General features: G+C 38.9%; 1 protein-coding gene across 1 annotated transcript; it reads left to right on the top strand.

Annotated features, from left to right (window-relative positions):
* The first annotated feature begins 36897 nt into the window (after positions 1–36897).
* LOC105933727 (polypeptide N-acetylgalactosaminyltransferase 10) lies at positions 36898–112755 on the top strand. The gene is made up of 14 exons (XM_036142799.1): positions 36898–37168; positions 57759–57855; positions 61117–61255; positions 67766–67932; positions 88063–88248; positions 90815–90998; positions 98612–98729; positions 103339–103446; positions 106203–106424; positions 108024–108140; positions 108809–108958; positions 110768–111000; positions 112070–112231; positions 112376–112755. The coding sequence occupies exons 1-12, from the start codon at positions 37004–37006 to the stop codon at positions 110930–110932; spliced, it is 1818 nt and encodes a 605-aa protein (XP_035998692.1). The 5' UTR covers positions 36898–37003; the 3' UTR covers positions 110933–111000; positions 112070–112231; positions 112376–112755.
* Positions 112756–144179: the final 31424 nt, after the last annotated feature.

Here is a 144179-nt window from a genome sequence, read left to right as displayed (position 1 = left end):
CAGAATAATGATAGTTGTTATCAAGAGAATTATAGAATGTTGTAGTAAAGTATGGAAAACATTTTTCTCCAGTCCTGTTTTAACTAATAAAGCGCATTTAACGGCGAACCAGAAGTTATTATGCTCGTACATGCGCACATGAGCTACTGGTACAGATCGGGTAGTGACAGTGCTTCCTCTTATGTTTCCTTGGTTGCATATTTGCATGGATATATTGGATGAAACTATTTATTATGAAAACAGAATATCTTATAATCAAGCTTATTTCTGTAGGACTGGGACATGATCAGAATAATGGTGTTGCTGAAAAAGGGGCAGGTTAAAAATATGTTCACACTACTATCCACTCCTTTGAACAAATACATATTCTTTGGACTTTACTGTTATTTTTCTTTTGTATAGTTTTTTTATTTTATAATTTTTGTTTTGCATTCAATAAAATTAAAATCTGTTGGGTCATTCTGTTCTAGCTAAGAGAGAGTTCTCCCCCCTGTCCATTGGTTTCTCAATATGGTGAAGTCGTCATGTTCCCTCCAGTAAAACGGTCTCAACGAATGATCTTTCCATCTCTGTACTTCACTCAGGGGATGGTGATCTTTGAGTCATTCCCAGATTTGCTCTTCCTCCAAACACAGCGAGTCAAGTTATAACAGGGAGTTCAATTTTACTCTGATCTGACCACAGCATTTTTTCCCCCAGGCAATATCTGAATCATTTAGATCACAAGTCCCCCAACCACTGGGCCCTGGAATGGTACCAGGCCTCAGAGCAATAAATTAGTATGTGCAGAAATGTCAGTGGTATGGACAGGCGAAAGAGATTGAGCGGCTTTATTTTTGAAAAACACAGAAGATCTGGTTAAAAAAATCTGGTTCACAGTGACTGAAAGGTTGGAGAACCCTGATTCTTTGCAGATGTGAGTGCAGTGCCCCAAAAGTCATGCAAAAAAATGGCTACGCTGAGATGTTTTAAAAGGTATGACGACTGCCAGCTTTGTTTCCTGCTACAAGATGGAAATATGGAAACACTTTATACATACATGAATATTTTTGGTGCTTTAAAACCACACATTTCAATGGATTATGTTGTGTATTTTTCTGACAGACATACAAACAGATAGAAAAGGGCTTTACAAATGAAAGTCTGGAAGTTATGATGTACATTTGTAGTCAGCCCCTCTAAGTAAATGCTCTGTAGAAACACATTTTGCTGGGATTGCAGTTGTAAGTATTTTCATGTACATCTCTCCCAGGTTTGTAGATCTACAAACTGAATATTGGGCCAATTCTTCTTTCCAGAGCATCTCAAGCTCAATCAGATAATACCTGTGAACATCTCTTTTCAATTATTGCCATTGATTATCAACTGAATTTAGGTCTTGTCATGTTTTAATGAAGCATGGAGGTGGTGAGTACTTTTAATGACAGGAAACCAAAGAGACCCACAACTTGCTATTGTGAATAACAGGGTGGCAGGAAGGATAAATCTGAACAGAATCCAGCACTGTGTGAGAGGACACTGGGAGTACACACAGGAGTAGAGTGGAGAGATGAGTGAGAGGCCATATGTGAGTATTCAGATGATTATGGGTGGCAGTTGAGTGCAATAAAGGCTGAGGGAGAGTGATTGACAGGGGCAGAACAGAGAGAAAATGCAGAGAGAAGTCTAACAGAACATGACACCAAAATAATACAGAATTAACTCATGCAATCCACTAAGTAAATCACAAGGTACACATAAACAGACACTTAAGGATGAAAATCCGAAGAAGGCAGGATCCCAGGAACTTTAGCAATCAGTTCAACACAAAATTTAAAACCATTTTAACATGTGAAAATACTTACATCAAAATCCACGATTCTCAAACTTGTTAGAACAAGTAACACCTCAGTAAATAATGACGTTCTAAGCATCACCATACTGAGAGGAGTTTAAAACGGTAATACATGGACAGGGCCATGTTCTAAACTGGGAAAATAAACAGGAAGATCGCTAGTGGTCCGGTGGGAAAGTTGAAGGTGTTCTGACCAGCTCCGGCCTTAAAATCCTTTATGGCAGGAATGTGTTTTAAAACATCTCCTGTGAAGAAATCTTAATGTGCATTGCTAATTTTTTTTAATGTCTCATTGTCTTTCACAAACATCATAGCAATCATACCAATTACAAATAGTTATATTAGCTTGTGATGCTAACGGTACTTAGGCTATCATGGAGCACAGAAGTTTTTCTGTTATTTGCTAGAGCTTATAGGTCTTATTGGCTGTTATGCTTCTCTGCAGCAGCAAGAGCTTCAGATTCCCAACCAGCTGTGAAAATGGCCGAAACAGCTGTGCAGAAGGCGGGACTGGACAGTGCAGTGAACGAATCACTCACGGCTCATGAGGGATGCCATGTGTGACGTGTGTGCATGTCAAGTCAGGAAAATGTGTACGTCTCACGGTCATTGCGTGACACCTGAGAAAAATGCGCCTCAACTAATAAACCTTTGAGATAGCAGAGAATAAAGTGTTCCTATGGACAGACGATGAGGTTCAAATGTTGCTTGAGGTAACTTTGAATTATGTCCATGCCCAGCCACGGTTATATTCAGATGAGCCAGCAGCCAGAACAGTACTCTGCTTTCTGCTGTTATTGTCTACTTCTGTTTTTAAAATTATAGCCATGATGTTGTGTCTTTGCATTGATTTCCAACAATCTCTTTCATACTGCACATCAGCCAGGGATTCCCTTGAAAAAAAGTTCAGTCTTTTTGCTTTTACCCGACAACAGCAACCCTGACGTTTTCAAACCATTACAGTCTGGAACCCATTTTCAAATTGTGCTGTTGTAAGAAAAAACATTTGCTATTGTAGTGTAAATGAACAGTACAAACAGACTAAACTGTCCGGTTTTCACCAGAAAACATCATATAAACAGGTTCTCCATTGTTTTTATTGTATCTCATGGGTATATGTTTAGAGTCTTTGTCCTATAGGAAAGTGCACCATGGGTCTTAGTTTTTGTTTTTCTATGACTGGCCTGCATTTAGCTCCATCTTCTCAAAGCTTCCAAAAAAAGCATCTCCACAGTAGGATTCTGCCGCACCACCAGCTTTTGTCTGATGAATTGAACAGTGCTCAGTGAGATATTGAAAGCTTGGAATATACTCTTACAACCATTCACTAATGCTCGCTAACAAATCCCAGGAGCCTTAATAGAGCAGCTGGATTTATACTGAGATTAAATCACACACTTGTGGACTCTATTTATGTATTAGGCGACATCTAAAGGCAACTGATTGCACAGGAATTTATTTTATGGCTTTCAGAGTAAAAGGAGCTGAATGCAATGTATGGATTGTTTTCCTTTTTACCATTATTACATTATTCAATCAGAAATTACCAAACAATTGTGGTGACATTTCTTAATATATAAATAATTTCTATAACAATTACTGTAGTAAAATGTGCTGTTTACAGTCGTGTCTTCTCATCGATGGATACTTACATGCTCACAATACAGTTCAGCTGATGCAACACCAACCCAATCGCTGTCTCTCTATAACTGCTCAGATTTTCCTTCCTTTTTTCGCTAATGGTTATTGGCTGTGATTTGTTCGTCTCCTCTCAGAGCACCGACTCCACATCCCCTGAAAATGTTCTGTCACTTATTTTGTAATCCAGCCCAGGAGCATTCTTGGTCTGGCGCCATGTGGCAGGGAGCTGAGGTAGCAGCTGGCTTTTTATCACCACACAGAACCTGGCCAGATTACACACTAACACACTTCAGAGAATTAGAAATAAAATAAGGCAGAAAAATGCAAACCCCCCAGCCCCCCCCAAAAAACCCCATCACCACCTGCACTCCTGTAAACCCTGGCCAGATTACACAATAGATCATAAACACATGCAATGCAGAATTTACATGGAGGATGTCATGAAGCGGAACAAGAACATAGGATTTATGTGAAAACACACTGTCAGAAATCTGGCGCTGTAGCGTGTGTACCCATTTTAGCCAATAAAGACAGACTTTATGGATGTTCAGACTCAGCTTGTAAGGTTTTCTGTACTTCTGTCACTTTTGCTCTTCATCAAAGGTTTCTTTTTAGCATTTTGTCGAATACGCTGCCACTTCAGAAGCAGAGAGCCTTCTGTGCTTGCCCCATCTGTCATTTACAGCCACTCCACATTTTGTTCAAAGAAAGTGATGAAGTCTTCCTCGTGTCTTGGATCGAAGTTACTTTCTTTGACCCCTCACAGGCTTTGAGATGCAATGCACATTGAACATTTGCAGCTGTGTAGACATCACGTGACTCATAAATGCAATTCCCTTGGCACACGCTATCTGAAGATGAATGCAAATGTACCAAGCATATTAAAAGCTCTGATCTATCTCTAAGACTTCAGAAAGTTTCTGATATCTCAGGCTTCAATGCCCTTGGAAAACATATTTTCTGCTGTTTCTGGGAGTAAGAAGACACTGGTCCTCTCCTGTCATAGATTAAACACCACAACTAGTAGACAAATCCAAACATTGATCTGACACGTTCAATCCTCGAGACAACATAGCTAATTGTTCTGGGCTAAAATAACAGTGTGTACTAAAGGCTCATTGTGGAGGTTTGTTGTTGGACACTCAAACAGGATGAAGACCAGTGGTCACTTAGACCATATGATGAAATAGTGGTCAACTGTAGTGTATTTATTTTTTTCTTTTGAGTTCTCTATCAAAAGTCTCATGAGAGGCATCTGGCCATGGTTGGTTTATGGCAAAATTATGATCTTTCCACTTCCTGGTTTTGGGTCCAACAGAGTTCAATGAAACATTCAGAAGTATATAAACACATTGCCATTAAGTTGTTTTGCAACAGCAATACTTTTTTGGTAATGTCTCAAAAAAAGCACTCCCTGCAATGCATTGGTAAAAATGAGACACATTCTTATGGGCCATCATTTAATTATCATCCATCTGATTTCTTGGCTTTCCATTATTTATTCACACCCCGTTTATCTCATTTTCATCAGTTTACCCACAAAGCATATTTTCTAAACTAATATATTTTTATTTTGGGGTTTGTGTGAATTGCTTGAGCTGTTTGCAAAATCTGATGTGATTGTTATATCAATGGCTCCATTAGGACTGTTTTCAACCAAGCAAAACTTTGATGTATTAAATAGTTATTTTACTCCTCATACATGCAACCTTACATTTTTCCTCCAACAGCAATGACAAATATTTGATCCACTGCTGTATTTGCAATCAAGTGCTTTTGTGACTGCCCTACTCCACTCTTGACACATTGGCTGCTCCTTGTAATGGATGGAGCCAAAGCTGAATCATCCAACCATCTAATCTATTATCAATTACTTGATTCCTGCCTTGTTGTGGTCAAATACATTGATACAGTGAGGGCTGACATTGAAAGCTCCATTGTGCACATGATCAATACATCTCAGCTTGAGGCCAAATTGGCACAAGACGGAGCTAAAGATATATGGCTCCGTCAAAGGGCAGCTCATTAATCAGGTCCAGTAATCTACTCTATTATCTATAGGTTGGTTGCTGACTGGCCAGAGACAAATTCTTATCTGCACTTTGAAATGTCCGTGAGCGAAGGACGCTGGGCAATGTGGGCCACTTTTGTACCAATAATCTGACTTTATGCTCAAAATAATAAAAAGGCTACCCAGCTAAAACTCAATACATGGATTAATTACTCTTAAAAAATGTGGAAAAGACATTTTCTCAAGCAGGCATGCTTTATAGGTTGTGACATAATACCAGTAAATACTCACAGTTGACTTTGACTGCATTGGCTGTCATGGAAAATATAAGTATGCCTCACAATTTAGCTCTAATTGCTAGAAGTAAAGAGACAGAATAAAAAATAGATGATCAATAAGAGCTGGAGTATGACCGAAAGCGATGCAACACTGACTGATTTTTGTTCTGATCCACTGTGAATTTGTTTCCTGGTATCTGGACTTAACAGGCAAACTACTCCGCATTTGTTTAGGTTTGCAAAACTCAATTCTTCGTCAAATATTACATTCTTACTTTCCATGAGGGCCCGGAAACAACAAACACAGTGACAGTATACAGTTGAAAGGTTTATTAATCGGCAGGTGAAAGACGATGTCAAGGAGATGGATGTGAATCTGGCCTGCTGGGAAGGCTCTGGTCACGGGCTGTGGGAAGTGAGAGAGGAGAGGTGAGCACCAACAGGCTGGCGAGATGGTGGCACAGAGGATGACTTACGGGAAAAGTGGTGCATGGTGGACCAGGGGGAGTAAGGTTGCGTTTGCTGATGGCAAGCAGAGGTGCGGTTCCAGATCTGGTGGTTGATCCAGGGCGGGGGGTGGACAGGCCAGATAGTGGCTTGAGGATGCCAGCGAATACAGAGGAACAACGGCCGACTGGAGTGCATTAAGGCTCAAGGGATTCCAAACCTCCAGAAGACTGGATGATGATAAGTCCGAAGAAACTTGACAGGACCTAACTTGAAGAAAGTTTGATCTGAGGAAGAGAGGGACGAAAAAACTCTTGGAACAAGGTTCTGGTCAGGTACCGCTCAGGTTAGCTAATGCTCTGACGTCTTCCATCCTTCTCCAGTCGCCTTAAGTACTCCCCCATTGGCGTGGATGGAAAACACCTGTGGCTGGCATCCACCTGTTGCACCCTGTAGGAAGAAGGTACAACAACACACCTCTGCTACACAGAACCCCATACCTGACATCTATATGTTACATTGTCTTAGCTGCAAGGTTTTCTATGCAAGTACCATCAACATATGGTTACAGGACAGATTAGCATAGTATACATTTATACAGTTAATATCAATAATCTAATGGTCACAGACTCTTTAGATCCCCATATCAATTATTAACCAGTTGTCTGCAGTTGTTGGTGCTGTTGATTCCCAGACTTAGCTGGGGCTACAGGTGTAGACTATGAGAGAATCCATCCACTATTCTTTATTAACAAGTTGGGTTGGATGTTTAGGGGTTGAGTCCTTTTGAAGGAATGATTAAAGATGGAGCATTCACATTAATGGTCTCATTAAAAATAGAGTAAGGAACCTCTGGCCTATGAGCTCTATGCATCCTTCAAGACCCTTTTATCCAGTCCATGGCTTAATTTAAAATATTGAACAATAATGCAAACCTTTAGAACCAATAGCATTTTTGTGCTAAAATTCAGAGAAATGCATGCATACATGCTAGGATCAGAGTCAGTGAGCTCAACATGAGTAGTTAAGAGTGGGATTAGCTAGAATGACAGGTGTCAGTCAGGAAGACTGTGAAACAAATAGTGGATGCTGAGTGTTGCATTTTTTCTGAAGACATAGATAAACGATTATTGTATCGTTGATGTCAGGATTGTAAGGAGGCACTGGCAGAATGAAGAAGTCTTATTTGGAGCAACACTTAATCTCTAAACATGTCAAGTTTAGGAATTTATGGACCAGATGCAGACCAATGGCTGCTGTACTTCGTTGAAGTTTGTATGTACAACAAACAGTCAGAGAAGATCAATGATAACAGGCTTTAGGGTGAAAATTTGTGAAGGGGTGTAGTGCCCTTCTGAAGACTTTCTATAAAATTGACTTACCCCCGAAAGAGAAAAGGTTCCCTAGTTCTGTTTTAAAACGATTAATGACTGACTGTCACATGTTTGACTCCACTTACACTGAAACACATTGGATTTTATCAAACCTTTAGACAAATCTGTGCAAAGGAAGATATTTTTGTATTTTTACAAAGATAGTGCCTTGGAATTTTTCCCACATTCACTTTCATGCCTCTCTCAACCAAAGAGGACATCTTCCTCTATAATCAATACTGACGTCAAGGAGTTGATCCCCTTAAAAGTGCGGTCACTAGCCTGTTAAAATAGTAGAAATCTGTAATTTTGATGATGGTAAAGTAACGAGTAACAGAATATATGTAGCCATTTTTTTATATTCTATTCCTGCACTTTTTCAATCTATTGTAATACATTTAATCATTTAAAATTAATCTGACAGAAAAAAAGATTTTCGCTTACATTAGTGTTATTCAAACACAAAAACACGGTGCATAGCAAAAAGATGGAATCAGTTTTAAAAAGACATATTTGTACTGCACACATTTTTAACATGAAAATGTAAAGGTAAGCTCACTATATGGTCAAATTTTTAGATCTAGAGCAGTCATCATAAAATACTTTAAAGCTTTGAGGGCTTTGTTGCTGACAGACTGAATGGAAAAATGCATTCCAGACTGCAGGAGTAAGGTTTAAGCAGCATTTGCAGAATGTTCTATTTCGATCAATATGGAAATGATCGCTTTGCTCATCTTTCATGAAGAAAAAGACACATGGGAAATAAGGGTAGAAAGAAGGAGAAATGGTAGAATTGCCTCATTCATAAATTCATTTTCTGTTCCTGAGTGTTTCATATATTTGCTTAATGTGGTTTTGGGGAGATAAAAATCTAAAGTTGGTAAATACAGAAGAGACTTTCCAATTATAGACCTTATTCCGTCCATGGTGAGGGCCAATTATTTTGCACACATTATTTCAAAGAATTCCCTCTGCCCCAAGGTTCTTTTTCCAACCATCAAGTCAATCCTCAAACCTCCTCCTTCAATCTTTCCGAAGCCATTTGCTGCTGCATGTGAATAAACTTTTTTCTTCAAAAATAAGTCAAACTTATCGTTTGATAAGTTTAACTGTCAAAACTTTGTTTAATGAATGTAAATTGCCCTGTCGTCTTGAAAGATTTTAAAAGTTTGTCCTTGACTAAGATTATTAGTCTTGTTTGTAGCACAAAACTTAGCACCAGTTTATTTGAGATTCTACCAGCTAGTAAAAAGACAAAAGTAGAAAAAAAAGACATCCAAGACCATTAATAACCCAAATTAATACAAATAAATACAGTAGCAATCTTGTTTATGCAATCCTCCAATCCAATTTAGACATGCGCCTACCTGTTACAGCGTCATCTTCATTTCCGGACCTCGACCCGCTTTCTCCAATCTTCAATCAAGCTTCCGTTTAAAAGGCTCCACACCCACGCCGTCTGACGCTTTCCAGCCGTGCTCGACCCACCTCCTCCCCTTCTCCACCAGCATCCCAAGTCATCATCTTTTCCAACCTCCACCACCAGTGTCGGGCCCCGGGGGAGCATCCCTATTCAGCGTTGATGGGCTCATCTGAATTCATCGGAATTCACTGCTCAAATCTTCAGCCGGGGCCCGAGCGCCAAAGAACTGTTATTCATTTTGTCAAATAAATTTGTTAATCGTTTCTCTTTCTCCGTCTGAGTCTCTCCAGATTGAACTCTTTTTTGTCCACAACACTGCAGGTTGGTGTATGTGTGTCTCTCCACTTCTTTATTTCCAGGTCTGACCCACCAGGTGCAGGGTCCGCAGCTATGTCATCGAGGCTAAATGTGTAGATGGTATGTACAGCTCGGCTGTGACTGTGATGGCTCCTGAGAACAATGAACATGGCAAACAGGGGATCTATACAAAGGATTGACCACAAGGTGCAAACCATAAATCAGAAGAAACCTGAAGAAGCCAGCCCAGTTGTGGAACAGCATTCTTTGGACAGATGAGACTAATATCGACTTGTACCAGAATGATGGGAAGAAGAAAGTTTGGAGAAGAAATGGGACAGCTCATGATTCAAAGCATACCACGTCTTCTGTAAAACATGGTGAAGGCAGTGTGATGGCGAGGGCATGTATGGCTTCCAATGGCACTGGTCACTTGTGTTTATCGATGATGTGACAAAAGACAGAAGCAGCCGGATGAATTCAGAAATGTATAGGGATATACTTTCTGCTCAGATTCAGCCAAACGCAGCAAAGTTAATTGGACGGCGCTTTACAGTACAGATGGACAATGATGCAAAACATACTGCAAAAGCAACACAAGAGTTTTTTTTTTTTAAAGCAAAGAAGTGGAATATTCTGCAATGGCCGAGTCAATCACCAGACCTCAACCCAATAGAGAATGCATTTTATTTGCTCAAGACAAAATTTAAGGCAGAAAGACCCACAAACAAGCACCAACTGAAGACAGCTGCAGTAAACGCCTGGCAAAGCATCACTAAGGAGGAAACCCAACGTTTGGAGATGTCCATGGTTCCCAGACTTAAGGCAGTCATTGCCTGCATAGGATTCTCAACAAAATACTGTAAAGTAACATTTTACTTAGGGTTATGTTTCTTTGTCCAATTACTTTTAAGCCCTGGTTATCGGACTAGTTAAAACGTTATACAAGTACAAGGTCTAGGTCACATGACAGACTTACATGTTTTTAAGAAGGACAGCCTGCACAGTGCATCAATATGCACAAAGTGCTGTATGTTGACCTGAAAAATTATTGAATTAATCTCAAGCTAATACTCAAAGCCTACACTGTGCTGTTTTAACTGTGTTTAATAGGCAAAGTCCTGGAATGTTAAATAACTATCCTTATTTAAACAAGGGCAACTCCTGCAAGCCATTCAGAGCTGTTGTCATTTAATTTTCAGCCTCATGCACAAAATCATTGAGTCTGCCAAAACTTGATATGAACATGAAGTCTGTGGTTAAAAGCTGTTTTCTACATTACATTGTGTCTGTCAGTGACATGAAGACAGTTATCACCACTTTAATATCTTTCAGATGAGACTATTGTAACTCTTTTTGCTCGTTGGACAAAGACAACCTAAATACCTGACCCAGGTAAACCGGCTCTGTCAAGAAGTGTTGGCCAAAGTTTACTCAACTATTGTGAGGAGTTTGTCGAAGGATACCAAAAACACTTGGCCCAAGTTTACAGTTTAAAAGGTAGTTCTACCAAATACTATGTAAATATTTATGTATTGTCCTGAATTAAAAAATAAAAGTAAAAAAGAAATCTTTAAAAAAATTCTCTGTTTTAGTTTTCTGCCATAAGTGAATCTAAATAATTTTGGTAATCCTAACTGATCTAAAAGATAATTTATATTTAAAAACAGTCAACATAGACTGGGCTGTTTGGGTTCTTCCTTAGAATTTGTTTGGTCCTTTAACACAAGTTTTTAAAGGAAGATACATTTTTTTTTCATAAAAAGCTTCATAGTATGTACTTGCAAAACACCAGTTTGGAAATGTTCCGACCCTGCTTTACTCATGAACAGGACAAGGTGGTTAATAAAAATAATAAAACACATAACTTAAGCAGAGAGTTTCAGCAGATTCTCATTTTCACTTCACTTTCTAAACATGCCATTTCTTATGTCTGCGTCTGAGACTGCAACCCTTACTTTTGTCACAATCAACCACCTTGTGAGGGTTCACATCACACACAGGCATCTGTCATTTCTAAGCAACACTGCTGCATTTCCCAGCCGTTCCGTCAAATGTGTTGACAGCTGGAGCTGTAACCAAACGTCTATGCTGTGAAGGAACAACGTTAACTTAAAACTTTTAAACTTGGACTGCAGAATGCCCCATTGGACCATCCCTGTTATCACAGCAAATCCAGTCTTTGAAATAATCTGACAAGCTATGGTTTTACTTCTCTCATAGGTTTGCAATAGTGGGGGTGATGGGAATTTCACTGCTCTGCACAAGGCTAGTGATTACGGCAACAACAAAGCCAAAGATTATTACAATCCCTCCATCCGTCCATCCGTCCGTCCGTCCGTCCGTCCATCCTTCCATCCATCCATCTTTTCATTCATCCATCCATCCATTCATCTCCACAGAATTAGAAAGAAATGTCAAATCATCTGAAGAACCAATAGAGACAGAGAAAATCACTGCTTCACATAATCTTTGTACTGATCACTAACCAGAACTGTGAAATCCCTTATCCTCCTTTCAGTCCTCCCGATAATCCATCTGGCGACCAAAAAGAAAGAAAACTATCATTACTGTCAAAATTCTAAATCGGATCATGAAGTTTAAATGAATGTTGAAGCTGAAAGACTCTCACCTCCCTCCCACTGCTCCTCTCGTCAAGCGTCTGTGCACTAGCCAATCTGCGCCAGGACCTCATCCTTCCATCCCATAAGACATTACTTGTAAGGCACCCCATGCAAGTATTCTCCTGCTCTTCAGATGAGTTTCGACCCTCCACCCAATCTCCTCCTTCACGCACTCAAGCTTCACCTGACTACTCCTCTCCCCCACGGTCTCCACCACTAGTGTCCAGACCCCGGGGGGAAGACTTCACTAATCCTAATCCTAAAATGAACATCCAAACTCATAGACATTCGCAGCTTTCACCTCTTCTACCGGGGTCTGAGCACCAAAGAACTTTTCTAATGTATGTCAATAAATCTCTCTAATTGCCTCTTTTTGTCTGTGTGAGTCTCTCAGATGGGACTATGTCTTTTCAGCAGAGAATCAATATAAAACCACACTTGACAATTTAATGCAGGCTTCTAGAAGATTTGGTAAAGTCGGTTTTGATTTAATAAACACTTTATTTTTGATTTCTTATTGAAGTGATTTGGGTTTTGATCAATATGCCATTTTACTTCTGGATTTCCAAATCTATTTCAGATCCATTGTGGTGTCAGTTTTACTTTACCTGTGTCACACCTGATTAAAGTCTCAGATCAATGAGGTCCACAAGGTAAACGTTTAATTTTTTCTTAGCCATGTTAGACCCAGGGTTTGTTTTAGTTCTGTCTTTGCTGCTTGGTAATGGCTTACACTAAATCATGGCCCTTCACCCTTTCACCTCTGAGTGACACATGGCTTTCATTTGATATATAAATATTGAAACGAAGATTTAACTTTTTTACTTTAATGAGCCTAAAACTCAGTGGGCTTTTCAGATTTTGACTCCTGTCAAAGCATTTGGCCTCATTGATGTTGCAGTATTTGACTAAAATTAATAAATATTCTTGTTCCAGCTGAAAAAGACTTTATTCTCTTTGACTCAGAACATTGTGTATGTCTGTTAAATTACAATGCCAAAGCATTGGTTGGTGGGCTAAATGGAGAAAGCACTGAAGTGCATCTATGGGATCTTTTCCCTCATGTTTTTATTCCTCTAGTCTGCTCTGTCTTTCTGTGACATTTAGACTTCAGAACTGGGATCTTGTTTGCCTCCTCTTTGGATTAAAAACTTCCTCAAGACATGTATTTGCATATTTTAATAGTGTGAAAGAATTAATGTGTCTGAGGCAAGAATACTTTATTCAGTGCCTTAAAATATATATAAAACATTAATTTAAAACATTATTTTGGCTGTACTATAAATTTTGTATGGCCTTAACATCTAAGTAATCTGCAAATACCAACTTCTCCATCATAAATTGACTTTTAACCCATTTCCCTTTTTTGTATTTTTTTGTTTGTATTTAGCGTATAATCTGCAGTCCACATGGTATATATAGACTGGGAGAAAAAAACAAACGTTTCAGCACGGGTCAACTTTATATAACCCTTTGTTGAAATTGTTATGTTTTCATATTTTAGGGGGAAATGTCCAGCCACACCTTCAATTTCTATACCTACTTAATCCAATTAACTGGTGCTGAGCTCCAGTGGTCAATAAGCAAGTTTCAGGATCTCCCATAGACAGTTCAAGAGTTCATCAAAGTGCAGTATAGAAAAGTACACTAAAAACATTGATGCACACATTTAGACCTAAGAGTATTTTGTAATAAACCTCACATGCATATCTTGGACTGAAAAAGAAAGCTGGAGTACCCGGAGAAAACATGCAGACCCCATCTAACAAAGTCTGGTTGTGTTTCAAGGCTACATTTGCGACAACTGGGTCTACGTGCACTCTCTACCTAGACAACAATAATAACAAAAATGAACAGAAACAAAGTTTCAACATCAAAATGTGTCTATATTTTAACTATTTAGCTCTTGATTGGAAGTGTTTAGAAATAGTAATCCTTCTTCATAATCGATCAACTTTATGTGAATGCAGAACTGCTGGCAATGAAACTGTCCAACAGCATGATTCTACCACCATGCTTGGACAACCACCAATGTGGGTATCATAGCTTTCAAAATGAATATGACACACACACACACACACACACACACACACACATATATATATATATATATATATATATATATAAGCATTTATTGCAAGCATTGGGATCCAAAGTCAAACTCCTTATTTGTACCCACGTACTTCACAAATAAAGTTTGATTCTGAATGTTAGCGACAGTATAGTATTTATTAGTTTGACCCTGTGTGAATCAGAAAAAGACAAACTTTAAATCCCTATTGTTTTGTGTATTTACTCAGTTCATGTTAATGATTTGCACTGTGTTCTATAATGCTTCCTCTGTAACAAAAAATGATTAAAATAATTGAACTCCCCCCGCAAATACGATGATTTATGCCTTTGATGAGGGACAAAGACAGGATACGTATATGAATGAGTGTTTTAGCTGTGTCACCTTTTTGTCTTTGGATTTCATCTGAATGTAAACTATTTGAAAATGCCTTCATCTTTCAATCCTAGGTAAATTCACAGCTCTCAAGCAGATAAATTGGCACACCATCTGCCAAACTCATTATGGCTGCACTGTTTATTTAGAGGCTGATGAAAGTATTAGAGCGGCAGAGGGGAGAAGATAAATTAGAAAATGGTTGAAAAAGTGGATGGCTGTGGCTTGTTTATATAGCAGAGAGACGGAGGGTTTTATGAGGATTTTTAGAGTGCAACAAAATACAGATAAACACGTTTGACTCGCAGGGTGTGATCATCGATGCTCAGAGTGGAGGATGATGCATTGGAAAGACACAAACTGGGAAGACAGAGATGGACAAACACAGGCAGAGAGATAAAAATCCACAAACAGAGAAAGATCAAAGTATTAGAGTGGTGGGAATGGAACTACAGCATGTTTATAATTCGGAAAATTGAAAAAGGGTGGTCAAAAGTGAATTAGCATTTATAGCAAAACACCAGAGAGGAGCAGAGCTGCAAAAAATAAAATAAAAAATAAAAACAAAAAATCATGTTGCCAGATCATGTTATTCTGCCAAACATAGAATAATTAACTAATTTACATGAAACCAAAAGGTTCAACACCAGTACCATTATGGAGGCAATAGCATTTAGACAAGACTGGTTTGGCTGTAGCTTGATAGCTGCATTGATACTCTCATCCCACTTCCCTTCATGTTTTATAACTTAATGATTGTTTACATACTCATGTGTGTGTATATATATATATATATATTTATATATATATATATATATATATATATATATATATATATATATATATATATATATATATATATATATATATATATATATATATATATATTCTGTGTGTGTGTGTGTGTGTGTGTGTGTGAATATTGTGTCTGTTGTATCTACATGTTACATGTTATGTGTGTACATCCTGACAAGGTGTCTGGAAAAAATGTCACCATGGTAACACATAGTGACAATAAGGATTCTTGATTCAAGTTGACACATCTTGTCACTTGACACTTGTCACTATAACAACACTAAATTTGAATCCCAAACATTTCTGTCTGGGTAAACAAAAAAAAGTAAAAGAAAGAAACAATTCAACAAGTTAGAATCATCCTTAAACAACTCCCTTCCACAGTTCATCATGTGCCTCTGTCTAAAGTTATCCAACAACAGTTTTTTTTACTTTTTGTTGCCCATTTTTCTTCATTAATTCATCAGCAAACAGACTTAAATTGGAGGTCTTTTTCCTTTAGAAATTAGGTCACTTGCCAGTTGGTGCTGCATGTGATATTTTGTTTATCAGAACCTCTGGTTTACATGCAACAGGGTGTATAACAGCACAAGAAAGAAGGTTCATCACCTTAAAAAGCCCCTATAAAAATGGACTTATGTACTCCTCTGGAACTGATTGTGACTGTGTGTTGATTAATGTTCTTGATGACTTGTGAACAGTCTGTTTGTCTGTATTTCTTAGAATTTTCAATTAAAGTTTTGAAGACAAAAAAGCAGCAGCCTCTGTTGAAACAGCAAATGGTTTAGGGATGGTTTAGGGTTTGACTTTCAAGTCAAATTCAACCGACTGGGGGTTACAGAAGACAGAGCAGAGACACAACAAGACAGACAAAGAAGCACACATTGTACACATCCAGTAATCTGTTCTACATTAGATGGTAATAGCGGGTGATCTAGAACCGCCAATGCTTGTCTACCTTCCCTGACCGAACATTACAAAAGCAATATACATACTTTTCGCTAGAAATGTCTTTAAAATGCATGCAAACGCAGTTGTTTTGCTTAAATGTTTAATGTATGCTGCATTGCTATAACATTCTATGAGTGCATCCCCCTTTGATACAAACGTTTTTTTTTTTTTATGTGGAAAAGACAATGGTCTTACCAGAAACACAACAAACTTAGCTAATTAACTTGTAATGGACTATTTACTAGAGTTAAGGATCTAGCTAAAATCTACTGAAACACAAGATCTTTTTTCTAGATTGGTGCATTGACCAAGGTTCGCAGACTCACAGGTAACACAGCTTACTCAGGTAGTTCAGTTCACGGACTTCACGCACACATGCTACGCTCTCTGCTGGGGTAAGTCAGGGGAAGGGGTAGCCCTGCAGGGGTAGCCCTGCTTTGAAGGGTGGTGCTGCACATGTTCAGGTGTATGTTCCTCCCCAAATTTACACCAATTGTGTTTCTCACAGTTTTTTTAATCTTATTGTTTTATTCTTTATCTTCTTCTTTGACATTTTGTAAATGCTGTTACATTTTCTAAATAAATATACCCTCAAAACAAGAAGAGCAGAGGAAGAGAAACAAAAACAATGCTGCTTGCTATATAAAAAAAACAAGAAAATAAAAAACAAGGAGTAGAGACATCTGCTGTTTTCCCCATGTGGATCATTTATTTTCAGTGACTATGTGGAGAAAACTGCATTGACTGTCGGTGAAAATTTAATTTATTCTTTCCTTTCAGTTCTTTTTTAAGTCGGGGTGGGGGGATGGTGCTGGCAGTATAAATATCATCTGGATCATTTTTGGCAAGAGACACACATTCACCTCAATTCATAAAATTAACCTAATTTACCTCTTCTATGAACCAGTGTTGTAACAACATCCTCTTTTCATTATCCGTGCTTATATGGATGAGGACTGAGTTGGTTCTAAGTTGATCTGATCAGACAACAAAATAAGATCTTCCCACGGTCATAGAAGTCCAAGCAATATACTTTGGGGTCTTTAAGACAGTAGGATTTTAGGTTTTGACTTCAATTGTACAGTTTTTCATGATAGGGGACAATGTGCCTATCAACAGAGGTTTGAAGGTTTGGTTGCCACCCTGGACCCAGCTTATTAGGAATGTCATAAGTCCACCTCCTGTGCCACCGTCTACAACTCATGCATCATAGCAGCTCTCACAAACATCTAGTAAACCTGCCTTTTCACTCCAGCAGCGATCTTTGTGTCACAAATCATCCCTTACTTGTCCGTCTCCACGCCGCCCTGGGTGCTCTCTCTATTTCACTTCTTTCGTGATCTGCCTGTTGAATTGGATAATTGACCCCAGGTTCTTAATATCATCCACCTTCAGTTCCTCTGCTGCTTGCAGATTTACTGCTCCTCCAGTCTTCCTCGCTGTTATTCATGTGGATCATGTCTCCAGAGCATACTTTCTAAAACCTGCTGGGTCATTTATTTAACTCAAATGCAGTGTTTGTGGTATTTAGACAGAAACTGGGTAGTTTTATTCGGACATTGGGTCAAAACAACTAAAAAAGAGGTTTCATATTTTTTTTTACAGATCGTCATTTTGAACTACTCAGCAACCATATTTGACTTCATTTAACATCTTCCATAGGATGTATGAAAATGTTCTTATCTGTGTATTGTGTTTATACCTTTAATTCACTCTGGTAAGATGAGCCTGTTCACTTAAAATAATATTAGCCTTTTACTTGCTCAGTAGAGTACAATAGAAATAACTTTATTGTCACATTGGGGAAATTTGGGAATGGCAAAAACACTTAAAAAGAATACACCAGACTGTCATTTTAATTCAAATTTTAAAAAGTGCTACATTTGATGTTAAGCTGTTCAGCAGAAGAGAAAGACTTATTGGAAGGGGAAAAACTACAGTGCAATTATTAATGGAAAATAAGGCAGGTTGCTCAAGTGCGAGGCACCAGAAGTGGCAAATAGGTCACCTGGATAGGTGTCAAAACTTTTTCAGAAAAAAATTTGAGAAAGTCCGGTTGCCTCCGATTTAAGTTTGCTGTTGCGATGACCCGGATAACTGAGAGTTTGGACTGGCGAGTACTCCCACAGAAGATAAAAAGTGTGTAAATACAGACATTATCAACTGAGAGACAAGAACCTGTGGAAAGATCTGCAGAAGGGCTCCTTTGAGCATCTAAGAAGCATCAGTCTGTCACTGACAGAGTTCTTCAGCTCTGTAACAGCTCAATGCATGGGGTGGGAGACATTGTTAAAGGAGCATTGGGCGATTTTTCACTACTAGGCGGGGCTTGAGCACTGTCTGTAGACCAAAACAAGATGTGCATCAAGCCACGCCTCTCTCTAGGTCCTACGACTCGGCACCCATTACCACCAGACACCATCACCTGTGTGATGAGACCGACTGTAGCAGAGTCATCAGAGAACTTCTGCAGGGTGCAACCTGGGGAGCTGCAGTGATGAACAGAAACGGCACTAGCACAGCTCCCTGCGGTGCTCCCATACTGCAGACCAACCTGTCAGAAACACAGCCCCGTGTCTTTACGTACTGTGGTCGACCAGTGAGTTACTCCAGCGTCCACTGCGACAGGTGGTGGTCCACTCCTGACTGCTCACACTTGTCCTTCAGAAGTTGTGGTTGGATGGTGCTGAAGCACAGGAAAGAACACAATCCTCACAGTGCGTCCAGGTTTCTCTTATTGGGCCAGGGCTTTGCGTAGAAGAAAGATAATGGCATCATCCACCCAGATGCCAAGGCTCGCAGGCAAGGCTCTGAAGTGGCCAGCATCAAACCAGATCTGTGCAGGATGGCACCTCTCTTTTTTTATCAAGATTGTTTGTGGGCTTTATCAACAATAATCAGCCAGTAAATAATGCTGCAAGGGTACCAGGATCCAGTGCTGAATCCCAGAAGACCCCATTGAGGATCAACAGCCTCTGTATATGTGGCGTCTGCTCCAGAATGCTCCGCCCCCCTTCAGCAAGTCTTTCCCGTGTATTCAAAGACTGGGTAGTCAATTTTTAACTCCAAAGTTTCTACAGCTCTGCACATTACCCTTCCTACTAAAAAGGTATGGCAGTTCAATTGTTCTGCCTTTCCAATCCATTTTCTTACTTTTCAGGATTATGTTAAACTGTTTAATTCCTGGCAACTAAAGAAAAAGTGATTTGTGGTGAAATCTTTGTGTTTCTTGTATGATGCCCTGAGATGAGTGAACAGAATGGGGGCTAAATAATAAACTAAGAAAATATTTAAATCAATTTTTCAAGTTTTCTTCTTCATTTGCCTCATTCAATTGGCTTTCTATCAGGATGTTATTCATCAAACTTCTTTTAACAAATCGTGAGGGAGCCAAACTATTAAATATGTGCTGGACATTTTGAGTAAAAAAATCAAAAAAAATTTCACTTAGTTTTGGACTCTTTTTGCACTTGTTTTGATGAAATGTACTAATCAAGGTCCAGCTGACTCCAGCTTTTCCTAGTTTGTAATCAAGTCCTCTTCAAGATGAAATAATTGAGGGAGCAAAACTGTACCAGAAATTACTGGCCAAAACCTGCCGGAAAGGCATTTATAGGTCCAAAATTAATATTAATCAAATGTTCATTCTTAATGGTGCCTGGAACAGCCAGTAGAACCAACCTCATGGGTAAAACAGGAAAATGTGTCCAAATCTGCCCAACCTGGCAGAGGCAAGAAGCCAAAGAATCCCTGAAAGACAGAATAAAACAGTCAACAGCTTCTACAATTTAAGCTCCAAACAGTTTTCAGGCCGTGTGATGAAAAATACATTTTAGCATTTATTATTGCAAGGATAAAAACTAGGGCTGTCAATCGATTAAAAAAAAAATCTAATTAATTACATACTCTGTAATTAATTAATCTAAATTAATCACATATAATTTTTGCTATGAAAGTATTTTAAATATTTAAATTCAAATGATTCAATGAATAATCAGCATTAGATACATTAAAGTTCAAAAACTCTTTTATTCACATTTCATGCCTTCAAACGTTTTAACATGTGTCATTGTGGCATATGTCGCAAGCTGCCATTCTGGGTCCCTGAGTGGTTAGAGCACAGAGCTTCAGTCCCACAGGTTCTGAGTTCAACTCCCGCAAGCTGCCATTCTGGGTCCCTGAGCAAGACCCTTAACCCCCAACTGCTCCCCAGGCGCCGCACAGTGCCAGTCCACTGCTCCCCAAGGGGATGGGTTAAGATGCAGAAGTGAATTTCTCCATTGTGAGATCAATAAAGTTAAATTATTATTATTATTATTATTATTAAATGTAAACAGTGCCTACGACTTGTTGTGCTCCCGGTTGCACACAGAGGCATTCCAAATCGTTGGATGTACGTTTCTGTTGTTTGACGAAGGACGAAGAACCCAGTCGACTGTGGGAGCCATTATACCCCGACAGATTTTGCTGTCTACACTTCATCTCCGGTAAATACAACTTAATTTTGCACTGGTCATTGTTCTGCTTAAATAATTAAAACCGCAATCGGCGTCGATCGGCCCTGCAGCCAAGCACCTTTGCGCACCGCCGGCGGCTAGCCACCGCAGAAGCTGTCACGCATTTTCCCCGCCCGTCCACCAGGCGATGCACACGAATGCGTTGGGCAGCGCTCGCCCACGACTCACAAAAAAATCTAGTGCAGATCGGTCGATGCAGCGAGGAGATAGAGCCGTTGAATAATGATAATGAATTTGGCCACCGGGCCGGACTAAATCGTTTGGCCAGCATTCACAGACTCGCTATCTGGATGTTATCTGGCAATCTGATACCATCAACCATCAACTTACTCTTAAAACGATCTTGTGATATGTTATCTAAAGAAGAAAAATACGTTGAGAACTCGTCGTTTGCTCTGTTTGCGTCCGCCATTGTGCTCGCCTTCTGCCTTCCAGTCCGGCGCGCACGCGCGAAAAACCCCGGATGAAAACAATAGCAGTGAACTACCCTATACGACATTGATTTATTTGCGTTATTTTTTTTTAATTCGTTTTTTTTTTTTTAATTAATTAATCAAAATTAAAGCGTTATTTTGACAGCCCTAATAAAAACACAATGACCTGCAAATAAAAAAACAGGGGTTTAACATCTCATGTGCATTCTTTGTCAATGTGTTGTTTTGAAGAAGCTTTACTTGTAGAATTCCCTGGCTGTTGATGAACGTCATACAACAGCCTTCCAAAAACAAGGACTTAAACATGCAACCTGACTGAGTAAAGTAAACAACATTGTCAATGATCTGGTGTGAAGCACACCTGGATCCCTCTGAGGCACTTAAAAAAACATGTTACTAATGACATGTCTGCCCAAATCAAGTCTACTTGTCAAATAAAAGAACAAAAAAAAAAAAAAAAAACAAGAACATGTGCAAAGAGTAAAGAGATGACTTTGGTATAAAATACATTTGCTAGATAATCTGCTTTTTTCATTCTCCTAGATAAGTAGCTTGGGAAGAACAGAGATTGCCTTACATGACCATCAGGTAGCATTTGTGATTTGTCTTTTCCTTTTTAAGGGCTGCAGCCAAACCTGTCAGGGTAAATAAATAAATACCAAAAGTGTTAATGTGATGTAGGAGATGTAATTGCAGCGGGACCAGAGATGACACATTAACAGATGGCACTGGTTCAGAAACAGCTTGGGGAATACAACAACCTAATCTCTTTTCTCTGCCAGCAATACCACGAGTCTGAGGGAATTCTCCCAGTGAATAATTATTTTAACGGAAATTCAGAGTGGGCTCCACTATTGGCAGTTCAGTAGTGTCCCAGAACAGCAACATGTTGGCTTTGGATGGTCCGGGCAGCATCAAATAGAGTGGTATGGATTTCATGAACAAGTTCAGCTGGAACGCTGCTCTTCAGAGTCCTCTAGTCTCAGAGTCTCATTAAGGGTGTTCTGGCGTTAAAATACAGCTAGTACTAAAAATAGTTTATAAGAAAAGCTGGTCTCCACAGGCAGGAAAAAGGTCAACATCTGTTCCAGTAAATGCTTAATTACAAGGGTTATCTGCTCAGAATACAATATTTGTCTTGTTAGCCCTAAACAAAGATAATAATAAGATTATCTACAAATGGCATACCAGGTAACCTTAAAACTAAATAACCTTTACATTTTAAACACTTACTGTTTTGTAACTGAAGTGTTCTTTTGCCATTTAACATAAAAAAAAAATGTAAGAAGAAATCTAAAATCTCCCTTTTAAATCAACAGAAAATAAGTAACCAAGACAAATGTCCTTATATAATGACGACAAAGCAAAAAAAGCAGCTCAGCTCCAAGTCTGGAGGTCAAGTTGCCATGGATTCCTCCATTAAGCCATATTAAAACAACACAGCAAGATAGCGAGGCCATGCTGTTTATTTGTTAAATAAACTCTGTCCAACACTGAAGCTCAGTTTTATTGTTTTTATTTTTGCCCTGAATTGAGCAAATTAGAAGGTAATTTTACCATAAAGATTCACTCATGTTGTTGAGTTGGTCTCTATAAACCCGGCCCGAGTCTCTGACAAAAACAGTTTTATTTCTCTACTGTTAAACATACCAAATGTCTCTGTATCACCTTTAATAGACAGTTAAAAAAGGATGATGATGTTTGTCAAACTTCCTTGAAAAAATATTTTTCAGTCTCGTCAAGTTATCAAGACCTTTCAAAACAACAGTCAGTTCTTGTGCCAGCTTTTTGCAATACCAAGCAGCTGTACTCACCTCCTATCAGTATCTCTAAACCGCACTAAAGAGAACTTACACATGTTTGATGAGGACCAGAAAGCTTTCACTGACTTGTTATGAACGCATACATGAACAGCAGTCTGATATGCAGCTTAAACAGCGGTTACAAAATGGACAAAATAAAAGCAGCAATACAAGGTGATGAACTCGTTTTATTATCATTGATACAGATTTTCCATGAATTAGACAGGCCAGGAAAAACAATTAATTTAGATTTCATAACAAATGTCATCTCAAGGTTCTTCAGAAAACACATAAATCCAATTCATATTGAAGAATATGAATGCAGCTCTGTCCAATTATTTAGACATATTCAAATTCAGTGTCATACATTCCAGTTTGTCCTATAAGGCAATGGAGTCAAAGATAGTTCATTGTTGCAATTGTTAAAAAGTTTCAAAGCGCAGTAAAACTCTCTTTTCAGACTGCAGCACCTCGACTGTGAAATGAGTCGCTTTTGTTTAGATCTGTCTCAAGAGTCTTGGCTCCTTTAAAAATAAGGTGAAGACATTCCCAATTAAACATTCTTTTCTTAAGATCTCTTTAAATATCAGAGTATTTTTTTTAGTATCCGTATCATTCAATTTCTATTTTGTGTCTTTTTAATCATACTTGAAATGTCATGCCCTGTATGTTGTTATCTGTTAATGAAATGTTCTTACTGAACATGTGCCTCTAAGCTGGTAGGAAGGTCTATCTCCTTCAATTGCTTCGTGCAGGAATGAGGGATTCTGCTGATCAGCTGCGAATTGATGCTTGCACGTCAACAAGTATAGATCCTCTACAGCAGGGGTCTTCTATTCCGGTCCTCAATGTCCGGTGTCCTGCAGCTTTTAGACGTGTCCCTGGTCCACCACACCTGAATCAAATAGCTGAATTTCCTCCTCAGTATGCAGTCAAGGGCTCCATCCAGATACCCTGAATAATAATTTCTAGCTCCTGTTCCTTAAACTTTCATTAGGCCCGTTTACACTACACTTTTTTAACCGAGACGAGACCAGTCCGAGCTCGGTAACCGAGATAACTCTTGTGTGTAAACGGTCAGCAGACTGAACTGAACCGCGCTAAACATAACCGGACTGCGCTAACTGCAGACCAGTTCCTGGTGAGGTCTTGGACTGTTTTTTTTTTTTTTATCCCGGTTATCTGATAACGAAGAGCGCATGAGCAGACCGCGTCATCCCCTTACAGTCAGCTGACTGTCCGCGGTTTTTCCGGCGTGTCCGGCTGCACGTCCCGATTCACACTCCATTCAGACAAATTTCAGACATTCATAATAATACTAGCTTCCCTACCGTGCCACACAATTTCCAGAGATGATTCTGCTTAGCAGTGTGGTGAACCTCAGTGTCTGTCGTTTCCTGCGTCTGTAAATCCTTATTAGACGTTAGTTTGTCTTATCCACGTCCCAAAAGCCGACTCAGTCCAACCATAACATCCTGAATGTTACGAGCGCCGCCGTTTTGATTTGCTTGGTCCCGATTTCAATCCCAGAGAGCAGCAGTACCGCAGATTGTCACTAGGAGGCGAGGAGCAACCAAGGAACCGGGATAGTGTGGTGTGTAAACGGTCGTCTTGGCATGGTTAACTGATCCAAGCTCGGACTGGTCTCGGCTCGATTTAACAAGGGTAGTGTAAATGGGGCTATAGGGTCAACAGTAAGAACTCTATTGCGGGGAGGAAATGAGCTCAGGACTGCTGTGCCGAATCCAACATTTAACTCCAACATCATTACATGATGGAAACGCACATGGATGATGCGAGTCAAAACCGGGCCTAAAGCCTTCTGAAAATCAACTACTAATTGTGCGCTTTCTTTTCTCCGGACATTTTCATGTATTTACGTGAGGGGGGTGTGCTTATATGTCATCTCACACAAAGGACTGGGGGATACCTTAAGGGTTCTTAGCGCTGGTAAGGGACGTTGCAGGGTTCCTAGACAAAACTATCCACGGGAGGGAGCATACAGGCTACTTTTCCTACATCCTTCCTTATTGACTGTACTATTCAGACAGCACTTATCATGGTGACTGATGAACCACTTCCATTTTAGCATTAGAGTCCTTGCTATATAAGTGTATTTGGATTGACCCAAGCTCTTTACTGACCTGATTATTTGACTCAGGTGTGTGGAACCAGGCACACATATAAAAGTCGAGAACTGGAATTGACGACCCCTACCCTACAGTCTTCTGGGGTAGTGCTGCTTCCTCAAGCTGCCTGTTACCCTCATGTGTCATCGGCACAGGGCTGTGTGCTGGTTGTTTGTGTGTGTGCATTACCCCCTCTGATTGGAGGTTTGGTGAACTGCCTGGCTATCCCTCCCTCCTCCCTGTGGAAGAGACCAGGTGGAGCTGATACCAAAGGCAATCAGAGTGCTCCTGGCACAGGTGAAATGTCACTGGTTCTTACTGAGTTGGCAGGACAAGAAGGGTAAGCTTCTGCTTGTGACAGAGGGAAAATCCAACTCTGCAATCAATGACTTTGCAAAAACAAAGCGAACTACAAAACTATGAAGGACAGCAGACTAGCACCTTTGTACTTTTGATTGTGACCTGATGGATGTCAAATAACTCTGAAAGGACAAAATTATTTGTGTTTAAGGGAAGAGAAAAGAATAAAGGGATGTGTGCATATATGGATTTATGTATATATACAAAAACATTTTGGGGGAAAAAACTTAAATCTTTTAAGTAATGCATATATTTGAATTTAATTGAATATTTGAAAATATACAAAAAATATGTAGTTAAAATTATGTGGTGTTGATCTTAAAAAATGTAATCTGACTACCAAATTCTGACTTACAATACTAAAAATATACTATTTAGATTTGTTTGGCTACAATATTGCTGGTTTATTTGGTTAAATATACTGGATTTATTAAGAAAATATTTGTTCTAATTTATTTGAAAATAATTTTGGGATACTTTGATTTAAAGGTTAAGCAATGTTTTTTTGTGACATTGATAAATATTTCATAATGTGTTAATTATGTCATTTTAATAGCCAATTTAGGTAATGGCCGCATTTGTCTTCTGTTTTGAGGTTTTTCACCTATTTGCTTGTAAATTCATCATTCATGACACCTAAATAAAGAAAATTAAGTAATCTAAAGGCTGTTCATTGAGTGAAATCCTGCTGCAAACTTCCATGTAGAGGCTATCCCTTTCAAGTGGGGAATTGCACAAGGAAAGTCAACCAGAACCCGACAAAGAGTGTTACCTTGAGACAGATGCCAGATGGTAACTGGGTGGTAATCGGGTCTCTTGTTCACCTTATGCTTCTCGCTGTCCTCTCATCGCCCTCCTTCCAGAAACCCAGAATTGAGTCCAATGGCTGTTCCAGGACTACAGACCTTTGCCTCTTTGTATCCAGAGTTCACAAGATAACTCATCTCAGGATAATTTTCCACTAATGTCCTCACTACTCCTCTGGTTGCTCCTTTGGATCCGCTCTCTGGATTCACCTTCACTCTAACGCCATCACTCACCTGCCTGGCCATCCTCCACCGCTCCACTGTCATCTCCCTCTGCCCTGTGATATGTCAGCGTCATAAGGCAACTCCCCCATCTCCACCCCCTCTCCTACCACCGCTCTACACAGCCTGCCAACATAAGGCTCCTTCATCTTCAACATCATCATCATTATAAACTACCGTTTTTTTTGTTTTTTTTTGCTTCCCTTAATAGCTGCTTACCGCTCTTCTTCAGTGCCTACCTGGATTCCTCCCTGAACCTGAAAGAAAGAGTCATCATTTTGCTTTTTTTTCAGTAAACCGTTTAAACATTTATGTGTCGTCCATAGCTGTTGCTTTCTCAAGGATCTCACATATCAACAAACATGACATCATGAACACCCTGGCTGACCTAAGATTGGGTTGAGGCCAAAGAAGCTGTAGACTATTGCCATACAATGTACTTGCTATCCCGTCAGGTACTTCTGTAACATTGTTATCATGTGGCGCTGATTTCCAGCTATTTAGTCTCTATGTTGCCCTGCCTTCAACCTTTTTATTGCTTTGCATCCCCTTGTTTTACTGCCTACTGTTTACTGTGTTGGAGCATTTCAAAAACAGTTTTTCAATTAGCTTATTTAGACTTAGACACAGGAAATATGCAAGCCCTGTGCAAAGATCATTGAATCACTCCTCATGTCTTTCTACTAACATTTCAAACTGGTCTAAACTGATTTTGCTTCAGGTCTTTTGATGTTTTTTTTTTTTTTTTTTTTTTTAGATTTTTCTTTAATTCAAGGCAAAATCAATAAAAGGCTGAGCTTCAACCTTAATAAAGAGTTTATATAACGATCGCGCAACATTAGGCTCATCACTTAGCTGTAGTTAAATGTCACGCATGCTTTTCGGAAGTTTTGAAGGATTTTTGCCCATCGTTTTGCTCATTTTGAAGAACTTTTAAGAAGGTCATTTCTTTTTCAGGATCATTGCAAAAATAAAAATTATAACTCAGTTTGGCAGACTAATGGGACCTCATCCCCACCAAAGTGATCCTGAAAGAGATGATGATCAACTGAAAGATGCATCTCCGATGCCCTGCCATGTCTTCATTTTCAATTTCTCATAAAGATATGGCTTTCAGATCTTGTCCATGTTCTGCAGATGGGTTCTGTTAAGTCTCACATTTCTGCCCTCCACTTGTTCAGTTACTTCCGTTTTTAAGCACACACTGCTCAGATGTTGTAATGGTCATGAAACTGGTGAAAAAAAGAAGCCAAAAGGCTTTAAAGACCTTAAGAACGTGTAAAACTACTCATGAAAAAACAACTTGAGAGAACTACAAAAACATCTGTTGGTATGAAGGAAAAAAAATAGTAATTAAAGTTGGTTAAAAACCTTTGCACAGTGCGGTATTTTTATACTCACATGTGTATTTAAAGTATGTTGAAGTTTTTATTTCTTCCTCTGTTAGATGAATATCCCCCCTTGAACTCTCCAGAGTTTAGCCCCATGATTGATTGCTCCACTGTACAGACACAGCCAGAAAAGCTGAACATTTATATGGGAAGCATCTTATGAGAACAGTAAAGTGGAACCATAAAACAATTCTGCCTCTGTTCCATTCCTACACCCAGGGTCCCAGTCATGCCTTATATTATTCTCCCCAGTCTTGCTGTGTGCGACGGTAATTTCTCTGGTGAATTACCACTTCTTGACCTTTCATGGCATTAAGAAAGGGCACTTTCACACATAAACTGTGTATGGAGACTTCTTCCAGCCTCCTTAGCGGCAACCAAAAGAAAGAAAACACAGCAAAGGTGTTTTATTAGAGCAGTTATGTATAGGAAACGTTTGTGATAAGGTCCCTTTTTTGTCCCTCACTATCAGCCTATCATCAACATCAGCGAAAAATTGTTGGTGCGTCTCTCCAGCTGTCATTGAATGAGATGCAGGTTACACCCTGGGATGATAGTCAGTCCATTCCAGGGCAACACAGAGATACACAGGACAAACAACCATGCATGCCTGCATTTAAACTTCTCCTACTATATTAAAGTATAAAAAAGAGTAATCCTTGACCATCTCTCTTTGCACAATCCTTCTAACTTGTCCAGAGTCCTGGGTCCATTCATGTGCTCTCATCTCCTCCACTCACTCCAGAAGCCATATTGACCATCCAGAGCAAGATGGTCATGGAAAAGGGTTGCTTATGATGCTACTTGAATCTGGTGAACTACTTGTGTCAACTTGTTTTGGACAATGCTGCTGAAAGACCCAATAACAGCTAGTTTGATTGAATGTTCCACATTTTTATTTTCTAATTTGCCACCTATTTCAAAGAATTTCTGATTTCATGCATGATGAGAAAATCCCCAAGCCATGTGAGACAGAAACTTGCCAACAGCGTACCAGATCCTCCACCAGACTTAGCATGATGTATTGTTCCACTGTTTAGTTTACTGTTTATGCCAAAATCCCCTGTGTTTTTTTTGTTGTTGTTGTTTATTTGTGTTTTTGTGGAAAAGCTCAATCTCAGCCTCATCTGGCCAAATAATTTTGCTCCAGTTCCAGTGTCTGAAAAAAGTATATACTGTACTCCCTTGACATTTTTCATTTTTTGTTAGCTGTAGCAGGCACTGTTTCTTCAGCATGATCCTCCCAGCACCATGTTTCACTGTGAGGATGGTGTTTTCGGGCCATGTGTCGTGTTGGGTTTGTGTCAGACATAGCATTCACCTTGGTGGTGAAAAAGTTTAATTCTAGTCTCCTCTGACCAGACCACCCTCCTCCATACCTTTGGGGAGATGCCAAAGTGCCCTTTGCCAAACTCAAAACATGCCTTTTCTTATCTTTTACGCTAAGTGAGGCTTTTTTTTCTTGCCACTCTTCAATAAAGCCCAGCTCTATGGAGCACACAGCTTATTGTGTTCTTATGGACATATCCTCCAGTCTCTGTTATGGGGCTCTGCAGCTCCTTCAGGGTTACCTTTGTTTTTTTTAAATACATTCCCACCCTGACTTGGGAGAGTTCTTCGTTCTTCATGGTGTGATCCCTCTTGCTTAGTGGCCCTAAAGCCTTTGGGACCTTTCAGAAAAGGTGCTTTTATACTAACAGATCATGTGACGCTTAGATTGCACCCAGTTGGTCTTCAAGTCAGTAATATGTGATGCTTGAAGGTAATCGGCTACACCAGAACATTTATTGGCATTTATTAACATTTATTATCTTAGCAAAGGGGGTGGATACATATACACATTCCAATTTTCTTTATATATTGTTTTATTTTGTTTATCTATCTATCTATCTATCTATCTATCTATCTATCTATCTATCTATCTATCTATCTATCTATCTATCTATCTATCTATCTATATATTCTTATTTCACATAACCAACTTACACAGTTTTTTGTAGATCCATCACAAATCAAATCTGATTAAAAACATTTAAATCACAAGTTGGAATGCACCAGAATAGGTAACAAGACAAGGGTGGTGAACACTTTTGCAAGGCACTGTGAATGTGTATCAAGCTCCACATAATGATACAATATTTGTGTGGGTAGGTTTTTTGTTCCTTGTATCACTCTCAAGCAATCGTTTGGAATATAGATAGTGTCTAATTTAAGCTCACCACTGTCAGCGAGTGAATGTGTGAATAAATGGGTGAATGACTACATGCAGAGTATGTCTCTTTGGAGACCTCTGAACTTGATAAAGCGCTATACAAGTACAGACTATTGAACATTTAGGATCCCACTCTCTTTGTAGCTTCACTAAAAGTGAGCTGTGCAGATTTTCTTTTTTTTAACCTCCCCTACAATCCTCCTCACTTTGGTCATCATCCAACCTTGTTTGTCATGGTGTCATTGTTCTAAACTTTTGAATTATTAACCTTTGCAGAGATGAGCAATTCAGGAGAGTCCTTCCTTTTCATGTAGCCATTTCTTCATCTGTGAAGATCAACATGTATCTGCATTACTTAAATGACATGTTTTCAAGTTTTTCCCAGTTTGAATACTGGCAGAGAAACCAGCCCCTGTGTCACATCATATTCAGTGGAGCAACAAGTAATAATGACACCTAGTGTTTCAAATGTCATATAGACATTGTTGATGGAGAGGACTGATCATTTATAGGGAATGTTACTTTCATCTCGGGTGGCAAATGAGAATGATTTTGATTAATTTAAAGGTAAATGTCTTACTTATTGCTCCTTTAAAAAGAAAATAATGGTGTATTTAGTGAAAGTTGTTTTCTCTGATGTGTATTAATAAAAATGCTTCAGTTACTGTTGTTCTACAGTTTTTGTTAGGGGGTGACACGTTGTAATATAATGTAGTTAAAAACAAATATTTCTGAAAATGGGATTTTTCTTCCTCGTTGAATGAATGTAATAAAAGCATTAATGAGTAAACTGTTAACTTAATGATGGAAAAAATGTGACTCTGAGCTGGCTCTCTAACTGTGGAACAGAACAGTCTACAACCAATTAAGAACCATCCCTAGAAGAAATGTATGGTCAGCACTGATAATCTTTTGGTGGAAACAACCCAGATGAGGCCATTTAGCGAAGGGTAGGATTGTTTTTGTTACAACCCTTTACACTCCTGAATCGCAGCCGAAATAACTAAAGAAGAAAACAGAGTCAGTAAAAAAAAAAAAAGCATGGAGAAACATTCCTTAAAGTAATTTCCATTAATGGATACAACAAGCTTGTTACTGACTGGATTACAAGATATTAGACAGTAGATGGCAATTTTCATTACGTAAAGAATGAGCATATATTTGATGTTTGCTCTTTGATGCAGTTAACCTCCAGGCTCCAAATCAAACACTTCACAGCCACTGCATCCCTGCTCTCTATTCCTCATCTACATTCATTTTGTTGCTCAGCAAACATGTGTTCAATTTCCTGTTTGTAATTTTTCTCTTTTCACTGACTGATGTATCTTCATTGTTCCGTGTTGCAGCTGGTTTTGGCCTCCTTAACCTCTGACACACGATGAACAATCCCTCATTTCTGAACCAGTCAAGCGCCACACTAATCTCCTCTAAACGCTTGAATCTGTTGGTCTTGCATATCAAAGCAGAAAGGGAAGGCAGGGAGGGTAATTTTCTGACCAATTAAAGAGTAGACTTGATCCAGCAATGTGTTGTGTTGGTTGATCTTATGTCTTCTATCTATAGCAGGAAGAATATAGCATCCCTCTCATCTGTCATTCTATATTTATTTTTCGAAGAAGCCTAAGCTTAGAAAGCCTGTTTCTGTGAGAGTTATGGAGGACTGTCTTTCAGGGACCAAAGATTCAAAATCTTCCCTCTTATGTAAAAAGCATCAATCTGAAAGACGCTCGCGGGGGTAGGAAAAAAAAACAGAAAGGTAATTTGGAGAGCATCAAAGCTCAAGGAAATGCTAGTATCATTATCCTCTGATAGCAGAGTGTTGATTGACTCCTCCTCGCTGAAAGCCATTAGCCGAGCTGATTCAGAGAGGACTGGGCCATGACTTTACTGATAAGCAATTACCCAGGTGTCATTCTGTCTCGATGAAGTGAGCTGTGAAATCTGCTCCTCCAGGTCAAATAAACAGAAAGTTTTAATCAACACTCACTAAGGAAGAGCAACAAAAACATAGCTTGTTGCATGAAGAAAGAAGCCTAACAGGGCGTGTTTGTGTAACATTATTTATTTTTACACTACATCAACCTCAAAGTATTGTCTCCATTTCCAAATCCAAAATATACAATTACAAGTGCCTTGCAAAAGTGTTTAAATCCCTTGAACTTTACCACATTTTGAAACGTCATAACAAAAATCTACAATGTGCCTCTCTGAAGAGTGTATTTGATAGAGCAACACAAAGTAATGGATGACTCTGAAACTGAAAAACGGACTAATAGTTCAGAGAATTTTGGCAAAGAAAAACATACGCATGGCATGGATATGTGTTTAAGCCTCTCTACGTTGATACCTCTTATCAAAGTCAAGACCAACCCGTTAGCTTCAGATGTGACGAAATTAGTAGTTATAGGGCAGCTTCATGTTATTTCTATCTCAATAAAAAGCTGATGTCCTCTCTTTCAGCTGTTCTGTAAACACCTCAGAGGTTTAATCCAGAACGTCAGTGAACAAATCATGAATCATGAAGTCCCAGGAACACAGCAGGGATGCAGTTATGAAAACCTTTAAAACATTGTTAGATTATAAAGCACTGTTCAAACTATCATATGGATGCGAATAGAGCACAGAACAACTACAAAGCTATCAAGACATTGTGCCCCACCTAACTTACATGCTAGGGTAAGGATCTAATCAGTGAATGAGCCAATATGCCCATGGTAAGACTGGAGGAGCTTAGGTGGGAGAATTAGTCCACATTAGTTGTGCATTGCAAAAATCTTAGTTAGTCACAACCTATAAGTTGGTGATAAGGGAAACATGATAATGAATGTGCTCTGATCAGATGAGACCAGTGTTGAAATTAAAGGCCTGTAGGCAAAACACTTTGTGTGGTGGAAATTAGCAATTTACAGCTCCCAGAGTACACTAAATCAATGGAAAAGCAGTGTTTGTAGCATTATGCAATGGGGGTACTTTATTATTTTCTGAAGGAACAGAGACCTTAGTCTCACAGTGATGTACTGATATTAAAGGGGTTAGAATAGCAGCACACTTCAGGCATGAGAAGTATCATCTGCTTTCAATTAGAGGTCCTTTCGATTTGATGGATGGTCAAGCTAAAACTGATTCACAAAAAAAAAAACTTCCTGTCTCCTCCCTAGGTTACACCCACTTCCTGAATATCTAACAATAATGGCTTAGTAAAGCTACTAGGCGGGCTACCACTTTCTTTTTCTCAGCTAAACTTTTCAAAATAAGACACAATATGTAAAAAAACTTCTGATTTGAATGCATTTCTGGAAATCTACATAGAAGTACACATTTTTTAAAGAAAAAAAAACTTAGAGTGTTACTGTTTTGGTCTTTAAAACGCACATTTAAATCAGTGTACAACGGGTGCAGTAAAGGTTTCCACATAAAGGTTTTTCTGTATAATTGCTAACTGAGACTGTGCATTGAATGAAATATTTTGAGCCTTGACATTGAAAGGTAAAGCACAACTTGGATGATTTCTGTTAAGGAATACTGAGAAAAAATGCATACATATACATTTAGACATTTAGATTACTTGCATGTAATGACTAGAGTGCAGGAATTTTAAGCTAAGAGCTAAATAAATGTGAACAGGAGTATCTGGATGTGAAATAAGAAGGCAGCTTTGAATAAATGATGAATGAATGGAGAGCTTGATACGAACACTAATTACATTTTTTGTTTCTGTTTTAGAACAGCAAACAAAGCCTTGTGTTTTGGCCAAACCATCTTAAAGGAGCAGCGTATTAAGGGGAAATGAAAAGTGAGCTTCTGATTGCCCGGGCCAGAACCAAACACACATTGCCAAATCATCTCCTACAAGCAGGGGAAGAAGACTGAAGCTGTGGAAGAAGGAGCCAAAAAAGTATGATTAATTATCCTGATATGGAGGAGAGACACTAGAAGAATCCAACTACTTTTGCGTTATTAGATCCATGTTGGCAATGTGCTCTGACCATGGCTTCTTTACATTGCGTTCTTGACATACTGACTTTATTGCATGTTATATTATTGTCTTTTTTTTTTTTCATTGGTACTGCACTAGTCCACTGAGTTCCATGATCCTGTTTGATTTTATGTGTCATGACAATCATGGTGTGATGTGATCATTATGGTTATATGATAAAGAATGGAAACAGCCTGCCTCAGGCCACACACCAAAACCTACGGTTTAATACAATACATAGGAAGAACCAGGATCTGATTGGCACCAAAGGTCCTTAAAATACATGGTTATGATACTTTTCAGATTTAATATGGGGTTTTCTGGCTCAGTTTGGCTGAGAGTGGGATTTCCCCGAGTGTCTCATCAGTATTTCGAATCTTTTAGATGGGATGGGGTTTTCTGGTGGTGAAAGGCCCAGCCTGCCAACTGGTATTCTTTAATTTGTAAGTATGGTAGTGATAGATGTTTATCCATGGAAATGGTGAGTGGAAGACCAAGTGGGAGGTTTATCGGTTTGGGTTAGATTAGATGGATTTGACCTTGTTAGTAAACAGGCTTAGTTTAGGAAGATTAATTGTGCTAAATTGAAGGCAATCCTTGAAAAAAGGCTTGCAGCAAGACAATAATCCTAAATGTACATCCAGAATCCAGGCATAAATGCAATTGATAATTTGCGGCTAAAGACTTAAATCTTGCTGTGCTCTCACTGAGCCTTAGCTAGTATGGAAAGAGAAAAAAAGTCAGTTTGTAGATGAACAAATCTACTTAACACTTTCCAACATGTCTGCAGCTGTAATTACAGTGGGAGGTTATTCTGCAACACATTCATTCAAGGGGAGCTGAATACAAATGCACACCACACTTTTCAGAATTTTATTGTAAATCAATGTGAAAATCATGGCTACTATTCCTCCTTGAGGAGGAACAGGTCTTAAAAGTCACCCTTTTGACTGGGGTTATCTACAAAAAGAAGGATATTTCAGCCAACAGGATATGAGAAAAATATTTGCCTTCTGTGCACTGACCATTGTTGGAAGAATAACCAGTTAGAGGCAGACAAGTCTTTCTTTTTTTCAGAGTGAGATGATGTGCAGGACAAAAATCATCCTTGAGGGGATATGGAAATGGTTAAGCTCTATGATAAGTGGGGAATAAGTTGGTGTGATCCATTAAAGCCTGAAGCTCTTTTAAGATCTCTGAAGCTCTCTTTGTCTGAATGCATTGTTGTGTCATTCCAGGGTGGGATCATACATTTCAGTGACAGTTTGTGCTTTTTATTGATTGTTGTCACAACAACCATTTGAAGCAGACAACCTCCTTGTTTGAATATTGTTTTTTGTGCATGTCCTCAAAAACCCAATGTATAGATGAGTTAAACATAATTTATGCTTGGTGGGCATGATATAAATAAATCAAGACCGGGTCATCTATTTTTGTTCAGAATAGTCAGAACACAGCTTCATATGATGCACTCAATTTTCCTGCTGCTCTTTTTAACACTGCATCAAGTTTTAGAGAATTACATCTCAGCATAACTTTTTTTATCTTTTCAAAATAAAAGTAGTGCACTAATAACCGACACAAATTAAATTTGTACAATGTCGACAGGCCGTAACATGATCTGATGTATGATTTTTTTTTTATTCTAAGTAATAAATAGAAATTAAAAGTGATAAAAAAAGTTAATTATACAAATGTCACTCTCACCTCTCACACTACATAACATTTTTATGTCATGCCGAAAAAGCATTTGCCAGGTTTGTGTACACAAACCAGGAATCTAACTCTGGACAATGCTCACAATGTGCTTACTTGTACAAAAATACAATAATGCTGTTATTCAAATCAAACACAGTCTGCGAGATAGAAAACAAATATGAACACACATAAACAAGCGGACAAATTGATACAATAATGTAATAGTGCAATGAGCAGATTGCAATGGATGCAAGAATAAATATCATTTCCACTGTAGTTATCATTACGTACATGTCGGAGGTAATAAGTGATGTACAGGTGCACATACACATACAAACATACATGTTCACTGTGTGCTGACTGCAGACAAAGGAATGCTGGAACAAATTAGTATTATTTGCAATGTTATGTACGTGAGGTAGTTGGATTTGTTTACATTATTTACAATATGATAATTTCAACAGTAAAAAGGAGCAGTACTTTTTTTTTGTCAGAGCCATCTGTTCTCCTGAAGTCCACGTTTATTTTGACAGTTTTGAGTGTGTTAACCTCCAGGTTGTTCTGGCTATACCAGAGAGCCAGCTGATGAAACCTCCTGTCTAAAGGCCAACTCACCACCATCCCGGTGGAAGCCAATGACCGGTGTGTCACAAGCAAACTTCAGGAGTCTGACAGATGGGTCTATTGAGGTGCAGTCATTGGTGTAGACTCTACACTGTAAAGGGAGAAGAGCAGTGGGGAGGGAACACACCCCTGGGTGGATAGTCTGAGTGGTGGATGTGAAGCCTTACCGTCTGACTCCTGTCAGTGAGGAAGTTTGTGATCCGCTGACAGGTGGAGGCTGGGAGATTGAGCTGGGTGATTTTAGTGCTGAGGATGTCTGGGATGATGGTGTTCAATGCTGAGCTGAAGTCCACAAACCAAGATCCTTGAATATTATTATTATTATTATTATTATTATTATTATTATTATTATTATTATTATTATTATTATTATTATTATTATTATTATTATTCATTATTTGCCACTATCTGTAATGTGGCCCAAAATTCGTCATGTAATGAAATACCGCGCAAATTCAATTCAGGTCCAAATGGCCGCATTTTGGACACTCCTGACCTAAACATGCATTTTTCTTTTTTGACAAAGTCATGAGTAAGCTCAATATCTTATTTTGAAAGTCTCCTCCGGATGTGACATCAATCCTGAAATCGACTGAGCTTTAAGAGCAGTGGCTCCTCTGCCAGTTGGAGTGAAACTTGTCTCCGGTTGGAGCGGAGCTCCGTCAGGACCCGGCGGCTTGTTTAGTTCCTCCTCCCGGACCGAGAGAGCGAGATGCGGCGCAAAGAGAAGAGGCTGCTACAGGTCACCGGGCTGCTGCTCGCTGCGGCACTTTTCTTCCCGAACGTCGGTCTGTGGTCTTTGTACCGGGACCGAGTGCTGGACAGCGGCTTGGCGGGCTCAGCCGACGGACAGAACCGGATCTCAGCGCTCCTTCAGGTAGTGTGTTGATTTTCTATTAAAAACGACCCTAACAACAATCTCGATGAAAACATCCAAATCTGCGCGACCGTAAGCAATCGGAAAATCACAGCTGAGATAATTATTTAAGCACATTTTTACTTCAAATTTTAAGCCAAGAAATCCTAAATCGGGCTTTAGGAAAGTCCTGGGTACAGCTCCAGCACCATGGAGAGCGCAAAGACTTTAAACGGAGACCCAGCATGTCCAGTCGGCCGGCGTTCAACAGGATTTGCTTCTGCAACCGGATAAAACAATAAAAGCAAAGCTTAATTCATCACCCATTCTAAGTACCATCCCCTGGACCAGACTCGAAATCAGACACAAACTTTTTTGTTTCCCCTCACAGAAGGGTAACTTATAGGGCACATACTTTCTGGAATATTTGACACTTTAGCAGGATTTGAGCCAGCCAACATTTCTTTGAACAACCAGACAGGCTTTCCTAAGTTCAAATAACAGCCAGGCTAAAAAAAAAACACTTTTAAAATCATCAACACTGTCTTCTGAACAGCTTGTTCAAATGGCGAGGGCTGTATAAATGAATAATGCCTCAAATCTCAGAGGACCTGAGTCTGGGGCACTAGTAGAACAATGGCAGATCTGATAAAGGGGTTAGATAAAAATATTAATATTTCAATATTTAATGAATGCATCATGAAAGCAATTTTAAAACGCAGAGGTAGCCTGGAGAGATGTACAATATCTTAGTTATATCCAGTTCAGCAGGTCATTGTGCATGAAGGAAACATTAATTACTCTAATCAGATATCGCATACTGCCTCTTATGCAAAATTGACTGTAAGCACAAAAGACTATGTGCACATTCAAAAATAAACACCTAGAAATCCAATTTAACATGTCAAATACTATTTTCATTAACTATAAATAAATAGATAACTCAGTCATTTAGTCTGTCGACTGTGTTCCTGAAAATATACCAACCCAGTAAATGATTTAAATGTATATTCTGTTTAAGTAAAAATGAAAAAAAAAAAAATAATCAGAATATCTCTTTAGGGCTCAGGCTTTTTTTTCACTTTGACAAACCAGAAATGATTTAGTCAAGGCTTTTCGTCTCTATTTGTTTAGTTTGTTTCCGATGAAATTAAACTGACAAATGGAGAACTGTTTTATCAGACTGATGAGGGATCTGGCAGAAAAAGTGACTGTCAATCTGCTCGGGTGATGTTGGGAAAACTTATGGTTTCCACAGGACCTGCTTCTGAAGGCATGTAAAGCAGAGATGTCTGCAACCTCTGCTGTTTGCGTTTGCCAAAACAAGGCTTAACAGCGGTAGTTTCAGGTTATTTCCGTTCACTTTCTGTTAGGCAGAGAAGAGCAAAACATAAATAGAATGAGAACACAAATAAAGCAACAATATGTGCGTCCTTTTTCGAGAGCTCATCGTAGGGCACTATGGCATCACTGAAGTAGATAAAAATCAATACCCTAATCCCATTCAAGTTTTCTCACATACGTCCTGTTAGAGACATTTGGAGCTGGCCTCCCTCACTGCTGCTAAAACAGACTGTACTAAAACACAAACAGGGTGAGCTCATTCGCCAACTCACTGATGTGTTTGATAAAGCAGAATACAAATTAGACTCCTACAGATTTATTTGCACACAATGAAATCCTTAAAGTGGGACAGAGTAGATTACTGTAGTCTGACGCTGAAAGTTTTAATTCGGGTGAACAATAGCTGTGCTCGGCTTTGACTGACAGGTTGTAAACGTCTCAAATTAGGCTCTATTTACGATCTGCCTCTAACAGTTTTGAAATAAAAAACTGTTAGAGGCAGAAGTTTGAATTGAATGAGGATGTTCTCTAATGAAATATTTACATGTATTATCCTAAATCTTTTATTTAGCTGTGATTGTTCTTATAAGTGTTTTTTCTCCAAAGTAAAAAAACAACATCTTCAAACCTGACTGAAATTTTCATCACCCTCATGTATGTTTGAAGGATTGAAGTTGATGCTTTCTAACTTCAGACCAACGTACCAACTTTCAAGCATGATGGTGGTAGCATAGTGCTGCGGGCATGTATTCATAATGGTGGTACATCTGCATTGCACAATTGCCGGAAATATTTAAGGAGGACAACGTCCAAACTCTTCAACTCAAACCAACAGTTTTGGAAAACATTAGGTGTTACAACAGGAACGTTATCTCCAGCAAACATTTAGAATGGTTTTGGAATCAATTATACATGTTAGCAATAATCCGATTTCGTTCAATTGTAGTTTAACAATCCTTAAGAGAAATTAGACAATTAAGCTTCTGGCATGGTGGTTTGGACAGTCATGACGATAACCCCATTGAAAGTGGATAGACCAAGCTTTCGTCCGTTCCAGGAAACCATCCAATTCAAATTCTCTTTAATTTGAACATTTTAGGATGTATGTACAACATATAGAGTCACTGGCCACTTTATTAGGATGGTATTTCACTTGTCCCAGGTTTTACTCCCCGTCAGCCCTTGGAACTGCAGTATTTTGATTATTCTTGGCATAAATTTAACAAGGTGTTAAAATATTTGTAGCAGCATCTATTTTTGTCCAATGTTGGTGACCCTATGAACTTTGCCCTCAATTACCCGTTATTGGCTGACAAGAATGCCACCCAGTTTTGCCTTCTGCTCCTGTAGTCCACCTGCTTCAAGGTTTAACATGTTACACAATGAAAAAAAGGTATTATGCATACCCTAGTTGAAACAAGTGGTCATTTCAACTGTTGTTGGTTTTCTATCATTGGAACCAGTGTCCCCATTTCCTCTGATCTCTGGATCGGAGAGATATTCACTGCTGCTCACATAATACTTTCTCCTCTTTTTAAGATTTCCTACCAGTGAGGAATGTTTCTGTTTGAAAATCCCAATTTATTAACAGTGTGTGAAATATGGCATGTGGCACCAACAATGTTGCCACAATCAATGTCTTTTATACCCCCCTCCCCTTTCTCCCCCATTCTGTTGCTCAGTGTGAGCTCAAGCAAGTTTTAATTGAGCAAGCATTAATTTCCTTTTTGCTACCCTCTTTCATAAATTGTGGTCCATTTTATGCATATTAACCTCCCGTTTCAGGCACAAATTCTTAGCAATGTATTATTATTATTTGCATAAGTTGCTAAATTCCTCCTCTTGTAACATTGAAAACTGTTTTAGCATTGTGATGGTGGTTATATATCACATTTGAAGCTAATATTGATAGTAATAATATTCTGCATGAAAGTCATAGAGCATGCATCCATGTTATTTGTGTTTTATTGGATGCAGCACTGCTCTGAATTAATGTATCTCTCCAACCACTTTTTATAAGCAGTAAACATTGATATCATTCAGCGTTGCTACTCTCCACTGCCAGAAGAGAGCCTGCGTGTGTTAGCCCGAGGCATGTTTGTCACATTTGTTTGCACAGACATTCCACCAAGTGTACTTCTGACATCTCAGTGGATACTTGTTTGCTGTACGTGTTGCCATCTGAGGAGAAAACCTAATTCACAAAAATGTCACATCATATATCTTCGGTTGTCTAATTGATTTAGCAACAAGTCTTAACTCTGTGGTGCCCCGCTGATGACAGCCAAAGAGACGTTTTCTGTGAAAGATTTATGACAGAACACCAAAAAGAGCTTGTTTGTTTCAGATCAGGCTTCAAAACCTCCTGAATGTTCTGTGCTTTCAGCATGAAACGGAACCTTTTCTGAAAACCACGGCTTGTTTTCTAATCCACCACTTTCTGAGAAAGTGAGAAGTGTGAGTTTCCACAAGTTGTGCTCGCCGTCTGGTCCTCTGCCCACTCTGCAGCTCAGCAGGATCCTGCATAATGGCTCCTTTTTGGAAATAATGGGCTATACAGTGGTGTTACCGCATTGCTTTTCCACGGTGTGTGGAGTCCTTCACTGCAGGGTCTTCTGCAGCCTGGAGCTAGGCAGGGACCACAGAGCTTTGTGGCGTTTATGTGTTTGTCATAACGGGTTTATGCAACCCTTAGTAAGGTTTGAATGTTCTGTTCAGTAGCTACCCAGGAAATACCAAAGATGTCATAGTGTTGCTCTGAGTCTGGTAGAGAGGGGACAGATAAACTTCAACTTGAATTTAATTTGTGTGCATATTTAGGGTTTTTGAGATGTGAAAACAGTCCACATGTGACTTAAGTTAAGTTTGGTCTTAAAGTAAAATACTTTAAGACATCTATATATGTCAAAAATGTTCTTTTAGCGTTTGCATTTAGCTTTAATTAGAGTATGAGTGGACATAGGTTAATTCCTGCTATTATTCTAAAACCACAAGAAGACAAAGCCAACCAGATCCTTTAAACTGCATGGTTTCCTAACAGGGTCACAGCTTGCAAGTATGGTCCTCAAATGTTCAACAGAGATGAGTTTGAATGATTGGGAACGGCACTCCAGGAACTTAATGCCAGCCTGCTTTACACAATCTAAAACCAGTTGTGATGTTTTTTTGGGTTCAGTGTCCTATTGGAACCCCCAACTGTCTCTGAGTTTTGAACATTTGTTGATATGAAGTCCAAGAATCAGCTAGTACTCTTTCTTCATTATTCCAGCCACGTTGTCCAAGGCACCAGTACCGCCGATTAAAAACTAGGCCCTTGCCATGATGCTGCCACTGCGTTTGGCAGCTTAACTCGTCAATCGGCTTCGAGAAACGCCCGCTGCAGTAAATCACGACTCTAACCAGAAGATAACTGACCTCACGTTGGTCAAGTTAAGATATTTTAGGATCTTCAGCCCCAAAGATCCAAAACTAGTTTTAAAACTTATATCTGAACTGAATGATTGTGTTTGTGACACAATTCCTGTTTTTATCCAAATTTTATAATTCAGGAATAAATAAAAAATGCAATTTAAATCTGTTACAGATTATATAGTTTTCAGCAGATTGTCTGTTATGCAAATTAGGAAATGAATTTTAAATTGTTTATTGAGAAAATGATCTAAACTAAGTACCAGGACTACGTTTAATTTAAAAATTCCAACCACTGCTCACGCCCAGATAGGGGATCGATTAATTCCCTGAACTCAGAAAGAAATGGTCTTTGTACACACAAGGTTTTGCATTCCTGGACGAAGCAAAGGGATGCTCTCAGCATCCAGGACAAATTGACTTGTCTGTGGAGTGGCTGAAAGAGGGGCAGAAGGGGAGCAGAAGGTGAGATAAAAACAGGAAAAGCAGTTAATTGTCTCCCTGGGGTGCTGTGATCTAACAGAAAAGAAAAGAAAAAAAAAAACTGAGAAGAGAAAGGAAGAAAAGTTTCTCCTCCAATTCCAACCATCTGAGAGATTTCATTTTTAGCAGGAAAAAGAAAACAGAGCAGGGATATTCAGACCCATTGTGGTTCTCTTTGGTCCTTGGAGAACAAACAATTTCAGTTTATTTATACCGCCCCGATTCAAAACAACATCACACTTAAATGAAAAAAGTCAATTCAGTGGAATCTAACAGAAAGATTCTATGTCAAGGACATGTTTCTGTTGATCCTAGTAATTAAAACAATTCCGTCAAGTTCAGTTTATTATTCAAATTGGATAAAACTTTTTCTGTCTAAGGCTGTAGGGTCCAAAGTCAGTCCTCAAGGGCCGCTGTCCTGCATGTTCCAGGTGTTCTCCTGACTCAACACCTGGTTCAACACAGCTCACAAGCTCTCAGGTACCGTCTGGATATAACAGGTTACGTTTTGGGAGCTTGTGGGTTACTCTCCTAGAGGCTTTAGGTTATTTCTCGGAATTTGCAGAACCACTTAGTGGTTATTTCCCCAGATTTCTGGCATGGCACCAACAGGTTGCCATTCACAACTTAAAGGTTACCTTCATGGAACGTGTGCGTTACCTTCTGGACTATACAGGTTTTCATTCGTACATTTACTTTTCACATTCCCAGGAGGTGCGAGGCACATTCCCATACCTTAAAGATTTATTTCCCAAACTTACACAGTACTTTCAATAGCCTACAAGGTACTTTCTGGAAATTATTTGTTAATTTCATAGAACTTGCAAGTTACTTTCTTGTAACAATTATGGTTCCAAAACCTACTGGTCACTTTCCTAAGACCTGTGGGTTACTTTCCTGTCACTTACAGGCTTACTTAACCAAAACTCGAGAGATGTGCTATAGAACTTACAAAGAACTTTCTGGGTTCTTTCTGACTAAGTTATGGAGTGTACAAGGTGCTTTTTAAAATAATGCATCCTAGTCATTTGGAAGCAACCTATAATTTCTTAAAAAGTGGGCTGTATAATGTTTCACTACTAATGTACAATTGTATTACAAGGCAACAATGGAAACACAGATATAAAGGAGGGGTGGTGTGTATTTAGGTGTGATAGGATTTAGCATGAATTTTATCTTGCATAGTGTTTTTAACTGCTATAAAAACAACAAAAAAACTTCAATGTGTTGACGTCTTTTTTTCAGGTGATACAGCAGAACGTGTTAAATGTACAAATTTGCTATCAGCGGACTGCTGATAATGTTATCTTGTCGTATTTCCCGGGAGAAAAGTGTCACCTTTAACTTTAACGCAATAAATATAAAAAATAAAAAAATAAAGTTAACACCTCGAAGCAAAACGAGGCAAGTCTCTGCTGAAAAGGTGTCCTCTTAGATGTTAACGTGACATTTCCACTCATTGTACACGGAGTTCTGATTATTTCTGGGCAATAAAGACCTTTTCAAATCCAGTCCGGTACATCAGGTAGGTCTGTTTCAGGGGAGATGCTTTTTTTCTCTCTCTCTTTTTGGGAAGTTTCACATATTACAGGCATTATGAAAAATTAAGTACCAAAAAATGGCTTCTTTTCATGCATTCATGTGGATCCTGACAAAGCCTGAATCGTATTTAAAACAAAATTATTATTATTATTAAGATTATAAATAAACTTTTATTCATATATTTAACTACTATTACTATTGCTCATTTTATCCTAAATGTTCACTGGTGCCGTGGAGTTGACATAAGGATGGGACTCCTACTAACAACTAATAAAGTGAGAATTCCCCATTTCCAGTTACAGGTGGATAAATATATCTACAAAAATATACCTTAAATATTCCCTGTACTGAAAGTATATGAGCAAACATTAGCAAAAACCTAAAAAAATTACTTTCAAAAATGAAACCTTTAATTTTTTGAATGCAGCAATTCTTAATGAACTGCATTGCTGCAAAAGACAAAAAGTTCAATGTTACATTGCTGCTAATTGGCAAACTATATGTTAAATGGGGATGGTAGGGAGCGATCCATTGGAATGTAATTATGAAGGGCTAAAGAGAAACATGGAGCTTAATATTGGCCATAAAGTATATACATACATATATATATATGTATGTGTGTATGTATATATGTATATATATGTATATGTACTAGAACTATGTGTTTGACAAATGAGATGTGGGTTTAATTCAGTTTCCCTTTTTCATACTTTTAACTTATACAGATTATTTTGAAGTAGCTGTAGCATTTTTAAGTTCAACAGTGTGTGAAATATAGCATGTGGCACCAACAATGTTGCCATAAGTTTAAAATTATTTTCAAAAATTTCAAATCTAGGTCATAGACTTCATGTTCATATTGCTTTGCAGCTTCAATTTGCTCAACTTTTCAGACTTCCCTTTCATGAATCATCTAGGGTGGAAAGGTATCTCAGATTTCATATGCACAGATTGTAGTCACAGTATGTCTACATATTAATAAAACAATTAACCAGCAGATATTTTCTACTCCAGCTTGGCATCTGATTTTCGGCTCTAATCATTGTTTAAATGTTAAGAAATATTTCAATTTAGCTGTTTTCTAAGTCTAACTTTGGGCTGACTTAGCTAGGATTGTACTTCAAGGACTATTTTTAGATCACTTTTTTTCTTAAATGACACAAGATTTCGGCAATGGTTCATATTGTGTAAATGCTTGTCAATCAGCTACTGTGTCAATTTACCACCGTTAAAAGAGGGATATAGTTAATCTACATCCACTAGTATACAATAGACTATGTTAATGAGCCTTTTTAGGCTGACATTTTGGTCCATCTTAAATCTCAAATCTTAAATCTCAACATAGCAGAATTCGGCAGACCTGGAAAAAAAATTAAAGTGCGGTGTGCTGGAGGAGAGAAATGGATGTTCCAGCAGTAAGCTGGGTTAATGCGGTGTCCGGCTTCATTTCTTGCATATTAGTGTTGAGTTATTAAGACAGCTTTACTGGGAGTTAAATTCCCCTGGCTGTTTGTTCTCTGCAAGGTCCTCTACATCTGCTGGCTACTGGCTTGTGTGACTGTACGTGTGAGAGAGGCGGGGTTGGGGAGGGGTGTGCACGGGGCCAGCAGGAAAAAAAAAAAAAAAAGACTCTGTTTTAATCACCAGCACATTTTCTCTCATGCTGTTTCTTACAGCCACAACCCACTCGTGCAAGGCACAGACACATGCACAAAAACAGGATAAAAATAAGAGTTACACAGAAGCTCTCAGATTTGCCGACCGCTGTAGTCTGTTATTCTCTGTGTTCTGTTGCTCAAGGTCTCATTGGAGCAGAAAGCCTCAGCGGAATAAAACATCTACAGTGGCTGAAATTTTAATTAGAAGCAAATGTGTTGGCGTAGCATCACTTCCGTTCATTTGGAAAACACACAGATGGACTTGCACTCTACTTGACTCACCAAAACACACATAATAACTCTATTTAAAATGTTATTAAGAATAAATCCTTAACCGTCTTTGTGTTCTAGCAAACTAAATTTTCAAGAAACTCCATGGGTCACTTTCAAGGAGACTGGACATAAGCTGTCTCGTCATGATTCAGGTGAGCGAGTACTCCCCTCACACCAAGCAATGGCTTCTAACGACCCAGGACAGTCACGGGTGGGTCATTGATTTGGCCTCCATGTCCTTAAAAAACAGCTGTGCACCAGCTGCAGGTTGCTCAAGTGCGAGCCACCAGAACTGACAAAGACCCCTGGATAGGTGTCGAACCGTTTTCAGAAAGAACTTAGTGAAAGTCTGGTTGCCTCTGAATTACGCCTGTTTGCTATGACAATGTAACGTTTTCTCCAAACAAGTTACTGTGTATTAAGGCCAGACATTTCTACTTTTGTCTCATGTATCCAAACACATTGTTCCAGACACCTTCTCCATGATCTTTCACAAAACCGGAGATGTGCTACCATAGCCTTTGTTTTTGACCAGGTTTACTCAAGTCCAGATCTGGAGAGCTCCTATCCTGATACTTGATGGTCAAACACACCTAAATCAATGGCTGACTCGATAGCATGCCTCTGCAGAGCTGAATGACTGAATGCTGATGAATGAATTCAGCGATTTCATTCAAGTATGTTGGAGCACGGATGCATCTGAGGCCTTGTACAGTCAAACTCAACACCAACATAAAAATCAGCAGCTCTCTGATAGCATTCATTTTTCCTCCATAACACGGTCAACTCACTGGCCTGACGTCAGGGCCCCATTATTCTCACCGACTGTGACGCGCCACGCCCTGAAGGCTTGTGTTGCTGGGTTCACATGCAGAGTTTTCTCAAATCTCCTCTTTGGCCGGAGTTTTCAGAAATGATTGTTTTTAGCGATAAAATGTTGTTTTGTATGGCTGAAAGGCCAAAATGCATAAATTGTGTTCATTTTCCTACATATTCGGCTATATGTGGACAAGCCTTGAAAGTGGCAGGATAGTAGCTCTCAAGAACTGTACTTGGTTTAGACAGAGGAGGCTTTCTCCTTAAAAACATCCTAAAAAGGCAGTAATTGTTCAGTCTTTTTAAATCCATCTGTTTATCCTTGTTAATCTTTGCTACCTCGAGTGAGGTCCATGGAGTCTGACATGGAGCTCCTTGGGTTTCTCACACTTTTTAGAAATACTGGAAAATGTTGACCCTGAAGGGAATTTCCTGGGGCGTCCATTTCTGGAAACACTGGCTGCTATCTGAAATGTTTCCTGATTGTAAATAATCTCTCTCTAAATGACGATGATGCATTTTAAGTCACTTTGAAACAGCTTTTTCACATTTCCCTAAATGTTTGCTTCTTTAGGCTCTGGTGGAGAACGTTTTCTTTCTTTGTCTTAATATCTGTATTCTCCTCAGCATTAAACCAGGGAAAACACCCTACTTACGTCAAGGGGCTCACACTTGCTGATGACCAATAATCAAGTGCACTTAATTAGCAGCACCAGGCTGCTACTTTCTATCTTAAAACATGTTGGAGAGTTTAGCTGGGGAGACCTGGAGATGCTGACATTGACTAAGCATGGCCAATGGCAGTGAGAAAACATGAAATTCTGCTTAATCTGTTAATTTGAATCCTTTCCTGCATTTGAGTGATTCTACCATGGTTGGGTACAAACTCAGATTGCACCATAAATAAATATTTCCCTTTATAGCCACACAGAGGGGAAAATAGTCTCTACATTTAACCCACCTCTTAGGGAGCAGTGTGCTGCCAACACTGAGTGGCGCATGGGGAGCAATATGTGGTCAAGGGTCTTGCTCAGGGACCCAGAGTGACAGGCTGAGTTTCAAACCGCTGACCTTAGGGTCCTCTCCAAGATGCAAATACCCGGCTCTCTAACCACTAGGCCCACCATATACAATGTTCTGAGCAACCAAAATATTCTTTATAACACTGCTCTCCAAAGAAATGAGTATTTTGTTCGACTGGATAAAGTCTGATTAAAATATGGTTAAAAAAGTAAAAAATAAATTAAATTGGAAGAGCATTAACGTTAAGATAGATCGCTCTTATCTCTGATCCCTCAGACCAAACAGCACCAAGAATCACAATTCATCAACTGCTGATGTACAAACATGGAAAATTGAAGATTTTGGAAAATACTTGTCAACAAAAGATAGTTGTCAGCGATTAATCCCTGCAGCCAGACTCTGGCATGGTGTGGTGGTGCATCAGCGCCCTTGGCAAAGCTAATTTCCACTTTTATAATGGCAGCTTTATTGCAGTCCAGAAGAGATATCTGAGCCCTCTCCACACATTCCAAAAGCAGAAATTTGGAAAACAGCACTGACTTATCTGAATTAGAGCAATCTGTGGGGGATTTTAATAATTTAGCAACTACAGCTTCACACCTTGAGAATGGTTGGGAAAAAAAAGAAAAAGAAAAACATAACCACCAAAATGCTTAATTTGTTTGGGATCCTCAATGCCAGAGGGGTCAAAGCAACAAAGTTTTCTTTCCAAAGTTAGTTAGAGATGTTGGGCAGGCGAGAAAAAAAGATTCGGATGTTTATTCTTGGATGTGACAGATTGTCAAGTGTGGACAGAAAAGAATGAATCCGTACAAGAAAAGCTGCTCATTTCCATTGTTTTGCTGAGATGTACACTTCCTCCAAGGAATGCTCAGTGATGGGGAATTTTTCATAACTGGAAAATGGCAACATAATCTGCTGCAAACAAGAATGTTTAAATCTTTCTTTTCCATGATTTCTCAGATATGAGCATGAAGAAAGTGTCAGGGCAGTCCTATTCTGAAGTTTATCTTGTTAGGATTAGACATTTAAACTGAAAGATGGGACATGCAAGTTTAGGTGAAGGTGCAACATTGTTTGTTTCATCTCCTCGTGACGGGCTGTATCCCTTATTTGACCTCGAACATGAGACAATTAGGCGACCTGAAAAGTCTCTAGCTTGCGCCATCACTAGTTCTGACAACAATAATCTCTATGATGTTTCTTCCATTCTCTCCATAGAAGGAACTCCAGGCCCAGTACTGTGGTGTTTCACTGCATCACGTTCCTCAATTCAGTCATCACCAGAGCTATTGCTACTTACTTCCTGCAATCTCGTAGTTTTTTTTCCCTCTCATAATAAGGATACGATGGAGTAATCAGTGAAGCTATTTATGTCATTAAATCTGTCGTTTTTTCTTTCCCATAAAAAATACTCCTGCTCGGTGCTTCTGTGTTTATATTACTGTTTTTTGCTTATACTCTTGTTACTTTGTTTCAAATAGAAAGTACCCCTGGTCTAATGCTTGTCTTCCTGTCACGGCAAGCTTACTCAGGATGACAAATTTTTCCTAAACTTGGATTCATTAGAAATATTATTTTTTTTTATTCCTCTACGTGGCATGATCAGCTGAACCTGTCCATATTGTACGGACTTCCTGTTTGCGGTAAGGCGTATTGCGTCACTTCCTGTTGTTGCTGTGTGAACGACGGAGCTTTGCTCCAGGCTCTCTCGCTTTTTATCTTTAAACCTCTTTGCTGTAACATCTGTTTCCAAACATAAGCACTTTTAAAACATTGTCTGTGGCTGCTCATCACGTTTGGGAACTCCTCGTGTTTCACACGGTTTGTTCTTTGGCGTGATAATAGGGCGTTAGCCTAGCTTTAGCCTAGCGTTAGCCTAGCGCTAGCCAAGCCTTAGCCTCATAATGGCTTCTCCGGCTCTGACTAAGTCTCCTATCTGCTGCTCTCTGTGTCAGATGTTCAGTTATTCCTCTGCCTCCTTTAGTGATGATGGTACATGTAATAAATGTAGTGTTTTTGTAGCTTTGGAGGCGAGGGTGTCAGAATTGGAGACCCGGCTCCGTGCTGTTGAAAAACCAGCTGATAGCCGCTCTTTTGCTAGCGCGGAGCCGCATAGAGTAACTTCACGTAGCGAACCTAAAGCAGTAGCACCCAGCCAGCCTGGTAACCAGGCTGGCTGGGTGACAGTTCGTAGGAAGCATAGCTCTAGATTACAGACCCCAGATCACCACCAACCCATCTGCGTTTCTAATAAATTTTCCCCTCTGAGCGACAATCTCGCCGAGGAGCCGACCTTAATTATTGGCAGCTCCATAATGAGAAATGTGGCACTAAAGAAACCAGGGACCATAGTTAAATGCCTGCCAGGGGCCAGAACAGGCGACATAGAATCCTACCTAAAACTACTGGCTAAGGATAAGCGTAAATACCGCAAAATTGTTATTCACGCTGGCGGTAATGACACCCGGTCACGCCGATCAGAGGTCACCAAAGTTGGTGTTGCTTCGGTTTGTGAGTTTGCTAAAACTATGTCGGACTCTGTAATTTTCTCTGGTCCCCTGCCTGATCTGACCAGTGATGACATGTTTAGCCGCATGTCATCATTCAACCGCTGGTTGTCTAGGTGGTGTCCAGAAAACGACGTGGGCTACATTGATAACTGGAGAACTTTCTGGGGAAAACCTGGTCTGATCCGGAGAGACGGCATCCATCCTACTTTGGATGGTGCAGCTCTTCTTTCTAGGAATCTGGCCGGATTTATTAGTTCTCCTAAATGCTGACAACCCAGGGTCCAGACCAGGAAGCAGAGCCGTAGTTTAACACACCTCTCTGCAGCTTCTGTACTGTTACCCACCCATTATCCTATTGAGACGGTGTCTTTCCCACGGCCAAAACTTAACAGATCAAAAACTGATCTAAAAGGAACAAATCATAAAAACCTAATAAAAATCAATATGGTTCACCTTGAACCTAAAAATAAAATAATAAAATGTGGTCTATTAAATATAAGGTCTCTCCCTCCAAAGACTTTGTTAGTTAATGAATTGATTTCTGATAATCAGATTGATTTGTTTTGTCTCACAGAAACCTGGCTACAAGAGGACTACGTTAGTATAAATGAGTCAACCCCCTCCAGTTATTCAAATTTCCACATTCCCAGATCTGTGGGAAGAGGAGGAGGAGTGGCAACTATCTTTCAGTCTGATTTATTAATTAGTCCCAGGCCAACTAATAATTACAGTTCTTTTGAACATTTAACCCTCAGTTTCCCTCATCCAAACTGCAAAGCAATAAAACCTCTTCTGTTTGTTGTTTTGTATCGTCCACCAGGCCCTTACACTCAGTTTTTGGATGAGTTGTCAGATTTCTTATCTGATTTGGTGTTAAATACTGATAAGGTTATTATAGTGGGTGATTTTAACATCCATGTTGACACTGAATGTGATAACCTTAGTGTAGCCTTTAAAACTATCCTAGATTCAATTGGTTTTGCTCAAAATGTGCATGAACCGACGCACTCTCGGCTCCATACTTTAGACCTTGTTCTGACATATGGCATTGATTGTGAAGAATTAACAGTATTCTCTCACAACCCTGTCCTGTCTGATCATTTTTTAATAACATTTGAGTTTAATCTAACTGAATTCTCCACCCCCAAAAGAGGGTTCCATTATAGTAGATTTTTATCGGATAATGCTGTATCAAAACTTAAAGAGTCTGTCCCCTTCTTAATATCCTCAGTATTGCAGAAATGCCCTGTAGATGGCAGCATTGCTGTTTCTTCCCATTCACAAATCGATACCTTTGCTAACAATGTGACTTCCTCATTGCGTTCTGTATTAGACAATGTAGCTCCCTTGAAAAAGAAGGTGATTATTCACAGGAAGCTGGCTCCTTGGTTTAATTCAGAGCTGCGTTCCTTGAAGCACAATGTTAGGAAATTGGAGAGAAAATGGCGCTCTACACACCAAGAGGAATCCTACTTAATCTGGAGGGACAGACTATTGTTGTATAACAAGACCCTCCGCAGAGTTAGAGTAGCATATTTTTCATCATTAATTGAAGAGAATAAAAATAATCCTAGATTTCTCTTTAGTACAGTTGCCAAACTTGCCCAGAGCCACAGCTCTGTTGATCCATCCATTCCCTTAGCTCTTAGTAGTAATGATTTTATGGGATTCTTCATAAATAAAATTGATGCCATTAAAAATAAAATAATTGGCATCCTCCCAAACATGATTACCTCGTCCTCAGTAAGTGAGGCAGCATTGGAGGAATCTTTAGAATCTGCGCAGTGTTTGAACTGTTTAGAAGCAGTAGAGCTTTCTGAGCTATCTAAAATTTTAGCTTTATCTAAACCTTCTACCTGTATGTTAGACCCAATCCCAACCAAGTTGTTTAAGGAGATATTCCCTTTGATCAGTGGCACTATTTTAGACATGATTAATCTATCCTTAGTAAATGGATATGTACCACAGGTTTTGAAAGTAGCTGTTATTAAACCTTTACTTAAGAAACCTTCTCTTGATCAAGATGAGTTAGTAAATTACAGACCTATATCTAATCTTCTTTTCTTATCTAAAATTCTTGAGAAAGTAGTTGCTAATCAACTTTGTGAACATTTACAAAGTAATGACCTACTTGAGGAGTTTCAGTCAGGCTTCAGAGCTCATCATAGCACTGAAACAGCTCTGGTGAAGGTCACTAATGATATTCTCATGGCCTCAGATAATGGACTTGTGTCTATACTTGTCCTGTTAGATCTCAGTGCTGCGTTTGATACAGTTGATCACAATATTCTCCTACAAAGACTTGAACATACTGTAGGGATTAAGGGGAAAGCATTAGGCTGGTTTAAATCTTATCTGTCAGACAGATTCCAATTTGTTCATGTTAATAATAAATCTTCCTCAAACTCTAGGGTCACCTGTGGAGTACCACAGGGTTCAGTCCTTGGACCAATTCTCTTTACTATATATATGCTTCCGATTGGCAAAATTATCAGACAGCATGGGATTAATTTCCACTGTTATGCTGATGATACTCAGCTATATTTATCCATAAATCCTGATGAATCCAATCAATTACTTCGACTGCAGTCATGTCTTGATGACATCAAAAGCTGGATGACTTTAAATTTCCTGCATCTAAATTCTGACAAGACCGAAGTTTTAATCTTTGGGCCAGAGTCCTCAAAAAATAAACTTCTTAACCAATCACTTAATCTGGGTGGCATTAACCTGGCCTCTGGTAATAAAGTAAAAAATCTTGGTGTTATTTTTGACCAAGACATGTCATTTAAATCCCATATTAAACAGGTTTCCAGAGTTTCCTTTTTTCACCTCCGGAATATCGCCAAAATTAGAAACATTCTGTCCAGGAGTGATGCTGAAAAACTGGTCCATGCATTTGTTACTTCAAGGCTGGACTATTGTAATTCTTTACTATCAGGAAGTCCACAAAATGCAGTTCAAAGCCTTCAGCTGATCCAAAATGCTGCAGCAAGAGTTCTGATGAAAATCAACAAGAGGGATCATATTTCTCCAATTTTAGCTTCCCTTCATTGGCTTCCTGTTAAATCAAGAATAGAATTTAAAATTCTTCTTCTAACGTATAAAGCCCTTAATAATCAAGCTCCATCATATATCAGAGCTCTGATTACCCCGTATGTTCCTAACAGAGCACTTCGCTCTCAGACTGCAGGTCTGCTGGTGGTTCCTAGAGTCTCTAAAAGTAGAATGGGAGGCAGATCCTTTAGCTATCAGGCTCCTCTCCTGTGGAACCAACTCCCAGTTTTGGTCCGTGAGGCAGACACCCTGTCTACTTTTAAGACTAGGCTTAAAACTTTTCTTTTTGACAAAAATTATAACTAGTGACTCATGTTACTCTCAGCTACCTTTATAGTTTTACTGCTATAGGCTTAGGTTACTGGAGTATATCAGGATCTAATTTTCTCACTATATTGAGTTCTACTGTTCTTCAATTATGCATTATGTGTTGTCATTTCTGCTTTAACTTTCTGTTCTCTCTCTTTTCTCTTCATAGTAGGTACACCTGGTCTGGCGTTCTGTTAACTTTGACATCATCCAGAGAAGACGACTCACCTGCTACTACCATCTAATGTAGAACAGATTACTAGATCAATGTGTGCTTCTGTGCTTTTTTGTTTCTCTTGTTGTGTCTCTGTTCTGTCTTCTGTAACCCCAGTCGGTCGAGGCAGATGACCGTTCATACTGAGCCCGGTTCTGCCGGAGGTTTTTTTTCCCGTTAATGGGTGGTTTTTCTTCCCACTGTCGCTTCATGCTTGCTCAGTATGAGGGATTGCAGCAAAGCCATGTACAATGCAGATGACTCTTCCTGTGGCTCTACGGTTCCCCAGGAGTGAATGCTGCTTGTCGGGACTTTGATGCAATCAACTGGTTTCCTTATATAGGACATTTTTGACCAATCTGTATAATCTGACCCAATCTGTATAATATGATTGAACTTGACTTTGTAAAGTGCCTTGAGATGACATGTTTCATGATTTGGCGCTATATAAATAAAATTGAATTGAATTGAATTGAATATTATTCAGATTATACTGGAGTGCATACAGCTGGATCTTAATCAGGCTACATAATTAGATTTTACTGGATTTTTAAAACAATGTTTTCTTTGAAACCTAATGCATGTAAAGTGGTTGGAGTATTTTAGTCTGTCTGTGATCAAATCTGGTATATTTTAAAAAGGCAAAATAACTCCAATTAGAGTTACATTGGCATCTGTCATGACAGGTGTCAGATATAGCATTGATTGAAAACTGTATTTTTTTTAATTTTAGTGCAACAAAATAAAGATAAAGCATAAGGTTGGAGTGGCTTTGAGAAGAAAGATCCAAAACAGGATTCAGCTCTACTGGTTACTATTTTTTCCCATTAAAAGAACTGGTGGCTGTCAGATGTAGCATACATGTAGCATAAAGGACGTTTTAAGCTAAAGTGGTGAACTGGGAAGCTTTTACTTCCTTGAAGTGTAACATCTACATGAATACAAACCACAGGAGGCTCTAACTTTTCTAAAGCGCCCTGACATGATTTCAAATGATTTATCAATGTTAAATGTTTACCAACACAAGATGTTAATTTGCTTTCCAGATTCCTTGAATATTCTTAGATTTGACCTTTGAAAACCTTTTCAAAGATTGTGATTGCAGAGTGTTGGAATAGCAGCACCACAGACGGGTGGTGTAATTTAGCAGGAATGTGTTTGGCTGCAAGTTGTGGTGACGTTGAATTTCCCCTCGCTCGTATTTAGGGTCTTACCTCAGTGGGGGTTGTGATATGCACTGAACGTGTCTTAGCTTATAAATCTTTCCTTAATTGAATGTTGTTGTTTTTTTTTTAGCGCTTAATCACTCACAAATTACTGCCATTTCTCTGAAAACCAAATCTAATTTCATCTACCTTAAAGAACAGGCCTGTTTTGGAGTTGATCAGCTTGTTGGCTTCTATTTTACCTCCAGCCTTAAGAATACTGAGGAAAACACATAGTGGAGTAAGGATCTGGGGATTTGCAGACCACCAGGATTTGACTTTCAACTCAACCTAGTTATCATTTGCATTGTTACATGGTGGTTTACCATACTTGAAAATACATTGGTCATCACCAAATTGTTAATGGATTGTTAAGGAAGTTCTGATCCCACTCTTAATTCAAGATTGTGCCCATGGGCAGAATTGGTAAAATGCCTTGGCTGCATCTGAAAGGGTCTAATTGGTAAGGACTCTTCAGCCAAAGTGGAAGTGTGTCAGCTTTCTCCATGATTTAACTGCTGTTCGAATAGTGCAGTCTGTAAGAAGGGAGGTAGAAAAAGGAGCCTGTATACTTCCTGTCATAGCACCTTTAGCATAGGGAGTTTGCTATATTCCTAACCAGCGCTAATGATCTGTAAGGAATCCCACAATCCTTTGTGTGACATGATGTAGAACCGCAGCCCACCTCATGGAAATTTACGGAAAAGTCCAGAGAGAATAGATCGCATGCTTTGTACTTCATTTTCAGAAGGCTGTAGGCCCGGATTTGACTAGAATCATTCATGTGAGTTTCCATAGCGTAACGACGTTGCCGTTAAAGGCTGTCCGAATTACTCCCCGGGATAGAGTTCTCACTGTTGAGCTCATGAAAGGTCAAGGAACAGGAGCCTTAATTAGAACGTTTCGGATGCAGCCCTTCTCTTGGATGAGACACTAGCAATGAGGGGGAGAAAAAAAGTAACTTTGCACAAATTTTCAGCCATCCAGAGTTTGACTGCCCTTGATATATATTTTTCTCAGACAGAAACGGCTGCTTTTGTTGCCCTCCTTCATAGGTCTTTATCTCCCTGTGTCGACAGATACATTCACACCCACCAGTTGCCAATGTTGTACAAGCTCTGAATTGCTGGAATCACAATTATGTTGTGCTCTGCTCAGGATGAGACAATGCTGCCGCTTGCTGGGCTCTTCTGGAGCCTTCTTCGCTGCAACTGAACTTTTCACCTTGAAGACCATAATGATTCCCAAAGCTGTTGATGTAGCTACAATGGTCCAAGCAACAGTGTACTGCATGTGAGGATGTTTTGATGAAAAGCAATGATGGTTGTATGTTTTTTTTTTCAAGCGACCGTCGCTAAATAAGAAAGCAATGAATAATTCAATTATTGGAGGTGTTTCAGTTTCATAGCGTATGTCATGACCATGAAGAAGTCCTATTTATTAAGCATTTAATGAAAAGACGCAGACAGATTACAGTCTTCAGGGATTCAAACTGTGTGAAAAGCCCAGCGGTGTTCTTTGACTACTCAGAGTTGCCAAAAACGTTCTCATACGTGAGTCCGGTTATGGGTCAAACTCGACATCTTCACTTCTAAACTTGAAAAGCTTTATGATGAAACATCTGACTTTACAGATAAACATCCCTTTACTGAGAACTTGAGGCATTGTTTAGCAAAACAAGTTACTCTCACAAGAATGAACTCATTTCTGTAAAAAAAAAAGAAAAAAGAAGAGGATGCAGCTGGCAAGCGATTTTACTCCTTCAACACTCCCTCTGGATGCAAATCCCACTGAAATAAATTAGATCAGTTTGGTCAATAGGAAAAGTTAGAAACAATGTTTTTATTTGTTTGCCTTTTAGCATTTTTGCACTAAATTAATCTGCATTTGATCATTTGCTTTGCTGTCATCACTCAAAGAACATCTAGGTTTTTTTTTATGAGTATAGAAACGGTACTGTATGAAACGTGAAATGCACAGCTGACTAAATGATTTATTGTTCTTCGGAGTGTCTTACCACCTCCGCTGATTGGTCTTTCTCCTGAAGCCATTGTGAAGCAGAACAGAAGCAAACAGAGAAAAATGGCAGAACAGCTGCTGCAGACACTTTCCACGCTCCCACGGCTCGTCACCGCGGTTTGTTTGACTGTGCGGCGCTATCAGCCACCAGCCCGGTTAACAGTATTCCACACAGTCAGCCGCGTTTCTTGTATTAACAACGTTCCTCTAATTGCGTCCTCCCATGGAGCTAATTAATTTACCATTGTGCTGTGATCCTATAACATCTCCAGTCTCCGAAAGTCATTTCCAAAGCAGGCGGGAGAGAATTTCATAAACGGCTGCTTGTGCATTTTAATGCACGGCGGAGAATAATAGCTCATGGTGATGAGTGTGTGCTCACCACAGAGATGAGACTGAATGTCATTTTCCTGCATGTCAAACAACTAAAAAGCAGATTTCTTCCCCTTTCCTTTGTGTAAAGCCCCAGCTGTCAGCAGAAGAGAGGGGAAACAAAAAAAAAAGAAAAAAGAAAACTGGAGCAGGATTTGGAAGGCAGCCAAAAAGAAAGCTGATGAGGATTTAAAGTCGGTCTACATCCGCAGATGTTTGTTCAAAGAACCTTTTAACATCAGAAATGTATTCAGGCCCTTACATTGTGACCTGAAATAACAAAATACATTTCAGTATATATAATGTGGTGTTTAAAATCATGTTGAAACCCGTTGGAGGTCTTAATGCTTTTTCTTTATCTTTCTGTTCCTGCAGGGGTTCAACCAGAAGGTGGTTCAGGTAGGAGTTGACGGCGTGCGACGAGTCGACTGGCACGACTATGAAACAATAAGGAGAGACGCTGCCCGGATCGGTAGGCCCAAAGTCTTTGCTGAAACCGCCGCGTTGTTGCATTTGTTCTGGCCACACAGACATTTACACTTTTCTGTTGTTTTTTTTTTTTTCTTCCTTCTTCCCTTAACTCCCTCCGAGTGGATTTTCTCCCACAGAACCAGCATGAATCAATATGTCTTGTAGCGCCCTGAGTTCATAATTAAACACACTTAATCTTGTACAATAAGCATTGATTCTGCCCCCGGCGGTGAGCTGGAAACAAGTGTAAAGGATTTAATTGGCTTTTGTGTAGTTTGGGGAGAAAGTTAGGGTGGAAAATGACCTGGATTTGTGAAAGAAGAGATCAAAGACCAGAAGACCTTACAGTGCTTACCTTCAACCAATCAATACGCAGGAATTTGTTTGAGCACAGGCAGATGTAGAAACATTAGAAAGTGGACCGTTGTGGTCCTTGAGGGCGAGAATTGTGAGTGTTTTATAATTTTTCCTTCTTTCGTTACATCTGATTTGGTTAACAGGTAGCTGAGGAGATAATTCAAACATTTTAATTTGAGTTTATAGCAGGGGCACTTCTAAAACTTAAGCGATGCAGACATTCGTCAAGTATGTTTGTGTGGAAATACATACCTTTCAAGTGCGTTTATACATATTCACAGAAAAATCTAAAATAGCTCTTTAATAAAATGTTTTTTCATGGGGCGACAGTGGTGCGAGAGTTAGGAAGGTTGTCCTGTAACTGGACGAACTCCGTCTCAGTCGTTGTGTCCTTGGGCAAGACACTTCCCCCGGATTGCCTGCTGGTAGTGGTCAGAGTGGCTGGTGGCCATTTATCATTCATCATAATGAGCCAAAATGATAATTTTAGTAATTGAAATGGCAATAACAGCTGAAGATTGCTTTTTTAGACTTCTGTAAGCCACGATACATAGGTTGTAAGTGACTGAAAAGTGAAACTGTGCTACCTTCAGAGGACTATTTGCTTATAAATAATTTTCTGAAATAACTAAAGATTGATTGTGGACAATGCCTCTCCTTCAAAGCTTTCTGCATAAGAATTGAAAAACTCACTATAATCGTGTTACACACCACTGAATGAAGCTTTAATAAAATATGTTTGTTCCCCCCCCCGGTAAGGAACAGTAAAATGGATCTATTAATTATTAATGAATAATTGATTAAAATGTTATTCTCCAGACAAGTTTTTGGCGTCTACTACTTGCCAGTCAGACAGAGCTTTGTCTTTAACACCCCTATAACACAGAAAGACAGTGTCTGTTACAGAAAGTCGGTGCCAAAAACATTTTTTTCGCGCTGATTTTACGTAACTTCCACAGTGTGATCAACACAAAAGCCAGCCTGCCATTTTTTATGTAAAAAATAAATTACCATTACTATTCCCACAGCTCTAAGAAACGTGTAACTTTGACATAACTTTTGCAGCAATATCCCAGTGATAACATTGCTTTATCTTCCATCCATCCATTGATTGTACCCAGTTATCCTTCCAGGGGCATGTGGGAACCCTCGCCTACACAGTCAGACAATTCAAACACATTGATGAAGACCACAGATATGCCATAAAATTACAGGGATTGGGAAAATTATGGTGTTATCCTCCAGCCTGGGTTTTAATCTGAGTTTCTGGCTTTATGGACATACAAAACAGAAAGGGTTGTGTTTTTTTACACTTCTCTTCATAAAATCATTGCCCGACTAGTCTCTGCAAGGGACCTAGTTAGCTCTAGTTTGTTTCAGTCTGTTGGTAAAACGATCAAGTAACAGCAAGCACATTGGATCTCGTATCTTACTGCTAAAGTAGCTGTGATGGGCGGGGCTCCTTTAGTACCAAAGGAGGAGGGGGATATTGTAAAGTATTGGAGTCTCATGAACCATTCAGACTTCAAAGTAAATAAAATGCTTTTCAGAATTTGGGAAAAGGGCGTCAAATTTGAGTGACTGATGAACAGCGAATCACATTAAAGTCTATGAATACGACTTCTGGGATAGCTACATTTATCTAGAAGTAAAATCTCGAGTTAGAAGTTAGTACTATTCTTCAACCGTATCCTTTAGCCTTTCAGAAGTGTCTAAATTGCTTAAAAATCCTAACGCTTGTGTTATTTGTAAGCAGCACAATGTGCCAGCATAAGAAAATACATTTATCTTGGAAATGAGCCATTAAACTGAAAAGTCATTTTTCACAGTTGTTAACCTTCTTCAATACATCCAGATCATTTTTTTTTTTTTTTTGCATAATGGGACTCAGCAGCTCAGTTTAATCAGACGCTCTCCTCTAACTGTAAAGTTTCCACATGTTTGTGTTTGCATGGAAAGCAGTGATGGGTGGCTAATGAAACAAGCAGCTCAGTGTAATTTGATGCACTTCTGAAAGGAGCTCACAAAAAGAGTTGGCAAATTGTTAAGATTGAGTCATGTTTGTTACAAACATCAGAACTTCGGGCTGAAAAAAATATACACACCAGCTATGCTTCTACCTGCTTCCACCTACTTCTAACAATTGAACAGCTCTAGATGTATTTGATAGAGCAAGTGTAGTAGCTGAGGGCATTTCCTGTGATACTGCACGGCACCACGGTTTGGTTTATTTTAAAATGCAACCACAGATTTTATATCCTATCATCTCTACTACTATTTTATTAAGCACTAGAACAAAAACAATATTTTAGGGTTTCAATAACCCAATTATGTATATAGTAACTACAAATACTCCTTTTTACTTTACAAACTTGCAACCAGACTTTCTTGTAGTCTTTTCTAGTGGTCCTGATCACAGGTTTTTCAGGCTTTGGAAAGAGTTTTGTTTAATATTTGCCAGCTTTTTAAACAAATGTTACACTATTTATACCATGAGAGCTTATTGTGCAGTGTGTGCTTAAAAATTAAATTGGAGGACAAAATCGAAATGTTAAAATTAGAATAAAGTAACAGTAAAGTGTCTCACAGCCTTATTTTGTTAAAGTGATTTACATATCAGAGTCGATTTGCTTGACATTAAAGAGCAAACTGTCATGCAGTGATAAAAAGCAGCCATATTTCAAAGGAAACCTTTCAAACACTGTATCAAGGCCACAAGATCGTACAGGAATGTCTGCTTATAATTTAAGTGTTAAAAATTGTTTGTTAAAATTATGCAAATGGATAAACTGAATATGTTTTTGTAGCACATCATCTTGCAAGAAGAAATGACACAGAAATGAAAATTCTCACCAAATATGTCTAGAATCTCTGATTTTCTGACACATCTGGATGTTTACCGTAGGTAATGGTGAACAGGGGAAGCCGTTCCCTCTGACCGAAACTGACCGGGTCGACCAGGCCTACAGGGAAAACGGCTTCAACATTTATGTCAGCAACCGGATCTCTCTGAACCGCTCCTTGCCTGACATCCGTCATGAAAAGTGAGTCTCTTACTAGTCTATTGTTTTAAGAGTGTAAGACTGGATGTTCCCCGAAGCGATTAAATGTCCGAAAATACCTTAAAGTCTTTGTATTGTTTATCTTTTTCTCTCACTCTGAGTAAGAAAGTGTGTGTGTTTAACAGAAAAAAAATCTCTTTGTGATATATTGACACAGGTTCTTCTTCATAATAAAAACAGGGCATCTGGAGAATGTTTGGTATTGGTTTTATGCGAGGATAGAATTATTAAAAATGTTTCCCTCAGAGAGCCAAAATCATCTAGACCCCTGTGTGAACTTTCAGTCTCCGAATGCCACCGTAAGCCCTCAGGTTGCAGTTTTCATTTTTTTCATAAAAGCTATTCCTCTGACAATTCATCTTTTATGTGAAAGCAGCTAAGGCCTCCGTACCACTTGTTTTACTAAAAGGACGCTTTCTTCTTTAATTTGTGTTTATGCAAACAGGGCATTCTTGACCTAACCTCTCCACCAAATGAAAACAAAAAAATCTATGAACCAACTCTCAAACAGATCTTCTTATGAACCCTGATGTCAACGAATGATGATGTGTTTTGGGGAAGAATTTAGGGGATTAAAAAGGTTACAAATAGAAATGTAACCTGTTATAACACATGTTTTTATCACTGTTGCAGCATTCAGAAAAGGGGATTTATATTGTACAAATTGTTAACAGTTTGAACGAGACAGGATTAAACTTTCATATGAAAATATCTGCAAATTGGACTGACAGCATTGTTTTTACAATACTCTTATTTATGTTGTCATGCCTTTCTCCACTCTTCCCTCTGTATGTAAGCTGCCTGGATGTTTTTGTTCAGTTGCTGGATTTTTCTGTTGCCTCCGTTAGTCTACGTCATGATCTCCCACCCTCCTCCCTTTCTCAATTTTTTGTCCTTCGAACCTGTGTAAATTTGCGTTTTTAAATCATTCATTAAATCCCTTTTATCATTGCATAGCTTCCCATAGAGTCCCTGACTGCACTTTGGTCCTGCTAAAGCCTCACAAAGCATGACAGATAATAACCAATTATGGACAAAGCTTAAGCTGTCAGAGAGGTAGCTTTACATTCTACTCTTTAATACTTTGGCATAGGACTAGATGGTATAACTTAAAGTTAATATCATTGTATAGTTCAGATATATGACACGTGCCAGCTGTAAAAGGTGAGTGAATCTCGAACTTGTCTTCCAACAGCAGGACCAAAGCAGCCAGTTTTGCTGCTGATTCTCCACAAAATGCAACTTTCTCTTCTATGGGTCTTTACCAAGATCAGTTTTTGAACAAAGCAGCAGTTTAGCTGCTGGAAAACAATACATTAGACTAGCAGACATCTCTGCACAAGCCATAACTCGGATTCTAAGACAAATATGAAACCCTTTGATCAGTAATCAGACTACATACAAAAAAAGCTCCAAATAATACCTGCAAAACAATAGTGAGACAGTACTGCATGCGTTAAAACATTAGACCAATGTTCAGAGTTCTCTGACTGAACGGCCTTTACACCCATCTATTGTCTATACCAGCAGTCCGGGAATAACACCCATTGCACGCTACTGTTTTTATCTTTAACCTAAATACATTACGGCGTCTGACCGTTTCTGGTCAAGTGAGTTGTAAAAAAAAAAAACTGAATCAGTACAGCAGACACTACCATAGTCTAATTACAAGTTTTGTTTAGAGAGGAACTGTTAGAAGAGCAGCTTATTTTCAAATGCTATGTTTTGTGACAGACAGCTGTGATTTTTAGGTTTTGAAAGTAAACGCTGTACAGTGTGGAAGACAACCTAGATAAATACCATGTATAAAGCAACATAAGTCATAATAGCTGTTTCAAATTACCTCAATGATCTGCTAAAAAAAAAGCAGCATTGCAGAGATCGGAATAATAGCTGTTTTGCACAGTTTAGCAAATTACATACGACCAGATTATTCAGCCTTTGACAAAGGCAGTGAGATTAAGGTCTATCATTCTTTTGTTAGGTTTTCAGCCTAGCCGTGTCATCCATTAAACCTGCGCAGTTTTGATGGAACGAGGCTGAAATCTCTTTCAGGCTTAATTTGTGCAAAAAGTCCCTTTTGTTTAAGGTCTGTTCTTTATCACTTCTTCTTGATTTAGACCAGTTTTACTTTATATACAAGAAATCTATTTATTAACATCAAACATTTCAGTACAGGAGACTCTGTATCACTTAAAGGTCTCTTTACATTTCTAATGATCGTCCTCACCTCATTCCCAGCTCACTGGGCAAACAATGTGCAGGGTCCATAAATCTCTGCATGTTTGGAGGAGGGGGGGATGAGTGATGCGAGATTGCAGCAAGTTAAGATCCAAATCGGCAATGGTTGCCATGGAAATTTAAACCCTAATGGTCAAGATATTGTCATTTTCGACATTGGGCACTGCACAAAGCACAATGAATCAAATTTATCCATTATATCACCCAGCCATGGTTTGGAATTCACAGAAATTCATTCTCAACTCAGTGATTGCAGGTGCTCAGGTCTTGTGCTTCAGAGCAAGCCAAACCCATCCCCTCTTCATCACCGTACAGATTGTTTACATTTTAATAACGCCGCTAACAAACTCCAAACAGAAAGCCGAAGCTCCCCGAAAATCAGAAAGCCTGCAAAAATGTTTTTCTTTTTATAAACCGAAGCAAGTTGGTAATTAGCCAGTATTTTTGTCAGTTCAACTATAGCAAAATCGAGTTTTAAATTCCATTCTGCTGGTTTAAAAAATTAAATAATTCATGTTCAAAGTTCATATTTTGTCTGATATAAAGTTTGGAAAATGAAGCATGGGTCGTTCACCAATTAGCATTCTAGATGTGTCATCCTTTATCAGGGGTTACTAAACCTTTCTGAGCTCATTTAAATGTGTTATTCTCTTGTGCTCTTTGCTTATGTAAACTGTGTTGTACCATCACCAAATTCCCAACACAGCAGCTCTTATTGACAAATGTTACTGCTTTTGCTGTGTAAAAATGAAAGGATACTAAAATTTTGACTGAAAAGCAGTCAATTTAGGCTGCATATGTAATTGCGGCGCCTTTAACACATATATGATCATATAGAAAATTGTATTTACCACGCATATAAAACATATAACATGCATATATGAACCTTCTTTCTTGTGTATTTGGTTAAGCATTCAGCTCTTGGTCCTAATACCCTTCTGTTATGTCTCCAAGTTGTCTGTTTTTGCATGTGCCTTAGATCACAATTTGATCTTTTCTTTATTTGTTCACTATATCAAAATTGACACAATGCAGTATTTCACTCCTTGGCTTGCCCTTTAGTTTGTGGCCAGATGTTAATTATCTTCTCCACTTTTTTAGCCTTCTTTGCTGTCCTGCCGGTTTCAGTCCAAAATCGATTAACTACTCAACCGATTGATCAGATTGAAATTATTTAGAATTTCTTGATCAAGCATTAATTTTCACTCACAACCATGCACAATTTTTCTTTATCTTCATCAGACATTGCCACCTCACTCCCGTTTTTTTTGTTTGTTTGCTGCTTTCAAAGGATTATAAAAAAAATCAACATGTTTTAAATGAAAAGATCTGCTGTCGCCTTTCACACACTTTTACCTCACCTGGTTTGCCCTCCAGGCACCGTCTGCTTTCCTGCGATTAGCTCATTGTTGGTGACTCAGAGGCAATCAGACACAAACCTGCACCTTGCACATCTATGTTTTGCAAACACACTATTTTTTTTATTTATTTTTTTTTACTGGAAGCACACTTTTTAACAGTTATGTGCATCTCCCTGTGGAATTGGACAAGGTTGGTTAAAATAAACCACCCTGCCAGCTGTCCATCACTCCAGCTCTTAGCGTCTAGATGTGAATGAACAACATGCTGGCTGATATTCAACACCTGTATTTATCGACTGACACAGTTTACTAGACACTTTCTCAGGGGGACATAACTCCCCTTTTGATGATTAACACCTCTGCAGGGGTTGAGCCACCTGCTGGAGTAATTTATGAGGAGATCGCTGTAGCTCATCGTCTGGAGCACATGTTGGGGCTGATAACCTCTGTACATGCTGCTGGTAATGAAATTAAAGCTGTCACTGCTGTGATATGTTTGTGGCATAACTGAGCTCTTTTTCTTCAGCCCGCTGAAGGTCTGTGGTTTGTTAATCACTGTCTTCTCGGTTTAATTATCGCAAGTGTTTAATTTCATTTACTACACATTGTTTACATTTTAGTAAATTCCAAACAGGAAGCTTGAAGTCGGCAAATATGTATCTCTTTTTATAAACGGAAGCGAGTTGGTAATTATAGCCAGAATTCTGCCGAGTTCACCCATAGCAAGATCTAGTTTAAAATTCAGTTCTGCCGGTCTAAAAATGAATTAATTCATGTTTATAGTTCACCAACTAAACAATCTGAACTGATTTTGTCGCTCCCACATGAACTAATTCTCATTCATTAATCATATTTTGTCTGATGTAAAGTTAAAAAATTAAACACGGGTCATCAAGTTATTCACCGATTAGCATTCAAGATGTGTCTTCCCTTAGCAGGGGTTACAAAAACCTTTCTGAGCTTATTAAAATTTTTATTCTCTTGTGCTCTTTGCTTATGAAAGCTGTATTTTACCATTGTCAAATTCTCAACACATCTGTTCTTATTCACAAATGTTATTGCTTTTTTTGTGTAAAAGTGAAAGGAATCTGAACGTCTTATTGAAAAGTGGTCCATTTAGGCTACATTTATAATTGCGGTACCTTTAACCCTCCAATAAATATATGGACTATTGTATTTGCCATGCATTTTTGTTTTGCACTATACCCACCCTAACCCTTAGTAATGCAGAATAACTGACTGCAAGTTATAGTTGTCCAAAAAATTTTTGTAGAAGTACACGTTGCATATTGGTAATTGAATCAATTAATTCAATAAGGGCCCAAATCCTCAGTTTCTCAAAATCCAGGTTTGGCTGATTTTGTGTTCAAAAGGTGAAAATGCATTCCATTTTATGGAAGAAGGCCTCAACTTTAATGCATGCATCCTTTTATTCTTGATGTGAAATGAGGCCAAAACAGGCCCATCTCCTGGAGGTAGGCCTGTTTAGCAGGTAATTTTTGCCTTGAAATATAAGTGGCAGTAATAGAGATGATAGATTGCAGGTAAGCTTGATGTATGAACACTGAATAATTTTAAGGTTTGGATAGGTCCACTTAATGACTTCCATTCTTATCAAGTTTAAAATTAATTAAACTAGATGCTGATCCCCCACAGTGAGATCCCCCAGATTAGGTCATCTGTTGTGTTCTTTTTAGTTTTGCAATATAAATTCTGAATAAATCATGTTTTGTCCTTTTGTGTGATGTTTCAACTGTTTTTCAACAATGACCCAACTCCATTTTCTTTGCTAAGATCAAGACAACAACTTGAGAAAAACATTAAAAAACAAACTTATCCTGGGAAAAATAGATAAAAATGAGTCCATGTAGTCCGTATGTAATTCTGCTTATAAGAGGGTTAAAAAACAAACGAAGGGTTGTGTTTCTCTTTAATATTAATAATAAACAAAATGCAGTAAATTGTGGAAATAATAGCCAGGATATGTAGACAGAACTGTATCCATCTATATAGTTTATTAGTTGAGTTGAGTTACCTTTTAAGTTTTGTCAATCGCAGTTGAAAAAATTAAGTTCAGTGTAATCTATTATCTTTGATATGTAAGGCTTGAATTTTGACTATAATTTATGACTTAACAGGTTTAAGGCAAATAGGACAGGCATTTGTCATAAATACAGGTCCCCACAAACAGCTTAACATTGTTCATGCTGCATCTGCACGTACGCAAGACACTTTAGAGGAGATGTTGTGGCTGTGTTCTGCATAAGATATACAAAGTTGGCCCTGACACGGTTTGCATCTTTCTTTCACCCCTGAATACAGCATCTTGCATGCATGCAGAGGCAACATATGCAGTGTTAAGCTGTTGATCATAAGCAGTCTTTGTGGGGACCTGTATTTATTAACCCTAACCTTCACAGTCAGCTGTGGTCAGAAACATGACATAATCCTAAATTATTACCACTCGTCTCAAAATATATCTGCTGATTTAATGAATATTGTTTGGAATTAATCCATTTTTTTTTTTTATTATGTCTATTGTCTTCTTGCTGGGAGAAATTCAAACACTATTGTCTCTGAAATAGCAATTTGTAGAAATGGGTTGAAAAAGGTTTTCTGAGAAAATTGTAGCTGGAATCCAGCCCAGTAAGTAGAGCTGCTGTGAACGAGCCAAATACATCCATTTAAAGTCTGAATAATACATCACCTTTGTGACCGCAAGATCTGCCGAAGAGCCAGCTGAGCAAAAAAACAAGACAGTTACTAGTTGGTTGGGGGAAATGTGAATGAATTGTTATGCCCCTTTGTGGGAAAAGAGTTAGGAAAAGAAGGAAAAAAAACAATTGTTCAAGAACCAGCAAAGTAAGTATTCTTTTGTTTGTGTTTGCAGCTGCAAACAGACGCTGTATGCAGAGAAGCTGCCCAACACCAGCATAATTATCCCGTTTCATAACGAGGGCTGGTCCTCCCTACTGAGGACGGTTCACAGCGTGATCAACCGCTCTCCTCCAGAGCTCATTGCAGAAATCATCCTGGTTGACGACTTCAGCGACAAAGGTACAGTCTTACACGATCATTGAACTGAAACACAAAGATGTAAACTAACATCCTTTTACACTACCTGGTACACCACTGGGATTTTATGGGGGGGGGGGGGGGGGACACAAGCTAATAAATACTGCGATTGTGAAGTGGAAGGAAAACAATGTGTGATTTTCAAAAGGAGCTGCATGGTGACACATTTGGTAGGACTGTTGCCTTGCAGCAAGAACAACCTGGATTATTTTGCGTGTTGTTCTTATTCATGCATGAGTTCCTCCCACAGTCCAATAACATGACTGTTATGTTAATTGGTCTTTCTAAATTGCCCTTAGGAGTGCGTGAGTGTGTGTATAGCTTTTTGTCGTTTATGTTTCTGTATTTCCCTGTAATGGACCTGCAATCTGTCATTAAAGGGATAAGTGCGTGTAGACTTTGGATGGATGGGTGGATAATTCTCACTATTTTGTTCCAGTAAAAATCTAAAAACGGCTACCTGCATATGTATTAAGTCCTTTAAGTTGGCACTTTTTAGAACCGCCCTTTGAAGCAATGCAATGGCAAATCTTTTTGGAGTGTGGGTTTTCCAGGGTTAAACATCTAGAGACTAAAATGTTTGCCCAGTCTTTCATGCAAAATAGCTCAAGCTCTGTCAGGTTGGGTGGAGGAAAAGCCTTGAGAGATGAGACCAGGGTCGAGAGAAGACGGGCAACGGTCAAAGTAAACCAGCAGGAAGACGTCTTGATGGTTTAACTATGTTGCACACTGAACAGGCAAACACATTGGCCTTCACATCCTTGGCCAGGGAATCCCACCAGAACAGAGTCGAAATAGTAGCCAGCATCTTTTTCTGGCTTGGATAACAATACAGATGTTACTTGTGACAGACCTCCAGGACCTCCAGAACCAGAGTCTCAGGAACAATATAGCAGTCTTGAGGATATGTCTCAAGGTGTGGATGATTCTATTGAGCATCTCTGACCTGTCTCTCCACGTCCAACATTGTGATCGCTCTCTGTAAGGATGAAGCAATCAGCACCACTGGTCTGAGGATTGTTAGTAGGTTCCTTCATTCTGGACAAGGAATCCGGTTAGGTGTGCTTGGTCCCGGGTCTTTGTGATAGAGTGAAGTTGACACAGCTGACGATTAAGGCCCATCTAGCATCACGAGGGTTCGGTTGATTAGCTGTTCTCAGGTATTTGCGATACTTGCGGTGTCCAAGTATTTGTCTTTTATTTACTCTAATTTTTTCTTTACTTCATTCATTGATATAATGTTCATATACATTCAGCTTTTGCAATAGTTTTAATGAAATGTGGTATGAAGATTTGTGTTCTACAGAACTGTTTGAAGGGTATCCTCGTTGCTGAATACTTTTTTTCAGCTGAACAAGGAGGACACAAAGGTGTTTTTAGCTTGGCACAGCAGATTGTTGAAGAACTACATTTACATTCTGCCCACATTAAGCCACAATTTAAAATTCATTTCTCAACTGAACCATATGTCCAACGTGCTGTTCATTCTTGTTTATATATCGTGTGGCAGAGTCACTTCTCCCTGTAGCTATTTCCAATAAAATACATTAATACTTGTGGTTTTAACGTGGCAGAGTGTGAGAAATCCTTAGCGTGGATAGTTTTGCAAGGCATCTTGTTTCTTGAGCTTTAAGCCATCACTTCAAAAAATCTAACTGAAGACCAACAAAAAGGTGGCCTCTTAAACTAGTGATATATGGTGCCCTCAAAGTGTAAACCTGTGTGTAAGATTACCACCTGCTTGAATTAAAGGCTGCTTTTCTCAGTTATTATTCCTTGCAGCTCTTAATGAAGTGTTTTACACCTTGTTAATCACTGCTTACCGTCACTGTCCCTTACTGAAAGATATGTTTACTGCCTGTCCTGCTGACTGTAATGAGATGTTCCACTGCCTCAGGCTCATTTAGAGGTTAACACACATCAAGAGCTTTGAGACGAAACCATCCCACTGCCAAGTGGAGCAGAAAATGCTGGCGAACACTGCTGCAATTAGTGGGACTCTGAATCTGTGTGGAACATCTTTGGGGGTAAAAAATGAATTGAAAAACAAATACAATTTAGTTCTGTTTGCCCTAATCATGGCTTTTTATGAACTGGGAAATCCAGTCAAGGAGGCTTTTGCTTAACTTTCTTCTTAAAACTGGGGTCAGCGATTTTTCAGGAAATTTACCCAAGTCCCTTTTTGAATAATTATGCCGTCTTACTGTCTTACCTGCTCTTCCGCTCTTCAGGGGGGTCGCGTGAAAGAATCTCCCAAATCCACTCTTGTCTTATTTATTTCTACTGAAGCCTTCCTGTTCTTCTCATAAACATGAATGTGGTTCGCTTCTTGCGACTCTCAGCCATGTTCAAAGTCTACAGTGAGAGCAGCGAAGATACAATGAACGGCTAACGGCTAACCTAGCCGCTAAGCTAACCGGTTACATAAACAGTAGAAGTGCGCAGCAAGCAAGCTGAAACTCAGAGGGAAAGAGCACAAACACTGGTGTTACATGAGCACATCAGAATGATTGCCAAGTGGGGCATGTGGGGCAACCAATAGATATGGCGATTCCCCTGGAATATAATATATATACGTTCAGTACAAAGGCAATCCAAAGTGCTTTACATGATTCAAATATAGGGAAATAAAAAGAGAATAAAAGCAAGTTAGAATAAAATGTAGAAAAAATTAATAAAGTAAACATGGGAAAATGGAAACTACAAGCAAATATTAAAAACAGTTGTACTACAAACTTGAACTAATGATGTTTCAGTAAAACAGTTTAACTAGAACAGTCAAAGGCAATCCTAAACAAATGTGTTTTTAATCTTGATTTAAAAGAACTCAGGCTTTCAGCACTTTTACAGTTTTCTGGAAGTTTGTTCCAGATAAGTGGAGCAAAGGAGCTAGATGCTGCTTCTCCAGATCTGGTTCTGGTTCTGGTTCTGCAGAGCAGGCTGGAGCCAGAAGACCTGAGTGGTCTGGAGGGTTGATGCACTGATAACAAGTCTGTGATAAATTTAGGTGCTAAGCCATTCAGTGATTTATAGACTAACAGAAATATTTTAAAGTCCTCTGAGATCAACGGAGCTAGTGGAAGGACTTCAGAACTGGGGTGATGTTCTCTACTTTCTTAGTCTTAGTGAGGACGCGGGCAGCAGTGTTCTGGATCAGCTGCAGCTACGTAATTGACTTTTTAGGCAGACCTGTGAAAACACCATTGCAGAAATCAATTTGACTAAAAATAAATGCCTGGAAGAGTTTTTCAAGATACTGCTAAGACATTAGTCCTTTAATCCTAGAAATGTTCTTCAGGTGATAGAAAGTCGTCCTTGTAATTGTCTTTAGATGCTTTTGGAGGTTCAGGTCAGAGTCCATCACTACTCCCACATTTCAGGCCTGATCAGTGGTTTCTAGCTGAAGCCACAGAAGGTGTGTAGTAACATTTGATCTCTCCCCTACTGGTCCAAAAATTATTACTTCAGTTTTGTTTTTATTCGATTGAATAAAATGCTGGCACATCCATGCATTGATTTCTTCTAAGCATATACCCTGTGCTTGAATGGGTTCATAGTTACCTGGTGACATGGTGATGTCATCTGCATAGTTTTGGTACTTAGATGTTGTTTTTTTAAGATCTGAGCTAGAGGGAGCATGTAGATATTGAATAGGAGGGGATCCAGGATGGACCCGTGGGAACCCCACATATGCTTTTTGTCATCTCTGATGTAAAGTTACCTACTGACACAAAAAAGTAGACTTTCAACAACATAAAATTGTGAATTTTAAGACGTGTAATAATGACTTAGGTAAATAAATTCTTAAAAAAACATGTGTACCCACCTCAATTTGAATAAGTACTGTTCAGCTCACAGATTATTAAAAATGAACACATAAGGTTTCCGCCGACAGCTGGTTTAGTTTAGAGACTGAAATATGTCCCCTTTCAGCATCAACTGAACACGGATCTATTTTTTTCCAGCTATTTACACATTGGAGATGTCTGTGTGGATTCAAGGTTTTTCTGTTTCTGGGTTGAAAGCACCCTTCATGTCTCATGACATGATTGAAGCTTTCAGCCTTATCCTGAAAGAAGAGTTTCTATGAAATCACCTGCTACTATCTGAAAGTGAAGAATACATCTTTATTTTCTAAAGAGTGTCTACCTTATGGCAGACTGTGATCCAAAACCTTTACTCTTCCCTCCATATCCCAGGAGTTTTAAAAGCATTGGAGAGATTATAACTAGTGTCTTTCTAATACCCCTTGTTGGCTCACTCCTTTTCCATCTGCCTCTCAATTTAGGTTGTTCTCTTTTCTAGGACCCTCCTTTTAAACTAACATTATTGAAAAGTAACAGCACCACATTCAAATTATTGAGATTATACTAGGATAATGGATAAACATACCCATTTTCAAAGCAAAAAGAATACATAATAGTACAGTTTTTTTCATTGCTGAAAGGAAGAGCAAAGTTTTCAAATATTTGCCTCATCTGACCAGCCATAAGTGCCACGAACCAGAGACAGAGGACCCAGTATTCAGCCAGACAAGAGAGGTTTTCAGCAAAAAACGGGATTTAATAATAAAACAGGGACAGGCAGACTCAATGATCAAAAGGGCAGTCCAAAATCCGGTACACTAAATGCAGTCCAAAATAGGCAGAAGTACAGACAAGGATAAGGCAAACTCAGAATATCACAAGGCAGGTCCAGGTCAGAAAAACAGGTAAGCAATCATACAGTGCAAGAAAATCAGGTTCAGGGATCAGGCTGGCTCAGAGTCAAAAAGGCAATCGGGTCGGTATCAACAGGGCTATCAGTAATACAACGCTGGATAAGACTCATCAAGTGGTTTGAATTGATCTGGCAGATTTCAGGAGGAAGAGGCAGGTATAAGTAGGGGAGTGAGCAGGTGAACAGGAGTGAAGACTAATTACAAGTGAGCAGGTGAAACTAATCAGGGCAAGGGAGCTGACTGATTGCTGAGGGGAGAACAAACCGAGCTGATAAAGTGACAGGTAAATAACAGTTAATCTAAACAGAACAACACGTCTAAAACAAAGCCAAAACAAGAAAGAACCCAAAAGCAGAAACTTAACTAATAAAACGAATAACCTGAACCAAGACAAAACCCAAATCATGACAATAAGCCTGAATATACAGTTTGGGGAAAGATTTAACATGCACTTCATCACAGTAGTGAAGCACATATTGTTACACATTTAATTGTATTTTGATAATTTATTTGAATCATTATGTTCCATTAAATTATTATAAAACACTCAACATAAATGGATTTTTAAAATAGGAATTGTGGATTTCCCCTTATCCACACAGGTTCATAATTATACGCAATGAATCCAGCATCTGCATACAACCCCAATATTGATTTGTGATATGTCTCCTAGGAAGATTTGCCTCTGCAACATGCTTCTTGTGGCCATCTTCAAGCTTCTGGCATAATTCTGGCTGGATATTAGACCTCTCATCTTGTAAGAGTTTAATTTTATAACGATCCACAGATTAAAATTTTTGTTCAAGATTGGGAATGCCCTTCTAGAAGTTTAATGTTGGAACACCCAATTGCCCTTGTCTTAGTTTTAACCACATAGCTGTTGATTGGAAGTGAAGTTGAATGATTTTGTGGTAGTCCTTCACAGCATCATGCTCCACAGTTGGTACAGTGGCCTTAGGGTTTAAAGCCTCACGTTCAGTCCTCCAAATATACTTGTTGTTGTGTCCAAACAGGTCAACCTGCATTTTGCTTGTCCACAAAACTTTTCTCAAGAAGGTAATTGGATTGTTGGATTGGATTGGCAGCTGCAAATTACAATGAAAACAAAGATGTCAGTTTTGGAGCATGGCTTTTTTCTTGGTTGCTACCCTCTTAAATCCATGGTGATTTTAAACCTGCTCCTCTGTGGACATTAACAGTGCTGTTCCTCTAGTTTCCAGTTTATGGAAGGCTTTGGCCTTGGTGGTTCCGTGGATTTTTCTGGACATTTCAACCAATTTCCTTTAATCTGAGGAGGGTAGTATAAATCAGAGAGAGTGGCAATAGGGGGCTTCCAACAGTACAATGATCCCTGTCACACATTAAACTGGAATTTTAACAAACAAAAAAGTTAAACATTAAGCTTATGGCCCCCAAAATCAATTCTAAGGAAAATGTATCTACCATGCTTAAAAGCCAGGTACATTTAAATGAACTAAAGTCCAGCAATTATTATGACTTCTATCTTTATATTGGGATGTAAGGCAAGGCAAGTTTATTTGTGTAGCACATTTTTTTAAAGTCTTCTAGGACATTTGACTTTTAATCCTGGAAATGTTCTTCAGGTGATAAAAGGCTAAGTCTGTTTGTCCTTTTGTGTCTCTGAAAGTTTAGGTTGGACTCCATCTCTACACTGAAACTAGATTACATACTGTTTGCTTTAGATTCAACTCCTCTACCTCTAATTCTCAGCTCATGTTTTGCTCTTTGTATCCTCACCCTTTTTTCCACATCTGGCTAGCAGTCAGCTCAAGTATAGAGCCAACACTTCAGCCGTGATGCTGCATGACAGAGCTTAAAACACTTTTTATTTGTTCCTGGTTTAGCTTGGTTTGCCTATTTTAACAATTGCAGCTAACCTTGTTCTCCTTTACTTTTTTTTTAGCACCCTTTGAAAGACGAAACTGTGATTTTAAACCATAACACCCAAATCAAATTATCTGTAAAGATATGGAGGGAGAAGAATATACTTTTCTGGCTTCATAGCAATAAAGTGATTCCCAGTCCTCTCTCTACTGAGTTGAAAAAAAATAAAAAAATTGATGCATGCAGCTTAGCATTTGCTTTTGAACATGAGCGATGAATTCTGCTGGTGGAGCTCAAGTCATTTCACGGCTTTATGGCCAGACAGGGCAGTGAAAGTTGTTCTAACTCCTCACATAAGAGGGGGGAAAAAAACTGAAAGAGGATTTCATCTTTTCTTTATCAGTAAAGATAGATACTTCTACAGCAGGCAAAGACAAGCAAACCTCTTGGAAAGAGCAAAACAATTTCATAATACTTAAAATTCCGAACTGAACATGCATTACTGCAACAAGTTAAACATTTTGCTTGTTAGTACAAGCCATTGTTTTCTTTCCCTATCGATCCATCTGTCTGCCTGTCTGTCCTTCCGTCTGTCCTTGGTCATAGAGATAAGGTCCAAGACTAAAACCAAATAAATCCCTCTCCCCCTCACCCCTCTCCTTTGGTTAACCTCAAAGCTTCCCCAGGCCAGTAGGAATGAATAGCACTTTCTGGTTCTGCCCCAGCTACCACTGTTAGTGAGAGATGCCTGTAAAATCTCAAAAGGAAGCTATACAGGAAATACCTTTCAACTACCTCTGCTGACTCTTGGAGCGCTCGAGCCTTGCCTTGTGGTGAAACTGTTTCTTCACTTGATGGATAGAAGGTGAAATCTCTTTACTGCAGAAGAAGCCTTGATGCATCTCTCTATCTCCTGCTATATTCTGCTATCACTAACCGGTCCTGTATGGATTTTGCACAGACTGGCCGGGTATTGTAGAAGTCTGGGCTAAAAATGAGTGAAACAAGCTGGGTTAACTAAATAAAACCTAGATTGGTGGAACCAGTTGGTTACGCTATGTAGACTGTTGTTGGGTCTGAAAAGGGTATGAAGAAAATCAGTTCAGATTGTGCAACATACCCAACACCCAAATGGATACCGCTCGTCTTCTTTAACCCCCAGTCAGTTGAGGCAGATGCACGTTCACACTGAGCCTGGTTCTGCTGGAGGTTCTCCTCCCTGTTAAAGGGGAGTTTTCCTCTCCACTGTCGCTTCATACATGCTCAGTATGAGGGATTGCTGCAAAGCCATCAACAATGCAGACGACTGTCCACTGTGGCTCTACGCTCTTTCAGGAGGAGTGAATGCTGCTTGGAGAGACTTGATGCAACCTCCTGGGTTTCCTTAGAGAGGAAACTTTCTGACCAACCTGGAGGATTTGATAGAATTTGACGTTGTAAAGTGCCTTGAGATGACATGTGTCATGAATTGGTGCTATTTAAATAAAATTAAATTGAATTTAACTTATTACCCAGAATCGTTGCAAATCAAATATATCTTGGCAGTTAATGAAAGTGTCATGATCCCCAGGTTTCTGGTTATTTTAAGGCTCCTGGGGATCAAGCAGTCTTGTTAGTATTTGCAACTCTTTAATATAGTTTATTTGTCTGTATATTCTGCCCTTTTCTTCTTGTTTCATGTCCTTAGTTAGTATTATGTCGATCATGGCTTTAATCATTGTGTTCACCAACCAAATCTGTAACTTGGCCTTCTGTTTCTTTATTAAATAACATGCCTATGCAAATTCTCAGTTATGCGGGTCATCGCAACAGCAAACAGACTCAAATTGGAGGCAACCCTACTTTCGCTCAGTTCTTTCTGAAAATGTTTCAAAACCTTTCCAAGAGTCTCTGTCTATTCTGGTGGCTCGCACTCGAGCTAAAGTGCCTCCGATTAAAGCTTGTTTGCTGTTTATAAAAAAAAAAACATTCACTTCACCATGCTGCTTCCTCCCTCCTGCCCATCAACAAACACACCGAACGTGACAGGCTATTTCTCATCCGGGCCTCATGTTTCAGCTATTTCCACCTTACAGTATATCGGCCCCCTAGGTAGACTTTGAGTAGGTAAGGGTCTTGAACAGAGATGGTCAAGTCCTCAATAGCCTGTGTCCTCTTGGGTTAATAGGTCCTTCTGTTTTAATACCTCTGACTCAAATAAATGGTTCATTACCAGGCCTCTGCAGAAATGCAGAGGAGGCAATTAAGCCACTAGTTCAACTGTTTTAAATATATGTGACCCATCTAAGACATGCAGGGCACTAGCTCTAAAAGACTGGACACCCCTGGTTTTAAATATTTATTTCTGCACTTGAGGCAGACTTTGAGAATTAATTTGAACAGAACCGTTGATCTGAACACAATCCTCAGACGGCAGGGTGACAGCAGTAGACAAGGTTTGCCCAAAAATAGTGTATATCTGTATATGGAGGCTATGATCCTTGCCACAGGCATTCAGCATTCAACTTCCCAACCTCAGGACTTTTGTTGCATGTCTCCCCTCATTTCTCTCTGCCTGTTCCCTGTCTGACGACGTCGACAAAGGCCACTGGTTTCACAAAAAACAAAGTTTCACCCAAAGTCTCTGAACATTATTTGGTTGCTATGGTTGGTACACCTCTTTAATGTCACATAGGGTTGCAGACAGACTTTGACACCTTTTCTTTTTACAAAAAGGGACCTGAAGTTAAGCCATGCTGTTGGGAGATTGCAATGTACCCCTTTCCCTCCTGTTTCGACTACTGCCTTAGTCTTAATTGGTCTTATTCAACTATGTTTTCCTCAATGGAGGATATTTACTTGCAACTCCACATGCAGCGTTTTGCCACACATGAATATTCACAAGGTAATTTTTCAGCTTGTTAATGAATTCATAAAAAAAGAAGAAAAAAACCTGTATAGCTACAGCAGCAGGTGAGAATCTTGCCCCGTGAAACCCTTACACCTGGCAGCCTGCCAGCTGGACCACCTGCGACTCTGCTTGCACATTAGATCAAGTCAAGGCAGAAAACTTTGCTCAGGATTTAATGATGCAGGGAAAAGTAATATTCATTCATCTCCCCTGGCCGAGTCACAGCAGGGATTCAAAGCGGAGACGTTGAGTGTAGCTGCCAAGGATTCTGGTTGCCATTGTGTTGGATCAAGTCACAATTTCTCTAAACGAAGGTGGAGAGCTGGAAAAAATAATAACACTGCAAAGAAAAAACAAAAGAAAGTTGGATGTGCGCAAGAAATATTTCTCATTCTTTCTCTTAGAACAACAATGACACATTCAGCGACACATGGACACTCAGAGAACAGAGAATCCCTCCTGTGTAGAAACTTTTCAAGCAAATTCAGGGCTGCTTGTTCAGCAATACTGGTGTTTTTATTGAAATAGTAAATCTGTTTTCTGTCTATTTCTGATTCCATGGAAGATTTCTTCAATGGTTAAGACAGAAGCAAATCAATTAAATTTTTTCTTTGAGAAATTGAACAGGAATTGTTTGTTTGTGTACAGGATATACACAATTTTCTGGGGTTCCTACTAAAAGGGTTTGTTTGTTCCAGAATTGTATAAATATTAAACGTCTGTCTTGTTCATTGCAGTTTGCTGAGGTGAGCCACATAACTGTTGCTGTGCATTGGGTCTATTAATCGATAGAACCAATGCATTACAACCTATTAGAGTGTTGGCTAGATGCATAAAACAAATCAATACATGTGCCATAATTTTCTTCAGCTGAATAAGAACAAAACCAAAGTAATCATTTTTGGTCCAAAGGAGGATCGATCAAGAGTTAGCACACAGTTTCAGTTACTACAGCTAGAAACCACAGATCAGAGCCAAAATCTCGGTGTTGTGATGGACTCAGACCTGAACCTTCAGAGGCACACAAAGAGGGTTACTAAATTAGCCTTCTTTCACCTGAAGAATATTTCCAGGATTAAAGGACTAATGTCCCGGCAGGAACTTGAAAAACTCGTCCAGGCATTTATTCTTAGTTAAACTGATCACTGCAATGGTGTCTTTACAGGTCTGCCTAAAAAGTCAATTACGTAGCTGCAGCTGATCCAGACCTCGCTGCCCGCATCCTCACTAAGACTAAGAAAGTAGAAAACATCCGCCCAGTTCTGAAGTCCTTCCACTAACTCCCTGTATCTCAGAGTATAGACTTTAAAATACTTCTGTTAGTCTATAAATCACTGAATGGCTTAGCATCTAAATGTATCAAAGATTTGTTATCAGTGTATCAACCCTCCAGACCACTCAGGTCTTCTGGCTCCAGCCTGCTCTGCAGAACCAGAAACAAACAGCAGTTAGATCCTATGCTCCACTTATCTGGTTAAATTAGTTTACTAAACTAAACTGTTTTACTGAAACATCATTAGTTTAAGTTTGTAGTCAGAATCATTAATATTTGCTTTTAGTTTTTTATTTGCTAAGTTTTTTGTTTAAATTTCCCTACATTGTGTTCCAACCGTTCTTTTACGTGCTTGTATTCTGTTTAATCATGTTAAGCACTTTGCATTTCCCTTGTACTGAAATGTTCTATACAATAAACTTGCCTCACCTAATGACAACAAAGTCAATAATCATTTTAATTGGACATTTTAATTTAGGTTCAGTCTTTTTAATACAGACTGCCCCCACAACGCTGGCAAATATAGACAATTGATGGAGTATTTTTTTCCCCACCAATTATGTTTTTCTTTTTTATTCTTTCAATGAAGTGTCAACCAATTTAGTCACAGTTCTTTTATTCACAGTCCTCACCATTCTAAATGTGTTTTTTAGTTTACATCCAATCTTTGTATGGAAAATGAAGCCACGGAAAAATATTTCCATTACAGTTTTAGTCAACAAAATCAATACTGCACAATATGATAAAAAAATATATGTCAGGCTCAGGAATCTTAAGATTGTGCATGCACTTACTCCAATTCTTCTTTATGCAGAATTACCTGGAATAACATATATGGATTTGCATTTCGTTCCAAAAACAATTCATGACCCTAAAATAACTAATACAATCTATAAAAAATAAATATATTTGCTAATGATGTGGTGTTATCTCTAAAAAACACAAATCCCTTTTTTCCAGACACAGTAACCCAAGTAAATAGGTTTTCTACTATTTCATTGTTGGGCATTAATATTTCTAACGTTCTAAGACTGAACAAGCTGTCACAATTAAATTACATCTCATTACTGAAAGCAATAGAAAATGACCTCAGTTTTGAAGAACTGTCCGTCTGTAGCTAATAGGTTTGTCTGGACTAAACACCATGTTACTTCTAAAAATAAACTGTATTATCTTTATAATCAAGGTTAAATGATCCCAGTCTACTAGATTCTGCTTTTTTGTTAATTTCTCTTTTTTGATTGTATCACAAATACTGGCTCTTGGGCTGGTTTATTGTGACGCAATTTGTGATTATCTTGCAATGTGCTATATAAACACACCTTTACATATGTTTACTTTGCATAAAGTTAATCACACAATGAAGATAATCTTAACCATCTTTTTTTAGAGAAAAAGCTGCCCTATCACATTTAGGCAACCACCTTCTCCATAGGTGTGTCTGGAATGCCATGACCAGAAAAAAAAATAAAATAAATCATACTTCATCCCCTCAGGACAATTTTGTAAAAGAGACAATTAAAATACATAGGTGAAAGTGTAATAGTACAATTTTCTGGTTCACTGCCAATCATAACTTCCCAAATCTGAGTTTGTTTACCTAAATCACATACACAGCAACTATACAGGTCCATTTTAATTGACTAATTGATTAATTATGCATGTTCTGAGTTTGCAGTCTGTTAAGGAAACTAAAAATGTATTTTAAAGCACATTCATCGTATGTCCTTGTTAACTATGCCAAGTATTTAAGGCTGCTGCTTTGTCTCCTTTTGGACAAAGATATGCTCGTGTTTGCCCACAGCCTAAAAAAAGAACTCCTTCTCCTGGTACTTCCTTTGACTCAAGTGTAAATACTGCTGTCGCATTTGTCAATCACACCGAATGTTCATTCAGGAGTGAAAAAAGATGTGTCATGTAATCAGAGCCAGAAACAAAGCCCATATTTATTCAGCAGGACAGCACCGGCACGCTGCACTATCAGCTCCTGCGTGATGGAAACCTGCCATCGGCAGATTGATTGTCCAATTACTTTCCCACTTTCTGCTTTCCGATGGGATCAGTTGAGCAAATGGCTGCAATACTTCATTTCAAATAGGAGTGCGGGACTGATGTATGCAAAGGAACTTTTGATATATTTCCAGTCTGGATGTAAAGGCAGTTTGGTGGGGACTCAGAATGGCTCCCAGCAGGAACCTGTGCTGCCTTTAGTCTGAAACCACTGTAGAGCTCTTTGTGGGAGGTCTGCCGCTATGTGTACAGAAATATCAGGAGCAGATTTTTATTACACTGTGGATATTTTAACCTCCCATTTGCATACAGTGTTATTTTACAATTTTCATTCATTTGTTCCATTTTTTAACATATGTTTATTGTATTTGTTAATGAATGAAATAAATCCATCAAATCAATAGTAAAACAACTGTAGGAGGACAGTGAAGGCGATGAATGTTGCGTTGAGGAAATTACCCGCTACCTTTTCATGCCGAAATTCAATCAGTCAGGAGGAATGACCACATCAAGAGGAAAAAAAAGGCTTTTCCTGAACAAAGCTTTTCTTCTCAGGCCGCAATTCAAGATATGAATGACACTAATGGGGTCGGAGCTCTGACACGTTTGCCATTTCTGAAAAAAAATGTCCCCTGAGTTGCTGTATTTATTCATCAGTTTGAAATTTAGAAATGCCACTTTATGAATCAAGATTTGTTTCTAATGATTTTTATGGGTAATTTCTGTTTGTCTTGTGTATATGTAGACCTTTTGGTACTCACTGTTTTTATAATTCATGTAATGCCCAACCACAGTGACAACATTCAGACTAGATACAAAACTACTTTGCTGAAACAGGATCCTCTCCTCCCAGGGTTACATACGCCCCACATGACCCCCTTGCACGCTGCTTGTTCTGCTTGTTCTGTAAAACAGAACTTTATGATATGATTGTTGAAAGTAAGTGGAATAACCAATTCTTCGTGTTGACACCTACTTGTTATGGTGGGTGGGTTATATCAGAAAGAAAGTGAGCGTTTTGTCTTCAAAGTTGATGTGTGGAGGCAGGAAAAATTGGCAAATGTTAAGATTTCAGTGAGTTTGATACAGGTGAGTTTGATAAATCACATTGTGATTGCTGGAAGACTGGATCAGGGGATCCCCAAAGCAGTTGCTTTTGTGATGTTTTCAATAAACCTGATCCATGGAAGGAACAGTGGTAACTGGCGATAGGGTTGCCAAGATTGTCTTACACAAATGAAGCTCAAAGGCTGGAAGTTGATGCAGGATGTTAAAACACAAGGCACTTTGTAGTGTCTGGTACAGTATAAAAACAGACCAGCCTCAACTTGACCATGGAGCAATGAAAGAATGTGCTCTGGTCTGGGGAACAACATTTTATTTTACATCAAATAGGAGGCAAACTTTGTGTGCCACTGATCTGGAGAGCGCATAGGACCATTCTCTGGAAACCTTGGAGCTTTACATTTAGATGGATGTTACTTTGCTGAAGTATTGTTGCAGACCATGTATGAAGCGAACAGTATTCACTGATGGCTGTGAATTTTTTCAGCAAGATTATGTTCCCTGTTATGATGCAGAAATAGCTAATTAGTTAAGGAGTACAACAAGGAGTTTGAAGTGGTGACTTGGCCTCCAAATTCCCCCGATCTCAATCCAATCAAGCATCTGTGAGATGAGCTATTCAAAGAAATCTGATCCATGTCGGCCTGACCTTGCAACATCCTGGAAGTTAAAGATCTGATGAAACGTTTTGGTGCCATATACCACAAAACACCTTCAGGGGTGTTTTTGTACTTCATCTTTTAATGGGTAAGAAATGTTTTGCCAAAAAAAGGGATATGAAAACACTTTTAGGCTGGTGGCCTCATGGTTGTTCTTGAGAGGAAGTTAATTCTGGAGAGAAAAATCTATTCTAATAATGGCTTTTTGACCAGTTTACATCAGACCCCATACTTTCATTGAATAAGAACTGTATTTAAGTTTCAGGACTTTGTTCTAAATAATTTAGCTCCTCTGGCTGCCTGAGAGGGCTGCTGTCAGCACTGCCGAGCTACTTTGAAGCCTCTTATCAACACATGCAGCATCACCATCAGAATGATGGAGCGGCAGGGAGAGGAAGCCTTGGCGATGGGGGAGATATGGACTGATTTGTGAGACAGGCGAAGGGAAAAGGAGAGAGGGAGTGAGGCAGCAGTGCAGAAACACTGAACAAAGTTCGACATGTTTATTCATTCCGGTCGGTGTGTGCGTTTCTGCTGCTGACAGAGAACGAAGGGAGATAATGAGGTAATGGTGCTCAGCGAAGTGTGACGGAGAGACGGCAGATATGAAGCGCGAGACAAACGACGGAGGACAAAGGCAGTTAATTGAGAGTTGCCATTTAGAGATGTAGAGCCATCAATGGGAAGGTGTGTGTGTGTGTGTGTGTGTGTGTGTGTGTGTGTGTGTGTGTGTATGTGTGATGGATTCAGACGTCTTCCTGGAGAGCATAAAACAGTATGTCAAGTTTACTGTCAGAAAAAAAATATATGAACCGCATATACTGTAGCTCCAGTGATATATTTATTGACCAATGTGGTTTTAAGCTTCATTTAAAGAAAATTTACTACCCCATTATTGTTTGTGCGGCTGGTCAGGCCACGACCCGAAGTGGTGAGCTCCCCTCTGGTTTCTGAGCAAAAAAAAAAAAAAAGTTGTGAAATTATTCCCAGATTTTGGTACCTTATAACCCGAAAAATCCATGCCTTGCCTTTATGCAGTGTATTTTTTTCCCCTTTGTTATACTTTTGCTTTTTTTAGTTGTGCTGAAAATATGTTATTCTGCTGACAGTGACTCTCCCCCGTCCTATCTGCTGATAGACACAACGTGCTCCATGACCTAGACCTCGGGTGATGGTTTAGAATTTGTTTCTCGCAAAATAACTGCAAGTTTTCTTATGAAACTCTACAAACAAACTCAACTAGATTGAAACAAAAAGGTATGCGTTGGATTGCTATGTAAAAATAATATACTTTTTTGGGGAATAAACCAATAGCTTGGTGGCTCCCAGTGGTCACAGGGCTTTTGGGCATCATGTTTAAGACAAAGCAGATGCAATAAAATCTTCCAGATTCTGGGACAAAAGATTCTGGACGATGAAAACCAATCAAATAACCACAACATAACTCCAAAACAAATTGAGTAGGTCTTCTCGACAGGTCCTCTTTGTTTGAACATTTTGTCTCTTCTCCAAGAGATTTCTTCAGATTGAGGAGTTGCAGATAAACTCAGCCTTATAGGCAATCCCTTCTGTGCTACCTTCACCACAGAAGAGCAACATCACCAGTCCAAGATTCAGTGGTTTACACTCATCTGCAGGCCAGCGGTCACCGTTTCAGGGATGAAGATGTTCATCCCTGAAAAAAGATTTAATTTTTGTGAAAAGAAACCCGTCCAATTGCCCCCCTCTTACAATGCTGTTACTGTGAGTATGACTCAGTCTGCTGGGAACAAGAAAAAGGCCAGCAGAGCACTAACGTTGTTAGGCAGATGGTCCGCTCTTGCATGTGAGCAACCAGTTTTGATTGTCACTGTCAAATTTATCGATTCACCATGCGAAAGTACTGCTTATACGTTTTTTTTTTTTTACATAGAACTCCTTAGACTGAGGAAGTCTCCCAGAGAAGAGACAAACCGTTTCAACAAAGAAGAACCCTTCAGAGGACGTACTCAACTTTTCTTTTTCTGTCTGAATTATTGAGATGCATCAGGATACAGCATATCTCCTTTGGTCTTTTGTGCTACGGATTATAGCTCGCTGACTTTTTCTGGTTTATATGAAAACGTGATCTCCACCATATCAGATTGATTTTTGTGTGTCAAAGCTGTGTCCAGCTTAATATTTGTGAGAAAAAGCCGTATCATTAACTGTTACGTATTGGATTTCTGAAATATGCATTCGTTTGTTGTAACTATACATGTAAACCAGGCTGTTTCTAAACCATTTCTCCACACAGCGGCAGCCCACTGGCAGTCTAGAGCTTGGATGATGGCCGCCCTGTGTGGGGGAGGGGGGGGGGGTGAGCAGTGCATACACAACTGTGATTGACACTGCTAACAGCCAATCAGAGCTAGACATTCATCCTGGATCTGATTGCTTGTTGCTAACTGGGAGTGTTGTATTTCAGCAAATGGTAGTAGGAGCATTGGGAGGAGCCAGAAAAGCTTAATTTTTTTCCCCCCACACATTATCTATATTATATTTTACTTTCAGGACAGAGTCAGTTTTAAATAATTATGTAAAAAATACATTTATAGAAAAGTTACTTACTGCAGCTTTATGGTGGTTATTTGGAGTGAAGGGAGGACTCCTAAAGACCTTTTTTGTCTCTGTGTTGACCCATCTTCAAGGGTGTAGTTTGTTGGAACAGCATCTTATCTGAAGCGGATAAGAAGCAGTTAGAAAAGCTCATCAGAAAGGCCAGCTGTGCCTTTGGATGCCCCCTTGACCCAATACAGCTCGTGAGACACAGAAGAAGAAGAACTCTGGCAAAAAATAACATCACTTTTAGACAATGTCTCTCACCCCATGCTTCTGTGATAGACTACTACATCCTAGATGCACAAAGGAGCATCATCACAGATGCAGGAGCCATTTGTGCTTCTTCTACATTGCCATTGTCCTCTTACTGCCCAGGCTCTTATTCGTTTTAATTATTTTCCCTTGTGGGAATCTGCATGTTCCATGTGCTTTTCACTTTGCTGCTGGTACACTTGAATTTTGTCTTTCCTAATCCAGCGCGTCCCGTAGCAGATAGACTTTGACTTCTAAAAAAGGATAAAACAGAGCAGCCTTGGAAAAACATGTTCAGCCTCCTGCTGTTTGACTCCACATTGTGACAGCTGACATGCCATTGGACAAACATCCAAAAATGCACCGGGATGTGGGAATTTAACACTGGTCCAAAACCCAAGTCATCAAATGAATAATGAGCTCGGGGTCGGGAGGAAATTAAAAGGGAGAGTAATAGAGTTCTCAAGGACGAGGGAATATTTTGGGAGAATAAATATGAAGCTTTGGTTTTTGGGCCAGAATCCACCACATACCACGTTGGATCTAAATCTAACAGAATATTGGTGAATTGCCTCAGGCTAGCTGTGGCCAGAGGGCTTTCTCCTGAACATTTGCATGATCACATTTAGGGCTGTGAATTAAAACATATTGTAAAATTCTAAGTGAGTTGTCAGATTTTTTTTAAGTCAAGGCATGATGTCTAATGATCGTGCATTTTACATTTACATACATGTATTATTGCATAATAGCTCAAGATCTATGTATTAGGGATGCTTTCTTAAAATTAGACATGCCTGACTGTCAACATGGGAGGAGATCAACAAAAGCAACACAGTGACTGACATCAAACCCATCTTTAGCAAAAAAAAAAAAAAGCAACTTTATTGAAATTCAAATTTGAGATAAAGAAGAAATGAAAATCAATGCTGGAAATTCAGAAAGTTACAGCACATCCAAACTGCTTTTAAAATCTGATACCTTTTGAGTGATTCCAAAATTTCTCAAAGCTCTCAAGTGACCTCAGCATCCTCAGCCCTCCTGTTTCCTCCCCTGCACGTTTTAATAAAGACTAATGTGTTTGCCGACATTAGCTCACTCTCATTACATTGATTAATGGCCTCCTTGCATTCGGTAAACAGTATGAGCAGTATTCCAATTTATTCAGGGAAATTAACCAATCATAATTAAATGCTCTGATCGTATTCTCTCACCTCTCAATGAACAGAGCCTTTTCACACAAGGGCCAAATGTGCCCTGATTAATTTTTTTCCTCATCGTCTGTCGCTACAGGGATGATGTAACCCTCGCTTTGTAAGGCGTAGCGTTCATGAAGGAACACAGCCCTCCATGTAATGGCTCGATTTTAATGGGTGTGTGGGAGCACACGCAGAGGACAGTTTTCTTCGGCGTATGCAGCTGACCTCTGGGAGACCTTCTTTCCTCGCTGGAAAGTCAAATTTCAGTTTTTCGCGGGTCAGATGTTGAAGAAAATAAAAAAAAAAAGGTGCCCTCAGTAAACAGAGTTGACCTTCAGTGGGTTCAGATGGAATCTGCAAAAGGGAGAAAAAAACTGTACCTTGAACTAAAGGATGAAAGGATTTGATTTGGGATTAGTTTTGGATGGACTGATAACCAGGTTTTTTTTTGTTACAAAAAAAAAGATGACTTTTCAAAACACAGTATGTGTTCAGATTGAAAGGATTAGGTCAAAGAAAGTGGCAGATGTTTGTGAAACTGAATCTGAAGTTGTTTCCATTCAGGTCTGATCACAACCAATGTCAGTCCAGTGCAGTCCAATCAATCCATTCAGATTTAAATGTTTAGCAAAATAAGACAAAATATGCAATACATACAAATCTATGGTATTAAGGCTGGACAATAAAAAAGTCTAAAAATACATAGAAATATGATTATATCTTGAAATCGTCCACCCATCAGTTCATTCATCCATCCAACAAGCAATTCCTACTATCCATCCATCTTTCCTCACTCATCCATCTGTCCATCAATCTACCTATCGCCATGTTTCTCAAAGCCATCCAATCAATGTCAACACAGTCTGTGGTTTTACAGGTACCACTGTTAAATTTCCTGATGTTTTGCTGCAGGTTAGAGCATATTTCTGATTCACGCTGTGCAGTGAAGAAAGGCAGCACAGATAGCTCTGCACTTTCCAGGAAGGCAAATAAAAGTTTCTGACAGATAAATTGAAAAGGTCAACATTTCAGCTTTTCTCAGTCTGTTAGACAGGCGGCATTGTGGCTGTTTGTAAAGAAGCTGTCAAAGTCATATGTCATGTTTTGACTGCTTTAAACCACTGAGAGCTCCAGGAGCGAACGTTCTCATCATCCTTCAGCATTCAATCGAAAGAAGGAAGAAATAAAAAAATAAATAAATAAATAATATACATATATATATATATATATATATATATATATATATATATATATATATATATATATACACACACACACACACACACACACACACACACACACACACACACACACACACACACACAAACACACAAACAGATAGATTGAAAGACGTAAAAAAATATTGCATACTTTGCGTGATGACTAAAAAATCAATGATTGAATTAAAATCTTACCAATATATTTAGCCCAGGTGGACCGGCAGATCGGGGCCTTGTGTGCAGTAATGAGGGGGGTGTTCTGGTTTGTAATGGGAATGAAGGGGCACAGCTGAGTGCAAGTAATGAGTGTGTAAAATATTTTTTTTCAAAGCAATTACTGAAAGAAGAAACATGGAAAGAAGTACTACATCCCTTCATGTCACTCTCTATTTTTCTGTGCAGAGCACCTTAAGGTGGCCCTGGAGGATTACCTGATGAGAATCCCCAAGGTTCGCATCCTGAGGACTAAAAAGAGGGAGGGTCTGATCAGGACTCGGCTGCTGGGAGCCACCGCCGCTAAAGGGGAGGTCATCACCTTCCTGGACTCTCACTGCGAGGCCAACGTCAACTGGCTGCCTCCTCTGTTGGGTGAGGGAAACACGTGGGGATTCACTGCCTAGTTTTTCAGCCTCTCATCTGCAAAGGAGTATAAGAACTTCCGCTTTGAGACATGTATTCTTTAAACACGTCCTTGTTAAACACCATTAAAGAACATAGAAAATAGAAATATTTCCTAAAATTAAATCAAAATAATAATGATTTAAACTAGCTTATTCAGCCCTAACTTAAGTCATTTCTTTTGTCATGCTAAACTAATCGTAGCATTAAACACACCCAATATCTTTGTTTTCAATAACTATTTGACATTATTACGTTATTTTTGGACATTTTAAGAATAAAATAAATGCCTCGAATCATTCAAGAGAAATCAAAAGCACACAAATGATGTTATTTATTTTAAATATGGCTTGTGTTTAACAATTTGGGACAGGTTAACAGTGAGGTTTTGGAATTAAGCAGTGAGAAAGTAGTTGTTTTGGTCTATATGTGAACTGCAAAAAAACTCAACCAGGCATTTTTTCACCGAAAGGTTCAAGTTAAATCATATCCATACATACTCTATACCATCCTTAAAAGCTGGTGGCTATCTCTGGCAGTCACTGGACAATACCAGAGCACACCCTGGACAAGTCTGTGGACAAATAATAATATTTTTGTAACTAAACTGACTATGTTAATTTACACAAAACAATAAATCAGCTTTGGTAGAAAAACCCTAATAGTGGCCAGTTTTTTTAACATTCAAATGAACAAGTAAAGCTCCTAAAACCGGAATGTCGTGATAAATGCAAAGACCTTTGTCATTAATTCATTATATGTCTTGTAATTTTGATGACTGCTGCCTAAAGTTAATGAAAACCTAAACTGCACAGTTTAAGAAAATCTAAATATTGCATACAATTAATAAAAATGGTTATTTTAAGCTTCTGAAAAGTGGTTCATTTCTTTGCTCTTGTTACTTGGTTGGGGCTCCTCTTGCACAAAATGCTGTATCCATGTTGCGGATAGGGGCCAGGACAAGGGCCAGGTCCTGCTGGAAAGTGAAATCAGCATCACCATAAAGCTTGTCAGCAGAGGGAAGCATGAAATGCTCTAAAAGGTCCTGGTAGATGGCTTTGATGGTATTGACTGTGGACTCCTGAAAAAAAAAAAGTTGACAGACACCAGCAGACCTTTTCCTTTTCCACAAATGTACACCTTTCAAAGCTACTCGCTTGAATTACTTGGAAGTTTCTTTCTTTCCATCTTATTGTGCTCAACTCTGGCAGGCCAGTGGGCACAATAAATGCAAGATGGCAATGCCATTGGAAATACGCTTCCACCAGCCAAGAGTTTTGCAGTCAGCAACCAAAGTTTGACTGGCCAGGTTATATCAGGTCATAAAAAAAAACGTGCATACATTTACAAAATGTTGTGATTTTCTTTAAAATAAATCCTCACTCCCACTGTCTCAAGCATGCTTCAAAACTCCTTTTTCTTTACTGTTAAACCAATGAAGTCACACACCATTGATACAAACACGTTTACAGGCACATCACCCCCACTGAGAAGCTGAGTGCCTCTGCTCCTTCCACTTGGATTTGCTCACAAACACATTCTCACTTTCTCAATTACCCTTTTTGCTATTTAGGACAGCTGTGTAGCTCTGCTTTCCAGGATGATACCGACCCACTTAGACTCATTTTACAGCTCTGGAACACCCACCCTTCTAGATGTTTACAAATCTATTAGGGATTGGACGGGTGTCTAAGACAACCCATGTAATGTGAACATTACTTATATAGCATCAATTCAAACTAGATTCTATCCTAGCACATTTTACAGGACAAAAACATCTAAACGGCCAGCTGAAGGAATAGAATCAGCGAAGTCGCAGAAACCCTGCCCTCTTTGTAAGCATGGAGTGACAGAGGAAAGAAACAACTTTGCTTTAACAGGAGAATAATAATGTAGAACTTGGCTTGGTGGCATGTGCACTGATTTGTTGCAACTAGCTGGGGGTTCAGAGGAAAGACAGAAAACATGGCTAAGCATACATTTAGTGTGAAAGAAAAACAAAAAGCACAGAGTTTTTTGCAGCAAAAGCTTAATCAATGACTTTTTCTTGGAAAAAGCTAAACTCAGAAACACTGGCTAAGACGTTCATGAAAGAAAACCAAAGGCAGCACAAAATAATCTGATCAAACAATGGAACAGCACTGCTGAATGACTGGTCCAGAAGAATAACCATGAGGAAGAAAATATGGAGACACTGAGAACATTCTCTAATAATAACCCATGGTAATTATTAGCATCACATATTGTGCATCATTGAAGCTATCTAATCTCTGTGTAGAAGTTTTAAAACATACAACTAAGTAAACATTCCTATGAAGTTTAATAAGAGGAAGCAGCATGATGTGAATCGATAACAAAACAGTTACATTCAGTTAAACTTAAATGCAACCAACATTTAAATGCAATCAATTTAAACTAACTCAAAATAAAATCTCTGTTTAAATGATCAAATTTATAAATTGTCTTTAGATCGAGATCGCACAACTTTCTGTTTCACGTTAATACCTTAGGTTCCATATCTCTCTGTGCTTTATAGACCGAATTGCCCAGAACCGGAAGACCATTGTCTGTCCCATGATAGATGTCATCGATCACGACCACTTCGGGTACGACACACAGGCGGGAGACGCCATGCGAGGGGCCTTTGATTGGGAAATGTACTACAAACGGATCCCCATCCCTCCTGAGATGAAGAGGAATGACCCTACTGAGCCTTTTGAGTGAGTAACAACAAACGTCAGTAATTATGACAGAGGTTAGCTTTAAACAATCAAGTATCTTCTCCAGCTTTGAGTTTCGATTCGACTAGCCTCATACTAAAATATACTTAACTTAATACGGTAGTTTGACATTTTGAAGTGTCCGTATAAAAAGGTGACTCAACCACAACAACTTCAACTTTTCTTCAACATGTTTTTTAAAGCTGGAAACATTATTAAGACATGGAAACAAACCAGCTGATGCTGAAAACTTGACCGAAACCAACTTTAATAACAGCAAATACAGAATACAAAATACAAAATAATTGTTTTCTTTTTTTTCTTTTACTTGATCTGCTCAGTTTTAGAGCTGTGGTTCAAGACAGACATGTCAACAATAAACTGTGTCCACTTTAAATTCTAATGTTTTGCATATCTAGGTATGTTCAAATGGACTGGCAGGTTGTCATATTATTCAAATATAATCTCAACTGTATATGAACCATACAGCTGATTCCATACTATCATGATTAATCAGGGCCTGCTGCTTCCATATGATTTAGGAAGGAAAGAAGTAACCAGGTGCTGTGAATGAAATGCTCTTTGTCAGTGTGACCAACTCTATAAAAGCAAAGATTTGATCAGTTTGTTGTTCTGTAGAGTACAAATTTGTGTTAGCACAATGCCAAGATATAAAGACATCACCACTGACCATGGGGAATCAACGGTTGTTGTTTGAAGTCTATCATACTTGACTAGAGCAAGAAAGATTTTTCCCTTTTTTTCTTTTTATTGAAATATTCTGGAGTAGAAATCGAGGCCACCTGGCCACTAGTTAAAGTTTGGCACTGGTTAATGCAAGCAATATTGGAAAGAAGTGCTTGACAAAAGTCGTCAACGATGACGTGAGAGACATAAAGATCACAACTACTAAGAGGCATTGCCGTTGAAGGTGTGGAGTCTGCTAATACGAGCTCATACTCAGAGTTTTCAAAAAAGGTCCAGTGCAAACTTAGAGAAAACTGGAATGAATTAATCAACTGTATAACTAAATATCATCATCATCTGCTAATATTGGTCAGTTGAGAGAAAAAAAATATCTATAGGCAAATAGTATTTTGAAGGGAGCAGATGTTTCCATATCTCCCTAAATATATTTAGAAACAGTCTAAAGCTACAGACTGGGGGAAGCCACACAAGGCAAAGTGTGTGTGGAGGGAAGAAATGGGCCATAGTCAGAGCTGTATGCTGTATTAGAAGGAACACAGCTACAAATAGTGGTCTATGCATTCCTTGTATGTCTATAAAATAGTTTGTGCCTCAAGATCAACTGAGAACCCTTCTGCAATTCAGCTTTATTCCCTCCAGGTCTCGTGCACTGGTTCTGTAACTGTTGATACCGGCCAGACTGAAATATTCCTCTGTTAAACAATTCAGCGTCAACAGAGTCTTTCTCTGAAGTATTCACGCATTGCAAGTGGCAAAAATGAGAAACCCTCATGGCACGCAACAAAGGTATTTATAGAAACTGTTGAATCATGTGGTTTACATACACAATGACCCAATTTTGAAACCAATAGCTCAAAATCCCAAGGAGGACTTTGTTAAGGTTCGACATGTAGCGCAGGAGTTAGAGTTCATCCTGCAATTGGAGGGTTGCCGTTTCCGTCCCCTGCTCTGACTGTGTCAGTTGTTGTTTCCTTTGGCAAGACGCTTCACCTGCATTGCCTGCTGGCGGTGGTCAGAGGGCTGCCTGTATGGCAGCCTCACCTCTGTCAGTCTGCCCCAGGGCAGCTCTGGCTACTAACATAGCTCACCACCGTCAGGGTGTGAATATGTAAATGACTGATAGTAGTGTAAAGCACTTTGGGGTCGTCGAACTGGTTATAGAGTAGTACAAGTAAAATATGTTGTATTTATATCATATTTAATAAATTTTGTCATAGTGGGAATAACATTTGTAATTTTGTACACTTTATGTTACAGTATTATTTTTATAGTCGAAACTTGATGAGCTTGTTACGGCCTATGTAAGAATGTGTGAAAAAAAATATTTTTATCACACATTCATCCTGTAACAACATTTGGATGGTGGATTATAGGTTTTTATCTCTTCAACTCTTTTTATTCCAAGATGAAACAGTTAATTGTACTAAATGCATAGTTTTCGAGTGACTTCCATGAATGTCTTTAGCATCTTCTATGTTGCTTTGATTATTTCCTGCCATGTAAAAACAGCAAAGAGCTGTCTGTTTTATACAGTGGTAATCTTTTGTGGTGTTGTGGAATGAAGGAAGCCCTGGAGGGGTTTCTCGTGACTGACTGTTCAAAATCTCCCCCAATTTGTCTTTAACTGATCCCCCTTAGGGACATATTTGGCTAGGGCAGACCACCTGCTGGGACGCTGCCGCCGCTCTTCTATTCAATCAAAAGCCAGTAACCATAACAATTAGGAAAACATAAATGCAAAGTTAAACATATTCCTTGCACTGAGTAATAAAGTTGGTGATGGGTAGACAAAGAAGATCAGCTTGTTCAGGAAATGCTTTTGCCAGAGGGATAATTCATTAAAGACTCAGACAAGTGTTTGTGTTTGCACTTGCAGCCCTAAATGTTTGCCTCAGGTGAGCGGCGACAACAGTCACGTTCAGCAGCAGCACAGCAGCTAACAAGCCCTTGACTAGGCAGCACATACTGTCTACTGTGGGCTAATTGATGGTGCTCTTTATTCAGCGGGATGTGATCGAACATAATGTCAATAAAAATACACGATCTCTTTAAAACCAAGGCCGTTTTTCAAAACTCAAGTATGTAAGTACATTCTTGTCTACTTGTTAAGGTGGTACTTGGCAATTGCAATTAACGTACTTGCCGAGAATGCAAGCACACAGTATGGGATCACAGCCAATATATTTTCCAACGTTTTAATAAATGTCCCTCTTTTACTTGGGAATTTCATTATTTTCGCATTTATAATGGATGATAGAATAAAAAAAAATGACTTCACACATGTAAAAATATACATAATTTATTAGGATGAAGTGAACTAAATTGAAACTTTTTAAAAAGAATAAGCTAAAATTTTATTTTTGATCATAAATGGGACTTTATTAAGCAAATAATGGGGGTTTACCACCATAATACATTACATTTTCAGACTTCTGGTACTGGTGAGATATGGAAAAATCATAAAATAATAAATAGTTCACACTCAGTTAAATTAGGTTTACATGTATAGCCTGGCATAGGGAAATGTGTATATTTTATATGTGTATATTTTATGTAAAGTGAAAGTGCTCTGTAGGATTGTTAAGAGTTATTGTATTAAGGTGTTTAATTTTCCTATTATGAATTTAAATGAATTTAAATTTGCTAGGGAAACAAATAAAATGAGTTTGTTTTGTAAGGAAAAACTGCAGTTACACAGTTTACAAAATATTTAACTTAAAACAAAAATAAACAACAAACTAATTAACCTAAATCCTCAAATGTCCTGAAAAACAATAATAAATTCCAAGCTGTGGTACCTACAACAGTTATCCACCACATATACTAATGTGCTTTATATCTCCCTTTTAGCTGCTAGAAATATACAAGTAGCTGAAAATGGCTGTGACTTGCTGAGATCAGGCTTTGGTTAGAGGGGAAAACACACTCCGTCCCCCTACTAAGCCTGCACAGCAACCGTGGCCTGTCAGCAAAGCTGTGCTGCTTGGATTTAAAAGTAGGCTCATTGTGGAACTAACTGCATATATTAAGTTTTGAGGTCTACTTTCTAGCGTAAAACATTTTGAAGATACTTTTTGTGGCAAATTAATATTGGTATAAAATATAATATATAAAGATTGGTGTTGCAATGCATTGTGGGATACCTTGTTTTCCCAAATATGCAGAACAATGCATCCTGGATAAAATGGGCGGAGCAAGAACACATCAGGGATTGTACTTGCTTTGATGTAATTAGGATTGGAACAGTAGCCACCTTTCATGAAGTTTCACAAGTACGTGAGTAAAGACAAGTACACATATTGAGAAATAGCTGAGTACCACATGAATCTTCTATTATTAATGTCAAAATATTGCACTCATTGATGCAAATACTCTGAAAGAAAACTATGCAGTACTGCTTTACATAATGAGGTCAAGCAATATATTCAGATAATTAAGCCTGAGTCTGATAAAAAAGGCACTTAAAACCATTGAAATATGAACTGCAATGAATGTATTATTAGAACACTGAATCCCCCGAGCATTCCTTTCTTTTTCTTTTATTTTTTTTTCTGCTGTTCCTCGAACTGCGTATTATTTATGTTTCTGTTACTTCACAAGTATGTGTATAAAGGTTATTTTCAAATGAAAAAAAAAAAACAATATTGAGAAACTCATAGTGTAGAAGTAGTATAGTAATTTTTGGTTTAATTGGTGAGAATTAATTATTTATTGCACTGAGCAGTCTCTAATTGCATAAACAACCATCCTGTAGATCTAGAAAAGGTGTTTCAGAAATACTTACTTATTGGTCTGCATCCTGGAAACAAAACAAATATGGTTCTACATTTCAAATAGTAAGTAGTTTATGCAATTAAGCCCCAAATTAGTCATACCTCTAGAATAAAAACATTATTTTCATTAAACCAATAAATTTGTTCCTGAAAGGTAATGTGATATGTTTCCCCAAATAGTTAATAGTTAATAATTTAAGAGGAGTATCAACTTAAAAAAAACAATATGCCTTTATTTACATTCTCATTAAAGATTCTATAATGCTTTTTAAATCCTCCAAAGTCAACTATAGGAATATATATGATGAAATATGGCCTTTGGCACTATGGAGTAAATCATTTATTATGAAATATTAGTTGTGTTCTGGTGCTATTTTTCCAAATCGTAAGAAAGACCGTTAGCGCCACTGTGACACCGCCTCTCCCCATGTGGGGTCGCCCAAGAGCTGCTGCACTGCAGCATGGGATCAAAAAAGAGAAGTGGTTGCCGCTGTGCAGATTAGGTGCTAAAAGAGCCATTTTGTCTCAACTTTGAACAAAATTGACCACGCGCTCCTTCATATCACCACTTGTTGGTGTTGTTTACTTGCCAGGGGCAGCGCAGTCAAGGTAGATACTTCCTGGAGGGGGCGGGAAATGACAGCTCTATGTAGAGCCTGGTATAGCCGCTCATTTTCCAGGACAGGGATGGGCTGCTGCTCAGAGATTAGGATTCAGTGTTGTGATTACATAGACATGCATTAATCAAGCAAAATACCACTTTGGACATGATTTTGATTAAGGCATATCATCATAATATAGTTAAAAGCTCAAAAAAGTAGATTTTGCATGATAATGGTCCTTTAATGTTTATATGGGCACACAATCTATTAATCCGATCATGATATGCATTTATATGCACCTGGCTTTATTCGTAACATGTCACTCTGACATGCATAGTTTCCCTAAAAAAGACTGAGAATAAGAAGAACTTCCGTCTGCTGAACAACAAAAAATAGTAATCAAAGCAGTTAATTTGTCATCTGAGCACCCAGTCTGGACATGCACCAGCTTCTAATTACAGTTGAAACGTTACTGAAGAAATAACAATTCTGAGTTTATTTAATGTTTCGAACATGAGCCCCAACAGTTTCCGTTGGAGTAATCCATTCTGTCTCTGCACACTTTCGGTAAGATGCAACCAATGTGTAATAAGAGCGCCCGTTGACCCGGGCAAATTGAGGTGACATACTGGGGCATTCCAATATTAATTTCTCTTCAGGAAGCTCATTCAACCACTAATTCTCCAAGAGCTTTAGCCATGGTCCGTCTATCAGGCCTATAAATGAGAGCTGGTATGTAGATTAACCAGAGAATCTACTTTTTAATTCAGTTTCATCTTCAGTGAAGTTCTGATGAATTCAGATCAATTCAGTTAGACCTGAAATATTTAATACTACTGGCAAATTTTAGGTTTAAATTCACCATCATCTTTCTTCTGACTGAAAGTGAGATTAACATTTTGGAGTCACCGAGCCAGAGTCCCAAACTGAATCTGTGGAGGAAGGTAAAGGTTAGAGCGATGGACAGGAGATCTTACGAAAGGCTGCTCAGCAACTGTAAGAAGAGTTTGACTGTTTTTAAAAGGATCCATGATTAGTTGAACATGTTGGCCTAAATATGTTATAATCTTGCATTTAACTTTAAAAATGCTGTTTGTGATACATAAAATTCATAATTACTTAAAAAATATGATGGGCACCAGCACCCCTCTCGACCCCAATAGGGATAAGCTTGTATAGATAGATGATGGATGGATGGATAGATGGATGGATGGATGTCGCCATTTTTTCACCCGGGCAATGTATGCTGGGTTGTATTGCGTTTGACTGGTGTAAATTTAGACAATGCCACAGGGCGTCGCTGTTGGCGGTAATTTCAAAACAAAAACAACTGAAAAACTGAGTTGAGTTGTCATCACTTTCCTCGTGAAATAAAAAAAGCCAGTGGAAGAAGACAACTTCTGAAAGACCCACATTTGTGCTCTCAACACTTCTCTCCAGAAGACTTTGAGTGATTTGTACCAACAAAATTGATGAAGGAGCTAACAGGTGGGCGTTACCCTCACAAGCTAAAACCAAGTGCCGTACCGACTATTTTTTCCCACAAAGCACCTGAACCCCACTGCCTTGCGAGTGAAAGACGCTGTGAGAAATATCAGAGACAGGCAACACTGAAAACCCTTTTGAATATTGAAGCTACTGCCACTGTACAGTACTGAATGTGAGATCATGGACCTGACACCGGACCGAAGACCAGACCCCAAATAGGTGTTAACAGCCCAAAGATCCGATTATTTTCTTTGTTTTTCACTCCGATCGTGAAATTCTGTGCATGTACACATAGCTAGTGTCTCTGAAAACAACAGATTCTCCTGAACCTTTCTCCCCTGTGATTTCATGTCAAAACAGTGAATGGAAGTGGGTGGATAAACTATTATTACTAAAACTGAATCAAGGGGTGTCACAGAATTATGAAAATTCAAAACCGTGCAAGTGAAACAACATTTTTTGGCAAAAAAACATGGTGGTACAATAGTCATGATTTATTGTAAGTGGAAATAATGAAACCTTTATTTTGATACAAATCTGAGGCTGAACTCACAACATTGTTTAATTGTGAAAGCAGATTTCTTCACACAGTTTAAAAAGACTCCTTGTTTTGGAAATTAAATGACTCCTTACTTTTGCAAAATAAGCTTGAAAAAGCTTCTATTTGCTGGTTGTAGTAAAAATTATAATCCAAAGTTATGACACAGTTATGACACATGACGTAGTATCCCATGATGCTGTTAGGATTCGAGGATTCTTCAAGAAGTCATAAAATGGCTTGAATAAAGTTAATGGCAATATTGCTTAAAAATGATATATATACTGCTCAAAAAATAAAGGGAACACTTGGAGTTTCATTGTGTTGTTTAAGTGTTCCCTATATTTTTTGAGCAGTACATATTTTTCCTGGACACAGATCCTGCTTCATGCTTCAATTCCCATCCAAGACAAAGAAAATATTACTGTCATTGGTGGATTGGTCACAAGCAAGTCTCAAGCCAAAAGCAAGGGTTAACTGAGTCTCACTCTTTTTGTCTTCCAGATCTCCAGTGATGGCAGGCGGATTGTTTGCTGTGGACAGGAAGTGGTTCTGGGAACTGGGAGGATACGACACGGGGCTGGAAATATGGGGAGGAGAACAGTATGAGATCTCATTCAAGGTAAAAGGAGATATACATTACACAGATATATAATAGTACACATATATTGAAAAAATATATATATATTACACATATATATATATACATAATAGTACACATATATTGTAAAAAAAAAAAAAAGATAAAAAGTAAACTCTTTTGCTGCCAGATGTTTAATCTGACTGAACTTTTCTGGTCTTAGATCATTTAAATGTGCATACAGCAGGTTTTGAAGTTAAATATTATTTATTTTCTTTCCCATACGTGCCCTTATAATTGCCCGATATGTTAAATGTGTTATCCTCTTTTTACTGCTGTGGCCTCTATAGGCTCTATTAGTCAGTTCATGAGAGTGATTTCAATTTCTTCAGTCAGACGTTAACATATATTTCCTTACTAGTGTTAAAATTATTGAAGTTTTCTTCCACAAGCTTCTCATAACTCTTTGCTGTATTTCTGGCCATTCCTGCTGACAGAACTGATGTAACCAAGGTTTTTTTTTTAGGCTTACTTTCTGTGGAGGCCCAAAATGATCATCCCTGTTTCTTGGCTAAATTCTTATTTCTTTTGCCTCAGATGAACTTAAATGTTGTGTATTAACCATCATCAGCATCTAGATTTCCTCACATTGTGTAAAGGTATGTGAATCTCGACATTTGAATAATCTAATAAAACAAATGACCTAAAAGAAATAAACTTTAGTCTTTCAAAGAATGAAAAAGGGTCATGTGTCATTCACAAGCCCTTTTATTTTGAAGTGTGGCCCTCAACAAGCTCTGTTTTTAGGGGCAAGAAAGCCACGTCCAATTCAGCCTTTAACTAGATCTCAGTTTGGATGCACCACAATCTAAATTTCTGAGTAAACATCGAGGTGAAGAGGTGCCATTGGATTCAGTCTATTTGGGTAATAAGCTAAAAGGTTTGGAAACTACTCATTTGACTAATATAGCTTGTTGAGACTTATTCAAGCTGTTAAAAGTCAGATGATGGTCCCAACTTTCCATAAATATATTTCTCAGGAACAAATACATCTATTATTCTAAAATATCATTAGCTTTTCCCCATAATGTCTCTTTTCTGTAGTCAAATTTGAAATGAACTGAATTGAGACATTGTTCTAGAAGTGGTTAAGTAATCAAATGTGTGTGCTGATGTAAATTATTAGGCAGAATTAGTTAGAAATGTTGAGTTTTAAACATATATATCCAAATATGTCTGCCTTGAAACTAACATCTATGTAAAAAGTGGAAATGTAGTGTAAATGAAACTGTGAGTGTGAAACGAATGATAAAGCTCCTTCTGGCCCAGTGCTTGGTGCGGTGAGTCTCTGATGTTTTTAACTCTCGTCTGAAGCTTTTCATCTTATTTAAGTAATTAGTGAGATAATATCCCTCACCAAGGTTATTATTTTAGCCAGGATTATCATGGTAAGAAATTATGCTATCACCAAATGCCTTGCTGTGCCTCCTAGGTCTACTTTATGTGCTCAGATATTCAATTTGGTTTCCTCTTTATTAAGATCCCCATTAGCTGATACAGCGCAGACAGTCAGTCTCCCGAGGTGAGGAGATTAACAGGCTCTCATACTAATCCCTACAAGCAAACTGCTGCTCCCACAGACAAACCAGACCCTGCTTGTATGTGGAACAAAATCATTTTGTCCGCTGCTTGAGTTAATCTGCAGCTCCGTAATGGCGACACTGGTGTGGGAGCGCTGAATGTTTCCAGCTCACACAGCGAGATAATGTCTGAACATACAGAGGCACCATGGCCTCACATGCACAGTGAGGGTTTGAAACTGTTTCCCAATGCAAAAATTCACACAGACTGAGCCGCTCTTCAGACGCAATTTAATAAATGAACATTAATTAGCCAAGATGTGTTTAATCAGCTGAAGAGATACAGTAAAAATCTTCTAAAAGCCCAATTCATGACCTAGATTACCTCGGTTATTATATCATTTTGAAGTTCAAAATTCAAAGTTTCCTCATTCGTTGTCGTGTAAACTTCCAAAGGGATCAGGGTTCCCATACGGTCTGGAATAGTGTTGAAAAGTGTGGAATTTGAATTTCTGGACACTGCTAAAACAAATAATTAAGGAACACTTTGAAAACACATCAGATCAAGATTGAAGAAAAAAAATGGAAAGAAAAACAAACAAGATAAATGTCCATACTGATATGGAATGGGTAATGTGGTAGAAACAAAAGGATGCAACATCATTTCATGAAAATGAAAATGATCAATCTACAGCGGGCTTGATCAGTCACAAAGAACTTGAAACTGAAAAATGCTGACACAGCACATCAGTCGAATTTGCTGAAATGTCATTGCAGCAGCTCAACATGGTGCTCGGTAGTTTGAACGGCCCCCACATTCTTGTATGCATGCCTGAGAACATCGAAGGCATGCTCCTTATGAGATGATGGAGTCCTGGGGTATCTCCTCCCAAATCCTGACCAATGGATCACTGAGCTATAGATTTATTCTCAAAACCTAACGTCAGTCAGGGTGCAACCGTTTATCCTGTACAGGTCTGTGGGTGCATCTATGGATATGTTTCTCCAGACACTGACCAACCACCAAACCGATTATAGCAAAACACGCTGCAGGCAGAGAAATGTTCACCACAACATCACCGGACCCCTTCACTCCTCTCACAGGAGCTCAGAGTGAAACCCATCTTATCTTCTGATAAGATAGATGTGAGTGTGGGCCTATTGGTTACAGGGCTGGGCATTGGCGTATTGGAGAAGCCCCAAAGGTTAATGGTTTGAGTCTCAGTCTGTCGCTCTGGCTCCCTGAGCAAGACCCTTGACCACAGATTGCTCTCAATGTGCCGCTCAGTGTTGGCAGCACACTGCTCCCTAAAGGGATGGGTGACTGACAAATTTCCCCTCTGGGGGACTGTCAACGGAAATAGGTATTTATTTATATTTTATTTATCTTTGAAAAGAAGAGGGCACCAATGTCGAACCTGCCACTTGTGGTGTTTCTGGCCGATGACAGTGGAGCTCCACAGTGCTGGGTGGTGAGCATATCAGTGCCTCAGGTCCAGCCTCATGAAGTCTGTTTCTAAAGGTTTGGTCAGCAAATATTTACGCCAAAGGCCCCTTGGTGGTCACTTTCTTGGGCTCCTGCAGTACTCATCCTCTTCCTCCTAGCACAAAGGAGCAGGTTCTGGTCCTGCCGATGGGACGGCCCTGTCCAGCTCTCCTAAAGTAACTAGCTGTCTCCTGGAATCTCCTCCATGCTCTTGAGACTGTGCTGGGAGACAAATCAAACCTTCTGCCTACGCAACCTCACTGAGGTCCAGGCATCGCCTCATGCTACCAGTAGTGATACTGACCTGGTTTACATGCAAAAGTACTGAAAAGATGTTAACAAAATGAAGAGGAAAAACAAGTCTGTAGCCTCTATCAGCAAAACTATCCCTGTTTTTTGTTGTTGTCGTCTCATTGTTACCCCTTTAGTCAACTGAGTGTTCATTTATTACCACCGTAACAGCTGACATTCATTAACAATCCCTTCTATTACTTACCTGACCTGATCAAGATATCAGAAGTTTAACTCAGTTGATGTTATACTCTGATTGAAGTGTTCCTTTCATTTTCTATATATACTGTATATTTCCTAGTCACAAGTAGGGAAAAAGAGCATGGAAGCTGTATTCCCTGTTTGGTTTTCTTTGTTCTGTCCTTTTTATACGCTCCTGTCTTTCCTTAGTTCCTTTCTTTCTCAATTTAATTTACTCCCTTACTTTGTTTTCTTTATTCCTCTGATTTTTACGTATTCTGTCCTTTTTTAAACTTTTTTCCTTCCAACATATTTTCCTACCTAATTCCCTTTGATTTCTTTCCTGCCTTTCTTAATCACTTCCTTCTTTTAATCCCTTTTCTTGCCTCTTTGTCTCCCATTCTTCCATTCCTTCCTTCCGTTCTTACCCTTGCTGTCCTTCCTTTCTTACTAACTTCTGTATAAAGTGAACACAAACTTTCAGAGCCGAGGATGTTGAGCTTAAGCTCACATCCATTTATGACTCTGCTCTTCAGGAACACACCTCTGTCTCTCTCTATCCCTCCATTTTGTCTTTGCCCTCCAGCTTTTCTTTGTATTCAGCTATTGTTTTGAAAGACAAAACCCTCTTTCCAGATTGCTGGCTGAAGTTAAGCCGTCTTTTCTTTGTTGTCCTTTTTGTCTCTCATGGTTTATTTTCTGCGTTGGAAGCCAAGCAGGAAAATTATGTCTCTTTTCTGTACTTTAAAAGAGGATTAAAGTCAGGAATTATGATATAATTTCTGTAATCTCACATAATGAGTAGCTAAATACTAAATGAAAACAATTGTTAAAAGATTTATTTCCACATTATTATGATTTAAAAGGAATTTAAACATTTGTTGAGTGAAATATGTTTCAGTAAAGATTCTGCGGCGTTTGATATATATATAAACTCTGAATTCAAACACAATTTTTTTTTTAATCAAACTAATATGTTGTCTTCTCTTGATGCCTTGAAGTTTTGTCTCATCGGCAGAGAGTGTCAAGTCCTTTAGATGTAGCTTTTGCATCTGCCCTTTCAATTTCACACCTCTTCGTAGACTTCAGATTACACATTCACTTCTTTCTGTAGGTGTGGATGTGCGGTGGTCGGATGGAGGACATCCCGTGCTCCAGGGTGGGGCATATCTACAGAAAATACGTTCCCTACAAGATTCCCGGTGGGATCAGTTTGGCAAAGGTAATGCAGCACCCTGTCTGCATGTTGTATGATGAAATGTTTATTCTTTGTGTTTGCCGTAGAATCTAGGCCCTAGGAGAGAGCTAGACACGGAAGAAGGTTGATTGTTGTGTTCCATTATCCTGCTAAAAGAACCAATAAGGACTAACCTTCAGTTTTCTGGAAAGGCCTCAAGTTCTATATTTAAATTTCATAGCATGCCAGAGAATTCATGATGTTATGTACCCTAATGGGGTTTGCAGCACTTTTACTTTAAGCAAGCTTGCTCAGGGTTCCTCCACCATAGTTAACAATAGAATACAGAATGTAGATATTTTAGAAATTATCTGGGGGGATTTGAAGCATGACGTTGTTATGCATTGACTCAGAATATGGGAAAAATTTAGACATAATTTTCCATTAATGTCATTATTATTCGTTTCACGACATCAGAGATACTCCATGTTCATTCCATCTATCGTTGAAGCATTTACCATTTGGGTAAACTATGGAGTAAAATTGATGTATTGTATTTTTTGTGAGAATGTAGGCAGTACTTTTGACCAGTTAGTACTAACATTTAACGTTAACATTTGTTCCTACATATATATGACTGGTAAGTTTATGGACTGAACTCAAATAGCGCTTTTCGGGTCATAGCGACCACTCAAACCACTTTACACAAGAGCCACGTTCACCTATTCCCACTGACACCAATATGCAACTCCTCAGAGTGGAGATTGTGTGGATAAAGACCCAAAGCTAGAGTCAGTTTAGCTATCTTTGGTATCAGAGAGATGTTTTAAATGAAGTCAGAGGAGACACCCAGTATTAAGCAACCGGATTATGTATATTTAGGCTGTGAGAGAGTGAGATAGATCAAAGCATTCAGTAGCTAACAGAAAGGCTGAATAGAGTACAGCAATCAATTATCATTGTTAAATCATTTGTAGATTAAGATCTTTTTTTTTGGAAAGGATTGGATTTGTAAATGTTGGCAGCCTTTTGGAAATCGTAGGTAAGTCAACGATTTGCATTTTCGGGGAAATTACGTCAAGAATAAAGAATCTTTATTGTCATTATGTGTTAACATAATCACATTTTTCATGAAACACTGGCTCAGAATGCACACAAATTATAACATACAGACTCAAAATGTCGTAATCTTTCCAATGTTTTTTTCTTTTTCTTCCTAAAATTAACTGCATATGAGCTTCAATTCCAAGTGCTTCGAAAAGAAACTGGACTTCTCTTGTTTCTTGAAGACATTTTTCCTCTCATGCCAAACGCTTCTTCATTTCCAATCTGAACAAACCTTTTGGCTCAACTTCTTTTTTTAAAAAGAAAAAGGAAACAAAAGAAGTCGAACTGGCTTTTTGTTAACCATTTATGTCCTGGATGATGGAGGATCTATGTTACCATTACACATACTGCAGTTTTAGTAATGCTAGCCACGCTAATCATCCTAATTGTGAATATGAGATATTAAAACTTTTGTATAATGTTAACCTTTTTGTTATTAATATATTTTCATGTTGCTATTATATTCAATCTTACATTACTGTTCAAAATTGGCCACAAAAGGTATTGGTAGATTGACCTTTCACAAAAAAGGACTTAAAATTCTAATTGGTGCATCGATATAAAAAGTTTTTCTTTTAATCAAAAAGTTAGTATTTAAAAAACAACTGTCCAGTTTCTAGAGACTTTCTTGTTAAATTATGTCAGACCTGTTCCCGACTTTATTCATAAGGGGTTAGTCAAAATACTAAAGCTGCCCTCCTAAAACCAATTTTTTTACTATTTCTTGAATCTGGTAAAAATAAGCAACATATCAGTCTGTTGGAATACGGGTAAAATAAATCCATCTTTACTCTGGTAAGATTAAAAGTTAGAACACTTCAGAAACTATTTCACACTAAAACGTCTGTTCACAATACAGGTAATAATCCACACCTGTAGCCGGGAGCTAGCCCAAGAGGTTTTGCTTCCCAAGTGCAAAATCTAAACACCAAAAAAGAACAAAACAAAACCACAGATTTTACATAAATACAGGCTAAAACAACATTTGGGTTTCCACATGAGAATCTGAATATACCCATGAATTAAAGCACACAAACCTCTGTGTTTCGGCATGCAATTAAACAAACGTGCAGGCTTAAAACATGAAGGAAGAATGCAGTGTGGTGTGCGTTCTCCGCTCTCTTGGTGGTCTTTTGTCTATGAGTAGTGAGGTGTGACCCGTGGGTCTTCTTTCTGGGCCTACGCAGGGGCAGCAATCTGCTTCAGTTTCAGAGAATAGAAAATTCTCTTAAAGAGCTAAATCATCTGAGATGTAGCTGAGCACCATTAATTATGTGTAGCCATTGCCTCTCAGGCTGGAACTGGGCTCAGAATGAAGGTTCAGCCCTTCTGTTTCATTCTGGCCAACAGCCTTTGCAGATGGGCCTTAGTAGGATGCCGATGGTTCTGAATTGGCCTCATGTTGCTGATAAATAGGACTGTTAACATATATGATCTGTTAAGCAGAAATTTTTGGCATTGTATCCTTATTTTTCACAGCTGTAAATGTCTTTCTTTGTATGAAAGGCCCAATTGGTTTAATGCTGCTGGCTCCAACTGATTTCAATATCTTGAGATTCAATATAGTAAACTATGCATTTCAATGGTAATTAATAATCTAATGTCATTGTATGATGCAATCATTGCTGAATATGCATTTAAAAAAAACAAAAAAACATAGCTATCACTTCACAAAGCGCTTTGATCGATTACAGAACCTCAAACGCGTGGCAGAGGTGTGGATGGACGAGTATGCGGAATATGTCTACCAGCATCGGCCCGAGTACCGCCACCTTTCGGCAGGCGACATGACGGCACAGAAGGAGTTGCGGAGCCGACTGAGCTGCAAGAACTTCCGGTGGTTCATGAGCGAGGTGGCCTGGGATCTGCCGAGACATTACCCACCTGTGGAGCCCCCTGCTGCTGCATGGGGGGAGGTAAGAGCCGGAATGGTTAGGCTGAGCAAAAGCTCTTTTATAGTTGAACAAATCACCCCTCAGTTATGTGTATATATTGATGTTTAACACACATGTTCACTGTTCTGATAAATATAACAATGGAGACTAAGCAATCAAAAAACGAAAGAAAAGACACAAACATTTTTGGAAAGTTAAAGACTGAAAGAAAAACAGTTTGTGATAAGGATTATATTAGGACACTGCCTCATTTATTCAAATTAAAAATGCTAAAGGTCACGCACAGGCTCATGACATACTGAGCTCCATCTAAAACCCAGTCGGATGCAGCCAAACCCGGCTTCGTGTGGACGGGGCCTTAGTTTGTTGAAGTCCTGATGTGTAAAAGTGAACAGCATGTTGAGGTCAAAAGAGCTTTCTAGGCTTTCAGAAAGAAGGCAGCTTGTGAGTTCAGTTTAATTCAGTTTATTTATACAGCACCTACTCACAGCACATGTCGTTTCCTATAAATGTACATACAGTTCAAATTTATATATATATATATATATATATATATATATATATATATATATATATATACATATACATATATATATATATATATATATATATATATATATATATATATATATATACTTTATGAATTTATGTTAGTATTTTACTGAGTTACTACATATGGAAATGTTAGTGCTAGCAACAACTGCCTTAATTCTAGGACATTTACTCACATGTAGGACTGCATTCAAAACACATTGTTTGTATGGTCCGATAGGATGTTTTTTTTTTTATTATTTTGAGCATCTTTATGTGTGAACTGTGTATAACAAGGATGTTAATTTATATATGAAGCTAGCCAGAATGTCCTGTTGTATAGGGGGAAAGCTTGTGCTTAAATATAAAAGTTTGGTGTGCATGCCAAAATTTATCCATACTGTGGTTTGTTCAGGCCTCAGAGAATGTTATACATTTCAGTAAGAAATACCTACACTTAAATTAGCTCCTCAAATGATCTTTGATTTTTAAGCTTAACTATTGTTAAATAAAGGGATATGTGACACTAAAACATCTATCTAACAACTCATGGTTAACATGTCCTACATCTACATGCCCCAGAAGTCCAGAAACAGTCCAAAATTCAGGGAAAATACAAGAGCTGTACCCCTATTGGGACATTGCTCATAGACCCCAATAGGAGTTTCAGTTTTGTTCTGTTTTTTTAGATTTTCCTTAATCAAATTCCTGCATGTTATTGAGGCCGTTTTACATGTTCCAGAAGAAATACGGCTGTTTAGATGGAGTGCATGTAAAATTCAAGCTACAAATTACTTAGAAGAAATAAGTGATGAGATATGTTTGAAATAATCTGAATTTCGGACCTCTCACTCTCAAGCTGTGGCTCCCATCAGGGGCACTGAGGTGCACAGCCGAGATCCAAAGAAAGCCCAGAGACCTCACATGTGAGCTAGACTAGAATCAAACTTCAAAGTTGTAGCAGGGAAGCTTATTCTACATTTCTATGTATTTCTAAAGATTAGTAAGAAAAGTAAATAAATTGGCTGTATGATAACAACAGTCTGTGCAAATCAAATTTCACGTGTCGATCGATTTTCTTGTCTTTAGATAAGAAATGTGGGCAGCGGGATGTGTATGGAGATCAAACATTTTGTCTCTGGGAGCCCCATCCGCCTGGAGAGCTGTGTGAAAAGCAGAGGAGAAGTCAGCTGGAGCCACGGACAGGTAGCTGCATGCGTATTTAATCAACCCAATACTTTCCATTTGCCATTCTGGATTTCATTTGTCTTGTTAGTTTTTAAATTCACACACATTAAAAAAGTCTTCCAAGAGCTGCCCCGAAAAGGCAAAACCGACTATACTGAAACTTTAAAAAATAAAAAGTAAAAAAAAGTAATGTAATTTACCAGAAAGTGCAGTTAATTCTGAACAAAACATTTGGTCTGTTATCCAGGAAAGACTAAGCACTTCTCACAACTGTATACTTGTAGAACTACTTTTTGCAGCAATAATTCAGTATTCTTCTTGGTCCTGGAGGAATTTTATCTACCTTCGTTTACAAAGGCAATTCATTACGTTTGGCAGACATTTGTTCCTTCACGGCTCTCTTAAGGTCCCGCTGAAGCATTTCAATCAGACCGAGGTCTGGGTTAGGGTTTAACTGGCATTAGATGCTGCTGATGTAGGTGGCCTGTATTTAAAAAATTTAGGCTTATTCTCTAAATTTTCAATTTAGAAGACCATTTAGAAGTCCAATGAAAATTTAATTTATGATCAAATTTTGAACATTTTTATCCCAGACAATTACGGACAATTTAGATGACATTTAGACCCATTTTCAACAAGAAAACGCTCAATAGGTTTAGTGCTACCTTTGATTTTGTTCTGTGCAGGTGTTGACGTTTGGTTGGAGGGAAGATATCCGTGTGGGTGAACCCAATCACACGAGGAAGGTCTGCTTTGATGCCGTCTCGCACAACAGCCCCGTTACTCTCTATGACTGCCATGGCATGAAGGGGAATCAGCTTTGGCGATACAGAAAGGTGCAGAGATGGAGAAATGCTGTAATTTGACTCTGTATATGAAATCTTAAACGAATCCAGGCTATGTTTCAGTATGATAGTGCTGTGATGCCAAATATAGGTGCTTAAAGTGACTAAGTCTCATATTTTGACCACAAAAAGAAAACAAAAAAACAAATCTTCATCTTTAGAAATAGAAATATATAAACTAAGTGTTAATCTTGATATTGTTTACATGGTCATTTTGGAGCCTGAAAAGATCTTTTCACCTGGTTCGATCAACAGAAAAAGAGTAGCTACTTTTACATGGACAAAAGTAAAGCATCATGTAAACAACCCAATCAGAATATTGTGATCAGATTAAGCTCAATCGGAATGAAATTGTATTACGAATGAGAGGGGTGGTTTATGGCGATTGATAATCTGATCAGCGTGCATATAAACGCTTGTCAGGATCAAGTTATTCCCAATGTAGCAAACTGACCCGAGTATGCATGTGTGCATGACCTAAACAGGACGTATTTCCGTGTTGTTGAGTGCCGGAAATATGATGGGAAGCAAAACTGTTGGGTCCAGATTCAACCTTACTGTTCGAAAAAAATAAAAGAGCTCAAAATTGTTATTTACTTAGTAACGTTTCAACAGTAATTACAACATTGTGCAAGTCCAGCCGGGGCGCTCAGAAGACAAACAAACTTATATAACACTGCTGTGTTTACTATTTTTGTAGTTTAGCAAAGACAGAAGTACTTCTTCTTTGTTTAGTTTTTTTTTTTTAGGGGAATTTGATAACTGCACATATCAGAGTGTTTCTATTCTAAATAAAGCCAGATGCAAATATATGCACATTACGATCGGATTAATTGATTGTGTGCCATATAAACGGTACAAATCAATTATTTAATCAAATTCATTTTAATCGGATCGTGACATTTTATGCATGTAAACATATTGTAGTGCCATCTGTCGGCAGTACAGCAGAACTTTCAGAAAGCAAGATGGCAACAATTGATGCAGCTACTGTCTCGCAGTAAAGTGACGGCTTGGCAGGGTTGAACACCAGCCCGATCTACTGGTTTAGGGTTACTTAAACTCTTTCTTTTCGCACCCCCGCTGGGCGTTGCTGACTCTCTTGGCTCCGTTGTTTCTCCTTGTTTCCTCATCGGATGCTTGCGCAATATTGTACTACTGGTCAAGTTGTTTACTGGAGCAAAAACAAAGTGTAAAACACATAAATAACATAATAAGACAACAGGGTGGGATTATTTGATCGGAAAACCTTTGTATGCCATAAGAGTGAGCTACTGGCAGAGAGATTTATAAAGTCATAGCATGTGATTAGGCCTTTTTTTAAAAGAGCAATAAGCTAAATTTCACCAGTAGGTGCGCTGTTGAGCAGTGTCTGTAGACCAACAAGATATGTAGCAAGCCACGCCTCTCTCTACCTCCAAAATCTAAGCCAGACCATTATTATTCATGGAGGTGAATAACAATGGTAATTTTACAATTTTTTTATTCAAAAAAAGAATGCCCTGAATGCACACGATGATCACGATGGGCACCAAGCACTCTGGGCTGCATTAGACATTACACATTAGGCATTAGTCATACCATATTTAACCCAAAAAGATACATTTAGTTCTCAACAAAACTATTTTTTAGTTATTTCTATCTAAAATAATGGAATTTTGCTTATTGCTCCTTTAAGCATACAATCCCCTTGGCTGAGTCTGCGCTTGTCTGAAGGTTTAAAACAGAAGGATGTAGCTTGAGAAGAAGGAAGAGTAATCAAAGGTCCTCTAACGGCATGGCTGCTTTGCTGTCCTCCAGGATAAGACTCTATACCACCCAGTCAGTAACAGCTGCATCGACAGCAGTACCAGCGAGCGTCGAGTCTACATGAACACGTGCGACCCCACCTCTCTGAGCCAGCAGTGGCTGTTTGAGCGAACCAATGCCACCGTGCTGGAGCACTTCAACCGGGGCAGCGACTGAAGTCATGGAGCAGCGAGACGAGACATCTTCCAAGGAGAAGATCATCAACGGTGATCGGCTTTGTTCAAGTGAGTGACACAATACATTTGGACAACAAGAAAAGAAGATGTATCCAGAAGTCATATCATTTGGATGATTTGCATGAAAGTTTACTTATATTTAAATCTCTGTAAAAGAGCTCATAAAAGAGAAGGTGAATCCCTTTCTCGTGCTCACAAACCTGGCCAATGAAAGTGATTTCTACTTTTAAAGCATTTCTTTGGCAATTAGTTTTGTTTTTAAATCCTGGTTTTCTCTTAAACTTATCTCTGAGTAAAATGAAACATAATTGAAAAGCATTAAGTAAAGTAAAAATGTGATAGTCCAATAAATAAAAGACAGTATAAAAATACCCGTAAATATATTATATAAGATTATGTAATCCATGGTATCCTAAAGCATTTAAATCAAAATTTGTATTCATTGTTTGTTTAAATCATTTAAATGTATTTCAGTACAAGCTGATATTATTTTATATGTCTAGTGCTACAGACTATCATAAAATTAACTAAACCATCAATAACACCTGCCAAATAGAGCCTAACATTGGGCACAGCAGGCCAGCTGTTGGCCAATCACCCCGTCTATAGCAGTTTTAGCTCCACCCAATGACTGTGATGGGTAAAATAAACAGATAAAGTAAATTCAGTATATGATGCTGAACAGGACTATAACATAATAAAAATACTGCAGCAATAAAACTAATATGTATGATGTAATGTATAGTAAATTCAGTTAATATAATATTATCATAAAGTAATTAATTTCTATTAATAGTTCCACGTTATGTGTTTAAGATAAAACATTTATTTATTTAGGGTAACTTTTAGGGAAACTAAATGTCTTTCCTACATGAGCTAGCAAAAGTTTATGCTTTATTGCTTCTCAACTAACAGAAACTGGTCTCCTCAAGATAAAACGTTTAATGTTTCATGGACATGCTCGTTCTAAGATTATTGTAAATACTGCTTGCAGGGTTAATTCTCAATGTCCATTTAACTTTGTAACAAGTTAATTTTTGACATCTTGAAAGTTTGTTTCAGCATGAGAGAGGGTAAAAAAAAAAGATCCTAACCTTGTTGCTTGTCTGTTTTCAAGATAAGACTGGAAGTTCCAAGACAGAAGTTTGCTGCTTCCCGATCTTTTCCCGTGGTACAGCAGAGATCCAGCGCCCTGGCTGACAGCTGAAGCGTTGTTCAGACCAAACGCCTCGACACCCAGAATCCAATCATACAGCTCAAGCTTGTGATGTGGAAGGAGGTAAAAGAGAGACACGCTTCCCTGAACACCAGCTACTCTTCACTCAGTCAATCTTCTGCCCACTGAAATTCACTTGCCAAGAAATATAGATAAAAAACTGATTTAATAAAAAAAATATCTGAAATGTGTTCTGTCCTTCTCCAGGGTGGGAGGACCGCAGCGAGATCTGTTTGACCTGCGGGAAACCTGAAAAGCTTTCAGAGACTTTCAAAGACAGCAAACATTTGCTGAGAGGCACACTCCTTTCATTAACAGAGTGCATCTGTCTGCACAGACTGGTGAATCTGAGGGGTGATTTGTTCTTTTGCATTCTTCCGTCTTGTATTTTTCTATTGTTGGCATGTTTTGTCATCCATGGTGCTAAACAGCTTTTAAAGCAGAAACTGAAAAATTGATTCCCTCCTGCCCAGTGAATCAACACATCCTTTTTTAAAGGAGCGACATGTCTTTTTTTTTTCATCTCTACAGTAGAAATGTAGTTGTTTTCTATTATGTAATAAAGAACCCAAATCAGAGACATAGAATTCACTGTGTTTGTGTGTTTTGCCACGCTTCACTCTCTGGAAATAAACTGTTGGCATTTAGACAGCTGGAAAGGAAGATATAAATACAAATTCTAACAGGGCAGAAAGGATTTAAAGTTGATTCAGCTTAATAAAAGTTTAGTTGGACCTGAAACTTAAAAGTTTAAGGCAGTGAAAACACAAGACATGGATAAAGAGGAATGAGACCTGCAGGGAATGAATAAAGGCAAGGAAAAATTACAACAGCTTGACAATTTGTAATGAAACCTAAGGACTACACATGGAATAGAGAACAAATGGAATGGTACACCTCTGCGACTCGTAGTAAATCCTTGATGATTAAGCTGAATTGTTGCTGTCAAGGGCTTCAAGGGGGCTCAGTTCATAGCACTGTTGCCTGCCTAATGACCCCTGGAGATAAGCACTGGCCCCCAACAGGACCCTGCAAGGATAATTAAGTAAAGCCCGTAGATGGATTTTTGTTTGTGTCAGGAAAGTAAGTGAACCAAGTTTCTAAGATTCTTGCTGGGAACATATGGGCTAATAATTATATTTTTCTTTCTTTAGCTGGGGACTATGGTATGATACTATTGCAGGCATAAATTGAAAGCTAATTGGACTTTGTCCTGAGAATGTTCCGACACCTATCCAAGAGTCTTAGTCAATAGGACTGATTGCAAATGATGTTAGATTTGCTCAAGCACCAGGGATTATAGCTCGAGTTGCCCAGATTTTCGGACAGAGTACAAATTTAGAATGGCAAGATCGGCAATTATTTTGGAAGATGAAAACGTCCTGGGAGCGTCATCTCAACATACTTCAATCAAGAAACACAGCCCAGAACAGCTTAGACGTTGCTTGAAATGTGGAGGCCTGAAGGTGCGCGGAAAGAAAGCAGTATTAGTAGAAAGGTGGGAAATGCGTTCCTTTCCTCTTGCACAACGGATCAAACGTGAGCAAGAAATCCGCTGAATCTACGTAGAGTAATAGATAATACAAAGGAAAACATTGTTTATATTACTGGCTTATTCCCAAAAAACAGATTTAAAAAAGCTTATTTTCTAAAGCTGTAAAGTCAATTGTCCCGCTGTAATAAGACACATCACATCTGGCCTTCACACAACCCTCCTCAGATACAGACACAGACAAGCTCACATACACACAATAAAGCCTCTGCTGACAAGTAAATAGACCACCAGCCCATTTTATAGACTTGTTTCAGCACTAGTGTGCGGTGTGTTTATGATAATAATGTTGAGGGATGTCATGGATTCTTTTTATTCTGCTGACAAAAAAAGCCAAATAAACGTACCTGCACAGATGTTGTAGTCGCTGGCATTGGTTCTGGGAATTCAGTTGTTGGCCCCTTACCACCGACAAAATGTAGACAGCAGATATAGGCGTCTTTGGCCAAAGTTTCAACAGTAAAGCCCTCTCGCTTCCAAGCTTGTGTCCAACGTTAACATTTCTTGGCATTCCCTTTTGGGGTTTAGGAACAAAAATGATCAAGATCACCATATCACAAGTCACTCCAGCAGATACTAAAGCAGCAGTGTTTTGTTGATACCGCGTGCGTCGGGGCGCTCAATGTTTGTCTGAATCTAAAATGGCCATGGTGCATGCACACTCTTCTGTTCTTAATGTAGCCTTTTGATTTCATTTACAATCAGCCCTATTTGGCAGGCTCAGAGATTAGCAACCTGGAATAAACTACTGCTTAAAGCTGTGGTTGGTATTCCCGTTCAGAAACATTTTCTGCTATACTGGGTGATAAGAAGAATTGCTGCACGTAAAAGATACACAGCTGTTTAGAAATTTTTACAGAAGTGCGGCTTGATGGGAATGTATCTGATGAAGCAGGGGAGCTAGCTGAGCACTCTCTGTTCAGATCGCACGGCTACCACGGAGAGGAGGAAAGGAGGAGGCTTGGCAATTTATCTTCACAACATCTGGTGCGTAAATACAACAACGATCAGATCCTTCTGTTCCCCTGACCTGGAATATCTAGCAGTTAAGAGCAGACAATTCAAACTTGCTAGATAGTTTTGCTCTTCTATGATAAGTGCAGTGTACATCCAGCCGAAAGCTAATGCTAAGTCAGCCCTTGAGGAGCTTTACTGCTTCATCACCAGTCAAATGAACAGTAATCCAAATGCTGCTGTGATCATTGCTGGGGACTTTAACCATGTTAATCTAAAGGTTGTGCTCCCCAAGTTCCATAAATTAATTAAGTTCCAACCAGAGACAATGATATATTAGATCAAGTATACTGTAACATCCCAGCAGCATACAAAGCTGTTGCTGCTCCTCACTTTGGTTAATCAGACCATATATCTGTGGAGCTGATTCCTGCTTACAAACCACTGCAGTTTGTAAGCAGCGGGGGCCAGACCTGTGATAAAAAATGTTTTTTTAAGGTTGCGACTGAGGAGTCCGGCTCAGCTCTATTGGACTGTTTTGAAAACACAGACTGAGATGTGCTTAAAGTGGATTCTGACTTAGAAAGTTACACATCATCTGTGCTGTCTTATATCCACTTCTGCACTGATGCTGTCCTACCCAAGAAGACAATCAGAGTATTTGCTGACCAGAAGCCATGGGTAGACACCACAGTGCGGTCCCTGCTGAGGGCCCATGATGGAACATTCAGATGAGGAGACAAATTGGCCTACAGCAGAGCCAGATGTGAACTTAAAAAAAGGCAAAGCACAAGTACCACTTTGACAGCAACAACCCACGTGATATGTGGAGAGGCATCAGAACCATCACGGACTACAAATGCAGCGACCAGAAGCCCAGCAGTGACCCAGCTCTCCCTGACAACTTAAACAGCTTCTTCGAACGCTTCGACTCTCCAAGCTGCAGGGAGCCTGAACATTTTCCCCAGCCAGAGGAGCACCATTAGCCTCTCGTCCTGCAGCTGCATCAAGAGATCTCCTCCTTGAAGGTCAACACCAACAAGGCTGCAGGTCCAGACATGGTGTCAGGTCGGACGCTTAAATCATGTGCTGACCAGCTAGCCGCAGTTTTTCTGGATATCTTCAATCTGTCCCTGCAGCTCTCCGCGGATCCTGCCTGTCTAAAAAACATCCATCATCCAAAAAAACAACAACCGTAATGTGCCTCAGATATTCTCGTCCTGAACTGCAGCAAATCAAGGATGCCATCCCTGCTGGCCATGACGGCCTGCAGCTTGCCTACAGAGAGAATCACTCCACAGAGGACGCTGTCTCTTAGCACTTCACTCAGCTCTGACTCACCTGCATCATCCCAATATCTATGCTAGGATGCTATTTGTGGACCTCAGCGTTCAACGCCGTGCTACCAAACATGCTGCCTCTGAAGCTCCACAACCTGGGATTATCAGCACATCTCTGCTCCTGGATCAGTGACTTCCTCACCAACAGGGCCCAGGTGGTCAGGATAGGGAAACACACATCTGCCTCTCTGATCCTCAACACTGGAACTCCACAGGGTTGTGTCTTCAGCCCTGCTCTCTTCACCCTTTTCACTCAGGACTGTTCTGCTCTCCACCCCACAGACACAGTAGTGAAGTTTGTAGATGACACCACTGTGGTGGGTCTCATCTCCAACAATGATGAGACCCATTACAGAGATGAGTTCCGCAATCTGACACAGTGGTGCTCCAGGAACAATTTGATCCTGAACACCAGCAAAACTAAAGAGGTCATAATAGACTACAAGAGGTCCAGGGAGACTGAACACGCTCCTCTGTGCATACATGAGGAGGTGGTGGAGTGTGTGGACAGCATCAGGTTTCTGGGCACCCACATTTCCTCTGACCTGGTCCATAAATACCTCCGACCTGGTGAAGAGGACCCAACAATAACTCTTCTTCCTTAGAAAACTCAAATGGTCTGGACTTTTCACTAAGCTGCTAAAAAAAAACTTTATATGGCTACAATACAAAGTGTTTTATGTCTTATCAGAACTGTGTGGTATGGGAGCAGCACAGTGAAGGAGAAGAAAGACTCAGCTCAGGTAATGAAGACAGCACAGGGAATGCCGTCTGCAAGATCTGGACTTGGTTTATGCTGCATGAGTCCAGAAAAGGGCCAGACACATCGCCACAGATTCCACTCACCCAGGACATGCACTGTTTTCCCCTGTCCCATCAGGTAAATGTTTCAGAGCATCAAATCCAGTATGAGCAGACTTAGAAATAGCTTCTTTGCTTAAAGCTGTAAGGACTATCACAGTTCTGGATATTGAGGTTTGAGTATATTGCACAAGATTTACTGCACATTTTACATGATACAATATCAGTACTGTGAATGCATATTTCTTTTGCACGCTCTTAACTATCAGAAAGGTTTTATTGCACAGTTCTGCATATCAGGTTTAAGAATATTCCCCAAGATTCACCACAAGCTGAATCTTTCACCAAAGAAGCTTCAAGTGACGGATGCACCCGACACAATTGATCACGTTTAGGTGGGACTGACTTTTGGAACTCAGTGCAAGTACTAGCAGACCACAAAGACTGTCTGATCTTAAACAAATACATAAATAAATAAAAATAACCCCTGCACATATTGTTCGCTGTTATTAACCTGCACCCATTGCTTATTGTTTTGGTAACACACGGTGACAATAAAACTTCTTGATTCCAGTGTTGTAGTCAAGTCACTATGCCTCGAGTCTGAGTCCAGGTTCGAGTTACCAGTGTTCAAGTCCGAGTCAAGTCCAAGTCTTTAAAAAAAAATCCGAGTCGAGTCCACTACTCATCCGAGTCGAGTCCGAGTCGAGTCACTTATTGATCCAAGTTCGTTGTAGGAACATGCCGTGACGTGTGATGTATGACATGAAGCAGTAACATTCCATTGCACTAATAACTCTTTCGCTGTAGTTACCCTGGTTTTACTCGGTAAAACGACTGCTTTTTCCAAGTCTAAGACGTCTCCTAACCCTGGTTTTTAAACATTGTTGTTATGGAACGTGCAACAGCGACTCGAGGTACGCTGATAGGCCGCATATGAAGGATGTTAAAGCCGCAAGCGCTGCTCCGGCCTATTGGCCACCGCCGCGGCTCCGGCCGGCGGGCGGTGTTCGCGCACCGCCGCGGCTCCGGCCGGCGGTGCGGGACACCGCCGCGGCTCCGGCCGCCCGCCCGCCACCGCAGATGCTGTCACGCATTTTCCTCGCCCGTCCACCGGGCGATTCCCACAAACGCGTTCGGCAGCGTTCCCCCATGACTCACAACAAATCTGGTGTGGATCGGTCAATGCAGCGAGGAGATACAGCCGTTGGATAATGATAATGCATTTGGCCACCGGGCCGGACTAAATTGTTCGGCGGGCCGGACAATTTAGACCGATTCCTGGACGGTGACTACAAACAGAAAAAAAAACAAAAAACGGCCGATGACGCAATGAACGCCGAGCAGGAGAAAAACATCGACTTACCTTTCTATCAACTCGGCCCGTTTCCCAGTCTTTCTAAGCCCTCGACACTCAAGCCATCGTTTGAGCTGAACGTTGGTATGTTGTTCCACAGTTCTACCAGTAAAAGGGGCACCTGGACATTCTTTTGTGAAAGTTTAACAGCTGTAAAGTCGGTCATATCGTTGTATCTGTTGCATGTGTAATGGCTGGTTGCTACGTGCGCTCTCACACTGTTTGCCCAACCTTAGCGGCAAGGGGCGTTGCTCATGAGATGGTGACGTCACGTGCGCGGTACGACATTTAGATATTAAAATCATACATCAAATAATATTCTAATGACATATTAAAATTATAGCCTAATGATATTAAAAAAAGTCGAGTCTTTTTCTCAATCTCCGAGTCAGAATGATCTGAATGTAGGAGTCCGAGTCCAAGTTCGAGTCATCAGTGCTCAAGTCCAAGTCAAGTCACGAGTCTTTAAATTTAGCCATAGCTCTCAACTCTCACGCATTGACCGTGTGACACACGCATTTCATCAATTGCACACGCTCACACGCATTACTTTGAAAATCTCAATCTTACAATCAAAATCTCACTCTTGAAACGCACGCGTACGGACGTTTCGCGTCATGGCGGAACCAATTTGCGGTACAATGGTTTCCGCACGTCCAGTAGTAGAGGGAACACAGCTGCAAGGACCGCCGCCGCGCAAACAAGTTTCCCTCATCCAAAGTGAAACACTTCTACGGTCCGTGTTGCGTGCGAATTAAATGGTAAGTCGTCATGTTTTATTACAAACTGTAACATGAAAGCAAACTTTCGCCATTAGTTTCCTTCTTTATCGAATGATGTGAAGTAACACAGTAAGATAGTCCGTTTAAAATAGTGACCGTCTTGAATCGACCAACAGCACCACACCCCCCCCCCCCTCCCCCGTCGGACAACAATCTCACGCTCAACTGTCGTCAAAAGTTGAGAGGTATGAATTTAGCTAATGACTCGGACTCGAGTTCGAGTCTCGGACTCGAGTACTACAACACTGCTTGATTCTAGAATTATTCTGATGTATTCATGTAACGTCAGTGTGCGTGCTCGTTCCTTGTTAGTTTGTGCTTGCTGGCTGGGCATGCACACTTCTAGTGTTTATGTATCTAGTTAGCTTAGCGGTTAGCTTTGGTTTTAGCCGTCCGTTGTGGCTTCGCTGCTCTCACTGTATACATTGAACATGGCTTAGACTCACAAGAAAGAAACCAGGTACAACTTTATGAGAAGAAGAGGAAAGCCTCAGTAGAAAGAAATAAGACCAGAGTGGATTTGGGAGATTTTTCTAACGTGATCCCCCTGAGGAGCGGAAGGGCAGGTAAGACGGTCTTACGCATGCACGATGATTCAAAAAGTAACTTGGGGAAACTTCTTGAAAAAAATAGCTAATTCTACCTTTAAAGAATGGAAGCCCATCCTCCTAAGAGCATTCCAAGTCAGATGCAATTGATCTGCCCACACCACCTCTGGGTCATTAGAGTCTAATATTTGTTAGTTGTTTCTTTGATCATGTGAATCCTGATGAAAACACTTATGTAATTTCTTTCTTATGGTATGATAACTTGAAAATCAGTTTGATATTGTTTCCATGAAAGGGCAAAGGCACATTGGTAAGTAGATCTCAAAGTGACATCTACATAGAGGATAGGACCAATGATTTCCCAGCAAAACACCACAAAGCTGCTTTCTGACAGCGTCACAAAATAATTGACTCTTTCTTGAATCCGAATGTGTCTACCTGACTGTAGTGATTTTATTGTGTCTATAAATGTGGTCTGTTTCTATTGTAAGTGCCTTAAGATTAATTGGTGCAACATAAAACATTATTTTATTGTATTGTATTTAAATCAAACACACTAATCTCCATTAACATGAAAAATATGATCCTTTATGTTACCACAGGACCAGGTTGTATCTTATCATGACATATTGTAACCTGCAAATGAAATGAAAACAAATTCGTAAGTGTCGCACAGACGTATGGTGAAGAATATAGGGTGACATAAAATAGAATAAGAGACCATGGAATAAACCATAAAGTTAAATTGGCGCGTTCAAATACGGCAAATTTCAGAGCATTTCAATTGCATTTAAAAAATCTGTTTTATGGTTTACATTGAACCGTTATTGTCTGGAGGACTTTAGTCAGGAGTGATACATTATTGGCTCTTTAATATGATTTTTCTCACGATGTTGCAGGTCGATGGAGAAGATTTATTTACAAAAACACTCAATAAGTTCTGCTGGACTTTACAGAAGTCATAAAGGCAAACAGCTGAATTTTCCCACACAAAGTAAGCTGAAGGATTTCAGAATCAGCTCAACATTTAAGCTACTGGGTTAGTGAGATAAACATGTGGGCTGAAGGCAGAGGCACTGCCAAGTATCTTGCTCAGGAGCATCATATCATGGCTGACCTTAAAAGCGGAATTCAATTTATGGCATGAAAAAAAACAAGAAAATTCATCCAGATATGTAATATTATGCTGAATGCAACTAATGGGAAGCAAAACAAGCAGTAAAAATGTGAAATCTAGTTAAAGCATCAAATTCAATGACACATTTCCCTGCAAAATGCAATGTGAAAGGCTGCAGTTTTAAAATACAGTGCCATGAAAAACACATTTATTGTGTTTCTTGTTTTTTTTACATTTTATTGTGATGTAACTTTTAATTTTTCAGATAATCGAACACATTTTAATACCAAAGATAACCTAAATAGATTCAAAAAGTAAATAATGATTTTATGTATTGCTGATTAAAAATTAAAAGCAAGAAGACCAACTATTTTTACTCATTAAAAGACAAATCTGTCTAAACTGGCCTTTTAAAAAATTGTAGATGATTAACTCCATCCCCCACCCCTACGCTCAACTGATGCTTGTAATATAATAATGCATTTTTTAAATAAATCAAAAGGATTTATCAGTGCCTGTCTCCTATCTTCTCATCTCTCTCCTCTGAAACCTTTCCTCTCTGCCAGCCATTTTCCAGCTTCCATCTACCAACCTCCTCCAATATGTCCGACCTTATCAGCAAATCTAAATCTGCCTCCTTGATCCCATTTAGTTTGCCCCGGTCAAATCCTGCCTTCAACCTCTCCTCCCCTTCATAACTGCCATCATCCATTCCTCGCTTTCCTCTGGAATTGTTCCTTCTCTTTCCAAAACTCCTATTATCACTCCTATTCTGAAGAAATCGGGATCTGATCCAAACAATTACAACAATATCCGTCCAATTTCAAACTTACCTTTTATCTCAAAAATACTGGAAAAAAAACAGTTGCTTTTCAGCTTCACTCCCATTTAACTCAAAACAACCTCTATGAACAGTTCCAGTCTGGTTTCTGTCCCCGCCAAAGCTCTGAAACCACTCCCTTAAAAAAGACCAATGATCTTTTGATAGCAGCTTACTGGTCTAATTTCCATTCTCATCCTTGTCAATCTGACACAATTTCTCCTTCCATCCTTCTCCGTAGATTATCTACAATTGGCATCGCTCATACTCCCCTAGACTGGTTTCGTTCTTACCTTTCTGGCTGCACTCAGTTTGTTTAGATTAAGTCTTTTTGTTCTATTTCCTCTCCAGTGAAAACCGGTGTTCCCCAAGACTCAGTCCTGGGACACCTACTCTTTATAATTTACACTCTTACCCATGGCAATATCTTCAGGAAATTCAACATTAACTTTCACTGCTATGCAGATGACAGCCAGCTCTAACTTTCCTGTAAGCCTAAATTTTTCACTCCCACCTCCTTCCCTAACCTCCGGTTTAACTGAAATAAAATCCTGGTCTTATAACCAGTGACTGTTTTGATGTGTTTCTAATGTTTTTATGTTTTCATGATGTAAAGCACTTTGAACCGCCTTGCTGTTGAAATGTGCTATATAAATAAACTTGACTTGACTTGACTTCATTGGTCCTGAATAAAGCATTTATATTAGAAACAAGGTAGAACCCCATTGTTTCACCCTTGAGGTGCACAACAAAAAAGGAAGCTGAAGAACAGACAGAAAATGACAACTCAGAAAAATATTTCTATTCTTCTGCTGCCTTTTTCTCTTGATTGGAGCTAAATATTTCAAATATAGGGGTTTATTCAATCTGCTGAGGAGAAACTTTGTGACATCCCTGTAATATTTTTAGAAAAATAATGCCATGAAGACTTGATTCACATATATAGTGAGCATATTTTCTTGAAGGAAACATAATAATCTTGCAGTGGTGCAAACCTTTCAGCAGCATGTTTGACTGCTCAGCCTTTCTATGAGTTCAGATTTCTTATTGGAAAACTGATAAAATAGAGCTCAAACAAACTCATCATCTGCTTAGCGTCTCCATAGCCAGCTAAGATCTTCCCAAAAAGGAAAGCAGATGCCAGGTCCAAAGTTCATTTGCCAATTCCCTTTCTTATTGACAGAGTGAGTCATTGCCCTGAGCGGCAAATTCAATACCTGAGAAGTTATTGGCTGTCTAATACAAACAAGGGCAAACACAAACAGAGGAAGCCTCTTCAAAATGGGTTCCTGCCTTGTAGTTTGTGCACACATAAAAAAAATAAAAATAATTTGTTAAAACTGGCAATTTTACTAAAGTGCTCGCAGAGTCAGAAATCTAAATAGAAAAATTGTCAACATGCAATTTTGGAGTCTCCCTTTTAACATCGGCAGTGAAGGACACAAAACGGCATCCAACAGTTTGCTTCACAGGGCAATTTGTCATCAATTATCATTATTTTTACTCTCAATGTTCAATGTTTTTATTTTAGCCCCCTTTTAATGCATTAAAATCACAGAAAAATAAAGTGCACACTTTAGAGGCTGCAGGAACTTCAACAGAGATGAGCTGCCATGCAGGTTTGTGAACTATATTTATTGAATTTTCTAATAATAACCATGGCCATGACAAACTTTCCCTCTAGGATACGAAAAGTAGAAGCATTTAAAGTTAGCTCTTGCATTTAAGGGGAGCTCAGACTGCCGTAAATCGTCACTCTCGGTTACATGACCCATTCAGAGCTGGAGTTGCACCTTTCAAGTTACATAGGTGAGAAGGGCAGCCAGCACTGAGCATCCACTACTGTATAGTGGCCTGAAAAATTGTTTGATATATCTGAAATTGATACTTTGGTCAAAACTTACACAATGCTGTTTTAAAGCACACTTGGTTTACTTCTGATGCTTTGAAAAGCTGTGCAACTTTAACTCAAAAGAATAATTTAATTTGGCAAAGAACACTAAGCAATTTTGAAGAAAGAGTGAAACATTTCTTGATTTTGGTGAGAATAAACAAACTTCTGCCTTAACCAAGAATATAGTAGATGATCAACAAAATTCTATTTGGATGTTTTTTTTAATTTTAATATGTTACATGTGTGGGGCCCTGTTTTTGTCTTGGATCTATTCTGATTAAAAGATATGTTTCTGACAAATTTCCCTCCAATATTTGAGAACAAAAATTTCAAAAATCCAATAAAAAAAAATTCCAGCCCATGGCTTTTCCATTTCAGAAAGATCGGAAGCAATTACCCTGAGTCAAATTATGACAACAAAGTGCTCTGGTAAACAGCTCTGCTTGGTAGCAGCAGCTTTTTTTTATTCTTCATGTCATGGATGTTAGGAAAGTTATTTATTTATTGTGGGAAGCTTATTTGTTACATGTGAGTCTTGATCTGCCCCACCTTGCTGCCCTCACTTCCACAACAAGCCGGATTGAACACACCTGCTCCCAAAAACCTCCACACCTCCCGGATATATCTATTCACTGCGTTTCCTTACCTCCATGCCAGTTCATCTTTGTCTCTAGCTGTATCCATTCTGGTCATTTCTCTGGTATTTTTGATTCCCTTTACTGCTTCCTCTGCCCAGTGATATGGATACATTTGTCTTTCTTGACTGACATAATGTGTACTGATCTTTGGTTTGTGAATTAAACCCTTTGAATCTGGAAAGTATGTGAAATGCGCATTTGAGTCCAGCCTACCTTGTTTCCATTCAAAGGATATATATGTGAACTTCTGAATCTAAAGGAAATTTGAAAGAAAAACTGGCATATAGCAAAAGTGAAATAATTGTATTAACCCTAAATGACCTACAACACGTACAGTTCAGTCTGATTCAATGATCATTTGTCTAAATCACATAACTTAGCCTTCACAAGCTGAGTTTTAAAACAAATGCTTGAATGGGTATAGGATACTGTGTTCTCGCATTTTCTTTTTTTAATTTATTCCTTTGGTTTAATGATCTTGTATAACTTGAATTAAATACGATCCTTTTATTTACATACATTTACCTTTTTTCTGGGGTATTATTTGAGTGATCTGAACATTTTACCCCACCAGCTAAACCAATCATATACAGTCTGATTTTAAAATGAAAAGTAAACTAATTACTAATGCCAGACCTTTGTTAGTAATTCATTGGATTAGTAAATTATTATTAAATGACAACATAGGGTGTCATTTAACTTAACTTTCTGCTACATCCAGGTTTATATTAGAATCCAATTATATATGATTCACCAGGCTGCTCTCACCTCTTTTACATAATGTATGGATATCAGAGTGCCGGAAATGGAGAGTTGAAAGCTGGAGACAAAACCTGAAACACAAAGTACTAATTGAATCCTGAAACCAGCAAAGAGTCATACATATTTTCCTTTAGGGTAAACTTTTATCTTTTCTATGTGCAAATTTGTTCGCAGAAAAAACATGAAGGTGAAAAGAATAGTATCTTTTTTGTTAACCGGGCTAATGGAAGTATCGGTTTCATGTTGGAAATATAACCGGCAGAGTCTGAGTGCGACACGCAATTCCCTTTACCAAAGGTCTTTTTACTTCCTTTCTGAAATGCTTCTTTTCAGTGTAATGTCCAGACTTTGATTCACTGAGTCCAGGGAGCTAGAAGAAATGTGAGAGACCTGCTTAACTCATAGCTGAATAATTACACCTTACCTACATCCTCAAAGGGCTTCTCTGCTATAAATGGCTCCCTGGTCTCATACAAATGGAAGATCATGGCTGCTGCGTGATGCAGTGCCAAGCTCAGGTCACCCGGGAGCTGGTGGACATTTTCAGGTCAAATCTCTGAAGACGCCTGTGTCTTTAAAAGGAAATTATTAGAGCAGTTCTTAAAGGCTCTATCAGATGTATCAAATAGCATCAAATCAAGTTCAATTGGAAAATGTCCTTACTTAAAGGTTTTTATACTCTCATCCTTTTTTCTTAATATTTGGCTGTTGGTTGCTTTTAAGGATTATTTTGCTGGAACACAGTAATTGAACACTAAGGCTGTCTCACTTAAAACCAAAGTCGGTTTTTTGAATTTCCCTAGATGTCCATTATCAAGTAGCCAGTGACTTAAAGTAATACATTTATTGAAGACCTGATGAATTTAATATAAGTTTATTTGATTTTGGACATAACACAATAAGTGATACCACACTTGACCACTAAGTGTTTCAGGCAGAAATTACCACATCCACAACTTAAAGTATTAGCAGTTATAGTATCTGAGAGTTCTGAAAAAAATTGTGATTGTATGAGCATGTCCACTTAATTTAAAAACAGCCATCTACGTAAAGCAAGAAAAAAAAAACTTTAAACAGAGGAGAATGGCTCAGATTTCAACTTTAAGAAACCTACAACACAGCGATATGTTTTCTAGCTGCCAAGTTTTCACCCCAATTCACACCTCCACACATGTGACCACAACATTCAGACAGTCCAGTCCAGTTGTTTTGTTTTTAAACCTTTTTTTTTTTTTTGATTGATCATGACCTAGATGACTGAGAATCTTCATCAACTTTAACAGTCTATGAAATAGGCAGGTGGTCTGTTCGATCATCAGCTCTTTTTCTGACAGAACCCCTTTTTTTCTGGTTATCCAACAGTGCAACAAGAGCTGGGCTTAAATATCAACCCCAACCCTCCTTGCTGCCAACTCTTTTATGAGTAGGAAATGTCCTGCTGTGTGTAAATACCATACAAAATATATGCATTTGTAATTGTTAGAAGTGACCTATGTATAACAATGTGGTGGGTGGCTTGTTGGGCTGTTGCCATAGAGCAAGTGGTGTGTTTTTTTTCCGCAAGATTAATAATCTTGTTTGTGTGTATCTGAGCAGGGGTGTGCATGTGAAGGTGAGATAGGATGACTTTTCTGTTTTAGAAAAGAAGCTTTTTAAAGTCTGTTTTTCATATGATAAGCCCTATTATAATTTGAAATAGGCTTTTGATCAATTCTTTCCCCTTGTATTGGCTGTACTTCTACATAGATTCAGCAGGTTTCTTTCTTGTGTTTGATCCATTGTGCGAGACGAGAGGAAAGCCTCTTCTACTTTAATTCATTCTGCTTTCCTCCCGCTCATTTTGAGGCCTTTACATTTCAATCAACATTTAAGCTGTTCTACGCTGTGTTTCTTGATTGAAGCATGTTGGAATGAACTTCCTGATATGTCATCATCTTTCTAAATGAAGTTCCAGCCTGGCCTTCTACATTTGTGCTCTGCTTGTTCAAACTTTTTGGAAAACTCGAGCTGTCTCTGTGCAAATGTCACATCATTTGTAAAAAGCCCATAGGAGCTGTCCTGTGTGTGGATGTCAAGGTACATAACTTGACCTAAGTTTTGACCCTAGTCTTAGTTTAGAATTGATTTTGGTTTTGTCCACAACGCAAGACAGTTAAGGATAAGAAAGACAATAAACTAAATGAAAAGACTATTTAGGCTGATGCAATGAGAAAAAACAGACTGTACTGAAGCACACTTATCACCATGACTGCAAATTTTAAATTAGGTTTTAGAGTGATCTGATGTTCAAAGTTAACTAGATTTAGCATATTAGCTAAAGTTACCCTATTTGAAGTAAAAAAAAAATAGTAAAAAAGACCAAGGGATCAGTTTACCAACAATACATGATTTCAATTTTAGGGCTACAACCATACTTAGACATGATTGTATAACTTAGTTTGGATCCCATTTAGACCAAATAGTTTAGCCCTATCAGAATTGTGTTTATCCTACACAATTAACAGAAAATGTGTGAGAAGCATAATCAATATCAGTAAATTGTGGAAAATGGCTTGAAAGCCCAATCACATCCTTAATCTTTGCTTCAGACCAAAAGTCTTTTCAATATTTAGCCAAAAGCTCTTTGGATCTCAGATCCAAAAAATGCCCAGTGGGGACTTAAATCATCTTTGCCAGGTATTTTGTTTACTTTTCAGGAGTACTGTCAAATAACAAAAAAGCGATAAAGATGTAAGGGAAATAAATTATCAAATCTGCACCAGGTCAGGTGCCAAACCTCTAATCACACCAGTGTTTCAGGTAGAACTCTGTTATTGCACGTCTATAGATAGCTAGCTTTAGTAAGCTCTTCACTGCTTTGATTTTACTTGAAACTGGAAGTAATGAAGAATAAAGAGGCAACGGATTTGCTTCCACTGGATCTAATTAAACCAGTGTTTGATTTGAAAAAATAAAAAATAAAAAAAAGAACAGAATAACGTTGTTATAATTCTTATCAGTTTGAAATTTTAAGCTACTTCATTGAAATGGAGTTGTTACATGTGATCTATCAAACAGACAACATTATCTGCGGCAGTATGAGCCATTTTCTAATCCTTCTTTGATGCTTTTTAATATGTGGGCATATATATGTGTGTGTGTGTGCGCGCGCGTGCGTGTGGCAATTCTTTGTTCTTTGACTTGTATTACTGTGTTGACATGAGTAACATCATGTGGTAAAATCATCAATAGAGAAAACAGATTGGCAACAAAAACGGCAACAGCAACTCCCACCACTGAAGGAAGAGATCCAGACTGCAAACATCTGATGAGTAATGGAGAATCAAAGCTATTTCCTATTCTCAAGCCGTCTGCAGAACGGCACAACATGGAAAGAGCCAACATAAAAATATGAAAGGATGTATATCATCAATCTGTGTGAACAAATAACGACAGAGGATGATTTGTGTGCACTGTATTTAGGATCTGTTTATCTGCAACTTGTGCCTAAATATAAAGGATTATTTTTTCCCTTCTTTTTTAGATGTCAAAATTTGTTCAGAAGACTAATATATTCCTGTGTTTGAAATAACCTTGTTTTGTCTTATTTTCCCTGTGCAAAGGAAAAACACAAAGGCAAAATGTCAACACATTCCACCTCCTCATAGGCGATTAAGAGGTGTTCCTTGACAGTAAGGGACAGCGATTTTATGTTTTGCCCCATTTAACTTTGTCAGAAACCCTAAAAGGGACCTGTCCAGGAAGCATCCCAATCAGATTTCAATGCTATTGCCCTTGACTCCTTTTGTTACAAGCAGCGACTCAACTCCCAGAGCTTCTCTCACCTCTCTTCATCTTCAAAGTGCTGTGATCAGGACAAGGGAAAGGGACTTGTTGAGTGAGCATGATGACACTGGTGGTTTCCCCATGGATAAGTCTTTTAAAGTGGAGGAATTATGTAATCTTTTTCTAAAAGCCAAAGCTGGTCTAATTAGAGAAAGGCTGTGAGGAGTTCTTAATGGAACAGCTCTCCTTGTGATTTAGAGGCGTGTTTTCACTTAGCTCAAGATACCCACAAGGTGACACCCTGGAAAAACAGATAACGTTTCCTTTCTTCAGATATCTCGAGAAGACAACCCCCTTTGAGGGGTCTGTCTAACCTCAGAAAAAGATCCTGTGGCTTTGATTCAGGGCTCTTCGTCTTTGGGACGTCACCCGAGTAGTATTGTTGTTAGAGACCGGCGCTTTAATCTTGTGATTATTTCTCTGCCATCTTAGAATAAATGGCTAAGCTAAACTCTGAAGTTGAGTCATCCTTGGAGGATGTTTATGGTTGTAAGCTCCTTGGAGAAGTTAAAAGAACAGAAGGTAGCGACCATATTTAAATGCTACTGGATATGTACACACATATAAAACAGAACAATGGTGGTGCCAAGGTAGCAGAGGACAGAATGGGTGCAGTGTCTGAGTGGTAAAGTGATGTTAGCAGCATCATTGGTAACATGGGCTAATGTTCAAAGGAGTAATAAGTACCAAACAATATCGATCAATGCTCATAACGCCCGTCATGCCAATGTCTGACTCTGACTCACCATGAGAAGGTGTCTGAGTGAGGCCATTTTATACCTGAACATGGGGCTTTGAAGACAAAAGCATGTACTAGGCAGAGAGAAACTGTTCATCGGTAGTTCAACCTGAACTATTATCCAGAAATTTATCTGATGCATTATTTTATACTTTAAAAAATGTAAGACATTATTGTGTTTATATCTTGTTGTTGTTGTTTTAATTATGTTTTTATTTACAATGATTTCTTTACATCTTTATTCTACCGTTCCACACATTTATTCAGAGTTAATGCCACACAGTAATGCTTTACACTAGAAGGGCGAGAAACATTTAAACAAAAAGGAGAACAGTGGCACAGAGATGGAGCAGGGTGAGTAGAGTGGTGTGTGGTAGACAATGGCGATGGAAAAGGGGCATTATATACATGCAATGTAATTGAGTTTGAGACCAACGACCATACAGTAGTTGACATCCAACTTTCCCAGATGGGAACCATGGCCTTTGTATTTTTCAGGCTGTGAAATTTGATGGCATGCGACTGATTAACTGTGGACAATGTTAAACTCAACTTGAATGATATTAGCATGTGGTCTAAAATGGGAAAATCAACAGCAGAGGAATTTACAGGTGTTACACCTGAGCAGCAGACTTTCATGATGCACTTTTGCCCTTGGACAGTTTCTAGATCTTTTCCACCTCTCCTCCAGCCCAGTTGCCTCCAGTCTCCACTCGACGCCTGATCACTGCCAGCTGCCACCTCCAATCAAGTCCGACTCGTTCCACCTGCCAATCTCCCTACATAAACCCTCCTCAGACTGCTCATCCCCGTCCTCCGTCCTCCTGCCTGCCTCTGTCCCTTGTTGTTTGCCTCGCCGTCTCCTTCACCTCAAGTCTGCATGCTTATGCTCCTTCACGTCCGCCGGCTCCTGTTGCCACCATCCACCAGCTCCAGTCCGGTACAGTCATCGTTTGTCCATAAATTCTCTTAAACGTGGCTCTGTGTGTGGCTGAATTTGAGTTCACCAGATAAGATCCTGACACAGACCAGGACTAGAATATGGCCTTTGGCAGATAGGTCAAAAATAAAATGCTTGTTGGGTTTAGAGGTTATAAATAGTGACTAAAACAGGTGGAAGGTCGATAACAGAAGCACTAGAGAGCATGGAAAATAAATGCTGGACTTCTATTGGCACAGGGCAGTCAATAATCTGGTGGGGAGGAAATGGCTGTGAAGCGCTTAAATGGTACAGCCCAAAGGTGAAGGCAAGGCAAGACAAAGGGGGACTAGATGTCACTGATTAGAATTGGGAGAAGGCATGAGAGATGTGGTGGCACCAAAGTACAAAGATAGCATGAGAAAATGTGAATCATTACAAATAGAACCACAATGTCTATGAACACTAAGATGAGACCAACAGCTTTACAAATTGGATATTAACTGAAGTATAAGTTGGATCTGATGTCAAACCCCCACTGGGAAAACCCATATGATATACAAACTCCCAAGAAAACGGGCCATAATTCCAACTATGAACAGCATTGTAGAGTAGTAAATAATTCAAGGAAAATTCAAACAGATAAAAATTAAATAATTCTCTTTCACTCTTTACCTTGTGTGAATCCTCGCAAAATTCACGTAGCAACATAACTACGGAGATAGCTCAGGGTAACCTAAGCCACTCTAACTATAAGCTTTGTCAAAAAGGAAAGTTTTAAGCCTGGTTTGAAAAGTAGACAGGGTGTTTCCCTCATGGACCAAAACTGTGAGTTGGTTCCACAGGAGAGGAGCCTGATAGCTAAAGGATTCGCCTCCCATTCTACTTTTTGAGACTCTAGGAACCACCAGTAGACCTGCAGTATCTATAATAACCTTGTCAGTGTTTAACACTAAATCAGATAAGAAGTCTGAGAACTGATCTAAAAACTGAGAGTAAGGGCTTGTTGTACGATACAAAACAACAAACAGAAGAGGTTTAATTACTTTGCAATTTGGATTAGGGAAACTAGAGTTACATGTTCAAAAGAATTGCAAATATTATTTGGCCTGGAACTAATTAATAAATCAGACTGAAAGATGGTTGCTAACCAAACATGGAGAAGCAGCATTTAGTTCCTATTTTCAACTTATCTGGAACAAACTTCCAGAAAACTGTAAAATTGCTGGAAGCCTGAGTTTTTTTAAATCAAGATTAAAAACACATTAGTTTAGGATTGCCTTCAGCTGTTCTAGTTAAACTGTTTTGCTGAAACATCATCAGTTTGTACTCCAACTGTTTAATAATTGCTTTTAGTTTCTATTTTCCCATTTTTTTTATTTTGTTTCTACATTTTCTTCCAACTTGCTTTTATTCTGTTTTATTTTCCTATATTTTAATCATGTAAAGCACTTTGCATTGCCTTTGTACTAACATGTGCTATACAAATAAATTTGCCTTGCCTTGCCTTACTCCTTCTCCTATTCCCGTAATTCTGGGAATGTGGAAATTGAAATAATTGGAGGGAGTTGACTCATTTTTACCAACGTAGTCCTCTTGCAGCCAGGTTTCTGTGAGATAAAATCAATCAATCTGACAATCAGAAGTCAATTCAGTTTTTGTAAGGAGAGACCACATTAAAATGTTTTATTTTTCGGTGCAAGTTGAGTCATATTAATTTTTATTAGATTTTTATGATTTGCTCCTTTTAGATCAGTTTTTAATCTGTTTAGTTTTGGCCGTGGGAAAGACACTATCTCAATTGGGTAATGACTGGGTAACAGTACAAATGCTGCAGAGAGGTATGTTAAAATACGGCTCTGCTTCCTGGTCTGAACCCTGCATTGTCAGCATTTTGGAGAACTAATAAATCCGGCCAGGTTCCTAGAAAGAAGAGCAGCACCATCCAAAGTGGGATGGATGCCGTCTCTCAGGATCAAACCAGGTTTTCCCCAGAAAGTTTGCCAGTTATCAATGTACCACACATCATTTTCAGGCCACCACCTAGACAACCATGTCATCTCTGGTCAGATCAGGCAGGTGGACCAGAGAAAATTACGCAGTCCGACATTGTGCTAGCAAACTTACATCTTAAAGCAGCACTAACTTTATTGAATAACAATCTTACTGTATTTATGCTTATCCTTAGCCAACAGTTTCAGGTTGGATTTGATGTCGTCCGTTCTGCCACCTGGCAGGCATTTGACTATGGTCCCTGGTGTCTCTAGTGCCACGTTTCTGACTATGGAGCTGCCAATCACCAGAGTCGGCTTCTCAGCGGGTGAGTCACTGAGTGGGGAAAATCTGTTAGAAATGCAGACGGCTTGGTGGTGACTTTGGTGCTGGAATTTATGTTTTTGGTTGTATTTTTATGCTTCTTGCATATTGTCACCCAGCTGGCCTGGTTACTCTGCTGCATGGGTGCCGCAGGAGGACCTCTACGTGAAGCTAAGCTAGGTGCTCCATGCTAGCTAAGGGGCGGCTATCTGCTGGTTTTTCAACAGCGCAAATCACCCTCGCCTCCAAAGCTACAAAAACACATTTATTACATGTAGCATTATCACTAATGGAGGCAGAGGAATAACTAAACATCAGGCACAGAGAGCAGGAGAGAAGGGGAGACTTAGACATATACCCCACATATAAGGAAGGAAGCCACAGTAAAGCAAAATTAAGGCTAGGCTAGCCCACATGGTGTGTAACACGAGGAGTTCCCAAATGTGGAGTGCAGCAACAGAAAATGTGTTTTAAATGTGCTGATGTATTAGAAACTGAGAGATGTCACAGGAAAGACATTTAAGATAACATCGAGAGAGTCAGGAACACCAAATCACAATCCACACCGCAGCAGCAGAAAGCAGGAAACAGGAAGTGACACAATATACTTTACCACAAACAATATTGTTGTTATTGTTTTCTTTTTATTGTCAACATAGTTGAGCAGGATCCTTTAAATTTTACTCTAAACCTATTTGCAGGAGACATTCATAATGTTGGGTTTAAAATTCCTCCAAATGCTTTGTAATTTTACAGCTGAGTTCCAAGGGAGGAAACAAACATTTTATCAATAAGGAGTCCCAGAAAAGACAGTACTATTTGGAACAACCATGGTGCAAATGAAAACTACATTGTATCCGGCAGAAGAAAGTTTATAACTCTTTAGTGAAAAAATGGATCAGATTTGTCTCAAATATTTACTCTCTTTACATTAACAGTTGCCCACAAATACAACAATGTTTGTTTTTGACAGAGTTCGCTATGTTCCACAATTTGAAAAACAGCATTGAAAGACTAGAGTTCGTTTTGATAACAATGTCATTCATGGGGGAACCTATATTACTATATTTTACTACACTATACATTTACCTACTGCCTAGGTAAATATAGTGTTTATATAAAAGAAGTAAAATAATTCAAAAACCCTTACTGTTGTAAGTATTGAATTTAAGGTAAAAAGGTACAGTCACACACTGAACTGAAGCTTTAGAGAAAAGCAACAATTTTTCCATTAATAATGTCTGAAAATGCTGATTTCCTCAATCGAAAATGTATATTCTTTGATTCAATATTTTGAAATTCTGGAATGCAGATGATATTAGAATCAACCCTGTCTCGGAAATGCAACATTCACCATGATTTAAATCTTCTCATAATGTTATTCTGTTAAATAAAACAAGGGTCCCATGAATTTAAAAAACACATAATTTGCAATGAAAAAGGAGCACAAACTTTTGTGTTGATGCTTTCAATTATCTTAGTACTGCTTATAGTGAAGCAGCAAAACAAGGCCAACAATAAAAAAAAACAGCCACTTAAAGATATTCACCCAAGCAGTTTGTCGCTGAGACGAATGCTTTCAACTGTGTTTCCAAAAAAAAAATCTGAATTGAAAGCCAGATCATTCAAAAGAAAACACTTTTTCTTCCTGCGCTCTAGAGATGGCGTATCATTTTAATTTAATTCCATCTTGTTTAAAGTCTCATCTCATGGCATGCAGTGTTCTCACTCTCAAATTTGAATCATTTACCTGAAAGCTCCAGGGGTTTCTAAGAAGGAATGATGAAAACTAAAGAAAAAAAAACTCCATTCCACCTTGTTATATATCTTCGCTTTATGACATTCCCCTGCTCTTCAGTGGGTATTATGATCAAGTGGTGTAATTTGCTCGCTCTGTATCCATTTACTCTTAAAACTGACTTACCTACTTGTGCTAAATTGTGAAATTTTATCCTGCCTTCCACTACTCCTCATATCACTTGAAAACATCTTTGTGAGGAACATTTCCCTTAATTTGTGAGTTCCTTTTCAACCAATTGGGATTCATCCTTTTAGTCCACAGAGAGAGGGCTCTGAATGATCCTGGGTGGTCTTATTTAAAAAGCCCTGGGTAAGATCACAAGGAGGTCAAGGATTTTCACTTTGGATTTGCCTGGACTGGCAGATTGGGGTTTTTGTCCTTATTTTCAAAGGGTTAGACCTGAGGACATGTTCCAACTGTGGAGCAATCAATGTACCCATCCACCCAGGGAGTCGCTAATGGAGCACTACAAAAGAAAAATAATGTCTATTGCTGTCAGACCTTTTTAATAAAGAACAATACCACTTTTTTATGTTTTTTGGTTATTGGAACATTGGACTAGCATTAAATCCTTGCAAGATTATTTGAAGTTGCACTGAAGTTTGTGCAGCCATGCTTGTGTTTTGTTGACTTGAAGAAGGCTTATATCCATGTCACCATTAGTGTAACCTGGGGAAATAAATTGAGAGTCCTGTTTTTTAGCTAAACTCTTTCACCAGCCGGTCAGATGGAAACAGCCAAGACCTCAATCCCTGTGTCCATAACCTTGTCCATCATGGACAACACACCAAAATAACTAAATCCTTCCACTTGAGGCAGAAACTGCTCTCTAACCATGGTGTAAGCAGTCCTCATTTTCAAGCTCCTGTACAGCAAAAATGTGAGGTTGGTTTACACTGCTGTTAATAAATCAGATGTTTCTAGTGAGTGTTACACTCCATCTGGGTTGCACTTCATCACAGATTATTTTTGTAAAATTGAGAAACAGAATTTCTTCCACAGGGCAAAGCTGTCTAGGTAATCTTTTAAAATAGCTTCTTGTATCTTTTGTCTACAGCAAAGTTTTAAGCAGCACTAATGAGGAGGAGCATCTACATAACGGGGTCTTCTTGGAGGACATTTAACTGAGCTCAAACATCTTGATCTTGCCTGCTTCGCTTCTGTTCTTGATCTCATCTTGACATCTTGCTCATACATGGGTGTAGAATGAATTAGGAGACTGGTCGATGGATTGGTCGAGCATCATTAGGGTGGTATGGTTTAGAAATTTAAGCCCCTTTACTGGGGTTATACAAAGCATGGGGCTTTCAATGGAAAATTAAAGCCTGGGGCTTTTGGGTATTCCTGTTTCCATTGGCTAGGGGCCAAATGACGTAAGGGATGTTGTGATGAAAAACTGCAGAAGCACTCCAGTCCAGTAGGTGGCGTCAAGAAACAGCGGTAAAACAGAGAAATGCAGAGATTCTGCCACTCCTGCAGGCACTCTAGCTGCCTGCCACTCATCTGGACTCTGGAGAAATGTGAGGACAACCCGCAACTGATGGTGTTACATCTACTTAGATGTCTCCATTAATTTTTCCTGCCACGGGGACTTCAACGTGGACGGTTTTTAAGTACACGATCACAGACTTTTGATCACGGCAAAATTATTTCTATGTAGCTTAAAGGCTATACGCTCTGAGTAGTTGTCCTCCTTCTCTTTGTCTGCCATGGTAAACTTAGTAAACCCTTTAGGGTGACTTTTCAGCCATGACAACGACAGTACTGATATTATTGGACCTTAGTGCAGAATTCGATAGTGTTGATCACTCCATTCTGTTAGAGTGCTTGGAAAACTGGTTCTGCCTTTCTGGTACAGCACTCGACTGGTTTAAATTCTACTTAAAGGACAAGGACTTTCTTGTGTCAATAGGTAACTTTACATCCAAGGTGACAAAAATCACATGTGGGGTTCCAAGGATCCATCCTGGGTTCCTTCCTATTTAAGATATTACATGCTCCCTCTAGCTCAGACTATAAAAAAACAAAAACATCAGCTACCATAACTATGCCGACGACATACAGCTCTACATTACCATGTCAACAAGTGACTATGAACCCATTCAAGCACTGAGTAAATGCATAGAAGAAATGATGCATGGATGTGTCAAAACACATAACGAAGTAATCATTTTGGATCAATAGACGAGCGATCAAAAGTTGGTGCATAGCTTCAGCTGCTTCAGCTAGTAACCACTGATCAAGCCCGAAATCTGGATTTAGTGATGTACTCAGGCCTAAACCTTCAAAGGCATGCAACGACAATTACAAAGTCGTCCTTCTATCACCTGAAAAACATTTCCAGGATTAAAGGACTAATGTCTCAGCAGGATCTGGAAAAAAAAACAAATCCATGCATTTATCTTTGGTAGAATCGATTACTGCAACAGTGTTTTCACAGGTCTGCCTAAAAAGTGGATCTGTAAAAGTGCTTAGACCCTGAGTTCCATTAAATCAAGGTTAAAAACCTACTTGTTTAGCGTTGCCCTTAAACGTTAATGTTGAAGCTTGAGGCCAAATTATCCTATACTGTATCTGACCTGGAACGCTGGAGATAGGCACCAGCAACCCCTGCGACCCCATGATGGATTAAGCGGGTCAGAAGATATATGGATGTATCTGACCTGCTGCTATTATTTCAATGCAATTTGCTTGCCTCTGTAACGCTTTTTTCTCTGTCTCTGTAATGCTTTTCTGTCCTTTGTTTGTTTTTTGGTTAGTCCATGTACAGCACTTTGAATTGTCTTGTCACTAAAAAGTGCTTTATAAATAAACTTACCTTGCCTTATTCAAATTTTAATTAATCAAATATCAGACAGGAAAAAGAGAGCATCCCATTGGCCTGTTTCTTCTCTATACACCTAGTTTCAAACAGAATGAGTTTTAGGGATCACTAAATTGCACAGCAGACCACAGAACAGATTTATTCTCTTTATTTTATTTTGCTCTATGGTTGTCTACATGAAGAATTGAGTAAGGCAATGGAAGTAAAATCAAAGCAATTCATTTTGCACACATGTGTCTATGTATATGAAAAAAACTACTGTACAACCACTGAGCTATATACAGTGACAATAACAATATCCACCAAGCCAAAAAAAATGTAATAGGCTCTTATATAGAATTAAATTTTGTTCTGAACGCACTCTGTGCATACAAAATGACAAATAAAGTTGTCTAAGTCTAATAAAGTTGTCTAGGACTATAAAATTGCATTCTCAATGAAAGTTTTAATTTGCTTTTTAAAATTAATTTTAGTTTACCTTTTTGTTTTGAATGGTTTGAATGTCTCTTTTTCTATTTGTAATTGTTGTAAGAATTGATGTTTCATAATCCAACAGCAAACTGGGAAAACATTTTGGAACCCAGGGTTATTCATTTATCTCTAACCATTGAGGTTTCAAAAAAAGAAAATCACTCCTCATAGCAGAACCATGTTCACTGTAAATCTGAAAAAAAGATGTGAAATTAAAATCATTTTATTCATGCTCATGGACATAAATTGTGTTTCATTTTTCCCTTGTATAACTCCGAAGTGCCTTTCATAGTAATGCATTTTGGGGGAAAGGTTTCTTCAGGGCCATGCCACTTATTGTGTCCATTTTGCAGATTGGATTGGATTTGTCTCCTGGTGAACTTGAAAAATAAAACTTCCAACATTAGGGCATATTGTGAAGGGGGTTAGTTTTTGGAAGGCCATGCTGTTTTCTAATCTTCACCCAGTAGGTTTAATTCAAATTTCTGCACCAAAGAGAATATTGCTTCAAAACTAAGTATAACTTTTGCAAAAATCAGTGGTTGATCCAGGATTTTTCCAAGTCAGGAACTATGCAGTGTTGGAGTTACAAAAATGAATCAAAATACATGACAACAACAGATATTTGATAAGATGAACAGAGACACTGATAAATTTCTATGAAATTTAGAGTAATGACCAGTATCCTGCATGTTCAGAAGGCCCCCTGATTTACCACACCTGAATCAAATAAATGTCTCATTAGCAGGCTTTTGCAGAACTCACATCTGCAGTGTTGGAGCAGGAACTCATCAAACACATTCAGAGCACTTGCCCTTGAGGCCTGGAGTTAGACATCTCTGCTTTATAACTTAAAATCTTTCCATTTTTGTAGATGATGTTGTGGTAATCTGAGATATATTGTGATGTCTTCTAATTCTCTTTTTTCATTTTTAGGTTTGCTCTGCTTGCTGATTTGCAAGCAGAGCAAGCTTTGTTTTGCTGCTGTTGCACCTGAGCCTCATCAACTCATCAAGCCCCCGCAGAAAAAGACCCAACAGATCACACACTCAATGCCAGACTGTCTCTCAGTGGTTGGAATAAACTATAGGGTTGCTGTAGAAGCTGCTGTCGCATTGTTTATTATGCTATTTGGGTTAGGATATTTAAAAGCGCAAGTGCCAATAAATGAATCACTTTCTGCAAGACATTGTATACTGTTATGTAGTGATGGTGAGATGAGGCCTCATGAGGCATTGAACCTCTTGAGCCAATCGGTTCAGGAAAGGGTTAATTTCTCGATGCTTCATTTGCACATGAAGCCACCTACTGGCCAAGAGCATAATCACAGTCAGCAAAAATAATTAAGCTTGCCTCTATTTTTATCCTTTAGGGACCTTGGGAATAATCATCAATAAGTAATACCCATTATTGCAGCTTATGATTATCACATGTGTATGATAAATATTTTTAACATATTTTGTGTGTATTTTTTAAATACTGTTTGTCTTAAACAGACAGACACTTAAAGTGCTCGTGGAACTTGGAGAGGGCACTGGATATGCTTGTGTAACTTGGACAATGATGGGCAAAACTGGAGATTTCATTCAGAAATAAGAGGTTTTCAACAGTTTTTTGGTTTTAATATTTTTTTAACCACCTGTTTTTTTTATTCATTTAAAAATATGTGCAACTATATCCAGTGAACAAAAGAAGAAAATCCAAAACAAAGTCATCGTATTTACAAAAACACATGCAGTCAACCAAAAGCTATGGCTTTGAATCTAGACTCAAGGAGGGTAGCTAGGGATAGGAATAGGAATACAATTATTGATAAGCTAATCTAATGAATCTTTAGAATTTTAGATTTAATTTAGCTTCTTGGGGAAAATAAATTTAAAACTATCTCCAAACTATGAACACTCTATCCAAATTCTACTATGAAAGGTCTTGGACAACTCTTTAACTTTTGATCCACTGCAAGAAATCATGAGAGAAGCATATTGTTGTGGCCCATTTAAGGGTAAATTTTCTTCCCCCTTCTGAAATATTGTCCCAACAGTGGTTATTGGAACATTTAGAAGTCTAGAAATACCTCTGTAACCGGTGCCATCAGTCTATTTAGCAAAAATAAAATGACCAATGTCTTGAGTGAGCTCTTTGTTTTTACCCATCATGAGATGCTTCTTGCTAATGAAAACCCTTTTTTTTAGAAAACCAATTAAGATTAAACTAGCTGAAATTAATTGGTACTGATTTCAGCTGATTACTTGGCTTTCTGTGCTTCTTTTTGCAGCATCTTCTCTTCATGTCTGCAAGACTTCTTCCCTGTGTCATTGTACTTTATGACCATTTCTTTGGATTACATGGGTTGTTACTGGCTTGGTTTAAATTCTACTACTGCACTAGAAATACATTTATTCAGTGAAACGTTCATGTGTTCAATACTTATTTTGCACCCATAATTTTGACTAGTGGTTGATTTTTCAAACCACACAGAAACACAGAGGCTGACCTCCAGAAATGTGTTCCACAGCAGAATAAATGTGTCACACAGAGGAGACAGAAGAGTGAAAAGCCTCTCTAATGTGCCTGCTTCGCTTCTGTTCAGTGCCCCACAAACCATTTGACTTGTCAGAGTAATTTCCCTCAGTTGAAATTAGCAGCTTCTAATAAAATTTTAATTTGGTTATTACAAGCACAGAAACGCCTCAAGTACTGCCCCTAAGCCCGACCAGGCTTATGAAAATGTATCCGCCAGATGCACTTAAGCTTCTTGCCAATGAATTTTAATTTGTTGGAAATTGGTTGTCTTCATTAGCGCAACATTAACCAAGCTAGAAATGGAATGGGACCATTCCTCTCCACACTCTGGTGTCACTTTGGTTTGACACTTGACAATACTCCTGTGGCCCTTTGATTTTAGTAACTATACTTATACCGTATGACTTTATAACAAAAATTGGTACAATTTCCTCTCTTCCATCTGTTCTAGAAATTCACTATAATCTATTACAGGAAACAGAGAATCAATGACGGATGAAAGTTACATTTCCCATGAGAACAACACCAAAATGTGACATGAGCTTGATTCCGAGTGGATCCATAATGTTATTTTTGGGAAATTATGCAGTTAGTGTTTGGTGAGCCCCTTTGTGAAGCCACAAAAAAAGAAGATGTAAATAAGAATCTAATGGCTTTTTAAGAATCTGTCAAATCATGTTGAGAAATATAAAAAAGAGCTCAGAGTACATGATGTGTTCTGCTTTCTCCCTCAGAAAGCTTTATTATCAGCAGTAGTGGTCATGAATTTAAGGTAGAGCTTTGCATCAGTGATCCTCGTCTGAAAGCAGTGTCAGTGTCGTCAATGAGGAATGTGCACTATAAAAGGGCGAGAGATTGTAGACACGCCACACTAACAGTGGTGAACATACACAGGACTGACATATACAGTAGACTCTTATAATTACCTGAGTGTTCAACTGAACAATAAAATGGACTGGAGTCACAAGACAGATCCTTTTTTAGTGGAAGGGTCCAAGCAAACCCTAACTGCTAAGGAGATTGAGATCTGTTGGAGTGCAGCGAGTACTCCTGAAGACCTGTTTTGACTCTGTGGTGGCATCAGCCATGTTCTATGGCATGGTTTGTTGGAACAGCAGCTTATCTACAGCTGAGAGGGAACCAGGAAGAATGTCTTTGTCCTAGAATACCCCGTGACTGAGTGCAGGTGATGGAAGACAGAAGGACTCTGGCAAAAATAAAGGACAACTAAGGGACTTTTGGACAATGTCTCCCACCCCATGGATAAAGCTGTAGCAGAGCTTAAGACCTCCCTCACTGACAGACATCTACATTGTAGGTGCACAAAGGAGCATTACCAGATTCTTCCTACCAGCAGCTGTTAAACTTTAGAACAATAATTGCTCCCAAGAAACTTAGTTGTTTACATTTTAGCTGTTATTTGCAGGGATAACATTTTTCCATTTCTTGTAAAAAGTTTTTGTTTTTTATGCAAATATATGTGTGCACATGCATTTTTAATATATTTTAATCTCAGTATGCCCTATTTATTAACTGTACAGATTTTGTTTCTATTTTGCCCTCAGTGTATAGTATCTTACTCTCCCTTTCGATTTCGTAGTTTTAACTTTGTGTGTATCTGCATACTTTGACTTGCTTATCACTTTGCTGATGCACCTGAATTTCCCCCACTGATGGACAATAAAAAACAATCTATTCTATATCATGCCAGTTGTTCCCCTTTCAGCCAAAGACAAAGCAGATATTGACATGTTTATAATTACTATGATAGACGTGGAAGCAAGAAACACAGAGACAGCAGTGTAATCTAAATAGTTTATTGAAGGTATGGAAGATGGGAAATGCGGAAATAGTTCTGGCCAACAGTGAAGGCTCTGGTCACGGACTGTGTGGAAGTGAAAGGAAGGAGGTGAGGACCGACAACTGATGGTGTGGTAGAGGCTGACTTACAGATGGGATGGTGAACAATGACCCGGAAAGAGAGGGTCTGGTAGGTGTCGCTGTGGTCAGTAGCGGGCAAAGGTGTGGCTCGGAGCTTGGTAGTTCTTCCACGATGGAGGGTGGTCAGGCCTGGTGGTGATCAAAGCTGAGGTTCGGAGGAGCAGTGGCCGACTGGAAGGTTCTTGGGGCTCGGAACTGCTAAAGGACTAAGGCTATGTTCACACTGCAAGGAAATGCACCCTAAATCCGCTCTTTTAGCCCGTAAGCAACCGATATCTGTCTTTTTCATGGCAGTGTGAACGGCCCAATTCCAATCTTTTCACTTCCAAAAAAATCCAGTTTGGCTACTTCTATATGTGGTACTAATTTGGACACGAATCGGATATTTTTTAAAGCATCCGCAGTCTGAACTGTCATGTCCCATTTTATCTGTCTTTCACATCACTGTCCTGTTTCTTACTACATATCCACACACAGTAGCAGCAGCTAGTGCACCATAAAATACCATTGTTAATAGCTGTGCTGCTTTCTTCTTACCTTACTTCGTCTTGCTATGATGTGGTATGAATATTGTCGGCTCCCGTTGCGCAACAGCTTTCTAATAATAACAAGGAGTGATGCATCTGTATTTTTTTTTAAACAAAGCTTTATTGAACCCTACTAGAAACAATTACATTCACCATTACTTCAATGAAAAGCACACTGCTGTGTGAGGTCTCCTTCTTTTATATGCGCACGTGGGTCACTTTGCATTCTTGAACCGTTCAGACAGAAGAATGATGGTGTCTTTATGCACTCTAAGCATTTCCTGCCTCCTCCTTTCTCTGCGCAGCCCTGATTAGGATCACCTTTCAGGCTGCAATCAACTAATGACTGGCTCCACCTGTTCATACCCCTATATATACTCACCTTCAGTCTGTTCCTCGTCGCCGGCTCGTATTCAGTCAATCCTACATCTCGCCTGTCCGTTCCAGTCCTCACGTCTTGCTCCCCGTCTGTTCAGTTAAAGTACCCGTTTGCTGCGCTGCTGGACTCTGCTCCTTTGTCTCCGTCTTCATGTTCTCTGGTCTTCACTCCCGGTTGTGCAGCAGCCCAGCTCCTCTGAATCCTGACTACCATCTCCGCTCCGTTCCTGTCAGCCAGCTTCAACTCCCGTCCGGTAACTGACTCTGGTTCTCATCGCCCATCATCCTCTGTTTGCAATAAACTCTCAAGATCAGCTTCGTGTGTGTGCTGTGTCCGGGTTCATCCAAAGATAAATCATGACAGATGGCGGCCGCATTCAATAGTAGTAGAACGGTCACCTAAAAAAAATCCAATTTCAGCAAAAAATTGGAATTGAGCATCAAGATTTGCAATGTGAACATAGAGGTCTTTCCGAGGAGGGTTCTTGATGTAACTAGACAAGAGCTTGGGTTAACCTGAGAGAGGAACAGAGGGGTTAGTTGTGAGAAACTTGAAACCATGCAACAGAATTAGGAGCAAGCATCTGGTCAGGAAAAGCTCAGGTGAGCTAATGCCCTGATGCCTTCGGTCTGTCTCCAGCTGCCTTAAGTACTCCTCCTAACTGGCGTGGATGAAAAACACCTGACGCTGGCATCCATCTGTCACACCCTGCTGGAGAAAAGTAGGACCAACAACCACACAGATATACAATCAAGTAATCAATTAGAAAGTTTGTTTTGTACAATATTGTAGAAACTACATTTAATACATTTATACCATAGACATTTTTGCCATCAAAGACCCATATCTAAGTTATGGGTATAGTGGACGGCATTTTTTTCGGCTTCAAGATCCTATTGGTTGTCCCCCATGCCAATTATTAGGATGCGTTCACATACCGTCAGTGCGCATTCATGTTCCTTGTTAGTTTCTTCATACTGGTTAGACATGCGCACCTTAATTGTTTATGCTTTTAGGGAGCTTCGGTTTCAGCCGTTCATTGTAGCTCCCCTGCTCTCACCCTATACTTTGAAAATGGCTGAGAGTCACAAGAAACAAACTGTCTGACAAGCTTATGAGAAGAAGAAGAACAACAACAACAACAAGGCCTCAGAAGAAAGAAATAAGATCTTAGTGGATTT

Source organism: Fundulus heteroclitus, chromosome 11 (assembly GCF_011125445.2).
Source record: "Fundulus heteroclitus isolate FHET01 chromosome 11, MU-UCD_Fhet_4.1, whole genome shotgun sequence".
Lineage (NCBI taxonomy): Eukaryota > Metazoa > Chordata > Actinopteri > Cyprinodontiformes > Fundulidae > Fundulus > Fundulus heteroclitus.
This window is presented reverse-complemented; position numbering and strand designations above follow the sequence as displayed.

Bases quoted from the DNA above. Each gene is read 5' to 3' on its own strand.
- LOC105933727 (XM_036142799.1), top strand. From the start codon at position 37,004: ATGCGGCGCAAAGAGAAGAGGCTGCTACAGGTCACCGGGCTGCTGCTC. The intron at 67,933-88,062 runs GTACAGTCTTAC...TTTTCTGTGCAG, and splicing joins TGACGACTTCAGCGACAAAG to AGCACCTTAAGGTGGCCCTG. The intron at 88,249-90,814 runs GTGAGGGAAACA...TGTGCTTTATAG, and splicing joins CTGGCTGCCTCCTCTGTTGG to ACCGAATTGCCCAGAACCGG.